General features: G+C 51.6%; 5 protein-coding genes and 5 pseudogenes across 6 annotated transcripts in view; 4 read left to right on the top strand and 6 right to left on the bottom strand.

The window, feature by feature from the left end:
* Nucleotides 1-2,606, top strand: part of LOC120666363 (peroxidase 24-like) — a 7,350-nt gene extending 4,744 nt beyond the window's left edge. Inside the window, exon 4 of the mRNA XM_039946190.1 lies at nucleotides 1,885-2,606. Coding sequence (XP_039802124.1) covers nucleotides 1,885-2,309 — 425 coding nt within the window. The 3' untranslated portion in view covers nucleotides 2,310-2,606. The remainder of the gene's footprint in view (nucleotides 1-1,884) is intronic.
* A 10,214-nt stretch (nucleotides 2,607-12,820) lies between these two features.
* Nucleotides 12,821-13,759, top strand: LOC120666362 (probable histone H2AXb). Of its 2 annotated transcripts, XM_039946188.1 has the most exons (3): nucleotides 12,823-13,113; nucleotides 13,221-13,454; nucleotides 13,487-13,759. In XM_039946188.1, exons 1-2 carry the CDS (start codon nucleotides 12,928-12,930, stop codon nucleotides 13,443-13,445), a joined length of 411 nt encoding a protein of 136 aa, XP_039802122.1. In that variant the 5' UTR covers nucleotides 12,823-12,927; the 3' UTR covers nucleotides 13,446-13,454; nucleotides 13,487-13,759. The 2 variants fall into 2 exon arrangements, with proteins under 2 accessions (XP_039802123.1, XP_039802122.1); XM_039946189.1 differs by having other exon boundaries at nucleotides 12,821-13,113; nucleotides 13,221-13,759.
* Nucleotides 13,760-16,899: 3,140 nt separating this feature from the next.
* LOC120667941 lies at nucleotides 16,900-18,470 on the bottom strand (annotated as a pseudogene).
* Nucleotides 18,471-32,837: 14,367 nt separating this feature from the next.
* LOC120666359 (myosin-2 heavy chain-like) lies at nucleotides 32,838-35,642 on the bottom strand. Its single transcript, XM_039946187.1, has 2 exons — nucleotides 35,347-35,642; nucleotides 32,838-34,811 (listed from the first exon to the last, which is right to left on the bottom strand). Exons 1-2 carry the CDS (start codon nucleotides 35,393-35,395, stop codon nucleotides 32,902-32,904), a joined length of 1,959 nt encoding a protein of 652 aa, XP_039802121.1. The 5' UTR covers nucleotides 35,396-35,642; the 3' UTR covers nucleotides 32,838-32,901.
* A 1,969-nt stretch (nucleotides 35,643-37,611) lies between these two features.
* LOC120667940 lies at nucleotides 37,612-39,739 on the top strand (annotated as a pseudogene).
* A 296-nt stretch (nucleotides 39,740-40,035) lies between these two features.
* LOC120666361 lies at nucleotides 40,036-41,112 on the top strand (annotated as a pseudogene).
* Nucleotides 41,113-43,452: 2,340 nt separating this feature from the next.
* On the bottom strand, nucleotides 43,453-45,797 carry LOC120666360 (annotated as a pseudogene).
* Nucleotides 45,798-47,954: 2,157 nt separating this feature from the next.
* LOC120667939 lies at nucleotides 47,955-62,400 on the bottom strand (annotated as a pseudogene).
* A 5,031-nt stretch (nucleotides 62,401-67,431) lies between these two features.
* On the bottom strand, nucleotides 67,432-69,339 carry LOC120666358 (rootletin-like). The gene is made up of 2 exons (XM_039946186.1): nucleotides 68,097-69,339; nucleotides 67,432-67,895 (listed from the first exon to the last, which is right to left on the bottom strand). The coding sequence occupies exons 1-2, from the start codon at nucleotides 69,318-69,320 to the stop codon at nucleotides 67,614-67,616; spliced, it is 1,506 nt and encodes a 501-aa protein (XP_039802120.1). The 5' UTR covers nucleotides 69,321-69,339; the 3' UTR covers nucleotides 67,432-67,613.
* Nucleotides 69,340-71,238: 1,899 nt separating this feature from the next.
* Nucleotides 71,239-74,042, bottom strand: LOC120666357 (auxin-binding protein 4-like). Its single transcript, XM_039946184.1, has 5 exons — nucleotides 73,833-74,042; nucleotides 73,463-73,569; nucleotides 72,968-73,168; nucleotides 72,735-72,802; nucleotides 71,239-71,584 (listed from the first exon to the last, which is right to left on the bottom strand). The coding sequence occupies exons 1-5, from the start codon at nucleotides 73,960-73,962 to the stop codon at nucleotides 71,482-71,484; spliced, it is 609 nt and encodes a 202-aa protein (XP_039802118.1). The 5' UTR covers nucleotides 73,963-74,042; the 3' UTR covers nucleotides 71,239-71,481.
* Nucleotides 74,043-127,056: the final 53,014 nt, after the last annotated feature.

Genomic DNA, 127,056 nt, shown 5'->3' with positions numbered 1-127,056 from the left:
GAAATAGCGCAGGAATTGTGGAGTTAGTTTTACAAACTGACTTTATTTAATACCTTTAATTCTTAGTCAAAATTTGTGTTACTCATGCAGCTGGAGTAACCAAACAAAGCCCTGGCATTGCCATAGTGCTGATGCTGGGCCGCGCCTGGAGATCATCGGTGGTTGGATTGCGCGAAACAGCGGCCGAACCACCGATTCCAGAGCTCAGTGTCTGCTTCAATCATCACACTTGCATTCCAGCGGTGGTTGCCTGGTTGGAGATCTCTCTCTCTAAATCGGCGGGTAACTGACTAACTGCCAACAAACGCGCCACTCCTAACTAACATCCATCCGTGCCGTGCCCGTTCTTGCCCAGGCATTATCCGACCAGCTGTCTGTACTAGCCGTGCTGTTCGTTCCCTGCTGAGGCCTGAGCTAGCTGTTCATGCCCATGACTACTCTGTCATACAGATGATTTGATCGAGGCTCCAATCAAAGGGCATGCATGCATGCACATCCACAATAGGAAGCACCGATTTTTTTAAATGAAAATTGTAGGCACCAATTGTTACTACCTCTCCTCTGCCACCTGGCATTGGCATTGTGCCGATGCTGGGCCGCGCCTGGAGATCATCGGTGGTTGGATTGCGCGAAACAGCGGCCGAACCACCGATTCCAGAGCTCAGTGTCTGCTTCAATCATCACACTTGCATTCTGTTTAACAGAGCTCTACCTAAAAAAAAAAGTATGCTCCACAAACTCCATTCCACCTTTGGGCTCCAGTCAACCTTTGGGTTTTACTACAGCAATTTCACTCCATCATGTTTGAAAAGAGCTCCACTCCACAAATCTCAGAAGCCTAGTTCCCTCTGCCCCATCGGCCCAATGTGCAAGCAGCGGCCTAACTCGGCCCATCTAAACTCCTCTCACTTTCACATGGGGCACGCTTTTAAGTTATCTTCTACCTCCCTCTCCACCCTTCCCGTTCTTCCTCCCTCCTTCCGTGTGCCACGAGGGCCCGTGCCTAGCCACCTTCCCGGCGTTAGCGTCCCGCAGCGGAGCTTGGATAGTGCCAGTGTGGCCTCCGCGTGGGTGGCGAAGCTGTCGCTGCCTGCCGTGGCGACGATGTGCGGCAGGAGCCCGGTGGACGCCATGTTGCGAAGGAGGCCGAGCACTCCCCCCTTCGAAGGAGGGCGAGCTTGGCGGCGGCAGCACCCGTGGGCTCGGTGGCTCGGTGCTTGGCCATCTGGCCGCCGGTGCCCTGCCAGATCTGAGCCGACGACAGCGTAGCTTCCAGATGTGACATCTCGATGGGGAAGGGCGGTGGCGGCAGCAAAAGAGCGTGGTGGCGGCGGGGAAGAGCGGCGGCGGGAGAGCGTGGCGCCGGCGGGGATGCCTACCACCCCGGCATTGCAAAAGGAACCGGTGCTGCAGGAGAGGAGGAGACCGTGGGGGTGCGGCATCGGAGGAGTTGCCTTTTCTATTTTTTTCATCGTGAACCGTAACCAGCGTAACCAGTGCTAGTGGGTAATTTTTTCCAACTCCATAAGTTCCAAGTTTTTGTGCTCCAGGTTTTTGGTAGAGTAGAGTGGAGCAGGTTAAGATGTTTGGACAAATTTTTGAGAAGTTGAGGTAAATTTGGTGTAACGGAGTGCTCCCAAACACCTCCAACACTTAGCTGTACTAAGCCATCTATCATAACGCAACATTTACCATCTTTTTTATGAAGAAAAATTACTGCACTTCCTTACTGTTAACGGAGGTGAAGAAAACATGTCTGGAAGGTCTGCAGGAATACAAAGTTTCAAGAGATGACTTTTTTTTTGTTAAATTTCTTCAATTCCTTTATCTGGTGATGACAAGAAAAAAAAAGATGGCTTTAACTTGGTAATGTGCCTGCTGCAGGAGCGCACACGATCGGCGTCGCCCACTGCAACACCTTCGCGGCGCGCCTCTCCGGCGGCTCCGGCCCCAACTCCGCCGCCAGCGCCGACCCGGCGCTGAACGCGGCGTACGCTGCGGAGCTCCGGGCGCGGTGCGGCCCGGCGGCGGCGTCCAACAACGCCACCGCGGTGCCCATGGACCCCGGGAGCCCCGCCCGGTTCGACGCGCACTACTTCGTCAACCTCAAGCTCGGGCGGGGCCTCTTCGCCTCCGACGCCGCGCTGCTCGCCGACCGCCGCGCGGCGGGGATGATCCACGGCCTCACCAGGCAGGAACACTTCCTCCGCGAGTTCGGGAACGCCGTCCGCAAGATGGGGCGCGTCGGCGTGCTCACCGGCGAGCACGGGGAGATCCGCCGGCACTGCAGGGCCGTCAACAGCCGCTGATGGGCATTGGTTGGACACGACCCGGCGGCCGCCGGCCGGCCGGGCTCTCGTTCGTTCTTGGAAGCTGCTGGATGTGTTACGTACTTCGCTTCGATTTTTGTTTGGTTGCAGGAGATTTTAAATATAATACGTGTAATTTATTTGGGGTGCGATTAAGTAGTTTTTTTTCTATCGAAGTCGTAATTTATTTGGAGTATATCATATATGTGGTGCCCATTGTGGAAGCACTTTTGGCGCCGTGGTGGAGTTGAGAAGGGCAATAAAAACTATATTAATTAACCCAATTCACTTGCATGATGAGCTAAAGTTGTACTGCAAAGTACTTGACTACTGCATTTCGTATATTTCATTCCACAAATGTTTTACAAATGCTCTTATTTACTTGCATTGATAATATTTTGAGGTACCATATTACAGCATTTCTGGACACTTCAGGAGCCAAACATATCTCTCTGGTGCCATATTATATTACAAACACTTTTAGCAAGAACATGAGCCTCACTAAAACTTCTACCTTAATGCTTGAAATTGAATTTCTTGAAACAAACCACTCCGGCCCGCAAAATCATCCAAGGGCGTCCTCGTCGGAGGGAGAGCCTGGGAGGAAGTCGTCGGTTTGGGACTCCGCACTGCGATCACTTCTCTCTCTCTCGACGCATGGTGATGCAGGCGCCACGCTGCACGCTGCTGAAGTGCTTATGGTGCTGCGTGCTTATAATGCTTTGTACCAAATTGTACGATGACCCCTCGCTTAAAGAGTAGTAGTAGTAGGCAAAAATTATTTTCTTGGTTTTGTTCCGATTAAATTTGTTTAGTTTTAATTAAAATCTATGGAAAAAAAATGCACATGCATCTACACCATCACTAACCCAACATCACTAGACCTAGAAGATACGTTGCCACCCTGCAGCAACACGGGCACATCTGCAAGCAATGGGGCGGGTGAAAGACCCTTGTTTGGTTTTGGTAATTGAATGACAACTTAGGTAGACTAATAAGTATTTATGTTGAGATACACATGAGATTAGTCCACACAAAGACACTAGTATGAGCAACATGTGCCATGGAGGAGAAATGGCTAAAGGTTGGTGCTATGCTCATATAGTGTGATCGAGAAGCTCATTGCATATGAGACATGACATGGAGTTATGTGACCAAAGTGGAGAAGATCAAGACAAGGCTTGGCTTGATGGACCAGTTGCAATGGAGAAGGGCAAGTCAAGGCTTTGAAGCAAGGGACTGCGAGGTGGTGAAATTTGGGCAAGATTTGGCGCCGATGGACCGAGACAACGGTGAAGAGCGAGCAAGGTCAAGATCGATGGACCAAAGAGGTCATGTGATGATATGGAGTGGATCATATCATTCAAGAAAGATCAAGCCAAGTGTTGACTCATGATGATGATCAAAAGGCTTGATGGAGTTTGGTGCTTGTGTGACATCAATATTTGGGAAGATGAAATGGAATGCGCAAGGCAAAGATATGACTTATAGGGTATTTCATTTCACCGGTCAAAGGTTGTGTAGAGAAGTGCATGGCCGGATTTAGGATAGATGGCCATACTATCAAGAGGGGCAAACTTGTTTGCATATCGGTCATCTAGTGCCACTTGAGCGATCTAACATTGCGATGTTGCTAGGATCGAGTGGCGTGGTGAGATCAAGTGAAAATCCTTTGAAAAATGATTGTGAAATGTTAACACACATGCACATGGTGTTGTTCACGTGGTTGTGTTGGCACATTTGCAAAGGAGAAAGAGTTGGAGTTGATGTTGATCAACTTTGGGAAGCAAGCAACGTTTTTCGGTTTCTCCGGAAATTAGGTGGTCTCTTGGAGTGGAATACTGCTTTGATCCATTATGTTTTGGATCAAGTATTCAGTTGGGTTGTGTAGCCCTCTAAATTAGCTTTCCATAGAGTCCAAGATCACCTAATTTGGACATCGGAGCTAAGAGTTATGACCGTTTTACCGAGATACATTTCTGCTGGAAATATACCTGCGGACGGTCCGCTCAAGGGGGGCGGACGGTCCACCGTTATCTCGGATGAGCTCGAACAGAACCATTTTTGGCTCTGTTGGTGGTCCAAAATGAACTGCGGACCGTCCGGTCCTTGGGGCGGACGGTCCGCCTCCTACTGAAAATTCTGGGACAGAAACACTGCGGTTTCTGTGTGTGCTCACGTTTTGAACTGCGGACAGTCCGCCCCTGGGGAGCGGACAGTCCGCCGGTCACTTCCAGATTTAGTCAGAGACGTTTACAAATCGGTTGGTTCGAAGTTTTGAACCGCGGACAGTCCGCTCTAGGGATGCGGACAGTCCGCCCGGGGCTCTAACGGTCGACTCTGACACATAATCATTGCAGATCTAGCCGTTGGTTTTGAATGGCGGACAGTCCGATTTTTGTGAGGCGGACAGTCCTCGAAAACTCTGTTTTCACGGGATTTGAGTGTAACGGCTAGTTTGGGGCCTCCCTCTATAAATAGAGGGTGTGGCCGGCCATTTGAGCGGGCTGAGCACCTTGGGGACTTGGTGTCCATGTGTGAGAGTGCTTGAGAGCCCTCTACTCACTCTAACTTGATAGTAATCATCCGATCGAGTGAGAGAGCGATTCTAGTGCGATTGCTTTAAGATATTGTATCGAGTGGCACTAGGTGATCGTGTTGTAAGCCGGTGTGCTTGTTACTCTTGGAGGTTGCCACCTCCTAGACGGCTTGGTGGCAAGAGGCTCCGTTGAAGCCCGCAAGAAGATTGTGCGGTGCTCTGGAGAAGATATTGTGAGGGGTATTGTGCTCACCCCGCGGGAGCCGCGAAGAGCAACTCTAGTTGAGCGAGACGTGAAGAGCAACAAGTGGTTCGGCCGGATCATGTGCTAGTGCTCGGTGTGAGCACTCCACGTGGAAGAGTGTGACTTGAGAGTCACCACTAGCAAGAGGATCGGCGGCAACCTTGGAGCTTGTCTCAATGGGGATTAGCTTGGTGGCAACCAAGTGAACCTCGGGATAAAAATCACCGTGTCAATTTTGTCTACTCTTCTCGGTGGTTTGCATTCTCCAAATCACAAGCCTTGTATTTATATTCATCTATATCTTGTGCTTGTGTAGCTAGAAGTAGAGATCCTAGTGTAACTAGTTAGCTTGTGTAGCTTAATTAGTTGCTCTTGCTTAGATTGTGTAGCTAAGCAAGTTGAGCTCTTGGATTTGGATTGTGTATCCTTGTCCTTGAGCATCTAGTGAGCTTAGGTTTGGCTTTGTGCTTTTGCTCATTAGAATTGTGTAGGAGCTCCCCCGGTTTGTGAAGTACTAGTGCTTAGGCTTGTATGACTTGGCATTAGAATTGTTAGGAGAGCTCTTACTAGCTTGGCACTCCATTTGCTTTGTGTAGGATCCTTTTGGAGGTGCCTTAGAGTCATAGTTAGAGGGGTGAAGTCTTGGCTAAGCGAATAGTTTCAATTCCGCATAAGTTTCGGTTAGCCGGCACAATTAGTTTTAGAAAGGACTATTCACCCCCCCTCTAGTCCGCCATCTCGACCCTACAGCGGGAGAGGCTTCCCCTACCGCCGTGATTCCCATGCTAGCTTCTGTTAGAAATGACCAACTCAATCTATTCAACAGCCCAAAAGGCAAGATGTACATATGTACAATATGCAGGGAACCCCTCCAACTAGAGGAAAAATATGAGAAAGGTATACACAACAACTATATATATCTAACACCCCCCCTCAAACTCATGGGGATCCACAACACTGAGTTTGGAGAGGAAATAGCTGTGTTCAGCCCTAGTCTGTGCCTTGGTGAAGAAGTCCGCCAACTGAAACTCGGAAGGCACATAATGAAAAGCCACAATCTGATCATGCACCTGCGATCTCATGTAAGAAGCATCAACACCGATGTGCTTGGTGAGCTCATCCTTCACAGGATCCTGAGCAACACTGAGCGCACCAGTACTATCAGAGGAAAGAGGAGTCGGTGCAGAAGACATCACACCAAAATCCTCAAGGAGCCACCGGAGCTAGGTGACCTCAGCTGTCACAGCTGCCATAGCCCGCAGCTCAGCCTCAGCACTTGAACGAGAAACTACAGTCTGCTTCTTGGTTTTCCAGGCAATCAAGGAGGACCCAAGGAAAAAACAATAAGCTGGAAGAGAACGATGATCAGAGTGATCACTAGCCCAGGTCGCATCAGAATATGCCTGAAGCTGAAGAGACTTGGAGCGAGGAAAGAACAAGCGGCGGGAGACAGTACCACGAAGGTAGCGGCGGACACGAAGAAGGTGAGCATAGTAGAGCCGTGTGGGAGCAGAAATGAACTGACTCAGAATATGAACAGCTTGGAAAATGTCAAGACGAGTAATCCCAAGGTAAACACGACTCCCAACAAGGTGATTGTCGGTACCCTGTAGCAGGGATACCCACTCCTACTGCAGCAAGGCAGGACTCGCGTAGTCATCCGTAACTACGCCATAAGGGGCGGAGCAGCCGGGCCCCACGGGTCAGGCTCTTACCTCACCGGGCCAACGGCCTTGGACCCGCTCCCCGCTCTAGGACGGGTCCGGTGACGCCACGTGTCCCTAAGGAGGGGAAGCTCCGCGCCAACAGCCAAGGGCTCAGACCCCCCCGTAGGGGTCCGGGACCTCCCCGCGTCCGTTCGGACCTCCCACGCGCGTAGAACCAACATACCGCCGGGGCGGGGTCCGGGGGCGCCACGTGTCCCGCAGGCGCAGGCGCGGGCGCGAGTCTTCCGCTGGAAGACTCGCCCACCCACCGCATTCAATGCGGGTGGTTGAGGCGTGCTCTGCCTCCGCGGCACGCGGGGCAGCCTTTGTCAAGCCTCACTGTAGACCGCATATTACCGAGGTACACAGTGCAGCCGAATGCGCCGCATCCGCACAGAGCCCGTCTGTCGCATTAAATGGATACGACGGCACGACACCTTTTCATCATACCGCCTACGCCGCAAGCTACATGGCCCATTCGGCTACGCTGCAGGCAACGCTGCAAGCTACACCCTGGCGCCGTTTCGACAAGACAGGGCATGGCTATGCCGAACGGAAGAGTCCCACGGGCAGAGCAAGGAAATCCAAGAATGAGATCTCCGCCGCATGCAATGGCATAATGTCTGAACATTATGTCATTTTATGCTACATCGTTGGGCCCACCTGTCGGGGACTCAACGGCCATATACGCGCCTCCCTTGAGATATAAAAGGGAGGTGCTCGCAGCTCACTACAGACTCTCTGGAGCTTTAGAACACCAAGCCGGACACAACACAAGCTCGGTTCCACTTCGAACTACCCGGCTCTTAACCTCTTGAGAGCGCAAGCAATACAACACACAGTGGACGTAGGGTATTACGCTCCGGCGGCCCGAACCACTCTAAACCTGCTGTGTTCATCGCGTTCTTCCACCGAGATTGGGCTAACCCTAGCTAACCCCCGAGTACTCACCCTCTGAGTTTAGACGAGTGCACTACGCCACCCGGCTGTGGGTTTGCACACCACGACAGTGATGATAGCGACTGGGATCATCAAGGGGAGCACCATTAGTAGGCCCCAGGTGAACACCAAGCTCCATAGGTGTATCAACAGTGCGCTAATCGATGAGAGCATCACGAGAGAGAAGATCCTGAATGTACTTCTCCTGGGAAAGATAGATGCCATCAGACGTAGAAGAGACCTCGAAACCAAGGAAGTAGAGAAGAGGACCTAGGTCAGACATCAAGAATTTGTCACTAAGACGTTGCTTCACAAAATCAATGAACTAAGAATCATCACCAGTAATGATCATATCATCAACATAGAGAAGAAGAAGCGTGCGACCACGAGGGGAAGAATGGACAAAGAGAGCGGAGTTGTGATCGCTGGGCTTAAAGCCAGCATCAGTGACAACAGAGGAGAAGCGCTCAAACCAGGTGCGAGGAGCCTGCTTGAGGCCGTAGAGAGAGCGACGCAGACGGCAAACCATGCCATCAGGAATAGAGTATCCTAGAGGTTGTTGCATGTAAACCTCCTCACGTAGCTCACCATTGAGAAATGCATTCTTGACATCAAGCTGGGAGATGGACCACTGTCGAACGGAAACAACAGCGAGAAGAGTCCGAATAGTGGTCATGTGAGCAACGGGAGCAAACGTCTCATCATAATCACGACCTTGCTCCTGCAAAAAAAACCACGGGCAACAAGACGAGCCTTATAGCGCTCAAGGGAGCCATCGGAGCGAGTCTTGATCTTGTAGACCCAGTTGCAAGTAATAGGAGTCACCTGAGGTGGCAAAGGGATAAGGTCCCATGTACCAGTGTGCTCCAAGGCAGCAATCTCCTCAGACATGGCACGCTGCCAGTCGGGGTGGACAACAGCCTCTCGTACATGGCTGGCTCAACAAGCGCAGCAGTAGTGAAGCCATAGCGATCCGAAGGATGGATAGTACTACGGTCACAAAGAGCAAATCGAGAGGACGACTCGGGAGGAGGTCCAAGAAGCGAGGGAGAGGAAGCTGGTGGAGAAGGAGGAGGAGGTTGTGGGCGACGACTATAAACATGAGTAAAGGCACGAGAAGGTACCTCGTGATGTGGCTCCTCCAATGCAGGTGGAGGAACAACAGGAGGAGCGGAAGGTGGACTAGAGGTAGGGGAGTAGAAGGTGGAGTGGAGGTAGGTGGAGGCGAGGAAGAACGTGAAGTGGAGATAGGTGAGGAAGATAGTGAGTGAGGCAGTGGAAGATGCATGTCAGGAAGAGTCAAGAAAGAGATAGACTCAACATCAGGAGAGGGAGAAACGGAGGGGGAGCGAGGGTAGTAAGGATGAGACTCATCAAAGGTGACATCTCGAGAGATCCTCATCCGACGAGCAACATGATTATAGTAGCGATAACCCTTATGCTCGGTACTATACCCAAGGAAAACACACTCAACTGACTGAGCAGTCAGCTTGGTGTGCTCGCGAGAAGGGAGAAGAACATAGCAGACACACCCAAAACAACGAAGGTGTCTGTATCGAGGAGGTTGACCAAGAAGGTGCTCGTAGGGTGTACACCCCTGAAGAATGGTGGATGGCTGCCTGTTGATAAGAAAAACGTCGCTGGAGACAGCCTCAGCCCAAAATTGAGGTGGAAGCTGCGAGGAGAGTAATAGTAATAGAGCACGAGAAGTCTCAAGAATGTGACGATGCTTACGCTCAGCCACACCATTTTGAGCATGAGCACCTGGACAAGAGAACTAAGCAAGGGTACCTTGATCTGCAAGAAAGCGACGATGCACATCAGATATGTACTCTCCAGGAGAATCAGCACAAATGGGTTAATCAAATTGAGTGAGAATCATAGTTGCAAACTGATGGTAGATAGACAGAAACTAACCACAAGAAGACATAAGATAGATCCAAGTAAACCTCGAATAATCATCAATAAATATGACATAATAGGAGTGACCTCCTTTTGAGACAAAGGGTGCACGCCCCCATAGATCAGAGTGAATGAGATCAAAAGGACGCTGCGACATAGAATCACTAGAGGGATAGGGGAGTTGCAGCTGTTTGCCAAGCTCGCAACCCGTACAATGAAGAGCAGTGTCACAAGGAACAGGACCTAAAGCACCACTACCAACAAGGGTGGAAAGTCGTGAGCCGGGAAGATGACCGAGATGATGATGCCACTGAGCAAAAGTAGGTGTAGTGGAAGCAGCTGAAGCGGAAGCAGGACTGGATGACTGACTGTCTAGAGTGGGCGAAGGAAGACGCAACCAGTCAAGCTCCCATAGGCGCTGAGAGTCATGACGCCTAGGCTCAGTCCCCACCAGAAGCCCCGTACGAAGATCCTGAACACAGCAAGAGTCAGACTCAAGAATGATACGACAACCATGATCAGTGATTTGACCAACAGACATTAATTGCATAGTGAGCTGAGGGACATGAGAAACAGTGGGAACATGAAAGGAAGATGTAGAGAGAACACAACGACCAACAAGAAGAGAGGTGCCATCAGCTGTCTGAACAATAGGAGGTGGATCAACAATAGATAGGGATAACAGCTGACGAGAATCTGGAGTCATATGGAAGGATACGCCAGAATCAAGGAACCACTTGGAGGATATACCTGAGGAAGGTGGTGGAGGTGGTGGAGTACCAGAAGCTTGAGTAGTAGTGCTAGAGGGTGAGGAAGCAACTGCATTGAGGCGGCGGAACAACGTGAGAACCTCCTGCTCCAAGGTAGCGACTGAGCGAGCAGCATTGGACTCCCCACGGCGAGACTTCTTGTCGCACTGCTTCTTCCGACAGACATCCTCGGTGTGGTGATACTTGCCACAGTAGCCACACTGAGGCTCGGTGGACGGTGGTGGTGGTGGTGGCTGTGGAGGAGCGGTGGACTGAAGGGGAGCTCGGACAGCCAAAACAAAGGGCTACTGAGTCCCACTCATGCCCCTCGCCCGAAGACGAGTCTCCTTAGCACGAAGCTCCGGCATCGCCTCATCGAGAGTCAGGCGAGGTCGACGGGTCAGGAGCTGGGACCTGACAACCTCGAACTCAGGACGGAGGCGGGAGAAGAACTCGTGAAGACATAGAGTGTCCCGCTAGCCCCGGTGACGATCACAACACCGACAAGTGCCACCAGGGTAGTACCCCGCACCCAAGATGTCCAGACGATGCCAGACGGCGGACATATGACGATGAAACTCCTTCACGGTAGATTCGTGTTGATGGGGCGACTGGGCTTCCTCCACCACCGCGAGATACAACGCCTCGTTACGAATCTCATAACTGCGGCGAAGGTGAGCCCACATCGACTGAGAGGTGGAGAGACCACAGAGGGACAAAGAGATGTCAACCTCCGTGCTCGCGAGCAGGATAGCCTTGGCACAGGTCTCCTCACGTAGTCAACTCGCCTGAAGATCAAGATCTGACTGGTAAGCCTCCATTTGAGACTCAAAGGCCTCAAGAAGAGGCTTCTTGACCTCTTCATCGGCATCAGGTGCATAGGTGGGTGGGGTGGGAAGAGTTGGGGTGCGCGGACAGGACCGCTCACCCTTAAGATAGCACCACAACTGCTGGCCGCCCATGTGTATCTCCATGTGAAAGGCGAACTCGCCCTAATTTGTGCCATTGAAAATGACAGGGCAGCGAGGAACAGGAATCGCGCCCAGCCTTCCGAGAGACGCCATGGAAGTAGCTGCTCTCTCATTCTTTTTTCTTTTCTTTTCTTTTCTTTTTTACAAATGCTGAGAGCCTCAACAACAGAGGATATAAGAAAACAGAGGAGGGCCGCACGGGAGCAGAGGAGGCGTCCCGCGTCCGGGCAGAGCAGGCGGAGCAGAGCAGCCCGCTGGGGCAAAGGCGGCGCGGACGGCGGTCGCGGGAGGCCACGCTGGCGGCGGTGGGTGGCCGTGAGGGCGCGGACGGCCGCGCTGAGCCGTGACGACGGCGGAGCGAGGGCGCAGGCGGCCGCGCGGGCTGCAACGCCGCTGAGGCGCTGGCCGGAGGGAGGGAGGGAATGGAGATGGCTTCGTCGGCCGGCGGTGGCGGCTCACTGGCGGCTCGCCGGTGACGGCGGGATGGTGAGGAACCATAAATCTAGGCTCTGTTACCATGTTAGAAATGACCAACTCAATCTATTCAACAGCCCAAAGGGCAAGATGTACATGTGTACAATATGCAGAGAACCCCTCCAACTAGAGGAAAAATATGAGAAAGGTATACACAACAGCTATATATATCTAACAGCTTTGTGTACAAATTTGAGGAGGAAGAAAAAGTAAAGGAGAGATGTGAGAAGGTAGAAGAGGAAGCAACCCAGACATGTTTTTCTGCCTCTACCACTGCCAAGACATGTTTTTCCATACAGTGCCCACCATTGAAAACTAGCCCAGCTCAGGAAACAATCACGGCTTAAAACCCAACAAGCTGAAGAAGAAGGAAAAAAAAATGAAGGCCGCCGAATACGCAGGACTCGGGTCGATCGATCAGACCCCACACCAATTTTTTTTTAACTCAAGATCACACACCACTTGTGCACGCGCGTCGCGGGCATATAGCAATTTCGCGTGCTGGCAGAAGCGAGGAAGAAATGGGCCACCGGACGGTCCAGCGGGCCTCGTAAGCCTCGGGGAAAAAAGGCCCAACCAGGGCCCTCGCGACGACAGCAGCCACTCACACCAGCCCAGCCCAGCCCGCGCGTGCACGCGCCCACACAATTCCCCAAACAATCAAAATTCCAAATCTTTCTCAAAAAAAAACAAAATTCCAAATCTAATCACGCGCGCTCTAATTGCCGCGCAAACCAAAACGCCCCCCCCGAATTCCGGCGGCCTCCCGCCTGCTCGCGCGAAACCGAAAGTCCAAAACCGAACCGCCCCCAAGCCCGTGCGCAAGGGAGAAATCCGGGCCGTCCGTTCCGTCCCCGCGCGCCCGCCCGCCGATCCGGCGTCGTCCACGTCAGCGATTCGCGCCCCCTCGCCCTGGCCAATCGCGCGCCTCCGCGGCCTCTACATAACCCGCCGTGCCCCCCCTCCGCCCTCGTCCATCCCCCCCCCCCTCCCCCCAATCTCCAGCCTCAAACCCCCCGGCAGCGCCACCGCCGCGCCTCACCGCTTCCGGCGATCTCGTGGGCCCCTCGGAAGGAAGGAAGGGACGAGAGAAGATGAGTTCCGGCGCCGGCAGGGGCAAGCCCAAGGGCACCAAGGCGGTGTCGCGGTCGTCCAAGGCCGGCCTGCAGTTCCCCGTCGGCCGCGTCGCGCGCTACCTCAAGACGGGCAAGTACGCCGAGCGCGTCGGCGGCGGCGCGCCCGTCTACCTCTCCGCCGTCCTCGAGTACCTCGCCGCGGAGGTACACCTTTCGCTTCCCTCCCCTATCGATTTCCTCCTTACTGTTCCCCCCAATCCGATGGCTCCCTTTCTGAACGAGCCCCCTCCCGTGCCGTTGGCACTCTGCAGGTGCTGGAGCTGGCCGGCAACGCGGCGCGCGACAACAAGAAGAACCGGATCGTGCCGCGCCACATCCAGCTCGCCGCGCGCAACGACGAGGAGCTCAGCAAGCTGCTCGGCGCCGTCACCATCGCCGCCGGAGGGGTGCTGCCCAACATCCACCAGACGCTGCTGCCCAAGAAGGCCGGCGGCAAGGGCAAGGCCGACATCGGCTCCGCCTCCCAGGAGTTCTAGCCGCCGCCGGCGCGGATGGCCTCCCTCCCTCCGCCTGGGCCCGGCTTTAGTCGGAGCCGCCGATGCGGCGGCTTCTTCTTGGTTCACTAGTAGTAGTTCTAGTGTCTCGCCTAGGCTAGGATAGGTTTTGCAATGGATGGCTTATCGTGGGAAGTTTGCTGTATCAATCAATCAATCAATCTTGCTGGAATGGATGAAATGGTCGGTCGCTGCTGCTTGCAATGGTTCTGTGATCTTTCTTTTGTGTAAATTTCACCTCTGAATCGCGGCAGACGAATTCACCTGCTTGCTTATGAGATGAATTTTCATCTGAATGTTTCCTTGTCTAGATGTCTGGATCGTTTGTGCTGAGTTGCTGGATGGAATTAAACCTCCTTTTCAAAATGTATTTGGACATTGGTAAGGAGAGACCTTGTGGTATTCCTGAATGTTCTGACAGTATGAATTCATTTCGATTTCCAGTGGAATTCACCTGCACTTGCTGTGCATCAGCACAGGTGGAGTTTGTGGTGGACCTGTGGGTGTTTTTTCCCATATGAATTATAGTTCCCATGTTCCAGGTATGTTTGGATCGTCTGTAAATTTAGCCCCTCTAGATAATTGGTACATTCCTCAGAATTTGTTTTGCTTGCTGCTACCCTGCATGTCAGATAATCAGTGCATTATTCTGAATGTTCTGCTCTGGTGGGCAAAATTGACCTGCTTAAATGCTTAATCGGTGCATTAAATCCGAATCTCTTGTACTAATCTGAATTTGGACTTGCTACCTGTTATCGGGCCGGGCTGTGCCGCCCGGCGGGCGGGAGTGGCGGCCCACGCCTGGCACGCCCCACCGGGCCGGGCCAGCATGGGCATGGTGGCTACCGGGCCGTGTCGGGTTTGGGCCGGGCCAAAAAAGTGGGCTTTCGGGCGGGTTTTCGTGTTCCGGGCTGCATAGACATCTATGCTTGCGCATCACTTATGCATAGATTGGCCATAATTACATATTCCCAGCATACGGTACAACGGTCAGATAACCATGTTAGGACTTAGGATACGCAGCAATTTCCTTTTACCATCTACTTTCTGATTCTGCATTTGGAATGGAGGCATAGCAATACTAACCACTAAATTCATTCTGCCACTAGAAAACCTGCCACCAACGCTGTCGCCAATTGAGATCATTCTGGAAGAAGTCCCAAGATGGTGGTTCCCCACCCACAAGAAATCCTCACATTCCTTAATAAGACTCGGTAACATGACGGCCATGCACAGGCCTTAGTTTCTGTTCGTTGTGTAGTGCCAACTGACATACCATTTGCCGATTTACCAGTTGAAGAGAGAAGTGACATTATCACTATCCGCTAGTGCTGTTTTTGCTCTGGATTCTAAATAAATAAAGTAGCTGAGATGTCAGTTGGTGGCACTCATTTACCATTGCAAGATCTCTTCAATTCTGATATCAGTTAAGGTTGTCTGCACTCGTCATACTCTAAATCCATTCTTTAAAAAGTATATTCTGTCTTGGTCATCAATATTCTCTTCTCTACATTTAGTTTCTCCGCACTCGTTCATACTCTATAGACATCCTCTATACTAACTACCCATGAATGGCCCCCGCGTCAGCCTCCTTTCTTTTTTTTATATTCCCAGCGCGCCCTCCCTCTCTCCCTTGTCTCTCTCTCTCTCCCTTCCCGACCTTGTCTGCTCCGCCCGCCTCCCTTCTCCTCCGCCTGCCTCCTACCTCGCCATTGGCCATGTCCCTCGGCGGCTTCTCCTCGAGTGCCGGCCGCCGAGTCGCGAGCGCGGAGGGATCCGGCCAGGCGGGCTTTGACCGGCGCGCGAGCTCCGCCTCTCCGCCTCTCTCTCCCTCGCCGGCCATCCGTGTGCCTCCTCCCTCGCCGGCCATCCGCGCGCCTCCTCCCTAGCCGTCGGGGGCTCCTGGTTCCCTCCCTCCTCCCTAGCCGTGCGGGGCCATCGCGCAGACGGATCCGGCCTCCCTCCCCCCTCCCTCGTCGGTGCTGGGTCCGCGCGGGTCCGGCGGCCTCGAGGGCGCCTGGACGCGGCCCCGGAGCTCCGTCCCGGCCGGACCCACGCGGGGCCAAGGCGGTGGCGGCCGGAGGCCCGCGCCGCACCGGAGCCCTGCGAGGTGGCCACCGGCGAGCACCCGCGAGCGCGCATGCGGTGGCGCCGGCCGAGCTCGTTCCTCCTCCCCATTCCGCGCCGCGCCCGTCCCTCTCCCTCGAGCTCCTCAGCCGCGTGTGGAGACCGTGCTGCCGGGCCCCATCGAGCTCCGCGCGCGGCCGAGCTCCGCCGTGGGGCCATGTCACGGCTCGAGCTCCTGTCGGCACTCCTCACTCTGGTCCATGGCGGCGGCGGCCATGGCGTATGCCTGCGCGGGTCCATGGCACGGCGGCAGCCTCCCCGTGCCGGTGCTCCCTCCAGATCCGGTTCTCTGGGTGCGACGGCGGGCCTACTCGCTCACCTCCTACCAACGTGGGCGGCGCGCGGCGGGATGGCTGCTCCAGCGAGTTCCGCGGGCCAGGGGCTACCCCGGCGGTGGAGGAGACGCGGAGCAGAGGCGCCCCCTCGCCGCGGAGCTCGCCGGCCGAGCGGAGCCGCCTTCCCTCCCTCGAGTGGAGGTGCCCTCTCGCCGCGGAGCTCGCCTGCCGAACGGGGCCACGGAGCTCGCCGGACGAGCGGAGCCGCGCGTGCGGCAGGGCCAGCGGAGGTGCCCCCTCGCCGCGCCTCCCTGCCGCGCCCCGGCCGCCCTCTGCTCCTCCGGCGGCTTGGGCAGGTGGGCGTCCCGGCGGCCTTTGATTCGATGGCAGTGGCTGAGCTCCGGCGGCGGCGTCCACCATGGTTGGTGCGGCTCCGTGTTGCCTCGGGCGCGGGTTGGAGGGCGGGGGATGGTTGGCCGGCGGGGGCCCCCACGCCACATTGCGCGATAGCGCTCGTCCGCTTTCTCCCCTGAATTCCCAGTATCTGGGCACGAACGCTACTATCAAGTAGCACTTACCGTCCCCCGCTGCGGGGAAAAAACGGTAAAGTCGTACTGGAGGACTGGGTACCGGGTGGCTCCCAGTACCCGGTGCGGATAGCCTAAGCTCCTTCCTGGCTTCCAGTGATTAACTGGACTTATGAACAGAATATAGAAATTTTTCCAGGCAGAAGTTTTTATTTTAAGAAAATGTACTAGCAGGAAAGTTGCCTGTTGTATTAGAAAGAGCTGAAGGTCAAATACTCTTGCATCCCGCTATTCCCAAAATTCCCAACAAGTGAGTTCATGATGAGGAATCTAAATCCTTGCCTCTAGGGTTTGTTTTTTTCCTTTTTCTTTTTTGGAGGTATTGGCTAGGTTCGTCAGTAACAGATGAATTGTCTCCGGTGTGTTATAATAATTAGCACTTTCAGGTTTAATCTAAGGCTTGTTTTTTTTTTGAAATAATTACAATATTAGGATTGCAAACATTGATCACTCGTGATTTTGCCACTCCCAGTAAATGACACCGTGGGACCATCTGTGCCTATGAAATGTGGGTCTAATGGCAAAAGTGCAAAGGCCAATGTTTGCGGTCCCATTTGACTGACGCTTATCGTTTTCACCCTTCATCTAATCCTTGCTGCTGGCTTGAATTTCCTCAGCCTTCATTTTAAGATCCCCCAAGTCCCAATTCCTTCATGATTTCTGTCTTCTCATCATCAAATGCCTTCGCAGCTGCTTCTCCCTTCATTTTAAGGTCTCCCAATTCCCTCACGATTTCTGTCTTCTCATCATCAAATGCCTTCGCAGCTGCCTCTCCCGCCTCCGCCAACGCGCACAATTCCATCACGAGCCTCTCGACCTCTGACCTCAGATCATCATTCTCAACCTTCACCTTATCACGATCGACCTCCAGTTCCTGATTCTTCATCACAGCTGCATCGAGCTCCGACTCCAAAGCTGCTGCCCTCGCATCGATCTCTGTCTTCTGAGCCCCTAGGATCTTGAGCTCCTCCACCTTCTCCTTGATCTGCTTCTTCGCCTCCTGCTGGTACGCATCCGCAGCGCTCATCAGCACCACCACCGCTTTCCTCGTGTCCTCAAGCTCCTCCTCCTTGGCCCTCGTCTGCTTCTTCGCCGCGTCTTGGTACGTGTGGGCGGTGTCCATGAGAAGCAGGCTCGCCTTCCTCGCGCCCTCTAGCTCCGCCGCTCGTGCCCTCACCTGCTTCCTCGCGACCTGCTCGTACCTGTCGGCAGGGTTTTAAAATCCGACCGGTGACCGGTAACCGCCGGCCTCCGGTTCCGGTATACTGGTCCGGTTTGGCCGGCGGTCGGAACCGGACAAATTCAAACTTCCCAGTTCAACCAGTTCGTACCGGTATACCGGCCGGTTTGACTGGTAACCGGTCAAATTCAATTTTTTTTCTTTTTTGGTTTAAATTCAAATGCCCGCAAAGTATACTAAATAAATGTTTGTATAACATATTTTTGTCTAAATGAACCCTCCAACCCTCTTTTGTACTACTTTTACATTGTATTTGTATACTTTTGTATGCACGTTTTTTTTGTTTAACTTCAAATCCCCGCAAACTATACTAAATGAACGAATTTTTGAGAAAAATTGGCACCATTAGATTAGTCGCATCTTGAAGTATTTTTAGGAATTTTTTGAGAATTTTTTATTTTTTTGAATTCAAATTTAAATTTTGAATTTGGACCGGTTTCATATCGGACAAAACCAGAACCGGACCGGTTACCGATTGATTTGGTGAACCCTGCCTGTCGGCGGCGTTCATGAACAGCTGACCAGCCTTCCTCGTCTCCTCCCTTTGCTTCGCCAGGTCGCTGGAGAGTCCGGTGTTCTGGCGCTCCAGCTCCCGCACCTTGTGGCCCAGCGTGGCGACCTGGGTTGAGGATGCCTGAGCGGCCCTCGTCGTCTCCGCCAGCCGCCTCTCCAGATCACGCTTCTCGTTGGACAGTCTGGTCTTCTCTTTCTCTAACCGCTGCGCCCTCCAGTACTGATCAACGTACTCTGCAGTGCATGTGTTAGATAGAAGAGTCATTAGTGGAGATTGGATTGGATTGATCTGAAAGCAAAAAAAAAAAAATAATCTTGGCGCACCTGACCAATATGTACGTCATGTTGTGGAGAATTGGAGGAGAGGCTGATGATGGATGACATGCGGCTTCTGTGTTCTTATGGACTGGTCGGAGGTGGAAGATGCCTCGCTGCTGTCTGAATGTGAATACATACGAGCACTACCGGAAAACGCAAAAATGCCAAGTGTCTTCGGCTTTGCCGAGTGCCAAAGGGCACTCGGCAAAGATGCGGCACACGACATGCCAAAACATTACCGAGTGCTGGCCGTCGGCAAAGAAAGGCATTCGGCATATCTCGCCTTTGCCGAGTGCCAGCGGGCGAGCACTCGGCAAAGACGGCTCACGTGCCCAGCACGCGCGCTCGCCGTGCGACGGCCGTTAGGGTGGCTGACAGCCGTTATCTTTTGCCGAGTGCTGCAAGGCCGGCACTCGGCAAATACGAAACTTTGCCAAGTGCCTGTAGGCGGCACTCGGCTAAGCCCGTTTCGCCGAGTGCCAGCCACCTGACACTCGGCAAATAATTTCTATTTTTACTTTTTTTTCCATTCAAACTTTTTTATTATCAACTCAAATTTGAAAAGTTAATCCCTGGTAGCATATGATACTATTATTAATTATTTTACTATATTCTGATATTTATTTCTATTTGTGGTAATATTCTTTGAAATTATGTATAAATTATAAGTGGATCGAAATTTCAAAATCTTTGAAAGGAAAAGTTATATTCATGTATCTGGATGAAAACTGATGCCATATCAACAAAAGAACTAAATAGTTGAAGCATGTTTATCACGAAACTTGACCGCAATACTGCGCACGGACGTTCGGGAAAAACTAAAGATAGCAAACAAAGTCTGAAAATCATGGGACTTGTTGAGAAATGTAGAATAGTGGGATAGATTTGTACTCAAAATGAAAGTCGCATATGAATTTAAATTTGAAATTTTTTGTTTAGGCAAATAATAAAAAAATTATGCATCCCATGAAATTTGGGTAATTTTTTTGAATTTTTTATATTCTTTTGCCACTCATTGGAAATAATTGTATTTAGTTTGAACTTTAACTTTAGAAGCATGAAATAATAGGTTTTTCTTCATGAAATTATGATCCATAAATTATTGACTTATATTGGCAAACTTTTTAATTGATATTCATTAAAATTTTGTAAAACACTTGATCAAAACAATCTTGTTGATATAAATTAAATTTAACTATGCAATACATGAAATAATAGTTTTTTTTGCATGAAATAATAAAAAAATGAAAAGTCAACTGTTCTAATCTAAAATACAAATAATAATGCATGAAATAATGGATTTTTGTTGAATGTGTACATTAATATCATTTTTTGAAGCGAGTTCTTTGAATTTGCAGGAAAATTTCTTTGCCGAGTGCTGTACGGGCAAGCACTCGGCAAACATTGTTTTTGGGTTTTTATAAGCTTTGCGAGTGGCGGATCGCAGGCACTCGGCAAAGGTTTTTTTTCCTTTTTTTTAATACCTTTGCCGAGTGCTGGATCTTAAGCACTCGGCAAAAGTTGTATTCATTTTTTTTAATTTCTTTGCCGAGTGCCGGATCGGGGCACTCGGCAAAGAAGGGGTCCTAGCACTCAAGCGCCCGTGCCCACCACTTTCTCTCTCACGTCTCACACTCCTCCACACCCGGCCGCGCCGCCGCATCGACACATGACCGCCGCCGACCGCGCCCGCCGCCGCCAGCGCCCGCCGCCTCCTGCCGTCCTCGCCTCCCGCCGCCGCCGCCCTACGCACCCGCGGCCACGCCTCCCGCCGCCGCCATCCCACGCGCCTGGGCCATCGCCGTGCCGCTCGCCGCCCCGTGCCCCACGCGCCCCATTACCGCCCCGCCCCCCACGCCCACGGTATGGTAATTAATTAGTGTATTTTATTAATTTATTTAGTTTAATTAGTGTATTTGTGTATTTAGTTTAATTAGTTTATTAGTTTAATTAGTTTATTTAGAATATTATTTATATGTTTAGTTAGTTTTTAATTCTGATTGAATTTATTTAAATTGTTATTTATATTATTAGTTAGATGTTATCTACAATTCAATTAAAAATTAGGTAGTTTATTTAGATATTCAGTTAGTTGAATTTACATATTTATAATTCTGATTTAAATATTTATTTAGTTTTAAAGTCTGATTTAGTATATTTTCACCATTTTTTAGTTTATTTAGTAAATCATGTTCGTAGATCGCGTAAACCAGTTAGGCGTCTCCCGTTCGGAAGAGATACGACTGGAGATATGCAGTTTTTTGCATATCTTTAATCGTATCTTTTTCGAATTGTCCACGCTTCTTTGGACAGCCCGAGGATGTGTAGATGGGGTCAGTTTCTATGGTCCACTCCGATCCGAGGCAGAGTTTCGGCATCACCTCCCTGTTGTTCTTGGGATACACAATCTCCCTTTCGGGACGTGTATATGGAGAACAGCGGGGAGGTGCTACCGAAATTTTGTCTCGGATAGGAGTGGATCAAGGAAGTAGACCGCATCTACGCATGGTCGGGTGGGATTAGGACCTATCTTTACCTACTAGACTCTAAGCCGAAATTTAATAGTAGTCGCTGATATCTTGGAAGATGGATGCCCGTGGGTGGATGTACACCGACCGGGTAACTCGAGCTAGCATGACCAATGAATGGATTGAGAAGACTAACGAGTTCTTGGAAGGGGCATGGGCGCAAGCTGAAGGGTCGAGTTTTATGTGGTGTCCTTGCAAGAGTTGTGAAAACCAAAAATGAAAGACAAAGAAGGTCATGGGCGAACATCTTGTCAATTATGGATTTACACCAGACTATACCCGGTGGATCTTTCACGGTGAAGCCCATCATATGAGGGACGAGGTCGTGAGGCATCGCATCGATGAATGTGATGCTGCTGGTGGGATTGGAGACATGTTAGACGACTATGAGTAGGCACATTTCGGTGAAGGACCGCAGGAGGAGGAGCCAGAGGCAAGCACTAAGGCGTTTTACGAGATGTTGGAGGTGGCACAGAAACTTCTTCATGGCCAAACAAAGGTTTCTTAGCTAGGACGGCATTGGACGCCTTATGGCCTTGAAGTCCTAGTTTGGCCTGAGTCGAGACGCCTTTGATAGTATGTTGACTATTTTTGGGAGCATGCTTCCGGAAGATCACATTCTGCCCAAGACAATGTATCAGGCGACGAAAATTCTTAGTGCACTGAAGATGCCATATGAGCAGATACACTCTTGTCCTAATGGGTGCATCTTATTTAGGAAAGAGCACGAGGCTGAAACTTACTGTCCAAAATGTAAAGCCTCAAGGTTCTTATAGGTGGATGCTGGTGACGGTCAGCCTAAGAGGCAGCTCACGATTCTTGTGAAAATCGTACGTTACCTTCCGTTCATTCAGAGGATCCAAAGACTCTATATGACCGAGGAAACTGCAAAACAGATGATATGGCACAAAAAAGGTGTTTGATACAACCCTGATAAGATGGTGCATCCCTCCGACGGTGAGTCATGGACTCATTTTGATGAGATTCATCGTGAGAAAGCTGAAGAAGCTCGTAATGTACGTGTTGCGCTGGCAACCGATGGGTTCAATCCTTATGGTATGATGGCCGCATCGTACTCATGTTGCCCATGTTCGTTATCCCATTGAATCTCCCCCCCGGTGTTCTCTTTCAACGACATACCATATTTGTGTCGTTAATTATTCCTGAGCACCCAGGGAATAAAATAAGTGTTTACATGGAGCCTCTATTCGATGAGTTGATCAAAGCATGGGAAGAGGGGGTGTGGATGTATGACCGAGCGACAAAGACAAACTTCAGAATGTATGTGTGGTACCACTACTCCCTGTATGACCTCCCGGCGTATGGCATTTTCTGCAGATGGTGTACTCATGGAAAGTTCCCATGGCCAACATGCAAGGCAACTCTGCAATTCATTTGGTTGAGAAAGGGGGGGCAAGTATTCGTCGTTTGACAAACATCAACAATTCCTTCCTGCTGACCATCCATTTAGAAGAGACATTAAGAACTTCACGAAAGGTGTCGTAGTTACAGAACCTGCACCGCAGATGCTGACGGGTGCCGTGCTTCATGGTCAGATAGATGCGCTCCAGGTCAGTGATGCCGGTGGTTTTGTGGGATATGGCGAGGAACATTCCTGGACTCTGATATCTGGCTTGTGGAGGCTTCCCTATATTAATGATCTTCTCCTTCCACACAACATTGATGTCATGCACACTGAAAAGAATTGAGGCGAGGCTCTTTTTGGAACTGTCATGGACATCCCTGATAAGACGAAGGACAATGTCAAGTCTCGAGTGGATCTGACAACATTGTGCGATAGACCAAGATACGAAATGAAGACTCCGAGACCAGGGAGACAATGGAGGAAGACTCCGACGGATTTCGTCCTTACGAGGCCACAAAAAAAAGAAGCATTAGAGTGGATTCAAAAGTTACAATTCCCAGATGGGTATGCAGCGAATCTGAGGAGGGGAGTCAATTTGACTACGATGCGAATCAATGGGCTGAAGAGCCATGACTACCACATATGGATTGAGCGGCTTCCTCCGGTGATGGTTTGAGGCTATCTCCCTGATAATGTATGGCGAGTGTTGGCAGAGTTGAGCAATTTCTTCCACCAGCTGTGTGCTAAGGAGTTGACTCGGGCCGTCATTTCGGACATGGAAAAAATGGCACTTGTGTTGCTATGTAAGTTGGAGAAGATCTTTCCACCCGCCTCTTCAATTCGATGCAACATTTGCTTCTACACCTTCCGTACGAGGCACGGATGGGGGGGGGGGCCTGTGCAGTACCGTTGGTGCTATCCAATTGAGAGATGTCAAAAGGTCATTCGAACGAAATGCAAAAATAAATGTAAAATTGAAGCTTCTATTGCCGAGTCATATATTCTAGAGGAGGTGCCAAACTTCACTACCAAATACTATCGTGACAATCTTCCCAGCGTGCATAATCCACCCCCTCGTTACAATGCTGGCGATAATAAATCGGGTCTCAACATCTTCCGAGGACAACTTAGAAGTGCAAGTGATGCGAGGTACAAGTCCTTGAACCATGGAGAGTGGCGCCGTATCATGCTATACGTGTTGACCAACCTTTCCGAGGTGGAGCCGTATATTGCGTAAGTTCTCAACATTGTGCCCACTTCACGAGTTTTCGTTTCACAAGTTTCCACTACTTAGCATCTAACCCCCTTTGTCATTTTTGATACAGGGAATTTCGACAGCTATTTTGGCGTCGCTCAAGGGCTCCAACCCTGACAGAAATGGAGTCTTCTTAAAAATGGCACGAGAAATTCACAACTTGATTTCATTTATTGGTTTCAACAGAAGGTAGTCTTCAATTCATAATTGTATTCCATTTCGTTATCCTCGAACTATATGACAAACTATCCTGTATACGCTTGTAGGGCCAAACTGATTCGTCTATGAGTGCTGAGTTGAGACAGGTTGCCGATGGTTTTAGCTACATGGTCAAGTCGTTTAATGTTTATGACGTGAACGGCTATCGCTTTCACATAATGAGATACGAGCAGAGTCGACCCAATCGAAGAACCACCAATACCGGCGTTTTTATGCCAGGTCAAGATGGAGTTGAGTATTACGAAAGAGTTGAAGAAATATACGAACTCAAGTTTCATGGTTCTGTACCGCTCACTCCAGTCATATTCAAATGCCATTGGTTCGATCCAACATTAACAAGGCAAACTCCTAGTGTTGGCCTAGTCGAAATTCGACAGGATTCAACATTACAAGGCGATGATGTGTACATTGTGGCTCAACAAGCCACACAAGTTTATTATCTCTCATACCCGTGCCAAACCGACCACCGTCTTCGGGGTTGGGATGTTGTGTATAAAGTATCGCCCCACGGCAAACTTCCTCTCCCAAACAACGAAGATTACAACAATGATAGAGAGTTTTTTCAAGAAGAGGGGCTACAAGGGAGTTTTGAGATAGACTTATCCGACGAGATCGGAATGGAAGTCGACAATGAAAGGGAAGCGGACGAGGAAGGTGGAGATGAGGTTCAAAATATTCAGGACTTACAATTACTAGAGCGACTATGTTTAGGCAGAGACAGTGAAGACGACATTCCTCATTCGGATTCTGCTGGTGATGTTGACATAGCTGATAGTGATGATGAGGATTACGACCCAGCTGATCTCGATTATGATGACTACTTTTAAAACATATATGACTCGCAATATTTAATGTATATTATGTTAATTTGTAGTTATATTTTCTTTATTTTCATTTATTTGCAAGTATTGTTTATCTTGACTAATTCGTTCGCTCCTTTTGATTTCAGGTAACCAAACAAAGATGCCAGGCGGTGGCAAGATGACTTGGCTGAGCTCCTTGTACATGGGCAGTGGTGGAGGAGGCGGTAGTGGGTCTGACGCGCCCGAGGAGTATGGGAGCCGTAGTGTTCGCAAGGGTGGTGGAGGAGGGGGAGGGAAAGGGAAAGGGAGAGGGAGGCGTGGAGGAGGAGGAGGTAGTGGGAGTGGTGGAGGAGGTAAGGTGAGGAGGAAGAGGGAGAGGACCCCTTCTCTTGTAGAGGAGGAGGAGGGGCAGAGGAGCGAGGAGGAGGAATCGAGGGTGGAGGAGGAGGAGGAGCAGAGGAGCGAGGAGGACGAGGAGGATGCCGAGGAGGGGGTGGCAGGAAGTGAGCGGGAGGTGTGGTTGCGTGGACCGTCGCAACTCCCGCGACGTCCGATCCCTCCAGCGAGAGGCCCGATGATTCGGCCACTAGAGTCTAAGTAAGTACTTCTTTATTATGCATTATATATATTTAAAATCTCAATACTAATCAAAATTTTACCTTAAACACTCTTGCAGGGGGTGGTTTTTTGTGCAGCCTGGTGAGCACAAAAGGAAGCCCAATGGTATCTTGGGTCTTCTGTGCAGGTAGCACTTCCCCGGGCTCGTGATGCATGCTGGGGTCCTGGAGCCGGCATACACGTGGGACCACTACATGGCCAGCCCGAACGCTACAGATCGTGAAGGAAGGAACTTCACCACCAAAGTGAGGCGGGTGGTCGGGGAGTTGTGGGTAAGTTATTCTCGAACTAAAATGGTCGAAATACCGCATTCTGTTTTAATTTTTGGAATGATGATTGCAATTATCTTGTGGGGTATATATGCAGGATTTCTACAGGTGCGAGGAAGTCTATGAGGCCCGGGCGAACGAGCTGACTCACCAGGCTTGCTACAAGCTGGTGAAGGACATGCACTACGTGTCGCGTGTCCAGGCCGTCGTTGTGTACTGCACTGAGTTCGAGAAGAGGAGTGTCAAGAAACCAGTCGCAAGGGACATCTTTCTCACGCGAGACCAGTACTTAAGGGTAAATAAATGTCATCTCCACTCATTTATCTTGTATTTGATATTACAATATGTCATGCAATTCATTACGTTTAGGTGCCTCCGAACTAGTGCGCAAACAAGGCCGAGTGCTGGTCCATGATGGTGGACAAGTGGATCAGCGAGGACTGGGCCCGCCAGCACGCCTTATGCCGGGAGCGCCGCTTGATGATGCCGGGTCCGGCACATCATCAGGGGAGCCGTAGCCTCGCCGAGTACAAGGAAACTTGGGTAAGTTCACTATTTTCTTTATTATTTCTAAAGCTATATTTTGAATTCGTACTAATGATCTTGTTGATTTCTTGGCAGTCAGAGTCTCACTCAGGCCAGTCTTGCAACGACTTCACGGCGTACGCCATGTCTCACATGGGCAGGGCGACGTCGGACGTGGCCTACAACCCGACGGCTCCACCAGAGGCATACACAAACCCTAGCATCCCGGCACGCCTCACTGCGTACACAGAGGTGGGAAGGGCGCTCCACGGGGAGACTTGGGATCCAGCGACCGTGCCACTCTCCGGAGAAGCCATCATGAGGGCGGGAGGCGGGAAAAAGCACGGGCGGTACTGGATCGCCAACAGCTTGGTCGACACGGCGAGTACGCCCAGCCTCACGCAGCTTAGGGCAAGTACCATCGACTCGACACCGCCCATACGCCCACGGCCTGAGACTTCTATGGCCAGCGTGCACCAGAGACAGGTTTGTTCAGATTTAGTTGTCTTTCTATGATTTTTACGCAACTTTGCTTCGTATTGTAACATGGATGTTAAAACCTTGTAGACCGAGATGGAGGAAAAGTGGGCTGAGGAGAGGAGGTGCCGATTGGAGATGGAGCGGAAGCTGGAGGAGGAGCGAAAGCTGAGGGAGGAGCAGTCGGCGATGATGCAGAGCATGGTCACCTGGATGCAAGGACTTGGCGCATCGTTGTACTATGCGACGCCGCCTCCTCCCTTCGCCCTTCCAGCTCAGCCTTACCTTCCTCAGGGACCTTCTAGCACTCCCGTGAGTATGCAGAATGTCACAGAACAGTCCAAATAATACCAATCAAGTGCACTAATTAACCTTTTAACTTAAACCTCCGCTACTGCACTTCACCAGTACACCCAGACTGCCTGCTATAACCAGGATCGATTACACGAGAACTCTCGCCAAAAGACGAGGACAGGTGATTACAAGCAACAACAGTTTTCAAATTTAACTTACAACCAGAGTTAAAAAAAGCCTCCAAATTAATTTACAATAAAGTTTTACAAGCCAGGGTTACATTTCGAATACAGAGTTCAAACACAGCGGAAAGTACAACTAGTTTGAAACAAGCTTCAAAAATACCATACGATAGATAACATCGATGACAAAAGACGAGCTTCACATCTTGCCCACTGATGTGAGGCTCACCTGCCTACACTTCACTGAGAAGACGGAACCCACTCAACCGTCCAACCTGGATGGAGAGGCTGACCAATTTGGGACACATAGATTTCCTCGAAGTCTTCCGGAAGATAGCCTGCTCAGAAGGGTTACAACCAAACCCTGAGTACTCTAATACTCAGCAAGGCTTACCCGACTATTGGTATATACTTAGCCGACTCCTAATTATGCAAGGCTTTTGGCTCTGGAGTTCTTTTGCTAAAAAGGTACTAATATTGGATCCTTACTTTCAATATTTTAGCTCCAATTGTGTTGATAGCTAGAAACTAGGTTTGCCTAGTTCTCTAGAGCATACATGGTTATGCATATTATCTTTTCAAGAACATCAACATAAAACCATCTTTTCTCTTTCTGTCCTTTCAATCCTTACTACGATGCGACGCATTGACCAAGGCTCTCATATCCGCGAGTCACGGCGAATCGATCCGATTTAACCTTGCAAGGTGGACCTAACTCACACGACACGTGAAAACCCCGTCGGGCCACACACGTCAACTGTTCCCATAATTACCCCGAAGTCTGAATCAAGCCCGCAAACACCTGGATGATGAGCCCCACACGTGCGAACACCCGGTGAACCCGTGGGCCACTTCACCATCCGTCAACCCTACCCAGCACCGCAGGTCGAGACTCAGATTCTGACGCAATTAAGGTAATTAGCTTACCGGTTTCGACTACCTCCTACTTCCGGCATGTGGTTAGTACTGTTCAATCCTCAGTCAAAGGGCCAACAACGGAACGGTCCTCAATCGACACAGGCGGAGACTCAACTTTCTTTTAATCAACAACCATGTCCAACTTTCCCTCCACCCGGTCTCCAATTTCCCTTATCATTGCATTATTTCTCACAACACTGCCTGAAGTAACAACCCTATATCTCGCGGGTGACAGGAAATCACCCGTCTTCTACCGAGTTTACTTAAGCATAGCGGTGCTATCGATAACTGCACTAGTAAAGACACTGGGTATTCAAGATTATGCATCTATGGTTCCAATCAATTCCTTGAACGTAAATGCACAATACTTAAATATAACATGAAATAATTAAAATAAGGGATATGCTCCGGGGCTTGCCTTGCAAGTCAGCAGGGTTAGTGGCTTCTTCGGGAGCTTGATCAATGATTTCTCCTGGCTGCGGTTCTCTTGCGGAAGGCTTCTTGACCTGCTCGGCAATCAGCTCATCTATACGATTAAAATATGCCATGCATGAGACTCATGAAAAGATGCAAGGCAATGCAGTAAACATACAATAATGCATGGATAAAACATATAACAACAGCCCAAACTATGGTTCAAAAGGGATGGTTCAGCGCTGAGACGGATTCCTGGTGCAAATGTCTTTTAGCCTGAAGTGTTTCCTATCAAGCAAAAGTTACTAAACTCGCTTCGAAGTATTAATTACAACCCTAGAACAACATGGATCAGATTATCTAGGGGCTTGTTTTGTTACAAGAACACATGCATAAAAGAATTAATTACAACACTTATAAAAGAAAAGAGCCTAGCTAGGAACAAATTAAAAGCAAGCACCTAACTTGCAGATATGATCAAGCCACAAGAATTTATCAGAAAACATGATTTGGATAAAGCATGCCACATAAATTCTCCAATATTTATTGATGACCGAAAATGTTTATTTAACTCTAGCAAGGTAAACTAAACATAAACAGATTTACACAAAAGTGAACAACACTAGCACATGAAATTTTTACAGTGGATTACACATGCAATGAGTAGGTTACCACAAAATTTTCAGGATTTTTAGACAAACAGAACAACCGATACAAAATGAATTAGCTTAAATGCAAACCATAAATTTAGCAGGGGCAAAATTGACATTTCACCTGCACAAGTATTTTTCTTCTAAAGATCTTGATTTAAGGAAACTAACAAAATTTAGTTTGCATTTTTAGGATTTTCCTGTGATTTCTTATGCAATTACAAAGTTTCAGCCGAAATCAACAAAAAGAAATAAAATCACCCTAATTCTCCTGACCTGTGGGCCCCATATGGCAGTGGAACAGAGAGAGCAAAGGGGGGGGGGGGGAAAGGGTGCTCCCCTGCTCTGCCTGCTCTACCCGGCCGCGAACGGTGACGCGCCTGCGCGAGCGCGGCGGCCAGGGAGGGGCGGGCTGGCCAGCCGGGCAGCGCGGGCGGGCGCGTGCTCAGGGGCCCAAGCACCCGCGGCTCGCGCAGGAACGGCACGGCAGAGCTAGGCAGTGGCGGCGGCAGCTCGCGGCGGCGCGCGGTGGCGGCGCCGTTCCGGCCGTGGCGGGGCAGGAGGACCGCAGGATGGGGCGGCGCGACGGCGAGGGAGGCTCGGCGGCCTCGGGGCGCGCGGCGGTGGCGAGCAGGCTCGCGCGGGGGCGGCGCGCGGCGTGCGTCGGCGGCGCAGGAAGGCGCACACGGCGGCGCGGCGGCGCTGCGGCGGCGATGTCGCCGGAATCGAAAGGGGAACGGCTCGGGGAGCATGAGTGGGTCGCAAAGAAGCTCACCGGGGGCTCGATTGGAGCGGAGGGAGGCCGGAAGGTGGAGCTCGACGGGAGGGGGCAAAGCTTGGGCGGCAACAATGGCGGCCGCGGTGGTGCAAGGCCGAATCGGCCGGGAAGGGAGTCGGTCGGGCTCGGGAAAGGGACGGCGTGGGTGCTGGGCAAGGCGAGGGAGGTCGAGGCGCAAGGAAATAGCGAGGAACGGCGAGGGGTGGCCGGAGCAGGGGCGCTCCGTAGCGGGGCTGCTCAGGCTCGGCTTCAACTCGTCGCGAGCTCGAGGAAGGAGAAGGAAATGGTTCGGATAGGGACGGGCACTGGGAGTGGATAAGATGGCTCACGGGGAACGAGGTTCGCCGACATCCGACGCGTGGCGTCGCCGGCTCGTCGCCGATCGCGGCGTGGCCGTGCACAGTGGTGAAACAGGGAAAGAACAGTGGAGTTTCAACGAATTTTTGACCCAACTTTGACCACTCAAAACTAAAATTTTCATATGGAAACTTGAAATTTGGCCGAAATAAAAGTTGTAGAGGGAGAGAAGATCTACAACTTTGCTTTTGGGCGAAAGTTGATTTGGAACCCGGATTAGAGAGAAAAACGCGATCGAACACTGCTAAATTGATGTTTACCGCGCGAACTGGATTAACGCTAACGATGAGCTTAAGTCCATAATTAACGGGTTAAGCACACGATTAGCATCGCAATTAACACTGGAGTGTTACACAGAATCAGTTTATGTGTTTCTATTTATATCTTTGTTATTCTTACTCAATTTATGTGTTTCTATTTGCAGAATCAGTCGTGGAATGCATCGAACGACCCTTATCCGGACCAGAACTCGCCGGCGGCCCCGTGGCAAACTTGGCCGCCCCCCTCCCCCACCTGATTGTGAGTGATTTGTAGTACTAGTGGACTTGTGACATTAATCGTGGACATATTTTATGTATTGGACTCATTCTGTGTATCGGACTCGTTCTATGTGATGGATCGGACTTTGCGATATATGTGATCACTTGCGTTATTTGTATCGGTATTATTCTTGTAATTATCAATTATATATTTGTTATATTAACTGCCTGTAATGACCCTGCATGCAAATATAATTTTGTTGTATTTGTATCGAAAAACAGAGAAAAGGAACAAAAAAAAATTTGGCCACTTTGCCGAGTGCATAAGCCAAAACACTCGGCAAAGTGGCCTTCACAGGGTTAGTAGAAAGCCGTTTTGCCGAGTGCTAAAGGCTGGCACTCGGCAAAGGCTTGACAGCTTGCCGAGTGCTAACCATCGGCACTCGGCAAACAGACAAGGCTTTGCCGAGTGCCAGCCTTTAGCACTCGGCAAAACGGCCACGTGGGGCGACTTTTGCCGAGGGCTTTGCCGAGTGCCAAGGCGCGACACTCGGCACAGTTTTGAATTTTGCCGAGTGTCCGCCGTTAGGCACTCGGCAAAGCCCTCGGCAACAGTCGCCCCACGTGGCAGCTTTGCCGAGTGCCGGGGCTCTCGGCAAAGAGTTTGCCGAGTGCCCAAAATTAGACACTCGGCAAAGCCCCTTTTGCCGTCAGAGGCTTTGCCGAGTGCTCTTTGCCGAGTGTTACACTCGGCAAAGTCTTTGCCGAGTGTTACACTCAATTGGCACTCGGCAAAGAATGGCTGTCCGGTAGTGAAGGGAAGAAGTAAAGGAGAGAATCCTTTCAAAAAAAAAAAAGAAAAGAAGGAAAGGAGAGAAGGGAAGGATTGAGTGCCGGTGAGGAGAGGCATGGAGTGCAGGCAAAGAAAGAGGGAATGGGGTGCTTTGTTGATTGTCACTAAGGGTGTTGTGTGTTGTAGCAATGTGAGACTAGCATACTCCTTGGTGGATGCTCTCTGAACTGCTAGTTTCAGAACTGGCAAACTAAGATGAGTTAGTATCTATTCTCTGAGTAATTTCAGTCGGTTGCTTTTGTTTACTAGCTGCTGCAGTCCGTGTTTATTCGTTCTAATCAGATGCTATGAGCGGGCCACTTAGTACACGAGGGAGTGCGAGACGACAAAGATGAGGGAGTGAGAAGAAACCGAGGTCATGCAATGGTGCTGTCAGGCAGACTGCAAAAACTATAGGTGAATGCTGTGGTTAGCAGCACTAAAGGTGAATCACTGAAGAGCGACCCGGTCAAGAGAGCAAGGGGTTAAAAAAGCTAAAACATATATAACAGGGGCAAATGGACCCTGGCTACAATTCATGAGAGAGCAATGTAGAGGCCTAACTATTTCTTTGTAGTCTGATTAGGAATGAGCACTTATAAAGGAGCATTCCTTTGTTGAGTGATAATACCTGTGGTGGCACTTTCAGCCAAAGTGTTAAAAGTGCGAACCGTCATGAAATCCATCTGAATGAATAAAAATATGATCATCACATATAAAGTTTTATTTCATTGCATATTACCAACCGCGCACCATCTATTATCTTATTATTTGGCCAACAAACGGAGACTCCACATTCGCTCTCAAGGCCTAGAAATTCCCACATTAATCGAAGAAAAATAGAAAAATAAAAATTACCCACCACTGCCATTATGATAAAAATTAGCCTAAAATACCCCTGTGCCTAATTAAATATTACCCACCAATGCCATTATGAAAAATTAAATATAAAATATCATTTAACTATGTATCAGTTACAAACATATACTATTAATAAAAACTAAAGCTAACAACAATCAATTAAAATAAAATAAAAATAAAAATAATTATATGCATAATATTATTAAAGCTCAACAAATCAAATTGTTATTATAGGTAGATCAAATTTGAATTTTTTAACCAACAATAAGACAATTTACGATAATGAACAGGGTGATATATGGTAAAAAATAGTATAATCTTTAAGTAATGATACAACGACATGCAAATTTTTAAACTTTCAATACTAGCCGCAGGGGTCAGCAGCGAGTCCAGAGAGATCAGGAGCATTCCTTTGTTGAGTGATAATACCTATGGTGGCACTTTCAACCAAAGTGTTAAGAATGTGAACCGTCATGAAATGCATCTGAATGAATAGTGATCATCATATATAAAGTTTTATTTCATTGCATAATGCCAACTGAGCACCATTACATTAGTAGCACGATGATAAGCATGATAAAATGCTACCCTTATTCTTCTCCTGCGCCTCAACAACCGCGAGATGCAGCTGCTCAATGTCCTTGCTCATGGCATTGATCTCACTCTTCTTTTCCTCCAGTGCTGCCTTCAGTTTCTCAGTCTCACCATCCCTTTCAGCATTGCGATTCTCAAGTTCCTGAATTTTTGACTTCAGCTTGCATGCTTCAACCTTCTCAACTTCTAATGCTTTTTGGACTGAACTCTTCTCATCATTTAGGTGTGAATGCTTGGCATCAAGTCCGTCATAGGATGCTTGCAGCTGTGACATAGAAACATGGATATTAACCAACTCATCCCTCAGCCTATTGACCTCAGCATCCTTGTCGCGCCATGCTTCCTCAGCCGCTTCTTTGATGACTTGGATTCCTTCTATCCTCCTCTTGAGGTGCTCTGATTCTTTCATGAATTTTGCCTTCTCAGCATCAAATGACCTCACAACTGTCTCCTTCTCCTCTGCTAATGCAACCAATTCCATCTTGAGCCTTTTAACCTCTAATTGGGACATGCTATGTTTCTGTTCTGCTATTAAAATCTCCAGCCGAAGCTTATCCTTTTCGCCCTCAACCAAATCCTTCTTGATCTGGATTTCCTCCACCTTCTTCTTAAGACCCTCCAATTCTTTCATGAGTTTTGCTTTCTCGGCATTAGATGCCTTTGCAGCTGCCTCCTTCGCCTCCACTAATGCACCCAATTCCACCTTGAGGTTGTTAGCTTCTGCTTCAGACATGCTTTGTTTCTGCACTACAGTCAAAATCTCCAACCCAAGCTTATCATTTTCACCCTCCACCAAATCCTTGCTGGTCTGAACTTCCTCCACCTTCCTCTTAAGATCATCCAATTCCTTTAGGATTTCTGCCTTCTCAATATCAAATGCCTTCGCAGCAGCATCCTTTGCTACCTCTAGCGCATCCAATTCTATCTTAAGGCTCTTAACTTCTGCTTCAAACAGACTATGTTTATGCTTCGCCGCCAAAATCTCTGACTGAAGCTCGTCATTTTCACTTTCCATCACATCCTTCATAGCTTGGATTTCCTCTATTTTTCTCTTAAGATTGTCTAATTCCTTCATGATTTCTACCTTCTCAGCATCAAATGCCTTTGCAGCGGCCTCCTTTGTCTCCACCAATGCAGCCAATATATGCTTGAGGCACTTAACCTCTGCTTCAGATTGGCTATATTTCTCCTCTACCATTAATATCTCCTTTTGAAGCTTATCATTTATACCCTCAACTAAATCCTTATTTGTTTGGATTTCGTCCAACTTCCTTTTAAGATCCTCCAATTCCTTCATGCTTTCTGCATTGTGAGCATCGAATGCCTTTACATCTGCCTCCTTCACCTCCATCAATGCACTCAATTCCATATTGAGCCTCTCAACCTCGGCTTCAGATAGGCTATGTTTTTTATTTGCAGTCATAACCTCTGACTGAAGCTTTTCAATTTCACCCTCCATCAAATCCTTATTATATTGGAGATCCTCCACCCTCCTCCTAAGCTCCTCGGCTTCAAGCATCATCTCTGCCTTATTAGCATCAAATGCCTTTATAGCTGCCTCATTTGCCTCCACCAATGCACATAATTCCATCTTAAGCTTCTCGACCTCCACTTCAGACTGGCTATACTTTTCCTTTGCGGTCAAAATCTCCGACCGAAGCTTGTCATTTTCACACTTCAAGCTTTTCTCCACCTCCTCCTTGTGGCTTGTTATGGTCTGAGCCGCTGCCTTTGTCTCCTCCAATTGCTTCTCCAGTTTACCCTTGTCACCAAGCAGCTGGGTGTTCTTGCGCTCCAACTCCCACACCCTATCCTGAAGTGAGGAGACCTGCTGCGACAGGATCCTCACTCTGTCATCTGCAAAGAGATCTGCAACACAAGTTTTGAAGGGGAGTTTTAGAGGAGAGAAACGGAACACACTGCACACGAAAAAAAGAGAGACAATTCCTTCTATGCCATTGGATTTATACCAATCACATATGTGCCATAAAAATTCCCACTTCCCTATCTGCCATCTATTAAAATTTGCAGACCCTTCTATGCCACTTCCATCACTCTACTATGAAGTTGCTTTTAAATGGCTGCCACTGTAACCTGGTCTCTCGTTGCCAAACTTTGGACAACATATATGCAACAGTATGGACCAACTTGTACCTATATGATTCAAAATAATCATATTCAAATTTAAATAACCGGTGCACATACAAATACAACACGAACTACCATGAACCAACCTAATGGTGATAGTTTTAAATGTAACTAATGGCAGTGCACATAAGGTAAATGTAACTAATGGCAGTTCACATAAGGGATCACAAATTTCAGTGGCGCGTAAGGGAACGCTATAATTTCTAAGGGCATCTAGGAAATTCGCTAAGAAACAAAAGATGATGTCTTTGCTAACCTTGAAACCACGACCTATTCTGGAAACTTGCAGAAGTTGACGACGACATGTCGGTCGCTGTTGCCACGCACTTGACGGAGGTGGAAGATGCCTCTGGCTATTTCTACAATGTCCCACAGCCGAAGAATGTGCCTTGCGCTCCTGCCCCTGCAGCAGCCACCCCGGGCTGAATATATACAAGGTGGAAGAAGGAAATTAAAGGGCGGAGAGGGTGCAAGTATCGATGAGGAGGGATGAAGAAAGGGACGGAGTGTTGGTGCAGAAGAGGAATGGATCACAGGGGAGTCAGAGGATGGAGTGTCGGTGAGGAAGAGGAATGGAGGAGCAGCTCCTTTGTAATAACGTATGCAGGGACACTGGGGCCTGATCAGGGTCTAAAAGAAATCCAAAGACTGAATCCCCACATGGGCCTACCGTCATAACATCCTGTTCTGCCTGTGATCTATGAACTCTTTGCTTGTCAAAATAACGCTTATCTAAGCAGTTTGAAACTGTTCTGCCGGTCAGGGTCGATCTTCATACCAAGTGTTCCTTGAATTTCGGTACCACCGATCCAAATTGTTGGCAAATATGATGATTGCAGTCCCCTGGTTTAATGTTTGGATCGAATTTGTTGCACTCGCCGTCAGCTAACACGGCCAATGAACCTCTCGTGGCATTCTGAATCTATTGGATTGCTGGGTCTGAATCGCATTTTAAATCTGGTCTCATCATTTTTAAGTTTGGGTCTGAACGTTTGGATTCGACGCATGCGTGTTTGCGCTTCTGAGGACCGAGGCTCTCTTAGTCTGTGCTCATGTTCAGAAAGGAAATCCACTGTTTCAGAAAACTGCAGCTGCTATGAGACAGCAGCAAGATAAATGTAGTGCAAGGCATCAATTGCTAATCCTCGAAAGGCGAAGGCGACCATTAGAATTTTTTTCATCTCACAATGCAGTGTTCAACTCCATGTACGATATTGATCGTCCTTACATCATGCATGTCTCTGTTTCTGCATTTCAAATGGAGAGACACCAATACAAAGCATGGCCAAATTTCAAAACCGAGAAAAACCCATGCTGTCAGATCTTGGCGTTCATTCTGGAACCCCTAAAAACGGTGCCTAATCAATCGGCAAGAAATCCTCAGCGATTCCCCGGAAAAAAACAGCCTGATGACTAATTGCAACAGCATAGCAAATCCAAGTGCTCGAGGCAGAGTTCCATTTCACTGTCTAGTGCCTGCTGATAGATTAGTGAACAATCACGCAGCAAGATTCACCAATTCTCGTTTGATCCTAGAAGCAGTTAAATGTATGGACCGCACTTGTTTAGCCACTACAACATCCTTTGTGTTGCTGCTGCTGCTGCTGCTGCAACTCTGACATCAGGTAAGCTCTTCCAGGGGGTTCAGATCTAAACAAACTCGTGGCTTACATACATTGCATGATTGCAGAGGTGCGAGGAGCACACACGGCTTATATAAGATGATGAATGTAGCTCCATTGCCGAATTTTCAGACCCACCATTACTTTCGGCTCTGTTCTCACGCACACCGTTGTGTCCCCTTCCGGTCCCACTTGTCAGCCATATGCTACTAAAACGGTGAACGTTTGGACTTGCTAACTCAGCTTGGCCCTTGCCACGTATGCACCGCTGACGTGGCTGGCTCAACCGAGCACGTTTAATATTCGAAACTGGTCTTATGCACACCCTCGTTTCCAAAACGAAAGAGCTCTCTTGTTTATCAGGTGACGAGAAAAATCACCATCACTGGCTTCATGCGCGAGTTTCTAAAAGGAGCTCTTGCTGTAGGCTAAATCGAGGAACATCATTTTTTCCCGATTTTCTGAATATCTATAGCTGCAGGCCGCACACACGTTTATTAGCATTAAACCAATAAAGTCTGCACACGTTTAGCATTAAACAAAGAAACTAATCCGAATAAACAAAGCAGGCTCGAGATCAGGATACCATCATATATGCCATCGAGCAAATAGCTGGGTGATAAAGGAAGAGAAGCAAATCATGCTGGCAGCTGCTATCCGCATGAAAAAAAATGGTTATGCTACAAATAATTTTGCTACAACGGAAAATTGGTTCCACAGACAGCACTGAAAGAACATCGTTTCCGTAAAATACCATTGAGAGACGTCCGTTTCATAAGATAGCACCGAAAGAATCAACGTTACCCTAAACTGGCATTCCGTCACGTTTTCCGCTAACTCAGAGGTCCTTCCTCCTCTGTCACGCCCAACCTCTTCCTTCGACGGCCGCACCAGCTACGATGGCAGCGGCGCGCCGCAGAGGCCGCCGCGCGCGCTGGGGCAGTTGCTGGAGGTGCCGTCGCGGCGGCCCGTCCCGGCCGGCACGGCTGTTCTAGAAGCTGCGGCATGCGATCCCCGTCCTGATGCTGATGCTGCAGTGCGGGCGGCTGCAGGTCGGGACGCCGGCCGAGGCCGCGGCGGCCAGCGCCGCGCCCTCGTCGTCAGCCTCATCATCGTCCTCCGCCTCCAGCGCGGTGTCCCGCCCGGGCGCGTCCGTCTCGGGCGCCACGCAGCCGTGCCGGCGCGTCACGCGGACGCTCTTGTTTTGAGGCCCAGATTATCTCCATATACTGCCATTTTCTTTCTCTTTCTTTTTCCTTCCCCTTTTTTTTCTGAAGAAGAAATTACTCTAGCAAAGCTGAGAACCCAACAAATATACAGGTGTTTACATGAATCCTTGAACTTTTTTTAGATCCACGTGAATGGCAGAAATCACCTGCAGAGCAGAGGATGCTTTTGAAAGAGGAATCGCAAGAATTCTGTCAAGGGAGTTAACTGTCCAATGAATGCACATGTGTTTGGAATTTAAGAGAGAAGTTATCAGACGGACATGTCCCAAGCAAATCAACAACCACTTCAAATTTGGGAAGTACGATTTTGAACAGCTCAAGAACCTATGGAGTTCCCAATCCAAAACAACATGGAGAGAGCATATGAAAAAGGAAAATCAGGGAACGAAGCAAGAACTGTTCGCATGGAGAATTGAAATTGCAATAGATCAACTTGATGGAGGCATACCCGGTGCAATCACCGAACTGGTGAAAGCACCGTGAAAGCAAACTAAAAAGGTCTTTAAAAAATTCTGAAAAAAATCATGAATGTACATCTCGGTCTACCCCATCTACATATAAATTTCCACGATCAAATTCATCTTACACTTGCAGTTGCAAAAAAGACAAATTTTCTGACAATCATTAACGTTCAAATGCAGCCCAAATTTGTCTTTTTTGTAACTGTTAGAGTAAGATGAATTTGATCATGAAATTTTATATGTAGATGGGGTAGACCGAGATGTACATTCATGATTTTTTTCAGAATTTTTTGAAGACCTTTTTAGTTTGCTTTCACGATGCTTTCACCAGTTCGGTGATTGCACCGGATATGCCTCCCAACTTGATGGCCGTGCCGGCGCGTCACTAGGACGCTCAACTGCCACCGCCAGGGCCGCGTCGTGATGGCGCTGCAGGAGACGCCACAGTGCCTGCCCAGTATAGATGAGCAGAAAGCCTGAGGCCCGGTAGCCCGGCCCAAGCATGGGCGACCCGGCACGGGCCCGAAGACACTAGGCCCGGGCTAGGCACGGCTCGGGTCTTGGCCCGGGCTTGGGCCGCTAGGCAGGCCTATCGGGCGGCACGGCACGGCCCGCAATTAGTGGAAGGCACGGTAGAGGACTGTTAGCTTATATATAACTATAATTATATACTTATATATGAACTTATAACTTGTCATTTGTCAATAAATTAACTTATAGAGATAACTTATGTGTTTTTTAATATTTATGAACTTAATGATATTTGAGAAATGATATTTATTAGCTTATACGATTCTTTAAACGTTTGTGAAATTGATATCCTCATATGTTTATGGGCCATTTGGGCCAGCCCGGCACGTCATTTTGTTCGGGCCATTTGGGCCGGCCCGGCATGAAAATAGGCCCATGGGCCAGGCCTGGGCCGTCGGCCAAGCACGGAGCCGGGCAGCCCGGCACGGTGGCACAACGGGCCAAACTTGGCCCGGCACGATCTATACTGCCCAGCCTCGTCGTCGACCTCGCGCTCCAAACGCACGCTGCTCCGCAAGCTGGGGAACCCGGCCGGCGCGCGCATCATCCTGGAGACCGAGCGCTGCCTGGCAGCTGCGGACGCCCACGGCGGCGCGCGCCGGAAGCCGGGGGGGGGGGGGGGGGGAGCCCACGCGCCGCCGCTTGAGGAGCCGGCGTGGACCATGTTCTGCAACGGCAAGAAGACCGGGTACACGGTGCGGCGCGAGGCCACGGACGATGACCTAACAGCGATGGAGACGCAATGCTCGAGCTCGGGTCCACGACCATCAACACCAAGGGGGTACAGGCGCTGTTCACGGTATTAGCAGCTAAGGTAACTGTTCATTCTTTCGGTGCTATTTTACCGGACGGAGATCTTTCAATGGTATTTTACGAAACAATGTTCTTTCGATGCCGTGGAACCAATTTCCCTACAGTGCATAACAATAACAACACCAGAAATGACAAGTGTTACCGGTGCACGCTCGGCTGTTGCAGAGTATGATCCAAAACTGATACTGAAAGAATAGCCAAGTCTAACAATTTTGAGTCTGAAATATGGCTTCTGGACTGAACTGAGCTTGGCAACAACATTTTGTGGCACTAGAGCTAGAGTATATGCAGGAATCAAGAGATTTAACATGTCTTCCTAGTGCTAACATATTTTGGGCTTTTTAAAAGTTTACATCCATTCTCCAAACCAAGATGCCAGCACAATACCACTTCCCAATTAAAACAAGTATTTGGATTCACCCCTCACCTGTGCACAACCAACAATCAAGAGGTCACGCAACACAACTGGATTCTAAAAGCAAAACCAGAAACGCATTCCAAGGTTTTAACTTCATTAAGCAGCTGATTCATCAAGTAGCAATACAGCAGGATTGCTACCTCAAGACGGGCAAGTACGCCGAGCGCGTCGGTGGGGGCGCGCCGTCTACCTCTCCGCCGTCCTCGAGTACCTCGCCGCTGAGGTACCTCTCCCGCCGGACCTCCTTTCTTTCCCTCTCTTTTCCTCCCCAATCCATTCCCTTTCCTCGTTACTATTCCCCCAATTCATGGACGCCCCTCGCAGCAACGTTCTGACTGAATCCTCACACCCCCCCCCCACCCCCACCCCGGGCGATTGATTGATTGTCCACCGTAGGTGCTGGAGCTGGCCGGCAACGCTGCGCGCGACAACAAGAAGAACCGGATCGTGCCGCGCCACATCCAGCTTGCCGTGCACAACGACGAGGAGCTCAGCAAGCTGCTGGGGGCCGTCACCATCGCCGCAGGAGGGGTGCTGCTCCACATCGACCGGATGCTGCTGCCCAAGAAGGCCAGCGGCAAGGGCAAGGCCGACATCGGCTCCGCCTCCCAGGAGTTCTAGCCGCCGCGGATGGCCTCCCTCCCTCCGTCCGGACCCGCCTTTGATCGGAGCCGCCGCCGCCGCCGCGGCTTCTTCTTGGTTCACCAGTAGTGGTAGTAGTTCTAGGTATCTTGCGTATAGGCTAGGTTAGGTTTTGCAGGGGATTGCTCATCATGGGAAGTTTGCTGTATCTTTCAATCAATCTTGCTTGAATGGATGAAATGGTCGGTTGCTGTTGCTTGCTGTGGTTCTGTTGTCTTCTTTTGTGTATATTTTACTTCTGAATCTGATCAGACGAATTCGCCTGCTTGCTTATGAGATGAATTTCCATCTGAATGTTTCCTTGTATAGCATGCTAATGTTTGGATCGTTTGCACTGCATTGGTGGTGGAATTAAACCTCCTTTTCGGGTGAACGTGAATTGAGTGCCAATTCTTGGTTTAGCAAAGTGAATTTTGACCAAATCCGTGCTCACATTGGTAAGCAAAGACCTTATGATATTCCTGAATGTTCTGACAGTATGAATTCATTGCAATTTCCAGGGGAATTCACCTGCACTCTCCGTGCCATGCCGATGCTGGTTTCAAATTTCAGGCCTGGGCATTCGGTTCTAACCGAACCAATCAGTTCGATTCCTCGGTTCCTATACAAGTTCGGTTCTCAAGAATCAGGAACGGATCGGTTCTTTTTAAGAATGGGAACCGAGGAAATTCTGTTTTGGTTATTTCGGTTCGGTTCCAATTATAACCGAACTAACCGAGTTTGCCACATGCATCCGCCGGTGGAGAGGGGGGCCTCCGCTCCTCGCTTCACCCCCCGTGCTACTGGGCCGCGTGCCGTCGATGCACCGCCGCCGCGCCGTCCGCTGCCGCTACGCCCTCCCGCGGACCTCATCCCTCGGGCTGCCGCTGTCGATCTGCCGCTGCTGCGCCCTCCCGCGGCCCCACACTATTGCCGTCGCCTCGTCCCGTGGGCTACCGCCGTCGATCCGCCACTGCTGCACCCTCCCGTGGGCACACGCTGCTGCCGTCGCCTCGTCCCGCAGGCCGCCGCACCCTCCTACAGCCGCACGCTGCTGCTGTCACCTCATCCCGCCGAGAGGGAGGGAGGGAGACGGCGGCCGAGCGTGGCGAGGCCGTGCCGGGAGGGAGGGAGGGAGACGCGGGCCGAGCGTGGCGCCGCTGCGCCGGGAGGGAGGGAGATGGCCGGGACGGGGCAGGGGCTGGGGGACGAGGGCCGTGGGGCGCTAGCGCGGCTGCGTGGGGCGGGAGCCGGACGCGGGTGGCGGCGGGGGAATGCGGACAGAGGCAGAGTGGCTGAAGTGGGAGCTGCAGGTGCAGGTCTGCGGGATGCGAGACTAGGGCAGGGGTCGGTCAGGGGCGGCTGGGAGTGGGAGGTGGCCCAGTGTGGGTGTTAATGGGCTTAGTAAGTTAATGGGCTTGGGCTGATCGTTTATTAGCTCGGTTCCCTCGGTTAACCGAGAACCAAACCGAATTAACTGAGTAATTTCGATTCCTGAGAAACAGGAACCGAACAGGAACCGAATTTTTCGGTTTCAATTCTTTCGATTTCGGTTCTCGGTTCTTTCGGTTCGGTTCTCCGTTAAATTTGCCCAGCCCGAGTTTCAATGCAGCTCAGGTGGAATTTGTGGTGGACCTGTGGATTCTAAATAATGTAGCTGAGCTGTCAGTTGGTGACACTCATTTACCATTACAAGATCTCTTCAATTCTGACATCAGGTAAGCGCCTTCCAGTGATTAACTGGACTTATAAACAGAATGTACAAAATTGCCCTAAAAAAATGTACAAATTTCTGCAGGCAGAACTTGCTTTTTTTTAAAAAAAAGAAAAGAAAATGGACCAGCAGGAAAGTTGCCCATTGTATTAGACAGAGCTAAAGGTCAAATACTCTTGCATTCCGTTATTCACTAACTAGCCTATCAACTCGTGCTCCCGCACGGACTAATTAAAATTAATATAAGAATGAGATCAATAATTATAATTATGTATCTCACACTCTTTTTCATCAATTAAATATTGTAACACATACTCTAAAATATATATTTATCATTATTTAGTTACAATAGATTTCATTTTGCATCCCACCTCCACATGTATTTGATATATATATTTAGTTGAGCTATTTGTTTGTGAATTGGTAGTCTTATCTCTTCCATCATACATAAGATGGTGATACATCGTGGGTAGTATTTTTATATAAATAATAATATTAGTAATGATAGAAATTGTAATTTAGATTTTTATTTTGATACTTTAATATTTTATTATAATTATATAATTTAAATTCAGATTTAGGAGTAATTTAACTTCTAATAATGGTATAATTGAATAATTTATATGCAAATTTAGGGGCTATTTGTATTATAATGGCATAGTTGGGTAATTTACACAAAGATTAGGGGGTTACTTTAGATTTTTTTTATAATGGCATAGGTGGGTAATTTAGATACATGTTTAAAGGGTTACTTTAGTCTATTTTCATAATGGCAGAGGTGGGTAATTTATAAGGAAAAATAACAGATCCGATGGCTATTATAATTAGAGTTGTTAGATTGATGGCTAGATGTTTCTGATTTTTATAAAAATTTATATGATTTCTCTATTTTTTTAGAGTGCCCACCTAGAATCCTATGTGGCTTCATGTGGAGACTTCAAAGGAGCATACAATTAGTAATAGTAAGATTTCCCAGCAGGTGAGTTTATGATGAGGAATCTCAATCCTTGCCTCCAGATTTTTTTTATTTTTTTTATTTTGGTATTGGCTAGGTTTTGTCAGTAACGGATGAACTGTCTCCGATGTGTTGGAATAATTAGCACTTTCAGGTTTAATCTAAGGCTTGTTTGTTTTAACTTCTGACTGAAGTTTATCGTTTACACCCTTCATCGGATCCTTGCTGGCTTGAATTTCCTCAACCTTCATTTTAAGGTCTTCCATAATCCTTTTATGATTTCTGTCTTCTCATCATCAATTGCCTTTGCAGCTGCCTCTCCCGCCTCCGCCAACGTGCACAATTCCATCATGAGCCTCTCGACTCTGACCGCAGATTACAATTCTCAACCTTCACCTTGTCACGATCGACATCCAATTCCTGATTCTTAGACAGAGCTGCATCGAGCTCCGACTCCAAAGCTGCTGCCCTCGCATCCACCTCCGCCTTCTGGGCCCCTAGGATCTTCAGTTCCTCCACCTTCTCCTTGATCTGCTTCTTTGCCTCTTGCTGGTACGCATCCGCAGCGCTCATCAACACCACAACCGCCTTCCTCGTGTCCTCAAGCTCCTCCTCCTTCGCCCTAGTCTGCTTCTTCGCCGCATCTTGGTACGCGTCGGCGGCGTCCATGAGAAGCAGGCTCGCCTTCTTCGCGTCCTCCAGTTCCGCCGCCTTTGCCCTTATCTGCTTCTTCGCGACTTGTTCGTACCTGTCGGCGGCCTCCATGAACAGAAGACCAGCCTTCTTCGTGCCCTCCCTTTGCTTCACCAGGTCACCAGACAGCCCGGCGTTCTGGTGCTCCAGCTCCCGCACCTTGTGCCCCAGCGTGGAGACCTGGCTTGAGGACGCCTGAGCGGCCCTCCTCGTTTCCGCCAGCCTCCTCTCCAGCTCCTGCACCTTGTGCCCCAGCGTGGAGACCTGGCTTGAGGACGCCTGAGCGGCCCTCCTCGTCTCCGCCAGCCGCCTCTCCAGCTCACGCTTCTCGTTGGATAGTCTGGTCTTCTCATTCTCTAACCGTTGCGCCCTCCAGTACTGATCAACGTACTCTGTAGTGCATGTGTTAGAAGAGTCGTTAGTGGAGATTGGATTGATCTGAAAGCAAAAAAAAAAAAAGGTCTTGGCGCACCTGACCAATATGAAGAATAATACGGCATGTTGTAGAGAATTAATTGGAGGAGAGGCTGATGATGACTTGCGGCTGATGTTCTCATGCACTTATTGGAGGTGGAAGATGCCTCGCCGCTGCCCCAGCTAGAGGATGTGGTTCATCGTCCTGCCCCCTATGGATGGAAACTGCCTCGGGTGAATGTGAATATATACAAGGGGAAGAAGGAAAGGATGGAGTGTCGGTGAGGAAGGGGAAAGCTGGAAAGGAGACAAGGCATGGAGTGCTTCGTTTCTTTCAGAGGATGGAGTGCTGGTGAGGGAAGAGGTAGACGATGGAGTGCTGGCAAAGAAAGAGGGAGTGGAGTGCTTTGTTGATTGTCACCGACGACTAAGCGTGTTGTGTTGTAGCAACGTGAGACTGGAAGTCTGGACTTTATCCTTTCATTTTGATCCACTACCGCAGCTCCGATTTACAGAGTGTACTAGTGGTGAATAATCTGTCCTACTCCTTGGTGGATGCTCTCTCACATGCAAACTAAGATGAGTTTGTATTTGTTCTCTGAATAATTTCAGTCGGTTGCTTCTGTTTACTAGCTGCTGCAGTCTGTGTTTATTTGTTCTAATCAGCTGCTCTGAGCGGACCACTTGGTACACGAGGGAGTGCGAGACGACAAAGATGAGGAAATGAGAAGAAACCCAGGTAATGCAATGGTGCCGTCAGGCAGACTGCAAAAACTATCTAAACCTGAGCCCACGTAACTGAAGGTTATGGTTAGCAGCACTAAAGGTGAATCACTGAATTGTGACCCGGCCAAGAGAGCAAGGGGTTAAAAAAACTAAAACATATATAACAGGGGCAAATGGACCCTAGTGCCCTCCAGTACTGATCAACGTAGTCGGCAGTACATGTGTTAGTGGGAGCATTAGTGGTCTAGTGGAGATTGGAATGATCTGAAAGCAAAAACAAAAAAACAAAAAAAAAACAAAATGATGTCTCGGCGCACCATACCAATATGAAGAATGATAATACGGCATGTTGTAGAGAATTGGAGAAGAGGCTAATGACAACTTTCGGCTGCTGTTCTCACGCACTAGTCGGAGGTGGAAGATGCCTCACTGCTGTCTGAATGTGAATACGTACAAGGGAAGAAGGAAAGGATGGAGTGTCGGTGAGGAAGGGGGAAGGAGAGAAAGCATGGAGTGGTTGTGAAGAAGAGGGAGGATGAGTGTTCTTTCTTTTTTTGATGGAGTGCTAGTGAGGGAAGAATTAGTAGAGAGGCATGGAGTGCAGGCAAAGAAAGTGGTATTGGAGTGCTTTGTTGATTGTCACTGACGACTAAGTGTGTTGTGTGTTGTAGCAATGTGAGACTGGCCTACTCCTTGGTGGATGCTATCTGACCTGCTAGTTTCAGAACTTGCATGAGTTAGTACATGTTCTCTGAATAATTTCAGTCGGTTGCTTTTGTTTATTAGCTGCTGCAGTCCGTGTTTATTTGTTCTAATCAGCTGCTCTGAGTGGACCAATTGGTACACGAGGGAGAGCGAGACGACAAAGATGAGGAAATGAGAAGAAACAACCGAGGTCATGCAAAGGTTCCGTCAGGCAGCCTGCAAAAACCATCTAAACTTGGGTCCACGTAAGTGAAGACTACAATTAGCAACAAAAGGTGAATCACTGAATTGTGACCCTGTCTAAGAGGGCAAGGGGTTAAACAAAACCAAACATATATAACAGGGGCAAATGGACCCTGGCTACAATTCACTAAAGTAAAACAGACTTTTTACTAAACGTTAAACCTTACCAGCAATATAAAGTACTAGCTATTTCTTTGTAGCATCACTACTCTGTTTAGGACTGAGCACTAATAAAGGAGCATTCCTTTGTTGAGTGAGGAGCATTCCTTTGTTTTTTTTTGAAATAAAAGGCAAAAGCTCTGCCGCTCAATTAAGACGATAGAAAAAAAATATTTACAAGAAAAGTTAGCACAACGGGGAGCCAAAGGACTTCTCAAGGCTAATCAACCCACGCGACGCGGTTGAGCACAACACGACGCATTACCATAGGTCATCGTTGCTGAGCATGGAAGCAACGCCGCCAGCAGCTCCGACTTCCCGTGGCAGACCACCCACGAACCACACACCGATCCGAAGCAAGCGGCCACAACCGGTTATCGTTGCCAAGCTGAATTGTGAGAGCAGCTCCGACTTCCGGCCGAAACCCACGCCTCACCCCAGCGGATGAAGACCCCAGCAGAGACCCAGACTACGGCGGAGGGGGGAGGTTGCCGTGCGTCATCGTTGGCGAGCTGCGTCCCCTACGCAGCAGCTCCGACTTCATGTTGCAAAACCCACCTCCACGCGTCGACCAGACGCCGAGAAACGAGAGCATCCGCCCAGGAGACTTCAAGGCCACGATGAAGTCCAAATGCGACGCCTTCAACAAGGGAGCGACAACAACGCCGCCGCCATCGCACGTCCACAATGGATCGGGTTTCACCCAAGGACGTCGACACTAGGGGGATACATGATGCCCCCAGCAGGGAAAGCGGCGCCCAATGGCGTCGCCGTCGCCAAGACTTTCGCCCAAGACCCCACTAGCGCCAATGCCGAGCCAAGAAGCCGGACCCCTCGCCATCCAACACCTTCAAACGCCGCTGTCCTGCAGTCCCATGAAGGCCTCATCAGAGGGCAACAACGCGCCGGCTGCACGCGGCAGCCGCACCGCCACCCCATCCGACCAGGCCGCACAAGGGGCCAGACCTGCCTCCACCGCTCGCGTGACACCGCCGCACGTTGAGGCCGTCGCCAACCGCAGCCGCCGGTACAACCACCAGCAGCAGCCGTCGCCGACGACCGTGACCACAGCCACGGGTGCCGCCACACCATCATGGGCGCCGCCCCCCTCCTTGAGGGCACCAGCCCCGGCCGCCAGGGCACCCCGTCCCCTGTTCCCAGCGTCTGGCCGCCGCCGTCGCTACCATCGGACGGATCCCGACAAGATCCGCCAGGGCAGCAGCACCGGCCCCGTCCGGCGGCGAGCCCCCTCCAGCATCTCCTGCGGCCGCGCCCGCGAGGTGAAGGGGAGGAGAAGGGCTGCCCCGCCACCGCCCTCTTCGCAGGACGCGCGGACTTCCGAGGCCGGTTCCGGCGGCGGCGCGGCAAGGGAGGGGTGGTGAAGGGGCCGGCGGCGGCAAGTGCTTGGGCGTCCGCCCGAGTCGCCCTACGCGGGGGCGACGCAGGGGTCAGCGGTGAGTCCAGAGAGATCAGGAGCATTCCTTTGTTGAGTGATAATACCTGTGGTGGCACTTTCAACCAAAGTGTTAAGAATGTGAACCGTCATGAAATGCATCTGAATGAATAGTGATCATCATATATAAAGTTTTATTTCATTGCATAATGCCAACTGAGCACCATTACATTAGTAACGCGAGACATGGCAACCTAATTATTTCGAGCGGCACGATGATAAGCATGATAAAATGTGTCGGTGCCCTGACCCGGCGGTCCGGACCCAACCAGTGATAATGCTGTGTGTTCCTCGTCCCAGATGTTGATGCAAGAGGCAATACAGTAACGCACGGGTTTATCCTGGTTCCGGCCGTGGGGCCGTACGTCCAGCAAAGGGGTGTGCGAGAGCACTGTAATATCTTGCACCGGGGGTGCTTGTAGTAGGGGGTACAAGCAAGGCGAGAGAGGGAGGGAAGCTCCCAAGTCTCTGCTAGAGAAGGAGTTGATTGAGGCGAGTGCCAATATTGGGGTTCAGAGGAGCGTGTGTGCTTTGCTAGTAGTGCGAAGCGTTGTGTCCTACCGAATGGGCCGACCCCCCCTAAGGGAACGCCCGCCTCCTCCTTTTATAAACACAAGGAGGGACAGTGTACATGCACAGGGGGTCATGAAAGTCGTCGTCTTTTCCCCAAATCGCGGGGGTGCAGTGGTCGAGCACTGTGGGAAGTACACTGTGGGGTATGGCGCCGGGCGTGGCTGTCATCCTGGGCATCGTCCTTGGTCTTACAGAGATCACGCCGGCGTCCTGGCAGCTCCAGCGGGCGACATGGCGGCGTTCTGAGGGTCTTGCAGGCCAGGGTCTTGTCCTGGTCAAGGCCGGAGTCGCTTCCGAGAGTTGTGCCCATGCCGTTCGGGGGTTTCGCGGAAGGGAAAGCACGAAGGAGGCATGGGGAGTTGGCAGCATAGTGGTTGGAGCAGTGCCGAGCACGTCTTGCACTGCGTCGCAGGTTCCCACAGTGTCGTCACAGTGCCGGGGAGCAGTGACAGGAGTTGGTGGATGGGACTCCGGTCACAGCCACTGTGGGGAATGGCGGCCTGACGTCGTCTGTCCCGGGCGCTGTGGAGGAGTGGTTGGCATTTAATGCCTTCGTAAGGCGGGCGGGTGAGCGGAAGGGCCGTTTGTCCTTTCTGCCGAGGGGTGGCCTTGCCCTGTGGCAGAAGAGCACGCCTCAACCACTCGCACTTCATACGGGTGGGTGAGGGAGCTTCTAGCAGAAGGCTTGTGCCCGCGCCCGCGACCGCATGACACATGGCGGCTCCAGACCCCTCCCGAGCAGCTAGCTAAGCCAAGAGCTCACGGGGGTCCGGATAGGTACGTGGGGGTCCCGGACCCATCTGCGGGAGTTCGGGTCCTCGGCCACAGGTGCTGGGCATTTCCATCTCTGGGACACGTGGTGACACCAGACCCGTCCCCGAGCGGGAAGCGTGTCCGGGACCGTTGGTCCGGTGAGATGGAATCGGACCCCAGGGGTCCGGCTGCTCAGCTCCTTAGGGCGTAAGCGATCCGGTTTCTCGAGAGCAGGCTCGCGACCCTCGAGCGAGGTGGAGGCGCGGGGCACGGTCGAGGGCTTCGGCGGGGAGCCCTCGAGCGAGGCGGAGATCACCCCGCTGGTCCGGGGGGGGGGGGGGGGTGCGGACGGGCCGTACTGCGTACGTGGGCCGCGTGCTGGGCTTCTTTGAGTCCTTTCCTTTCTTCTAGCTTGGAAGGAGACTGTGGGCCTTCGTGGGCCCGGCTGCCCAGTATACATTCGTTTTAAGGCGGTCTTAGTCCCCTGATTAGGGTGCCCCTTATCATGGTACCCGACAGTAGCCCCCGAGCCTTTGGTCGAGTCAAAGGATTCGGCCAAGGGGTATTTCAGCGATTTTACCTCATGATGTGATCGATCGGTGCTGCACTTTCGCCAGATGCATCCGGATGCTGGCCTGGTGGATGCGACAACTCGTCGATCGGGGTAGTGCGCCTGGAAGAAGCGCTCCGAGGCGCGCGCGCCTTCTTGTCTTGTTTCGGTGACGAGATGCGTCAGCACGCTGAGCGGGCCAGGGCCATGATGGCGCCTGCTGCTCTGCAGCTGGTGTTATTGCTGCGCTGTCCCACGTTCAGGGCCTTATCCCTGCTTTCCCTGATCGCCTTACGACGCGCCGTTCGAGGGCAGTCGGCCAGCATCGATGCTGGGCTGCTCAGCGTCCAGGGGCTCGGCTTTGTGTTGTTTGGTCACGTCTCGGTACGGTAACCGAGGGTATCTTTTGCTTGTGGGGTTTCGCACCGTCACGGGCGGTCCAAGCCTTCCCCTTGCGATAGGTTTAAAGCTTGGCGCCCGATGCGGCTATAAATAGGGATCGTGGGACTACCTTTCCTCTCCAACTTCCCTGCTCTTACTTCTAGCATCGCCTAAGTCTAGTAATGTTTCCCTTTGCCTTTCGCGGTCATCCCCCGGACGGGGTGACCTGGCTTCTTTAGGCTTTGGTACTAGAAGAATGCTTGCGAGCGGCGGGGAAAAGCTAGAGAGGGTGTGCTCACCATCCCTCGGCTTCAGTGGGATCAGCAGAAGAACACTGGGCCCGAGGGGTCCAACCTCTACGATGTCCCTCAGCCTGAAGGGGCGTTGAGATGCCTATCCATAGCGTCGGTGCCAGGTTTGGTGGCCGTTCTTCGCATCGTCCCTCTTGGCGACATCGTCGCTACCGGGGAGATGGTGCAGAGGGTACTGTCCGCTAGCTTGACCCCCGCAAGGTCTTCGGTGGAGGAGACGCTAGAAGAAAGCTTGTGAGGAGGGCATCCCACCGGACCTGTTCGGTCTGGGAGCTGCTCCTCGCAAGCCCGAGCAGCCTGGTCGTGATGTCGGCCAAGGACTTGGTGCTCTTCATCGGCGCTCGCTCCTCCCCAAAACAGGGAAAATTGCCATGTAAGTGGCAGTGTGTTTGTACTTTTCGACGGCTTCGAGCCAGTAACCCTTTGTAATCTTTGTTTGCAAAGAGCAATGAAGTCTCCTTCTCCTTTGCGGAGAGGATGACTGAAAGTGTATGGGTGGGCACCACCCCTGCAGTGGATTTTGGTCCTCGAATGTATCAAGTTTCCTCCGCGGGGGCGCATCAGCGCACACACGGGTGTTGCCCCCGAGGCCTTGGAGGAGTGTTTGCACTCGTCCAAGGGCTATAAACATCGCCCTGCTTGGTTGCTTCACTGAGGTGGCCGTCTAGCATCTTTTTCAGCCAGCATCGACACTCCTTTCAGCCGGCCTCGGCGTTTTTCGTACTGGCACAGCGACCCAGTGTCTAGCTGAACCATCTGGCAGGCGCGTGTCAAGAGTGGGAGTTTTGGTTCAACACATGGAACTTCATAATTGACGGTCGTCGATCCATTTGAGGGTGCGGCCTGAGCCGCGGTGTGCGAGGAGCCCCCGAGCCCCGGCCTGCATAAAGGTGTTCGGGGAACCCTCGACTTTTATTACGACCCTCGTCGCCCTTCCGCAGGGAGGAGGGGTGAAGCACACCATGCTACCCATGCCCGGGCCGCGAGTTATGGCTGCTTCAGTGAGCTATTATCGAGTAGTTCAAGTGGACGTCCGTGCCCCATTCGATAAGGGTCGGCTCGTGGACCGTGGACACGTCACATAAAGCGCTCGCAAATGTTCGCTAGACGGGGCTCGGATCCGTTCGATAGGGTCCGAGGGGTCGATGCTCTCCCTCGATGGGATCCCCCTGCTAGGCACCCTTGACTAGCCTTGAACACTACGTAGGATGTCTCGAACTCTGTGTTCGAGGGTAGCTTGTACGGCACATCCATGCAGTCCCTGACTCTGGTGATCTAGGGCGCCTGTCGAACCCTCGATGGGCTAGGCTTCGAACCCCAGATCAATAAGGCCTCGGAATGAGGTTCCTTCGAGGGTGAAGAGCCCCCTAAAGGAACATTCCGTCACGGTTCGAAAACGGCGCGGAGTCGCAGGTCGTGCGCACAGGTCTTTCGCTGACCGTGGGCGACGTGGCCCAGTACATGCGGTGCAGTGCGGGTGCGCCTTTTCAGGCGACTGCCTTAGGTAGGCGAAGAGGCGTGGGCGGCGGCTGACGGATAGCACGGTGCTACAGTTGCGCCGCGCCTGTCGGTTACCGCACCGTAATTATTGCCGAGTGCGCGCGTGGGAGACTCCGCGGTCGTGGGGCCCAGCCGTCAGCGACGGCAAAATCTACCGCATTGAATGCGGCGGATTCGGGCCACGGCAGCGTATCCGCCCGTTTTGATGAATAAAACCGGGGAAGGGGGATTGTTTGGGCTCACCTGGCCATTTTGCCTTCGTCTCCCCTGCCTTTTCTGCCTCCCCTGCATCCTGAGCCCAGAGCCGAGAGCGAGAGGAGGAGGAAGGAGAGAGCGAAAGCGCACCTTATCCACCGTAAAGCTTGCCTTCCCGCACCCCCCAGCGGTTCGAAGCGATGTCGGATGTCCTGGAGCCGTTGTCATGGGGGAAGTCCACCGCCACCGAGGCAGTTTTAGAGTAGCTAGTCGACGACAGGCTGCTGCAGGTGAACGTCAACTCAGAGCGGCCGGTGTGGATCCCCCCCGCGGCCAGAGGAGACCGAACCGAATCCCCCCGAGGGCTACGTCGTGAGTCTCGTGCGACTCCACGAGCAGGGGTTCAGCGTCCCCGTCGGCAGATTCATGCGGGCGCAGTGCGAGTACTACGGGGTGGAGCTGCACTACTTTGGTCCCAACTCCATCCCGCAGGCGGCGGTCTTCGTCGCTGTCTGCGAGGGGTATCTGGGGATCGAGGCGCACTGGGATCTATGGATCCATTTGTTCCGTGGAGAGCTCTTCATCAAGAACGTGCGGGGCCAGCCGAAGAGGTTCGCCCGCGCCGGCGGTCTGATGCTCTACTTGCGCACAACCCGGAGGAGTCTGTACATCCCCAACAGGATGATGACGAACAACGCCGGGTGGACTCGAGGGTGGTTCTACCTGCGCAACTTCGGCAACCGGCTCCCGGCGTTCACCAATAAGGTGCTCCGGGAGAGGCCGGAGAAGTGGGACTGGGGGGTATCGCCCCCAGCGCATCAAGCCAGGCTCGAAGTGCTCACCGAGGCGTTGCGGCACCTGGCGAGGAAGGGGTTGACGGTGGCAGCCATCATCATGAACTTTCATCGGCAGAGGGTAATTCCTCTCACGGAGAGGAGCTTGCCGATTTTCGATCTCACCCCTGAGGCCTGTGCCTCGGGCTCGATGACGTCGCTCGTGCTGCTCCCCCGTGACGTCGCTGCCCGGAGGGCGAGGAACGCGGTGGCGGAGTTTCCCGACAACCCCGAGGATCTTTGGAAGATCAAGACGCGCCCCGAGGTGGGGTACCTTTCTGTGGTGAGTTCCAGTTTCAATTCGTTGCCGATTCGTGCTCCTCCTCTCCCCACTCCCTGATTCTGACTTGGTTGCGTCTCGCAGGGGTTGAGCCACAGGGGCTACACCTCGAGGCCTCCGGTCCCGGAGGAATGCGAAATCAACCGCTTGCACGCAGAGGCGGTGAAAAAGCAGAAGGACGCGGCAGAGGCGGCCGCCGCCAGGAAGAGGAAGAGGAAGGAAAATCACGACAAGGCGTGCAAAATCGCGCACGCGGAGGGGAAGCCACGGCCCACTACGCCCGAGTCCACCGAGGAGGAGAAGGGCTCCTCGGATGCCGATATCAACTTCTCGGACGACGACGAAGTGGCGACAGGCGTGGGTTCCCCGCCGGTCTATCGAGGGGCTGGCGACAAGGATGTGCCCGTGATGCTGGGTCAGGCGAGGCTCACACCAGGGTCATTGGTGAATCTGCCCCTCGTAGGGGCGGAGCGGAGATCGCCCACGCCAGCGGTTGGACGAAGGTCACCCATGCCGGCAGCGGGCGGGAAGTCGTCTGCGCCCGCGACAGGACAGAGGTCGTCTCTACCGGCAATGGGTAGGGGGACTCCCATGCTCGCGGTGTCGACGGGTGGAGGCGGGTCCGTAACGAGTGCGGAGACGCCCGCGCAGATGGCTTCGGTGCTCCAGGACGATCCGAGGACGACGCCCTCGGGTCAGTCGTCGAGAGGTGTCAGTGTGCTACGGGCCCGATGGAGCGGCTCGGGCAAGCGCAGCATGAGCGCCCGATCAGGGTGAGTGATTTTGATTTTATCCTTCGCATTTGTTTAATGGGCCCCTCAATCCTGCTGATTCAGCCCTTCTTCCCCGATTACCAGCCCCGGGGCCATCGCCAGGGATGCAGCCCCGCTTGCGCCGACCAAGGCTCTTAAGACCGGGGTGCGTGCCACACCGCACACAGCACCGCAGCCCCTGTTCGTCGTGGACATTGTGGTCGAGGCCGCGAAGCTCCAGGAGGTGATGGCTCAAGGGGCCCAGAAGGCCCAGTAGGCTCGATCGTCGGAGAGCAGGGGCGACGCTGGCCAAGGCGGTTGTCGAACAGCCGCTCAGGCTGACGCTGAGGGGGAGGTTGACCGGGGCGGCACAAATGATGCCACCCGGCCGGACGTCGAAGTCGGGGCCGGTCGGGACGATGCGGATAGCGCCGTCCGGCCTGTCGCAGGAGAAGGGGAAACTGGTGGGGGCGCGCAGAAACGCCCCGCTAGCCAGATAGGGGTGGAGACCCTCGTCCTCGAGCCCCCGAGGGCTGGGGTCAAGGGTATCGCGAAGGAGGAGTCGGCGCCAGGGGCGCCGGCAAAGGGGAAAACCCGCGTCCCGGAGCCTGCAGGGCCCCGGGACGACGGGGTTGTTATGGCGGTGATGGCACAAGCGGCGCCGGAGAACGTGGCACCGGTGGTGCAACTGCCGGAGAGCTGCGAGGAGTACGGGGACTCGAGGGACATCGACCCTGCTGCAACTGCCAGCGCCACCGACCGGGTTGCCGAGTTCACGTCGACCTCCGAGTAGGTACTCAATGCGGGGACGTCCGAGGGGCCCCGTCCCGGGGCGATCGTCCAGTCCGGGGTACCTCTGGAGTTTCTCCGCAGCGAGCAAGAGGAGGAAGCCGTCTGGAAGGCGCAGATTGAGGCCGACTCCCAGATTCTGGGCCACCTCGACCGCGCCTTGGAGCTCCATAGAACGACGGATTTCTAGATCAGCCAGGTAGGTGGCTCTCTCTCCGGAATCATTAGTATTTGGCCTTGATTTTGTTCGTTTCATTCACGCTCTTCCACTTGCAGCGGCTGAGGGACATCTCGCGCAAAAAGTGCGACGAGCTGAACCGGCTGTACTCCCAAATGCGCTGGCTTGGGCAGCACAATGCCGACTTGGTGCTGAAGAACATCGACGCCAACACCAAGATGACAGATCTGGGGGCGCGTCAGCAGGCGCTAGAGGAAGAATTGGTGCGAACCGCCGGCGAGCGCGACGTCTAGAGGGCCGCGGCGGAGCAGAAGGCTCAAGAGGCCGAGGCACGAACTGCCGAGTTGCAACGTGTGAGGACGGTGCTCGAGCGGAAGGAGGCCGAGCTCCAGCACAAGGAGGCCGAACTCCAAGGCAAAGAGGCCGAGCTCCAACGTGAGCAGGCGACCATCACCACGCTCTTCGGGACCCTCGAGGAAAAGGAGGTGGCCATCCGGAACACGGAGGCCGCCCTCAAGGAGAAGGAGGACTTCTTGTCCTCGCTCGAAGAGGTCGCCCGAGTCCAGCAGGAGGAAGCACAAAAGAATATCACGGGTGAGTGCTCGAGATTTCGCAGTTGTTGGATCCTAATTCATCGCAGCTTATCTTGGTTCTTTTGACCAGAACTGAGGCAGAGAGTGGCAGACGAGACTGTGGTGATGGAGGCAGTCAACACTGCACTCATGGCGGCGTAGGCTGAATATACGGACCTGGAGCGGACCGCTGTGAGCGTGTGCCAGGAGCTCGAGGGGGAGGGTGTAACACCCGGTTTACAAAAGGACATAAACCGAGCAATCATATACGTGCCAGGATCAAGTCACACGTATATACAACAGAATGAACAGTATATCATAGCACATATCATGTAAAAAGATATAATAAAGCGAGTACGAATGTTATTTATTACATAAATGACAAAATGTCTAATACAAAGTATGCGGAAGCGTAAAACAGGTACGGAACTCTCAGAAGCTGGGCGCCACAGGGACGTCGACTGGGAGACGACCGCCTAGAAGTACTCGTACTCCTGGTAGCTCTGGGTGAACTCCTCCGCGTCGCCGGGAACTGAGCAGCAGTAGGGTATCCCCAAGGAGAACAAGAGGAAAAGAGTAGAGTAGGCAAGAGTGAGTACACAACTTGTACTTAACAAGTTTAGCACAAACTATGAGACTCTAAGGTTGGCTGACTTAACTGCATTAGATTTTAATCTTGGCAAAATTTTATTAAAGCTATTTACTACAAGTTGATGAATTACCATAAACCTAGTTACATAGAAATTAATCAAAATTAATTATGAACTACTGAGAACCAAACCAAACCAAACCACCCGGGGAACCCCCCTAATCAAAGGAGAATAACCCCACTAATCAAAAGGAGGATCTGGGCCGCTCATGACTGTGAGTACGGCTAGTATACCAGTTTTACACTCTGCAGAGGTTGCACATCTTTACCCACAAGTCGTGAGCTACGCTAGTTGTTCATCACACTTCCTTAGGTGAGATGACTAGCAAACTCACTACGAGGCCGTTACAAAGGACACGTTGGTAAGGTGTAACCGCTAAGGAATCAGGCTCCGCAACGATGGTAACCACCTCGAGGGGTACGCAAACCAAGCCTCGTAGCCTGGCCACCATTGAAGCTCACCACCCCCCATGCCCCGTCGGTAAGTTACTTCCAAACCAAAATGACCTAATTAGTAAGCCAAGACCGTCCCATTCCAGTCTTGTGGTAGCGCTGTTGTCCCAGGTTGTCGCTCTATGAACCGGTCCTTATGGAGAGTGGCCAACCAGGCAGTAAGCACCGTGCTGGCCCCCTAAACCATGTTTCTAACAAAAACCAATTTTAATGAGAAGTGAGCCACTCAAGCCACACAGAGGGCCACTCTCAGAATTAAGTTGCATATACCATTCATCAAATTAATTAAAAAGGACCAAGTGTGTTATAGCGCGGCACCTAGCACAACTAACCAAAATGCAACCCAAAGCATATATATGTAGAGGATATAAAGTGGCTAGGAAAGTCCTTATAGGCATACAGTATTAAAATGCAGTATGAAAATGTATTTAAAGTGATAGGTGTTGTTCATGTTATACTTGCCTTCCTCGTACTGCTCCTGCTGCTGCTCAAACTGGTCGGAAGACTGCTGCTCCGGGTAATGGTACTGGGGCTCCTCAGATGGATCAATGTCTACTCACGAACACATGGCCAAAACAAGGCACAACAATAAGCATACAAGCAAACACTAACAAAAGCTAAGAAACAGTACATCAATACATAAAAACAGCACACTAAACTAGTCTAAAGCTATTCTACGCATTACAACGATCGCGTGGACATAAAGAATGCCTAAAACGGAGCTAAAACGCAAAAACTAGAGCTAAAACAAGTTCCAGGGACCTATTTGTAAGAAAACTGAAGTTCCAGGGGGGGTTCTGGGCAAAAACCGGGGACCTAAACATAATTAAACCCTAGATCCAGGGGCTAACAAGCAAAACTGACGGCTCAGGACTGCGGGTACTATTTCTGGATAGCTCAGGGGGGTCTGTGCAAGATTTTGGGCCCATCTGTAATTAGTTTTGAACAAAGTTGGACCGCGGGTTGATTTCAAAGAAGTCCAGGGACTCTTTAGCAAAAGTGCCAGGGCGAAGGGGTACGCGCGGATCTGATCCGTTGGCCGTTGCGCGGCCGGGAGAGGCTGGGAAGACGGGCCTGACCAGGCGGGCCCGGGCGGTCAGCGAAAGCGGGGGTCGAGCGAGCGTGGGCGTGCGCTCTGTGGGCGCGAGGCGCCGGGCTGGCTGACGGGTGGGCCCGGCTGGAGCGGTGCGTCGCGCGGAGTGGGGCGGACCACGCGTTTGGGAGTGGGCCGCTGCGCGCTAAGCGGCCAAGCGCGAGCCGGGGGGGAGGGCGAGCTGGGCTGCGGTGCGCTGGGCTGCTGGCTGCCTCTCGCTGGGCCACGGCGGCGTTCTGGGCCGAACCAGGGAAGGAGAGAACGGGCCGCGAATGGAAAAAAGAAGCAGGCCGGGCTGGGTTGTTTTTGGGATTGGGTTGGGTTGCCATTTGGGTTTTGGGCTGGCTGGGTTGGGTTTGGTTTTTTTCTAGTTTCTTTTCCTTTTCTAATTCTAACTCTATTTCCTATTTCTATTTCTAACTCAAACTCAAGCCAAATGAATTCAAATTTGAATTTGAATTCACTCTAGCACTCAAACAAATAAAGAAATGCTCCGGCATGATGTAACAACAAAATTAAACCTAAGATAAAATTTTAATTACTTAAGGAACAAAATTTAGATTAAATGCAAGACTAACACAATAATCCTTAGAAATTTAAATAAAGCCAATTAAATTTATTATTAAATAAGAAAATTAAATTAGGGTGTTACACGGAGGGAAGGGGCGATGTCGCGGTCTCGCCCTCCTCGGGATGCACCGTCGCTGCAGTCGGTGGCGGTGAAGCGGTGGCGTCCTCCACCACGGCGCCGGGCTGCGACCCGCCAGCCTCGACCCTTGTGGGGGAGGCAGGGCGAGCCGTTCCCACAGTCGGTGATGGTTAGGTGACGACATCCTCCGTCGCGGCACCGGACTGCGACCCGCTTGCCTCGACCCATGTGGGGGTGGCAAGGCGAGCCGCTCCGCGCCGCGCCATGCGCACACGCTGCGTGTGTCGGCGCGGGCGCCTCCCGCGCCGGGACAGTGGTGTCGGCGTGTCGGGGTTGGCTCCGGACGGGAGGATGTCCGTGCCGTGGCCGTCGCCGGTCGCGACGAAGTCCAGACTCCCGAACCAAATCACGTATCCCGCTGGGAGCGGATCCGAGGCGCCCATGGGGAATGGGTTGGGTCTGCTCGCCATCCCTGAAGATCAAATGGGAACAAAAAGAGAAATGTCATGCAGAGGCCCCTACCTGGCGCACCAACTGTCGGTGCCCTGACCCGGCGGTCCGGACCCAACCAGTGATAATGCTGCGTTTTCCTCGTCCCAGATGTTGATGCAAGAGGCAATACAGTAACGCACGGGTTTATCCTGGTTCCAGCCGTGGGGCCGTACGTCCAGCAAAGGGGTGTGCGAGAGCACTGTACTATCTTGCATCGGGGGTGCTTGTAGAAGGGGGTACAGGCGAGGCGAGAGAGGTAGGGAAGCTCCGAAGTCTCTGCTAGAGAAGGAGTTGATTGAGGCAAGTGCTAATATCGGAGTTCAGAGGAGCGTGTGTGCTCTGCTTGTAGTGCGAAGCATTGTGTCCTACTGAATGGGCCGACCCCCCTAAGGGAACGCCCGCCGCCTCCTTTTATAAACACAAGGAGGGACGGTGTACATGCACAGGGGGTCATGAAAGTCATCGTCTTTTCCCCGAATCACGGGGGTGCAGTGGTCGAGCACTGTGGGAAGTACACTATGGGTTATGGCGCCGGGCGTGGCTGTCATCCTGGGCATCATCCTTGGTCTTGCGGAGATCACGCCGGCATCCTGGCGGCTCCAGCGGGCGACGTGGCGGCGTTCCGAGGGTCCTGCAGGCCAGGGTCTTGTCCTGGCCAAGGCCAGAGTCGCTTCCGAGAGTCGTGCCCATGCCGTTCGGGGGTTCCGCGGAAGGGAAAGCACGAAGGAGGCATGGGGAGTTGGCAGCATAGTGGCTGGAGCAGTGACGAGCACGTCTTGCATTGCATCGCAGGTTCCCACAGTGTTGTCACAGCGCCGGGGAGCAGTGACAGGAGTTGGCAGATGGGACTTCGGTCACAACCACTGTGGGGAATGGCGGCCTGACGTCGTCTGACCCGGGCACTATGAAGGAGTGGTTGGCATTTAATGCCTTTGTACAGCGTGCGGGTAAGCGGAAGGGCCGTTTGTCCTTTCTGCCAAGGGGTGGCCTTGCCCAGCGGCAGAAGAGCACGCCTCAACCACTCGCACTTAATATGGGTGGGTGAGGGATCTTCCAGCGGAAGGCTTGTGCCCGCGCCCGCGTCCGCGTGACACGTGGCGGCTCCGGACCCCTCCCGAGCAGCTAGCTGAGCCGAGAACTCACGGGGGTCCGGATAGGTACGTGGGGGTCCTGGACCCATCTGCGGGGGTCCGGGTCCTCGGCCACAGTTGCTGGACATTTCCATCTCTGGGACACGTGGCGACACCGGACCCATCCCCGAGCGGGAAGCGGGTCCGGGACCGTTGGTCCGGTGAGATGGAGTCGGACCCCAGGGGTCCGGCTGCTCGGCTCCTTAGGGCGTAAGCGATCCGCTTTCTCGAGGGCAGACTCGCTACCCTTGAGCGAGGCGGAGGCGCGGGGCGCGGTCGAGGGCTTCCGCGGGGAGCCCTTGAGCGAGGCGGAGATCACCCCGCTGGTCCGAGGGGGGTGCGGACGGGCCGTACTGCGTACGTGGGCCACGTGCTGGGCTTCTTTGAGTCCTTTCCTTTCTTCCAGCTTGGAAGGAGGCTGTGGGCCTTCGTGGGCCCGGTTGCCCAGTATGTGTTCGTTTTAAGGCGGTCTTAGTCCCCTGATTAGGGTGCCCCTAATCATGGTACCCGACAAAATGCTACCCTTATTCTTCTCCTGCACCTCAACAACCGCGAGATGCAGCTGCTCAATGTCCTTGCTCATGGCATCGATCTCACTCTTCTTTTCCTTCAATGCCGCCTTCAGTTTCTCAGTCTCACCATCCTTTCCAACATTGTAATTCTCAAGTTCTAGAATTTTTTACTTCAGCTCGCATGCTTCAACCTTCTCAGCTTCTAATGCTTTATAGACTGAATTCCTCTCATCATTTAGGCGTGAATGCTTGGCATCAAGTCTATCATAGGAAGCTTGCAGATGTGACATAGAAACACGGATATTCACCAACTCATCCCTCAGCCTATTGACCTCAGCATCCTTATCGTGCCATGCTTCCTCAGCCACTTTCTTGATGACTTGGATTCCTTCTATCCTCCTCTTGAGGTTCTCTGATTCTTTCTTGAATTTTGCCTTCTCAGCATCAAATGAGTTCACAACTGTCTCCTTCTCCTCTGCTAATGCAATCAATTCCATCTTGTGCCTTTTAACCTCTAATTGGGACATGCTATGTTTTTGTTTTGCTTTTAAAATCTCCGGCTGAAGCTTATCCTTTTCGCCCTCAACCAAATCCTTCTTGGTCTGGATTTCCTCCACCTTCTTAAGACCCTCCAATTCTTTCATGACTTTTGCTTTCGCAGCATCAAATGCCTTTGCAGCCGCCTCCTTCGCCTCCATTAATGCACCCAATTCCACCTTGAGATTATTAGCTTCTACTTCAGACATGCTTTGTTTCTGCATTGCAATTGAAATCTCCAACCGATGCTTATCATTTTCACCCTCCACCAAATCCTTGTTGGTCTAGATTTCCTCCACCTTTCTCTTGAGATCATTGAATTCCGTTAGGGTTTCTGCCTTCTCAGCATCAAATGCCTTCACAACAACATCCTTTGCCAGCTCTAGTTCATTCAATTCCATCTTGAGGCTCTTAACTTCTGCTTCAAACAGACTATGTTTATGCTTCGTAGCCAAAATCTCTGATCGAAGCTCATCATTTTCACTTTCCGTCAAATCCTTGATAGCTTGTATATCCTCTATTTTCCTCTTAAGATTGTCTAATTCCTTCATGATTTCTACCTTCTCAGCATCAAATGCCTTTGCAGTGACCTCCTTTGTCTCCACGAATGCAGCCAATATATGCTTAAGGCACTTAACCTCTGCTTCAGATTGGCTATATTTCGCCTCTATCGTTAAAATATCCGCTTGAAGCTTATCATTTATACCGTCTAGCAAATCCTTATTTCTTTGGATTTCATCTAGCTTCCTTTTAATATCCTCCAATTCCTTCATGTTTCCCGCATTTTGAGCATCAAATGCCTTCACATCTGCCTCCTTTGCCTCTATCAATGCACGCAATTCCATATTGAGCCTCTCAATCTCTGCTTCAGATAGGCTATGTTTTTATTTGCAGTCATAAGCTCTGACCGAAGTTTTTCAATTTCACCCTGCATTAAATCCTTATTGGATTGGAGATCCTCCACCCTCCTTCTAAGCTCCTTGGCTTCGAGCATCATCTCTGCCTTCTCAGCATCAAATGCCTTCATAGCTGCCTCATTTGTCTCCACCAATGCACATAATTCCTTCTTGAGCTTCTCAACCTCCACTTTAGATTGGCTATAATTTTCCTCTGCAGTCAAAACCTCCGACCGAAGCTTGTCATTTTCACCCTTCAAGCTCCTCTCCACATCTTCCTTCTGGCTTGTGATGGCCCAAGCCACTGCCTTCGTCTCATCCAATTGCTTCTCCAGTTTACGCTTGTTCTGTTGGAGTGTTCTGTTGGAGTGTTCTGTTGGAGTTGATCTCCAGGGCCCGATCCAAAGATCGGGCCGTGCCTCTTGAACGTGCCCTGATCGGGGGTGTCCAGCCCATATGGCTGGTGGGCCCCCATCGCCCGTGCTATAAAGAATAGGAGAGGGGCAGGGGCACAGACGCCCAAGTTGACCGCCGCTACTTCGCTCTCCCACATCTTGATCCGATCTCGGGAAGCACGAGGCCGACGGGAAGCTCCACCAGTGACGCGACGTCCACCACGACGACCGGATCCGGTACTCCCGTCCCCGGCCAATCCCACAGGAAGCCCGAAGGCGACCGCTACCTGCGTCGCCCATCGCCGCCGACGGTCTGCGCCTCCTACTCACCCCTCTCTCCCTCTGCCTCTCTCTCTCTCTTGTAGTAGATCAGGGATGAACTACTTGTACATTCTACTCAGAATGTAAAGTCGATACTCGATTTGTATGGCTAGAAGAGATCTTGTGCAGAAACTCAGAAACTTTGAATCTAACAATGGTATCACGCCGATCTAGTGCATAGATCGGGTTCAGTTTTGTGGAAGAATCCTAGAATCGATCACGAATCGACGAACCAGAAGAGAAATTGATCTCGAATCGAAAAGAAAAATCAAGAAGCACCCTAATCCGAGACCCGCGAAACCCTAACCCTACGAACTCCCGAATTGAATCAAGAAGAGAACACCGGGGGGGCTACCTCTCTCGGCCGCCGCCGCTCGCCGTCACGCAAACCCGTGCGCGGGACCCGGCCCGGACCAGAACAGGGGCGCCGCCCACGGCCACCTCGACGGCTGCACGCTCACCCTTGGGCGAGCGCGCGCGCCGGCGAGGGAGCCGCGGCAGCGCCGCCTTCTTCCCCGGCGTCGGCCGCCGCAAGCGCCGTCGCCGCCAGCTGCTCGAGCGAGAGAGCAGGGAAGGGGGAAGAAAAGAAAAGACCTAGGGTTTCCAAGGGGCGTCGGTCGGGCGCCGGTTTTGTTCCGGCGAGAAGACCGGACAACCGTCGGATCAGATCCGACGGCCATCGGCGTCCGACTGGCTGTTGGGTCGAAATCAGCCCAAGAGGGCGAAACGCGAGTGCCGCACCGGGCCGATTCGGCGGCCCGGCCGTTGGCTGCTGGGCCACGAGCCCAGGTGCAGATAAGCGCGCGCTGCGCGCGAGCAAGCCATGGGCCGCATTGAGAAACCGGCCCACGTGCATAGTTCGATTTTTCCAATTTCAGAAGCATTCTTGAATATGTTTTGATGAATTTGAATAGAATTTGAATACCTCTTTGAATTTACACCAACGTGTATAATTTAAAGAGAAAAAAATCACAGAAATATGCTTCTGAATATTTAGAATTTTTATATGTTTCCGCTGCGAAGAAGTATTTTTTTGTTTCTCTATGTTAATTTAAACCAACGAGATAATTGATATAGAGAAATATAGAATCTGTTCTTGAATTCAGATTTTTTTTTTGTAAATTATGATATTGTAATTTTTTTTACCAAAGTTGATATTACAATATTATAATCTTGTCCAGAAATTTTTATGCATTTTTCTCTATCTCTGCCCAAATGTGATTTAGATTTAATGCACAGAATATTGTATGTTTGAATTTTGACCAAAGTTAAATTTAAACATGCCATTATTGTTATCATGAATTTGTACTCAAATTTCTGAATTTTGGGATCCAATGATATGTCATATGTGAATGACATTCCAGAATTAAATGGCCAGAACTATGAGAAATGATTTTCAGAAGTTACAAATTGCTCTGGCGATGGCTAATATAGATTTGACCATCATAATGCCAGCACCAGAAGAACCAGAAAATCCAATGAGGGCTCAGAACGAAGCAGATGATGCATGGGCTATTTGAGAGAAAGCCCATGACATTGCTTGGACTAAATGGGACATTCAGCAGGCACGTTGGAATATTTCAAACCGCAAGTGCCTGATGATTATCGGAGGTTCCATTTCAGATGGTATAAGAATGGCAATTCCAGAATGTGCCACCACTACCGAGTATCTAGTAGTGGTGAAGAGTCAGTGAATGACTCTTCCAAGGCTTATGCTGCCACTTTGGCTGAGCAGCTTATGACCAAGAAATATACTGGCGGTGGAATAAGAGAATACATTATAGAAATGAGCCACATGGCAACTGGTCTCTCGTTGCCAAACTTTGGACAACATATATGAAACAATATGGACCAACTTGTACCAATATGATTCAAAATAATCATATTCAAATTTAAATAACCGGTGCACATACAAATACAACACGAACAACCATCCTAATGGTGATAGTTTAAAACGTAACTGTAGGAGAGAATAGTGTAGTGTAACTAAAGGCAGTGCACATAAGGGATCACAAATTTCATCTAGTGGCATATAAGGGAAGACGTGTTTTTCGATGGCGCGTAAGTGAACGCTATAATTTCTAGGGGCATATAGGAAATTCGTTAAGAAACAAAAGATGATGTCTTTGCTCACCTTCAAACCATGACCTATTCACCCTGTTCGGCTGGTCCACGACTGGCTGGTTTTTTACTGTAGCTACAGTGAAACGTGAGTGCCAACTGTCACCGCAACAGTCTCCAGCCCAGTCTCTTCCGACCAGCCGAACACAGGCATTCTGGAAACTTGCAGAGGTTGACGATGACTTGTCGGTCGCTGTCACCATGCACTCGTCCGAGGTGGAAGACGTATGCCTCTCTGTCTTCGCCGTGCCTCAGCCCAAGGATGCACTCCGTCTCCCTGCCCGTGCCGCAGCTGCCTTGGGGTGAATATGTACAAGTTGGCAAGTTGCCAAGTTGGAATAAGGAAATTGAAGGACAGAGGAGAAGAAGTGTGGATGAGGAAGATGGAAGAAAGGGATGGAGTGTCAGTGCGGAAGAGGCATGGGGCAGAGGTAGGGATGTAAATGGTACGGATATTTTCCGATCGTATTCAAATTCGATCCGGTCTGAAAGGGTTTTATCCGTCCGTATCCGATTCCGAGTATCCAATATCCGTAACCAATCCGTATCTGAATGCTCAAAAATTATATTTTTATGATGTCGATATCTATTACAATCTTATCCGGCAAAAACTAACACTATCCGTATCCGACTCCGTATTCGAATACAAATATGAAAACAAATACGATATCAATAATATCCGTCCGTATCCGATCCGTTTACATCCCTAGGCAGAGGGGAGACACAGGATGAAGTGTCGGTGAGGAAGAGTGATGGAGGAGCAGCTCGTTTGTAGTAACATATGCAGTGAGACTGTGGCCTTGTCAGGGTCCTTAATCTCTTAAAAAAACTTCAAAGACTGAATTCCCAAATGGGCCTACCGTGGTAACATCCTGTCTGTTCATTCTGAGATGCTCACCACTCCAGAAACCTGCAGGTCAGAAACGTATAGCCCTAGTCAGTTCTGAGATGTTCACTGTAGAGTGCACGCCGTGAATCATCACAAGACAATTCAGAGAAATTCCAGAAGAAGTTATGATCTCAACACAAAGTGCATCGTTTTATATTTTGCTTGAATCATCTTCTTAAATGCTGTGCATCCGTTACGTCCATGCTCATCGTTTTATATGTCTTGGTCGATCAGCGCAGTGGCAAGAAAGACATGTAGAAGATTTTTTTTTGAAGGTAAACATGTAGAAGATTGCAAGCACAAGTTCGACGGCATCATTTCATAGTACAGCTGATCGGTAATTCAGCGATAAAATATGGTGAGCGAGAAAAACCATCTCAAAACAACTCAGAAATAAAGAGTTACACCCTTCTAATTCTGTCACCGCCTACTAGGTTTGGCCTTTTGCTCAATTGATCTTCTGCAGTTACTTTGTAAATATTACTGCGTCTGCATTGCATTGATGGCCAATAGGCAATAGCAAACATGGAAGTAACTCAGTCAGATGCAGAGATAAACAAAAACAGAAAAGATATACACGGCCTGTACAACTTTTAAGATATTGACAGTTCCAAGCCTTTTTAAGGCCTGCAATGCTGCAATTTCCAACCTTGAAATTTTGAGTAGAGACAAAGGTACAAACTACAAACCATGAAAAAAATTAAAAAAAGCAGGAAAAAGCATTCTGGAAGCTGGGAAATGGTGGTTCAACAACAAAAGGCAATCCTCAGATATTCACGAATGAAAATACCACATGACTGCACATCTCAGCCCCACAGCATGGATGCATAGTGTACAATCTTTACCGACAAAACGGCACCAGATAGGCAGCAACAATAGCACAGCAAATAGAAGCACGCAAAGCGAAAGTTTCATTTGGTTGTGCAATGGTAGCAACTAACCTTATAACTTCGTGGCGATGCAGTTTCCCATCTGGATTTTAAAAGTAGTTCAATTGTCAAGTTGGTCACAATTATTTACCAATACAACATCCTTTGTGTTATTTCTGCCATTCTAACATCAGGTAAGCTCTTCTAGAGTTTCAGAACTCATAAACACAATATGCAGATTTCTGCAGGCAGAAGTTAGCTAAATCTAGCATTAAAACAATCACAAATTAATTCCCAGAACAAAGAATTCTTAGGTTTACACTACTTTATGCCATACTTTGTCTATCATCAGTTATTCACCTTTTTGCCTTTGTTTATCATCAGTTATTCACCTTTTTGCCTTTGCTTGACCAATGAAACACCCAAATCTTATTTCAGTGATAACAAGCCTTTTTTTCAACTTTACCTGGAAGAATCAATCTATCTCTGGATGCTGCGCACTGTAAAACTATGCTAAGTAATTGTTTTAATGGGAAATCTCGCTATCAATATCATCACTACTGGGATATGTTCTTGTGGGAGATAATCCTCGTGCTAGTACTGTGACTGTGATACTGTCAGAAAGAATCATCCAACCTAATTGCCTGGGAATCAGCTCATCAAATTTTTTTGATGATGTAATCTTTGCTCACAATGCAACCAGACAAATACAGTAGCAAGTTGGAAAAGAAATGACATCCTTTGTTTGATGGGGTCCCGTTTAATATATCACAATCACAGTAGGCATACCAGGTCTATAAGACAAAAGTGCCATTGCATTCTTGACACGCCTGAAAGGTTCTCCAGAAGTCTAGATCCATTCTGAAATTCAAAATGCCAGTCATAGTTCCAACAATTCACACACCAAAGAATGGCCAAACACGTCACAAAGGACAGCAAACATAACCATGTAATTAAAGGATCCATTCAATTTAATAACCAGCTGACACATAACATAGCAATACAGCAGGATTGCAACATGACCATTTCGAGTTGCACATTGATAAGAGTGTGAAACGAACATGGAACATGGTCAAAGGAAAAAGGCAGCCCTTCAGTGGGACCTGGTGGCATAGATGAAGGAGATAGCAGCCACCATGGTTGTGGTGGCAGCATACAGCCATGTCCAGATGCCACCCTTCTTCCTCTTCTGAGCCTCAGCCACTGCGAGTTGTAGCAGCTCGACATCCTTGCTCAGGGTATTAATCTTCCCCTTCTTCTCCTCCAATGCTACCTTCAGCTTCCCAATGTCACCATCCTTCTTCCCATTGCACTTCTCGAGCTCCTCAATTTTCAACCTCAGCTTTACTGCTTCAGCCTTCTCAGCATCCAAAGCAGTGTTCTAAAAAACGTTTTTAAACGTCGTTTAATCCTGATTAAACGCTGAATGGTGGCCAAGCGTTGCGTTTAATCACAGTGTCGTTTAATCACAACACACGTTTAATCATGTTCAATCTACGTTTAATCACAAAAAACTCTAAACCATAGGCAAGCGTTCGCCTAGCGTCTAGCGTTTTTTAGAACCTTGATCCAAAGCCTTCAGAACTGAATTCTTCTCATTGTGCAGGCGTGAACGCTTTATGTCAAGATCATCGCAGGAAGCTTGGAGCTTGGACATGGAGATGTGGAGCTCCTCCAATTCGGCCCTCAGCTTACAAGCCTGAGCATCCTTCTCGCGATTTGCTCCCTCGGCTGCTTCCATGTGAGCCTGGATTTCCTCCAACTTCCTCTTCAGGCCCTCCAATTCCCCCACAAGTCTAGCCTTCTCAGCATCAAATGCCTTAGCAGCAGCCTCTTTCGCTGCCACCAATGTGCCCAATTCCATCCTGAGACTTTCAACCTCTGCAACAGCAACATTGTGCCTCTTCTCGGCAACCACAACCTCGGACTGAAGCTTGTCATTTTCTCCCTTCACCAAATCAGCCTCCCTCTTCTTGGCCGCCACCTCAGCTTCCAATTCCCCTTTCTTAGCCACTACACCCGCCAGCTCCGCCTCCAACGACTCCACTCTCGCCTCGATCTCAGCCTTTTTGGCACCCAGCACCTTCAGTTCCTCCACCTTCGCCTTCACCTTGCCCTCCATTTCCACCCGATAAGCTTCAGCCGCCTTCCTGAACTCCTGCAAGCTCCTCTCCACCTCCGCCTTCTCACTCGACACCATCCAAAAAGCCTCCTTGGCCTCCTCCAATTTCTCCGCCAGCTCACCCTTCTCTCCGAACAGCACGGAGTTCTTGCCCTCCAGCTCCGCCACCACGGCCTCCAATCTCGCGACCTTGTTGGACACCGCCGCCACCTCCGCCTCCTTCTCCAGGAGCAGCGTCAGGGACCGCGCCCTCTCATCGGCGGCCTCCTCGAGCCGCGCGTCGGCCTCGCCCCTGGCGCCCGCCTCCCGCGCCTCCGCGTCCCGGAGCGACCCCTGGACGGCGGCTAGGCGGGCCCGGAGCGCGGCGACCTCGTCGGCGGCGGCGCGGAGCGGCGCGGCGAGCGCGGCCTGCGCCACGGCGCGCTCGGACGCGGCCAGCGCGGCGTCGTCGGCGGAGAGCTCGTCGAGCCGCGCCGTGAGCGCCGCCACCTGCCCCCGCCGCTCCGTCGCCTCCTTGAGCAGCATGGTGTTGAGCGCCTTCAGCTGCTCCGCCCTCCGGTCCCGCGCGTCCGGCGCCGGCGCGCCCTCCGCGGCCTTCGCCACCGGCACCTCCTCCGCGGCGGCGTGGTTGCCGTTGCCATTGGCGGCGGCGGCGGCGGCGGATTTCTTCTTGGCCATGGCGGCGGCGGGCTTAGGGTTTGTCTGTGGCTGCGAATGGATTGGAAATGATACGGTTTTCTGCGCGGATTTATGCGGCGGGAGTGGCTCGCTGACTGGTGGGGCCGACTTACACAGGGCCCACATGGAAGTGAGACGTTTATGGTGGGTGCGGGGGCCTGGGAGGCGACCGTTGGTGCGTAGGGGGGAGAGTTTGAAATGGGGAGGGGGCACGGACGGCCGGGATGCGTTAATCGGAGACCGCAAATTTTTGTGAATATTTTTTAAAGAACTCGGGATTAAAGAGTTCTTCATCTGGTGGATATGATGAATTTGAAAGAAATTTTACGTACTATCGAAATTGTAGGGATTCCTTACATAAATCTCTTTGTCAGCCAGCTAGACAGTAGTGTTTTTCTCTCACACTAAATTAGCATTAACCACCAGACAACCAGCAGTATTTTTATCTTACAATAAATCAGCACCAGCTATTAGCCACAGCTAGCCGAATAGAGCGAATGTCTCCTTGCGTGCAAATCTTTGGACAAATGTGCTTTTAATATTTTCTTAAACCACTTTTCAGTAAACACAAAAAATGAAATTTTACTTGAATCACGGGTCAACTTATAGAGGGGATATTCGGATTTTCTATTAAATTATATTGTTACCGAATGATTGGGGAACAACTTGTACATACGATATTTGTAAACAATGCACATACATCCGTATTAGATATCATAACTGTAAAATTTCTTGTGATGCCCCTCTGTGTTGCTGAGATAGTGTCAAAATGTGCTATGGGAAACTTTCTGTCCTCCACTGCTGGGTGATTTCTAACTTGAGCTCAAACACATTTCAAAATTGAAATATTCAATCCTCTGGTTCTCTCTCAACTCCTACCATATTTCCTTAAATCTTATGGTTATGGAGCATACAAACATTGCGAGTAGTATGCTCTAAATGCATGTGGGATGGCAATAAACATGATTCATGTTTACGTTTCCCCCCTTTTTGTGTGTTTCTCGTCTGCCATGTCCTGACTTCTCAAAAGAATGCCACCATGAGTTTTCACTTTTCCGGTCATAATGTTTGAAATCTGCCAAAAAGTGGTGAAGTAAATAGTTCCCAATAGAGTACCTTTGGCGTCAACCTAAAAGTCCAGCATGAACCGTGTGAAAGTTGCAATAACATTTTTATTCAGGGTCTATTTAGATCACTTTGTATTTTTGGAAGAAAATCTTCAACATTTGAAGTATTAAATGTAGACTAATTATAAAACTAATTATAGATCTCGTATGTAAACTACGAGACGAATCTAATGGGCCTAATTAATCCATCATTAGCACATGTTTACTGTAGCTTTAATATAGCAATTTAGTATCTAATTACGACCTAATTAGGCTCATTAGATTCGTCTCGCGATTTACAATCTATTTGTGTAATGCGATTTATTTTTCGTCTACATTTAGTACACCATGCAAGCGATTTACAAAAATTTTGGATTTTGCGTTTTTGGATCTAAACAGGGCCTTAATTCTCAATCCTTTGTTCCTAATATGCCCTAATCTGTGAATACTTCCTTAAAAAGCAGTAGATAACAATGTATTGGCCACTAATCACATTCCAAGCATTTCACACAATGTGGCCTCTCAGCAGAATATCGATGTTTCCATTACCTATTGCAATAAAATGAATAAGAACCCCAACGAATCAACAAGTAAACTGGTTTTGCTTTATATACTTGAAAAGAAGTCCTACAACACCTGTACTGCTTATAATGCATGGTTATACAAACATAACATGAGTTAGCAGTTTACTTCTTAACTTCTGTAGACAAACTCTAGAACATCAAAGTTACCTCTATTAACCATGCATCTGGGAATTTACAAATAAAGAGATGAAATTCTGAAGAAAATGCGTAAATTGGTTATGCGAAGAATTATGAAAAGAACAGTACTGCTTGCATTCTGGAATATAGGGGAATGTAAAACCTGGAAACAATATACATTAGCTTTCCTCCAGAAGCGCTTAAGTTCATAAACCATGGCCACATGCATATATTCCTGAGTCACAACACAGAACTATACATGACAGCACACTAACGTTTTACAACTAGTAGATGTCAATCATAATCCAGCAGGGTCGTGGACACAGCTGATATACTGTAGCAAAAACACTTAAACTAGAGTTCATCTTTAGGTGCCGGTAAGCAGTCTTCATCCCAGTAGTAGGGGAACTTCAGCTTCGCGGCTGTGTGAGGCACGCTCCAATCATCATAGATGAATCTGCAACAAGTAATGTCGAGCTTAGAAACATTACTCACTACTCATATGTGAATTATACTCAATTGCAAACAGAGGAAGCAAAGAAAGGTATGTGCATCACTCTCAAGCTGTATTATCAAAAACTACCAGGGACACCATTAAACAACATGTGGTACTGATACAGACAATGACAGTGACATCGATAGCAAAGCAAAATGGACTATGACATACATGTGGATAACGGTATCATGTTGATGGAGAATCTTAAGGCTAAATCACATAAATGGTGATATATCAAGGTGATAGGTTAAGATGCAAATGACCAAATACGGCATCAGGTACATAACATATCTAGCAAACTTGTGAAAACATCCAATATTCATTTAAGAATTAAGAAGATCAGTGAAGGAAGATATGGCTGGGAAATTAGTATATTGATTATGGAGGTGCAAAGCACTCATACATAAATAGGCAAGGGTCTCCTAGGGTTTGGTTTATAGAAGCACCAATCAAGGAGAGACTTGCCTAGCCCTAAACTACCAAGGCCATGGGTGCTGCACAAAGGCAACGGGCCTGTGCGGCATGCCTCTGGGCCAGCCGGGCACATAGCCCACTACAATAGTCTAACAGTCATCATTTTAGATTTGCAAGCATTTTTTTTTGAAGTTTTTGAGAAAGAAGTTGTCAATGGGGGGTTTTCTGCTGCCCAAAACAGGCCTTGGTTCTAGATCTTTTGTCCACATTGTGCCCCTACAAATTTAGCATCTACCATAACAACTATGACATGCAGTTTAAATGAAACAAAGTTCTACTGCAGCTTGATAGATGTTTTTTTACCAGGGCAGAGCTGTGGGAACAGCTATTCTCATAAACAAGGATAAAAATGTATTTGTAACCTTCCCTTCACTCAAGTTTTGTCACAACTGTGCTGTTAGGAATGTCCAAAAAGGTTCAGGCAAGAACTCATAAATGTATACTATATATGGTATATGCTTGAACAAAATGGGAACATCAAGAACACTTTGTACAAGGTTCAGAGCAAAAATGTGTATCTAACTAGAGTACTAGACTCAAGTTACTCTGAACTCTGAAGTAATCAGTACGAATGAATTAGTTCAGACTATGTTATTGAATGAATAAGTGATACAACGTTCAAGTAAGATAGCCTCACATCTTAATAGGAGGGCGTGATATGATCACAAGAACTTGCAAATCTTCATGCTCATCAGAATTCCAAATCTGCAATAAAAAGAAATAACGCAAACACTAAAGTTCCAATATGATCTTGAAATATAGCTAAGGTACACAAATAATCACAGGGGGTTCTGAAAATCAGGACAGGGGCATCAAAGTATCAGACAAAATAAAAAGAAAAACACAACCATGACAACCCTTCTATTTTACCTGGTGAGGATCATTTACAGGGATTGAAAATGTGCTATTCTGGAAGACAGGAATCTCCTTTGGTTCCCCTGGGTGCTTCAGCGAGCTTGACCCCAGCAAGAGCGTGCCTTTCCCTTTAAGGACGACGAAAACCTCCTCACAGGAGTGCCTGTGGATAGGTGTCCTTTTGCCCGGACCAAAAGTCTGAAGCCACACTTCCACCTGAAAGAAAGCAATATAGAACTAAGAATGAATCCAAACAGTATCTACACTCTGAATCGACTTAAATATGACTTATCAAGGAAAGCATGTGTACACATCTGCACAGCTAATTAAGACTTTTGAACTTACAGCAAGCAGTGTTCTTGCGTTCACATAGAAGCAAGAAACTATCATTAATCAAGGTGGCAGTACTTTTCTACAAACAGAGTCGACTAAAACCAGTTCAGCACAAAGAAAGGGAAGAAAAATAAATTTGCCACTGAGCTCCCAAGGGTTCATTCAATCGTTCCTCACCTCCTTCATCCCGTGAGCCAGCGCGCCGGCAACCGTTATATGCGAGAATCCTTCCCTCCCATAGTTGCTTTGGTGCATCCGGCTTATGTCCCTCACCAGCGAGTTGTCTGAAGCATCAAGAATATCACACACACTCATCAGATTTGCTAGTGCAACCGTAGCAAAATAAAGATGATACCTTCAATCGCGGATCCGCTTGCACATACTGCCTCAAATCCAATAGAAATATTCCAAAACTACAGCTGGTTGACACCGTGAGGTGCTATCTTGGGAGGTAAGGTCAAGCCAAGAGGCAAGTTTGGAAGTTTCAAGAAACTGGAGAAGTAAATGAAGGGGGAGCCGGGGAGGGGAGGGGAGGGGGAAGGTGCACCTCGCGGGCAGTATGACTCAGCTGCTGGGAGGAAGGTTGCAGTGGCCGCGAGGAGGAGGAGTGCGCGGCCGACGCCGGCTAGGCGGGGCCCATGGGCTGCCGCGGCGGCGGCGGGCGGTCCGCGCGCCATGTCTGATGTCTGTCCTCTCCGGCGCTGTCGATTTTCTGATTTGGTCCCTGCTGTTTCTGGATATTTACGCCTCGTTTTGCATCTCTGGGTTCGTCTTGCTTCTGGAAAGTACTAATAGGCTTGCTTTATCGAAAGCACACGATACTCCGCATTCACTGTTGCTCACTCCGTGTAAATGGAATGCAATTTTATCTTTCTATCAAATCAATCTGTCTTAAATTTGACCAAATAGATGTAAATTTAATATTATTTATAATATCAAATAATTATATTTAAGTTACCATAAATGTATTTAGCCGTGATTAAAAAAAACGATATTTTAATGTGAATATTGCAGAAAAAGATTTAGCCGATTTGGCTTTTAATGCCTTGCGCTCTCACATCAAATAAATATTAGAAGGCTATGATTTCTTTACTGTTATTCAGATGCATCAGAGAGCTTTGGCTATAGAAAACCGAAGCAAAGAGTCTCAAGAGTTTTATAGACATCATCGTTCTAGTGTGCATGCTTTAGATTGCAATTCTGATTGTTCGAACAATGAGTGCAATGATGTATATGCTGCTGAGTTTGTTTGGCCATCCCAAACCAAACCGTTTACTTGTTCTGCTCTTAAGCCGATTCACAAAAATCGGCATGAAGAAAAATTTACTTTTGATGTATCCAAGTGCGAAAGGATATTTGATGAGTTATATAGGATTGGATATATCAAGATGTCACATACTATACCGCCGCTTAAAGAGTTGAAGCAGCGAGCATATTGTAAATTTCATAATACATTTTCACATGCTACCAATGATTGCAATGTATTGCGTAGGCAGATTCAATCTGACATTAATGAAGGACGATTGGTTATTCTTACTATGCAGATTGATCAGAATCCTTTCCCGATGCATATGTTGGAATTGCGAATCCTAAAGTGCTAATTCGGCCGAGTCAAGCCGAATCGACGAAGGGAAAAAAATGTAATCATTGGTGATAAATGGCTTGAAAAGAAGCTGACACAGAAGACCCCTTGTCGGTGTCCTGACCCGGCAGTCCGGCACCAACTTGTAAAAAACTGCGTAATCTCTCACCCTGGATGGTTGATGCAAGAGGTAACATAGGAACGCACGGGTTTATCCTGATTCCGGCCACGAGGCCGTATGTCTAGCAAAAGGGTGTGCGAGTGCACTGTACTATCTTGCACCGGGGGTGCCTGTAGTAGGGGGTACAAGCGAGGCGAGAGAGGGAGGGAAGCTCCCAAGTCTCTGCTAGAGGAAAGGTTGATTGAGGCAAGTTCCAATATCGGAGTTCAGGAGAGCGTGCGTGCTCTGCGAGTTGCGCTGAGTGTGTTGAGGAGATCAGATGAGTTGGAGAAGACAGAGCCCGCCTCCCACTTTTATAGACACAAGGAGGGGCGGTGTACATGTACGGGAAGGGAGGAGAAGTCATTGTTCTTCCCCGAATCGGGGGCGTGCAGTGGTCGATTACTGTAGAAAGTACACGGGGGAGCACTGGAGATCATGGCACCAGGCGTGCAGTCATCCTGGGTGTCGTCCTTGGCCTTGCGGAGATCGCGTCGGCGTCCTTGTAGCTCCAGCGGACGGCGTGGTGGTTGCTGTAGAGGTTACCGTCCTCTGCGTTCGACGTGGAGGCGTTCGGAGGGTCCTGCAGGTCAGGGTTTTGCCCTGGTCAAGGTCCGAGACGCGTTCGAGGGTCGTGCCCATGCCGTTCGAGGGGCCTGCAGCGAGGAAAGTACGAGATAAGTACAAGGAGTTGGCAGCACAGTGGCTGGTGCTGCGCCGAGCACGTCCCGCACAGTGTCCCAGGTTCCTACAATGCCGCCACAGCACCGGGGATGGCCGAGCAGTGACTGGAGCTGGTGGATAGGACCCTGGTCACAGCCACTGTGCGGAGTGGTGGCCAGATGCCGTCTGACCCGGGCGCTGCGGTGAAGTGGTTAGCATTTAATGCTCTCGTACGGCGAGCGGGTGAACGGATGGCCATTTGTCCTTTCCGTCGAGGGGTGGCCTCGAGCGAGGCGGAGACACGGGGCAGTCGAGGGTCTCCGCGGGGAGCCCTCGAGCGAGGCGGAGATTGCCCCGCGGGTTCGAGGGGGTTTGGATGGGCCGAACTGTATACTTGGGTCGTGGATTAGGCCTCTTTGAGTCCCTTCCTTTCCTTTGGATCGGAGGGAGGCTGTAAACCTTCGTGGGCCCGATTGCCTAACATATGTTTTGCGTTTTAAGGGTGATTTGGTCCCATGGTTAGGGTGCCCCTAATCATGGTACCCGACAGTAGCCCCCGAGAATTTGTAGGGATGAGCATCGGCCCTGCAGAGGCTTGATCCCTTGAAGGCATGACTCGGGTGCTAACCGCGGGGAGGTTGGTTTGCTCGGTGGGTTTCGACGCTCGAGTGTGTGAAGTTCCCTCCGTGGGGGCGCGTCAGCGCACCCGCGGGTGTAGCCCCCGAGGCCTTGGAGGAGTGCTTGCACTTGTCCAAGGGCTGTAAACGTCGCCCTGCACGGTTGATTGACTGGGGTGACTGCCCAGGTTCCTTTCAGCCGGCCTCGGTGCTTTTCGTGCTGGTACAGCAGCCCGTAACTCTTGTTGAGCAATCCGGCAAGCGCGTGTAAGCGCATGCGGGGGGGGGGGGGGGGGGGGGGGTGGGGGGGGGGGTTCATCAAACACGTGGGATTTCACAATCGACGGTAGCCGATTCATTCGAGGGTGCGGTCTGAGCCACGGTGCGCGAGAAGCCCCCGAGCCCCGGTCTGAGTGAAGGCGTTCAGGGGACCCTCGACTTTTCGTTACGACCCTCGTCGCCCTTCCGCAGTGAGGAGGGGTGAAGCGCTCCATGCTACCCATGCCCGGGCCGCGAGCCACGGCTGCTTCGGTGAGCTGTTATCGGGTGGTTCAAGTGGACGTCCGTGCCCCGTTCGATAAGGGTCGGCTTGCGGTCCGTGGACACGTCGCATAAAGCACTCGCAAAGGTTCGCTAGGCGGGGCTCGGACATGTTCGGTGGGGTCCGAGGGCTCGATGCTCTCCCTCGACGGGATCCCCCTGCTAGGCACCTTCGACCGGCCTTGAACACTACGTGGGACGTCTCGAACTCCGTGTTTGAGGGTAGCTTGTATGGCACACCTGTGCAGTCCCTGACTCTGGCGATCTGAGGCGCCTGTCGAACACTCGACGGGCCAGGCTTCGAACCCTTGATCAGTAAGGCCTTGGAATCAAATTCCTTCGACGGTAAGGAATCCCCAGAGGGAACATTCCGTAATGGTTCTAGTGCGTGCGTGTGGGCGCGCCTTTTCAGGCGACTGCCTTGGGTAGGCGGAGAGGCGGGGGCAGCGGCTGGCGGATGGGACAACGCTACTGTCCCACCGTGCCCCGTCGGTTACCGCACCGTAATTATTGCCGAGTGCGCAGGTGGGAGCCTCCGCAGTCGTGGGGCCTGGCTGTCAATGGCAGCAAAATCTACCGAATTCAATGCGGTTGATTTGGGGCTGCAACAGTGAATCCGCCCGTCTTGATGGATAAAAGCGGGGAAGGGGGAAACGATTGTGCTCACCTGGCCATTTGCTCTCGCCTCCCCTGCATTCTCCGCCTCCCCTGCATCCAGAGCCCAGAGCCAAGAGCGAGAGGAGGAAGGAGAAGAGGAGGGAGCACACCTTAGCCGTCATTGGAGCTTGTTTCCCATGCTCTCCGGCTGACTCGAAGCGATGGCATGGATCGAGGAGCCGTTGCCATGGGGGAAGTCCACCGCCACCGCGGCGGTCTTGGAGCAGTTGATCGCCGAGAGGTTCCTGCCGATGAACTCCAACCCGTCGAGTCCGGTGTGGATCCCTCCGCGGCCAGAGGAGGTCGATCCAAATCCCCCGAGCGGCTACATCGTGAGCCTCGTGCGGCTCCACGAGCGGGGATTCGGTGTCCCCATCAGCAGGTTCATGCGCGCGCTGTGCGACTACTACGGGGTGGAGCTGCACAACTTCGGCCCCAACTCCATCTCGCAGGCGGCGGTCTTCGTCGCCCTATGCGAGGGTTACCTCGGGATAGAGGCGCACTGGGATCTGTGGATCCACCTGTTCCGCGGCGAGCTCTACATCGAGAACATCCAAGGCCAGCCGAAGAGGTACGCTCGCGCCGTCGGCCTCATGCTTCATGTGCGCGGGAATAGGTCGCACCTATACAGCCCCAGCAGGATGACCACGAACAATGCCGGGTGGACCCAAGTGTGGTTTTACCTACGCAACGACGGCGGACGGCTCCCGGCGTTCACCAACAAGGTGCTTCGGGAGAGGCCGAAAAAGTGGAACTGGGGGGTGTCGCCCCCAACACATCAGGCATGGCTCGAGCCGCTCACTAACGCGCTGCAGCACCTGGCGAAGAAGGAGCTGACGGCGGCTGCCGTCATCGCAAATTTTCATAGGCAGAGAGGGATTCCTCTCATGGAGAGGAGTCGGCCGATCTTCGAGCTTACCCCCGAGGTCCTGGCCGCAGGCTCGAGGACGTCGAACGAGCTGCTCTCCTACAGTGCCGCTGCTCGGAGGGCGAAGAGTGCGGTGGCGCAATTCCCCTCCAAATCCGAGGATCTTTGGAAAATCAAGATGCGCCTCGAAAAGGGGTACCTTTCTCTGGTGAGTTTGGTTTTCGACGTTGTCGATTTTGTGCTATTTCTTTCCCTATTTCTTGCTTCTGATCTAGTCGTGTTTCACAGGGAGTAAGCCACAAGGGCTACGTCTCAAAGCCCCTGGTCCCGGAGGACCTCCAAGCCAACCACCTGCGTGATGAGGCGGTGAAGAAGAAGAAGGATGCGGCGAGGGAGGTCGCCACTAAGAAGAGGGAGAGGGAGGAAAAGCACAAGGAGTGCAAAATTGCACGGAACGAGGGGCGCCCACCACCACCCACGCCTGAGTCCACTGCGGAGGAAGGCTCCTCGAGCAGTGAGCTCAACTTCTCAGAGTTTGAGGACTACGAGGTGGTGGCGGGCGCGAGTCCTCGGCCGGCAACTCAAGGGGCTGGCGGCGAGGGTTCGCCGATGGCACTGGGCGAGGCGAGGCTTGCTCCAGGGTCACTGGTGGAGGCGTCCGCCGCGAGGGCGGAGCGGAGGTTGCCCTCGCCGGCGGTGGGGCAAAGGTCGCCCGTGCCGGCGGCGAGTAGGGATCCTCCCTCACCGGCGGCATCGGGGCAGAGGCCCCCTGCGCCCGCGACGGGGCAGAGGTCACCCACGCCAACGACAGGCATGCAGACACCCGCGCCTGCGGCGTCGACAGGCGGCGGCGGGGGGGGAGGGGGGGTCAGCGGCAAGCGCGGGAATGCCCGCGCGGATAGACCTGAGGCCTCAGGACGATTCGAGGGCGCCGCCCTCGGGTCAGTCGTCAGGAGGTGTTATCGTGCCGTGGGCTTAGAGGAGCGGCACGGGCAAACGCAGCCTGAGCGCCCGATCAGAGTAAGTGATCTTGAATTTGTCCTTCACATTTGTTTACTCGTCCCTCCAATCCTGCTGACTTCAGCATCTTCTTCCTCGTCTGCCCGGTTACAGGGCCCCCACCAAGGTTGCGGCCCGCCACCAAGGTTGCGGCCCACCTCGCGCCGACCAAGGCCCTCAAGACCGGGGCGCACGCGATGCCGCATTCGACGCCGCAGCACCCGATCGGAGTGGACCCGGTCTTAGAGGCGGGGGCCGCAAAGCTCCGAGAGGCAGTGGCTCGGGGGGGCCTAGAGTCCCAACTGGCCCGAGCAAAGTAGGGCGGAGGCGACGCCGGTTATGGCGGCGCTGTGGCGGCTGCCCGGGCCAACGCCGACGAGGAAGCCGGTCGGGGCGGCGCAGAGATCGCCGCCCGACCGGACGTCGAAGCTAGCGAGGGTGGAGCAGGCACCGCCGCCCAGCCGGACATCGAGGCCGGCGGGGGCGGAGCGGGCAGCGCCGCCCAGCCGGAGGTAGGAGATGGAGCTAGTGGGGGGGCACAAGAGTGCCCCACCGGCCAGAGAGAAGGGGAGACCCCCGCTGGGGTCGAGGGTGCCACGGGAGTGGAGTCGGCACCAAGGGCGCCGGCAGTGGAAGAGACCAACGTCTCGGAGCCCGCGAGGGTCGGGGACGAGGGTGCTGCTGTGGCGGTGACGGCGCAATCGGCGCCGATGATCACAGCGCCGGTGGTGGAGCTATCGCAGAGCAGTGAAGAATATGGGGACTCGAGGGACATCGACCCAGCCGCTACGACCAGTGCCGCCAACTGGGTCGTCGAGTTTATTTCGGCCTCCGAGGAGGTCCTCGGCACGCAGATGTACGAGGAGCTCGGTGATGACGACAACTGGGCGATCATTCAGTCCGGAGTCCCCACAGACATTACCCACACCGAGTGGGAGGAAGGCGGCGACTGGCGGGCCTACATTATCCCCTTGGACTTCGCCGACGCTGAGCGGGAGGAGGGCGATGCCTGGCGCAATCATATGGCCGTCGCGGGCCAGGTCGAGGAGGACCTTTCCCGAGTCGTGGATATTTTCTCGAAGGCGTACCACGACGCCAGCAACGTGAGTGTTCTATTTGTCTGCTCCTGGTATTACAAGCATGTTTTCCTCACATGTTTCCTTCCCCCGTTTCCTCGTTTGCAGCAGCTGCTGTCCATGTCGAGGGACAAGAATGACAGGATGGCGCGGCTGCACTCTAGGGTGCACTGGCTTGACTCATACAATGGCACCCTGGTTACGCTGCTGGAGGAGGCTAACGCACGAGCTGACCAGGTGACACCCCTAGAGGCGCGCATCCGCGAGCTGTAGCAAGATCTGGCCCGAGCTACCGGTGAGCGCGATGCTCAGCGAGCCGAGGCTGACCAGAAGGCCCAGGAGGCCAAGGCACGCGAGGCCGAGCTACGGCAAGCTAGAGCGGCGCTCGAGGAGAAGGAGGCCGAGCTCCAACATAAGGAGACAGAGCTTCAGGGCAAGGAGGCCGAGCTCCAGCATGAGAAGAAGGACGCGACCCTCGTGGAGAAGGACACGGCCCTCGGGGAGAAGGACGTGGCGGTCTGGAACGCAGAGGCTGCCCTTAAGGAGAAGGAAGACTCCTTGTCCATGCTCCAGGAAGCTGCACGGGCCCAGCAGGAAGAGGCACAAGGGTATATCATGGGTAAGTATCTGAGATTTCATTTTTTTTTGCTTGATTCTAGTCTACCGCAACTTATCTTTGTTCCCTTGTTCAGAGCTGAAGAAGGCGGTGGCGGACGAGACCGCACAGAAGGAGGCTGCTGTTATCGCCATAAATTAACAGGATTAATTTATGGGCCGAAAGCAAGATGGGCTTAAAATAGAAGATTAAGAAGACTTGTAAATCGGCTCCTGCGTGAGCATTTGGGCCACATGGTCCATGTATCCTTAGATTTAGTTTAAGATTAGAGATAGAGTTCAATCGGGACAAGATTAGCTTAGATTGTTTCCCAAGTCTCCGGACTATAAATATGTACCTTATGTTATTCATGAAAGAGAGAGTGTCATCACGTCTCGCAAACAACAACTCTCGGTGCATCGCCACCCCCTAATCCTAGGGTTTCATCCAAGTAAGTGCCATGCTGCCCTGATCGCTTCTCGCGATCAGGGCAGCGTTGTTCTTGCTTTTACCTTGGTATTACTCGTACTGAAGCGTTTTTGATGGCGAGTAATGCTAGTTATCCTGATGTTCGTAGCATGGCTTTTAGTAGATCCGTTGTGCTTCATTGCTTATCATCTACGAATATCATGTTGTCTCTGTGCAGTCACATTTCAATCTTATGCTAGTTCTTGTCGCATAGAATTAGTCGCACAGAGACAACACCCTGCTTCTTTTATATCTAGTAGATCTAATCTGTTATGGTTTGCTCTTATCTCTAAGAGTTGGCGTAATATCTGCTAGGTTAGGCCTTGCAAACGGGTTGGATGATCCGGTGGTGTAGTAGATGCTTTATCTTAGCCTTGATAGGGATTGTTCCGGGAATCGGCTCTTGCTAGTTCTTAGGCCTCTGTTTTGGGTTTTGGTTTAGTTATCTATTACGTTCATTAGGCCCAGTCACGTGTAGGATGTTCCAATCTAGCAGTGAGGCTTTTACCTTCGTGGATTAGATTAATTAGATTCAATTGAAGCAGCTTTACGGTTATTTGCTTATTTTATCATATCCGGATACAATCAGATCCAATCTGACATCGGGACTCGATCGGCTCTTTAAAGCCGATGCAAGAGTCGTCCCGGGGAGCCGACCACGGCTCGGACTTATGTTTACACGTGTCTTTGTACGCAGGAAACTGTTCGGAGCACGTTTGCACCCTCCTGATCGGGTATAGGTCAGGTGGCACGCCCGGTTTTCCACGGAACCTCCGGGCGCGTTACAGAATTGCGGGCCGTCGACGAGGGAGCAGTGCCTGCTAGCGCCCCGGTGACCTCCCGGCTCTTCGTGTTGCCTGTCGCTGCTCGCCGGTGGGTTTCGACCGACAACACATTCTGGTACGCAGGAAACCCATCGGCGAGCAGCGACAGGCAACACGAAGAGCCGGGAGGTCGCCGGGGCGCTGGCAGGCACTGCTCCCTCGTCGACAACCCGCAATTCCGTCACGCGCCCGGAGGTTCCGTGGAAAACCGGGCGTGCCACCTGACCTATACCCGATCAGGAGGGTGCGAACGTGCTCCGAACAGTTTCCTGCGTACAAAGACACGTGTAAACATAAGTCCGAGCCATGGTCGGCTCCCCGGGACGACTCTTGCATCGGCTTTAAAGAGCCGATCGAGTCCCGGTGTCAGATTGGATCTGATTGTATCTGGATATGATAAAATAAGCAAATAACCGTAAAGCTGCTTCAATTGAATCTAATTAATCTAATCCACGAAGGTAAAAGCTTCACTGCGAGATCGGAACATCCTACACGTGACTGGGCCTAATGAACGTAATAGATAACTAAACCAAAACCCAAAACAGAGGCCTAAGAACTAGCAAGAGCCGATTCCCGGAACAATCCCTATCAAGGCTAAGATAAAGCATCTACTACACCACCGAATCATCCAACCCGTTTGCAAGGCCTAACCTAGAAGATATTACGCCAACTCTTAGAGATAAGAGCAAACCATAATAGATTAGATCTACTAGATATAAAAGAAGCAGGGTGTTGTCTCTGTGCGACTAATTCTATGCGACAAGAACTAGCATAAGATTGAAACGTGACTACACAGAGACAATATGATATTCGTAGATGATAAGCAACGAAGCACAACGGATCTACTAAAAGCCATGCTACGAACATCAGGATAACTAGCATTACTCGCCATAAAAAACACTTCAGTACGAGTAATACCAAGGTAAAAGCAAGAACAACGCTGCCCTGATTGCGAGAAGCGATCAGGGCAGAATGGCACTTACTTGGATGAAACCCTAGGATTAGGGGTGGCGATGTGTCGAGAGTTGTTGTTTGCGAGACGTGATGACGCTCTCTCTTTCATGAATAACATAGGGTACATATTTATAGTCCGGAGACTTGGGAAACAATCTAAGCTAATCTTATCCCGATTGAACTCTATCTCTAATCTTATACTAAATCTAAGGATACATGGCCCATGTGGCCCAAATGCTCACGCAGGAGCCGATTTACAAGCTTCTTAATCTTCTGCTTTAAGCCCATCTTGCTTTCGGCCCATAAATTAATCCTGTTAATTTATGGCGATAACACATGCCCCCCTGGTTTTGGCAATGATAGTTCCAAAACCAATCCATCGCTTCATCTTCCCGTTAATGCTCATTAAACACACTGTAACCACCAAGGAAGACGCAACGTCTGTGCAACTGGCTCCTCGTAGAATGTGAAACTGCCGATCCATCTTCCATCTTTTCACTATTTAATCTCACCCCGAATCGGCTCTTCTTCACGGCAAAACTCCTTCTTCCTCCCAAAGCCAGTAGCGCAGAAAACCCCAATCCTTCACCAACAATGGCCATCTCTTCTTCCTCTAACTCCAACTCCTTTGGAGTCTCTTCCTCCTCCTCTTCTCCTTCTTCTTCCCCTCTCCCTACTTCCATCGACTCCATTCCAGAGAGTCGGGAGCCGACGCCGGAGTAGGACCCAACTGCAGCGTATGAAGCGCTGGCTCCTCTGCACTGGGATGCAGAGGAGTTCGACTTCGGGGTCGTCTCCGAGGAGGACGAGCCCATGACTAAAGGAGAAGACCTCCGACTCCTGTTCTAGGAGGAGTCGGAGAGCAGCGAGGAAGAAGACCCCTCTTCGGACGGAGTCGACTCCTCATCGGAAGAGGAGATCGACTCCCCCTCCGATGACGACGAGCCGATGGGCGGCAAGCCCTTTCGGTTCCTCGGGTCCTCCGAGGAGGACAGTGAGGAAGAGAAGAGTGGCGGCGATGACGGCTGGAGCGACTTTGGGTCTGAAGGCGGCAACAGCGCCTTCAGCAGCGATGATGACGAAGACGACGGCAGCGACGACGACGATGATGACGACGGCGGAGACACACCATCGTGAAGCCCGAAGCACCGTAGGCATTCAGATACCTATGACTGGTAGATGTAGGTAGCATCGTAGGGGTAGGATCACAAAGCCGAAGGATCGATTCCTTTGTAAAATCGGCTTTCCTTGTAATGAACTTTCCTTTAATGAAATCGAATTTCCCTTTAAATTTGTGTGTCCGATTACCTTCCAAAAAGCCGATGGCAATGCATCAGGCTTCTATAAATATCCAAGAGCCGACGAAATTCAAACTAAAAGCAACCCGCATAAGAGTAGAGTAACACTTCCAACTTGAACCGAACTCTCGAATCCGAGCATAATTCGAAAACCAAGCTCTACAAATCCGAGCAAGAACTCTCCAAGCAGCCGAAATTCGAATCAGAACCCTCAGCAATCAAACCCTAAGTCAACGGATCTGAACCATGGCAGATTCTGCAGCTCAGACGACAAGCTCTGCAATCGATGATGCAGCAATCGGCGGCCTGAAGGTAATATTCGGCCTAATCCTTTAGTTTTCTTCAGCTTACTAAGCTTCTGAAACTAAAACTCTGAAACATGACACCATACGCATACTTCTGAATTTCTGAACTTCAGGTGTCAGACATCCTTCTGCCGCATCCCTCCAATCCAAAATCTTTCTGTCTTGGCCCACAAACCCATGAAAACCCCATAGATTGGATCTCTTGTGAAGCAAATAGGATCCCTTTTGTGAGCCAAAACATCGATCTGAACCTCTGGGCCGACTGCTTAAGAGCCTAGCCTAACCCTCCTGAGAGCTGGATTACATGGTACAGAAGAGTAGCAAAAGCTCATATGCCCTTATGGCAGGATTTGAACATATCCGATGCACTTAGTCTATCATTGTCTCCTCTTGACAAAGATAAAAATCTTCTGAAAACCATCGGCTACTTCTGGTCTGATGCTCTGAATTGTTTCCTCTTTGGTCATGGACCCATGACCCCTACTTTGCTGGATGTCACCATGATCACTGGCCTAGACATTAGCTCTCCTAATCCTGCTGCTTACAAAATGGCAGAAGTCTCCTTCAAACTTTCTTCCAAGGCTAACTGCACAAACTGGGGCACTTACATGAGTCAGCACATGAAAACAAAAGGTCCAGTGACTGAGAAGGAACACACAGTCTTATTAAATCTTTGGCTAGAACACTTCATCTTCTGTGGCCCTTCTTTAGCTCCAACTAAGAACTATCTCCCCTTGGCCTATCACCTGGCCCATGGTAATCACACCGGCCTAGGCAAACTCTTCCTTGGAGAAACCTATAGATATCTCCATTTGATGACATCTAACATGCTTAACCAAAAGAAACTGAGAACTGGAGGCCCTTGGTGGTTTATTCAGTTATGGGCACAACTGTACTTTCAGCACCATATTCCCAACTTCCAAGGCCTGACCAAGAACTCCTTCCCTGATGAGAGTGGCAAACCAATTAGATGTACTAGTTATGGCCAAGCTTTATTCAGTCTCCCTGGCAGTAAACTGAATTCAGCAGATGCAGCAAACTGGTTCAGAGTCTTCTACAAAGGACTAGACAATCCCCTTTATTTCCCATTTACTGAATCTGAATCCTTCGAAAACCCAACTGCCTTCAGATTAGATAACTTTGCCGATGACGACAGCACTCGGCATCTGTATTCTTTGATGATTCGACCTGGCTTCCTCCCTGTTGGCATTAGTACCTCTAATAGAATTATCAAGCCAGGTTATGAATCTTACCAGCCAGTCATAGCTGCTCGGCAATTTGGCCTAGGACAGGTCCCTCCCCACTTCCATATTCACCACTTGGTGGAGAGCAGAGCCGATCTGCCTGATGGTCTCACCAGCTCGAGATGCTACAGCATGTTTGATAATCTCCACATTCCAATACCAGCCGATTTGTCCTTCACCTCTTCATCAATCGGCTTTGATACTTGGTGGAACATGTGGAAAACTCATGTCTTTAGAAAAGCTCTAGGTCCTCGGCTGCAACAAATTGATCCTGAATATGTAATCCCTGAGGAAGAGGTATTGAATTTATACATTCATCCTTCTAAGTCCTCCTTCCTTTACATGACTAATCCTGCTCATCCTGTTAGCAGCAACAGGATGGTCAAGAACCTATGACCAGCAACGGGGAGCCATTCCACTTTCTTCCAACTGCTCCTGATGTACTCTTCTGCAAAGGATCACCACCAATGAAGAAAGTGATAATGACTGTTCAGCCAGACTTACTTCAGTCGGCTTCCAAGCGAAGACAAACTTCTGCAAGCGTTGCCCCCCGAGTCTTGACCAAGAAAAGGAAGATGACCACGAGGCGAGTGATCTAGAAATCAGCACCAGCTCCCCCAAGTCCATCAGAGTCCAACACCAACCAGGTAACTCATCATTCAAAAACTCCTTCTTTATTGCATACACATGTACTCTGGTTGACTGTAATTCTATTTTCAGGATGCAGCTGAAGACATCTCCAATGCAGAAAGCCCAGTACAACATGAGATGACTGCAACTCTGACAGAGGCAAACGAGGAACAAGCCGATATAGTTGATGTTCTTGACGTCAACACCAGCTCTAACAGGACAGTTGCTCTTGAACCGTCCAACGCTTCTTCTTTAGAACAGGTGACATTACAAAACCAATTCTGAACCAGCCGATAGCTCCATAAATGCATCTTGCTCTAACTCCAGATATGTCCATAGGGCTTTGACATTTTAGGTTTGCTTTCCTTTGACCCAGCATCAATGGGTCTGACTGTCCCTGGAGCAAAAGCACCATCTTCGCAGCAATCGGCTAATTTGCCACATCAGCTTCAACTCATCAAGGAACTTCTATCTGCTCCGATTACTGCTCTGGTTGATGATTCCAGCAATATAAAGGACATCTTCGAGCAAATAGAATGCCAACTCCCGGAACCAATGCAAATCAAGCTTTGGCCAGCCAGCAATTTTTTGATTCTTCCGGGTAGAAGTGAATAAAGCACGACAAAGAATAGAAGCACGTCGTTCTCAAGCTTCTCTGAAAGCTGACATTGCTCAAAAGTGCAAGGCCCTCAACCAGAAGAAGGCAACTCTAGATATCAAAGCTGACGTGTCTGCCAACATGAACCGACTCGACCTCCTGAAGAAAGAACTGGCAGAACTCGAAGAGAAGGTTCATACCACCAAGAAACTCATCCAGGCCGAGGAAGCTTCCATCGCAAACTCCGAACAAGAAACCCAGGAAATAACCGAGCAGATACAAGCAGAGTTTGCAGAGATCAGCACCTTGAGTCGGCAGATAGTTACAGGCGATGACAAGGATGACGAAGCGATAATTGCAAGAGCTGACGCCGTATGTGCAGAATCCATCCATGCCATAGACGAATTCCTGAACTAGTAGAACTATTCAGAACATTTGACGTTGCCTGTAAAACCTGAAACTGTACTTATTTAAAAACATCTTAAGTCGATGGTTATACATCGGCTATCTTACTTCTCATATGCATTTTTTTTCTTTTTTCCCCTTTTTTTTTTACCGGCCAACTCAACGTGTTGGCCTGTCATAATTTTTTCTCTGACCAACTCAACGTGTTGGCCTGTCATGATTTTTTTTACTGGCCAACTCAACGTGTTGGCCTTTCTCAGTATAGCCAGATGGATTACATTGGCTCTTGTTACTCACTCTCCCACATGCTCGGGAAGTACTTCTTGAGGTGCTGACCATTCACAGCAACAGGAAACTTGACACCGTCCAATTCCTCGAGCATGTACGCATTCCCAGGCAAAACCTGATCAACCTTGTACGGCCCATGCCAAGTTGGAGACCATTTACCAAACTTTTTATCTTTAGTTCCCAATGGCAATACTGCCTCCCAAACCAAGTCTCCAACCTGGAAATCCTTAGGCTTGACCCTCTTGTTGTACGCACGAGCAACTTTAGCCTTATTTTCTTTGATCTTCTCCAGCGACCAAAGCCTTAGCTCTGTCAGGTCCTCCACATTATCGTTCATCAAGGCTGCATACTGTTCAGCAGATAGGTCATTCTGAAACTCAACACGCCTTGATCCGGCCGTGATCTCCCATGGTAGCACAGCATCCTGGCCGTAGACTAGATGGTACGGCGATGTCTTGGTGGACCCGTGACATGAAATACGATATGCCCACAAAGCTTCTGACAACACCTCATGCCAGCGCCTAGGATATTCATCGATCTTTCTCTTTATGAGCTTGATGAGGCTCTGGTTGGATGCTTCAGCCTGTCCATTAGCTTGGGCATAATATGGAGATGATCTGATCAGCTTAATCCCCATGTCATCGGCAAACTTTCTGAACTCCTCCGATATAAAGACCGATCCTCCATCGGTCGTAATGGTCTGAGGGATCCCAAATCTGTGAATGATGTGCTCTTTGACAAAGCTGATCACATCTTTTGATGCTACTGACCTCATGGGCACTGGCTCTACCCATTTTGTGAAATAATCCGTAGCGGCTAAAGCCCATTGGTGACCTTTGCTAGATGACGGGTTGATCTGACCAATCATGTCCATGGCCCAACCTCTGAATGGCCACGGTTTGATGATAGGATTCATTACTGATCCTGGCACTATCTGAATCTTGCCGAATCTCTGACATGCTTGACATCCCTTGTAATATTTGAAACAATATTCAAGCATAGTGGGCCAGTAATAACCCGATCGCCTAATCAGCCACTTCATCTTATGAGCCGATTGGTGAGTACCGCAGGCTCCTTCATGAACCTCATGCAAAAGCCGATTTGACTCTGAAGGTCCCAGACATTTAAGCAGTAGTCCTTCTAAGGTCCTGTAGAACATGTCATCCCCTATCAGAACATACTTCATGGCCTTGAGTCTTATCCTTCTGGGTGCCCCCCGAGCCGAATCCTTCAAGTAATTGAAGATATCGGCTCTCCAGTCTCCGGGTTCTAGAAACTGAACCTCCACATCGACTCCATCGGCTGTCTCCTTGTAGCCAGAAGCCATCTGTGTCAAATCATTGGCTTCATTGTTCAGAGTCCTGCGTATCCAGTGGAAATTGATGTATCTAAATCGTGACATCAACTCACGGCACTGCACCCAAATCGGGAAAAGAGCCTCGCTCTCACATCTATATTCCTCCGTGAGCTGAGAAATCACCAACTTCGAATCTCTTAAAATTTCCACCGCTTCTGCTCCAGCTTCGAGGAGTAGTTCCATCCCTTTGCGAACGGCTTCATATTCCACCAGATTATTGGTGCATGGGGCAGTCATTCTGATGGAAAAGGAGTAAGTCGCCCCACGAGGCGAGACCAACAGAATTCCCACACCGCACCCATCATCACAAGCCAATCCGTCAAAGAACATAGCCCAAGCACGAATAAATAACGCAGCAATATCAGTGCTGATCCTGTCTGCAACAAGATCCGCCAGTGCTTGTCCTTTGACTGCTTTTGCAGGCTGATACCGAATATCAAACTCTGACAATGCAAACATCCATTTTCCAAGCCGGCCTTTCAGGACAGGAGCCGACAGCATATGCTTTATGACATCCGATTTGCATATGACAATTGTTTCCGCCGAGAGCAAAATATGACGAAGCTTTGTACATGTAAAGTATAAGCAAAGGCAAAGCTTCTCGATTTCAGGATACCTGGTCTTGGCGTCTAACATGTGCCTGCTGAGGTAGAAAACGACCCTCTCCCGGCCGTCGTACTTCTGGATTAACACCGAAGCAATGGAAGTGTCACCCATGGATAGGTACACGTAAAACGGCCTATCATGCTGAGGAGGAACCAACACTGGAGGCTTTGACAAATATTCTTTGATTTCATTGAAAGCTTGCTGCTGTTCTGCCCCCCAGCAAAACTCATCATCGGATTTGATCTTCACCAAACCCATGAATGACTCAATGCGTCCAGACAGATTAGAAATAAATCGTCTGACAATGTTAATTTTACCGATGAGCTTCTGCAACTCTTTCTTTGTAGTAGGTGGCTTCATCATCTTCACAACTTCTTGACTCTTTAGGCCAATCTCGATTCCCCGTTCATGCACCAGGAATCCCAGAAATTGACCGGCCGATACGCCGAAAGCGCACTTCTTTGGGTTCATTTTGAGCCCAAACTTTCGAGTCCGCTCCAAAACTTGACGCAGATCTTCTAGGTGCCCCCAGCTGATTTGGACTTGACCACAACATCATCAATATAAATCTCTACCAGTTTGCCGATGAGATCATGAAAAATGTAATTCATGGCACGTTGGTACGTTGCACCGGCATTTTTCAGTCCAAAGGTCATAACCAAATATTCGAACAAACCGACTGCGCCTGGTACTCTGAACGCGGTCTTGTTCACGTCTTCCGGGGCCATGAAGATCTGGTTGTAGCCGGCATTGACGTCCATAAAACTCATCATTTTGTGGCCAGCAGCTGCGTTGATCAATGTCTCCGCAACAGGCATCGGGTATTCGTCCTTTGGCGTCGCTCTGTTGAGATCTCTAAAATCGACGCAGACACGCCATCGGCCATCCTTCTTTTGCACCGGTACCACACTAGAGATCCATTATGCATACCGGCACGGCCTGATGAACCCAGCATCCAACATCTTTTCCACTACTTTCTTGACTTCTTCTAGGACTTCGGCTTTCATCTGACGTGCTCGTTGCTGAAACGGCCGAAACCCTTTCTTGAGCGGGAGCCGATGCTCGACGATGCTTCTATCCAGACCGGGCATCTCAGTGTAGTCCCATGCGAAACAATCCCGGTACTCTTTCAGCAGTGCAATCATCTCCTCTCGCAAGATCGGATCCAACTTTTTGCTGATAAATGTCGGCCGTGACTTATCCCCAGGACCGATGTCAACCTCTTCCAAATCGTCAGCTGACATGAACCCGTATCCTAGCTTGCCGTCGTCTGATAAACCAGCTGCGAATGCAGGCGAGTCTTCGTTATCCACAAGGTCAGCGGCAAACATAGGGAGATGACAAGAAAAATTATTTGGCCAACCGCATGGGCTGGCCGCTTCTATACTTCTATCATCATTCGACACCAAATAGTCGATGAGTGGCGAACTACCAGAGCAGGCCATCGTGTGTACATAATGTAACAATTCCAACCCCGAACATGATTTTTCTATTTTTTGGGGCCGGTCGCTGGGACCGGCCTCTCTATCTCTATTACATCCCATGACATGCCAGGATGCGTCTACTCTGTGAGGCCAGTGGATAAGACCAGCCTCAGTCCATTTTTTGTCGCTTCGATCCGATCACAATCTTCCAGGGCGATCCCTGAGATCGGCTCTTGCCCTTCCGCACCCCAGGCATTCATGTTTGCGAGTGAGACCTCTCTAGAGTCATCTGCATGGACTACCTCCACTTCATCGCCATCCCATTGGACGATATACTGATGCATTGTGGAAGGGATACAACAGTTGGCGTGAATCCAGTCCCTCCCTAGCAATACCGTGTATGTACTCTTGCTGTTGACGATGAAGAACGAAGTCGGGATCGTCTTGCGGCCCACTGTCAGCTCCACATTAAGAACCCCCATTGCCTCTGATGGTTGTCCGTTGAAGTCATTGAGCATTACATTGGTCTTGATCAGGTCAGCAGAAGAACGACCCAATCGGCGCAGCACAGAGTATGGCATCAGGTTGACTGTGGCGCCAGTGTCGACCAACATCCTGTTTACAGGCTTGCCATCAATGAAGCCCTTGAGATACAATCCCTTCAAGTGCTTGTAGCTTTTCTCCTTGGGCTTCTCAAAGATGATTGGCTGTGGGCCGAGATCCAGCTGTGCGATGGCCAATTCTTCCGGTTGGGGTGCCCGAAACTCCGATGGGAGCACGAACACCATGTTCACGTCAGCCGATGGCTTCTCATCGGCTTTTGTCTGCTTGGGGCGCCACTCTTTTCTTGGGGGGCGCCTTTCCTCCCTTCGCGGTCGCCTGACTTGCTCCGCGAGATCCGGACGTGCCTTCCTCAGCACGTCGAGGTACTTTGCTTCCACCTCTTCCAGATTGCGCAAGCGCTGCACTCTGCGCTTCTGCGAGCGATTAAGCCCGTCAGGACACCACCGTGGGCGATGGTACCTGTCTTCTTCTTCTGCCTCAGAATCACCCCTGGACGGCCACCTCACATGGTCATCATGACGTGTTCTGGGCCCTAAGCGCCGGAACACCGATGTCTCGTCCTGCTGGCGTCCTCGAGGCCTGCACTCCAAGCAGTCATCTATAGTAGGCAATCGGCTCATGCCAGAATTCTAGCAATACTTGAAGAACGGACAATGCCAGTGGTTGCGTATAGCCTGGCGTCTCCCCAGTGTCCTTCCTGTGCGGTGCTCATACTCATCATCTTCCGATTCGTATCGGCGGCGCAACTTGTACTGGTACTGGTACTTTTCCAGAAGCCGATTAGAAGCTGGAAGCTGGTTGTGGATGTGACGCACTTGCTCTTCAGTCACATGTTGCTGTTCCAGCTTGTGTTCATCCTACGGCCGTTTGCTAGAAGCGGCCTCTCTCCTCTGCTTGTCATGGCGGCGCATGGGTCCCACCATGTTGATCTGGAATGCCAAATCCTGGCCCTCGGACCCGAAGTCTGACAGCTCCACAACATTAGCTTGCGAGAAGGGCTTTGTGTCAACCTTCATTGTGTGTTGAGCCAGGATTAATCGGCCTTGCTCGATAGCCGATTGGATCTGACGACGCAGCTCTTTGCATTCACCCGTGGCATGAGTGAACGAGTGGTGCCATTTGCAGTATAGCCTCCCCTGCAGCTCTTGTGCCGTCGGTAGCTTGTGATTCTCTGGGAGCTTCAGTTGTTTTTCCTTGAGGAGCAGATCAAATATCTGCTCCGCTTTGGTCACGTCGAAGTCGTAGCCCTTCACAAGCCCCTGCTGTTTGACCCACTTGCACGGGACATGGTTTGCCCCCCCGAGTCCACTCTGCTACGGCCACTTCTTGCCCCTCGCCATAGTCGTCAGATTCATCCGCCTGGGCCATGTTTACATGGCGCTTGAACTTGTCCTGGTACAGCTCAGGATGGTAGTGTTCATATGCTGTAAGCTTCTGCACCAGGTGCGCCAGAGACATGAACTCCAACTGAAAAGCCAGATCCTTGATCAGCTTAGCGAGTCCCAGAACAACCAAATCGACTGCTTCCTTCTCTGTGATACGCGATGAGTAGCATCGGTTCTTGACTTCTCTGAAGCGCTGTATGTACTCCGACACAGTCTCTCCCCGCTTTTGCCTGACCTGGGCGAGGTCGGCAATTCCAGCTTCAGCAGCCTCTGAGTGGTACTGGGTATGGAATTGATCTTCGAGCTGCCTCCAAGTTCGAATCGAATCCGGAGCCAATGATGCGTACCATCCAAAAGCTGGGCCTGTAAGGGACTGGCCGAAGAACCGGACCCTCAGATGATCCAATACTGAGATCATACCAAGCTGCGTTAAGTATCGGCTCACATGCTCTATGGAGCTGGCTCCTTCTGACCCGTTGAATTTGGTGAACTCAGGGAGCCGATACTTGGGTGGCAATGGGATCAAGTTGTAATCACTTGGATATGGCTTGGAATAGCCGATCGCTTTCCTCTTGGGCAGGATGCCGAACTGGTCTCTCAGTATTGCACTAACCTGCTCCACACTAAGAACTCCTGGGGCCGATGGCTCAGCACTCGGCCCAGTAGCGTACTTTGCCAGCCACGCTTGCTTCTCCGCGTCTGCTCTAGAAGCTCCTGGGTTTACCATATGCACCGAGCGTGTTGAATTAACGTTGTCAGGGATGTATGCGCACGTGTAGCCTTGCGGGATCTCCTTGGGTGGCTCGATGAGGAATTGGCTTTCTCCAGGATCACCGCCGATCTTGTGGACGACGTAGATCGGCGGTTTCACATTCTACGAGGAGCCAGTTGCACAGACATTGAGTCTTCCTTGGTGGTTACAGTGTGTTTAATGAGCATTAACGGGAAGATGAAGCGACAGATTGGTTTTGCAACTATCATTGCCAAAACCAGGGGGGCATATGTTATCGCCATAAATTAACAGGATTAATTTATGGGCCGAAAGCAAGATGGGCTTAAAGCAGAAGATTAAGAAGACTTGTAAATCGGCTCCTGCGTGAGCATTTGGGCCACATGGGCCATGTATCCTTAGATTTAGTTTAAGATTAGAGATAGAGTTCAATCGGGACAAGATTAGCTTAGATTGTTTCCCAAGTCTCAGGACTATAAATATGTACCCTATGTTATTCATGAAAGAGAGAGCATCATCACGTCTCGCAAACAACAACTCCCGGCGCATCGCCACCCCTAATCCTAGGGTTTCATCCAAGTAAGTGCCATGCTGCCCTGATCGCTTCTCGCGATCAGGGCAGCGTTGTTCTTGCTTTTACCTTGGTATTACTCGTACTGAAACATTTTTGATGGCGAGTAATGCTAGTTATCCTGATGTTCATAGCATGGCTTTTAGTAGATCCGTTGTGCTTCATTGCTTATCATCTACGAATATCATGTTGTCTCTGTGCAGTCACGTTTCAATCTTATGCTAGTTCTTGTCGCATAGAATTAGTCGCACAGAGACAACACCCTACTTCTTTTATATCTAGTAGATCTAATCTGTTATGGTTTGCTCTTATCTCTAAGAGTTGGCGTAATATCTGCTAGGTTAGGCCTTGCAAACGGGTTGGATGATCCGGTGGTGTAGTAGATGCTTTATCTTAGCCTTGATAGGGATTGTTCCGGGAATCGGCTCTTGCTAGTTCTTAGGCCTCTGTTTTGGGTTTTGGTTTAGTTATCTATTACGTTCATTAGGCCCAGTCACGTGTAGGATGTTCCGATCTAGTAGTGAAGCTTTTACCTTCGTGGATTAGATTAATTAGATTCAATTGAAGCAGCTTTACGGTTATTTGCTTATTTTATCATATCCGGATACAATCAGATCCAATCTGACACCGGGACTCGATCGGCTCTTTAAAGCCGATGCAAGAGTCGTCTCGGGGAGCTGATCACGGCTCGGACTTATGTTTACACGTGTCTTTGTACGCAGGAAACTGTTTGGAGCACGTTCGAACCCTCCTGATCGGGTATAGGTCAGGTGGCACGCCCGGTTTTCCACGGAAGCTCCGGGCGCGTGACGGAATTGCGGGCCGTCGACGAGGGAGTAGTGCCTGCCAATGCCCCGGTGACCTCCCGGCTCTTCGTGTTGCCTGTCGCTGCTCGCCGGTGGGTTTTGACCGACAACAGCTGCCAACACTGCGCTTATGGTGGCGCAGGATGAATACGCGAAGCTGGAGCAGACTGCCGTGAGCATGTGCCAGGAGCTCGAGGGGGACGGTGCCTTGTCTGGTAGCTTGGTGGCCAGCCGCCTGTGAGCTCTAGGTGGTCGGATCGCCGAGCACGCCAAGAGCACTTTCCGCCTCGGTGTCCATTGATCCCTCGCCGCCTGGACCTCGTGAGGGTGTCGTCGGGGTACGTCATCGCGTCCGGTCTCGATGCGGACGCCACGTCGGCTGCCATGAATGACGCCGACACCGCTGTCGAGGAGTTCACCACCGCTTTGACCAAGAAACTCGAGGATGACATCCCCCCGATAGCCGAGTTCGACGCTGTTGAAGATCCTCAGAGGGGGGACGGTAACCTGTAGGGAGTCTGGGCCTCGAAGCCCATGTAAATAAGTTAGTACTTTATCGTAATTTCATCTCTGGATGAAGAAACTTGCTATTGTATATCGACAGTGTGGCCCATTGAGGCCTTGTGCGTTCGAGCCCTCGTTTTTTCTACTTTACTTCTGTGTTTTCGTATGCGTCTTAGATAGGTTTCGACAAGGAAGTTTGCTCTCACAAACGTCTTAGGCGTAGGGAGGTGAGTGGGGATGCCGTGTCCCGGAGGCGTAGGCAGTCCCTCGGCTCAGCCGATCCCATTCCTTAGTCGTTTATGCTTTGCGTCTACCTTTCTAAGCATACGAGAAACTTAGATATGGAAATTTTTCGAAAAAACATTGGTGATTTCGGGGACGTTCGGGGGTTCCCCCCGTAGTAGCCCCCGAGGGAGGCTCGGCTTTGCCGAGGGTAAAGCTGAGCCTTTCTCAGTGTTCGTGCGCATTCGAGCCCCCGAGGGTTCGGAAAGTTCCCCAAATAATAAATAAGTAAAGCATACTCTTTATTGCCTCGGGAAATATTAAATACGCGTACAAGCGATGTACAAATAGCTTGGAATTCTAAGGATAGAAGCGACGTAGCTGCTGTATGTTCCAAGCATTGGTGAAGACTTTGCCGTCCTCGTTCGCCAGCTTGTATGTGCCGGGCTTGAGCACTTCAGCGATGATGTATGGGCCTTCCCATGGCGGTCAGAGTTTGTGGCGTCCTCTATTGTTTTGTCGAAGCCTTAGCACCAAGTCCCCTTTGTTGAGGTCCCGGCGTCGAACTCTCTGCGCTTGATACCTTCGCAGGGATTGCTGATAACGTGCAGAGTGTAGGAGCGCCACGTCTCGAGCCTCGTCCACTTGGTCCAGCGAGTCCTCGCGGGCTTGCTGGTTCTGCTGTTCCTGATAAGCCCTGAGCCTCGGCATCCATATTCCAAGTCAGTGGGGAGGATGGCCTCGGCACCGTAGACGAGGAAGAACGGGGTAAAGCCTGTGGCTCTGCTTGGGGTCGTCCTCAGGCTCCAGATAACCGAGGGTAGCCCTGCAAGCCACCTTCGGCCAAACTTGTTCAGCTTGTTGAAAATCCTCGGCTTGAGGCCTTGCAGGATCATGCCGTTGGCACGCTCCACTTGGCCATTCGTCTGTGGGTGCGCCACAGCCGACCAATCCATGCGTATATGGTAGTTATCGCAGAACGCCAAGAATTTCTTGCCCGTGAACTAGGTGCCATTATTGGTGATTGTCAAATTCGGGACCCTGAACCTGAAGACAATGTCAGTGAAAAACAGAACGTGCTCAGACTTGATCTTGCAGATGGGTCGAGCCTCGATCCACTTGGAGAACTTGTCGATTGCTACCAACAAGTGGGTGAAGCTCCCGAGCTCCTTCTGTAGTGGACCGACGAGGTCCAGTCCCCACACGGCAAACGACCATGTGATGGGGATGGTCTGCAGAGCATGAGCTGGGAGGTGCGTCTTTCGAGCATAGAACTGGCAGCCCTCGCAGGTCCGCACGACGTCAGTGGCGTTGGCGACCACGGTGGGCCAGTAAAAGCCTTGTCAGAATGCGTTGCCTACGAGGGTACGCGGTGCGGCGTGGTGACCGCAGATGCCAGCGTGAATGTCTCGGATCAGCTCCTTGCCCTCGGGATTGGGGATGCATCGCTGCAGAACGCCCGAGGGACTACGGTTGTACAGTTCATCGTCGATCAGGACGAAAGACTTGGCCCGCCTGGCAATGCGCCACGCCTGAGCGCGGTCCGAGGGTTGGACCCCTCGAATCATCCAGTCAAGGTACTAGGTGCGCCAATCTCGTGGAGGTGGGGCCTCGTCGATCTCCATTGCTTCAGCCTCGTCCACCGAGGAGGTCTCGATGTCAGTGTCCATGGCCTCTGGCTCCTCTATCGAGGGGTCCTTGGCTGATGGCTTGACGACCGCAGCCCCTGAGGGTTCGGGTGCCACTTCGATGGCTTCCGCAGGGTTCCCAAAGTTGACGGATGGCTTGGTGAGGTCACGGGCGATGACATTCGGGGGAACAGCGGTCCACCCGGACGCGATCTTGGCTACCTCATCCGCTTCCTCGTTGTACTTGTGCGTGACGTGCTTCAGCTCGAGCCCATCAAACTTGTCCTCAAGGCGACGCACTGCGTTGCAGTACGCCTCCATCTTCTCGTTGTGGCAGCTTGGCTCCTTCATCACTTGGTCGATGACGAGCTGGGAGTCTCCCCGGATGTCGAGGCGCTTGATGCCGAGCTGAATGGCGATGCGGAGGCTGCTGAGGAGGGCCTCGTACTCCACCATGTTGTACGATGCCGGGAAGTACAATCGCACCACATAGCGCATGTGCTCTCCGAGGGGCGAGACAATGAGCAGGCCCGCACCCACGCCGGTCTTCATTACTGACCCATCGAAGTACATGAGCCAGCATTCCGCTTGAATCTGGGGTGGGGGCAGCTGAGTGTCGGTCCACTCGGCTATGAAATCCGCCAAGATCTGGGATTTAACTGCCTTGCGAGGTGCATAGGTGAGAGTCTCTCCCATTAGCTCCACTGACCATTTGGCTATCCTACCTGTGACCTCCTAGTTGTGGACTATCACCCCAAGAGGGAAGGACGAGACCACGGTGACGGGATGGGCCTCGAAGTAGTGGCGCAGCTTGCGCCGAGCCAAAATCACTACGTAGAGCAGCTTCTGGATCTGTGGATACCGTGTCTTGGTTTCGGACAACACTTCGCTGATGAAGTAAACCGGCCTCTGGACGGGCAGAGCATGTCCCTCCTCTTGTCATTCCACAATGATGGCGGCGCTGACGACCTGAGTCGTAGCTGCCATGTATAGATAGAGGGGCTCGCCGTCCATCGGCGGTGTCAGGATTGGAGCGCTCTTGAGCGACGCCTTAAGTTTGTCGAGGGCCTCCTGGGCCTCGGGGGTCCACGAAAAGTGTTCGGATTTCCTTAAGAGCCGATACAGAGGCAAGCCTTTCTCACCGAGGCATGAGATGAATCGGCTGAGCGCCGCCAGGCAGCCCATGACCTTCTGTACCCCCTTTAGGTCCCGGATCGGTCCCATCCGAGTGATGGCCGAGACTTTCTCAGGGTTGGGTTCAATGCCCCGTTGGGAGACGATGAATCCCAAGAGCCCTCGAGAAACTCCGAACACGCACTTCTCGGGATTAAGTTTCACCCCCTTAGCCCTAAGGCAATCAAACGCGATCCTGAGATCAGCTACTAGGTCGTCTGCCTTCCTTGATTTCACAACGATATCGTCGACATATGCCTCTACGGTGCGCCCTATATGGTCTCTAAACACGTGGATCATACATCGCTGGTACGTAGCTCCAGCATTTCTAAGGCCAAAGGGCATCGTGACGTAGCAGTACATGCCGAAGGGGGTAATAAAAGAAGTCGCAAGCTAGTCGGACTCTTTCATCTTGATTTGGTGGTAACCGGAGTACGCATCAAGAAAGGATAAAAGTTCACATCTCGCAGTTGAATCAACAATTTGAACAATTCGAGGCAAAGGAAAGGGAACCTTAGGGCATGCTTTATTTAAACTAGTATAGTCTACACACATCCTCCATTTTCTAGTCTTTTTCTTAACTAGTACAGGATTAGCTATCCAGTCGGGATGGAATACCTCCTTGATGAATCCGGCCTCCAAAAGTTTGTGCACCTCCTTGCCGATCGCGTGCCGCTTGAGCTCGTCGAAGCGCCACAGGTGTTGCTTGACCGGCTTGGAGTTCGGCAGGATATCAAGGGAGTGCTCGACGACCTCCCTCGGGATGCCAGGCATGTCTGAGGGGCTCCACGCGAAGATGTCGGCATTGGCGCGGAGAAAGTCGACGAGAACCACTTCCTATTTGCTGTCGAGAGTGTCGGATACCGTGATTAGGGGCACCCTAACCAGGGGACTAAATCACCCTTAAAACGCAGAACACATGTCAGGCGAATGGGCCCACAAAGGCCTGCAGCCTCCCTCCGATCCAAAGGAAAGGAAAGGACTCAAAGAAACCCAATCCACGGCCCAAGTACACAATGCAGCCCATCCGAACCCCCTCGAACCCGCAGGGCAACCTCCGCCTCGCTCGAGGGCTCCCCGCCGAGACCCTCGGTAGCGCCCCGCGTCTCCGCCTCGCTCGAGGCCACCCCTCGACGGAAAGGACAAACGGCCATCCGTTCACCCACCCGCCGTACGGAGGCATTAAATGCTCACGACTCCGCCGAGGCACCCGGGTCAGACGGCGTTAGGCTACCACTCCCAACAGTAGCTGCGACCAGGGTCTTATCCACCAACTCTGGTCACTGCACAGCCATCCCCGGCGCTGTGGCACCATTGTGGGAACCTGCGATGCACTGTGCGAACGTGCACGGCGCTGCTCCTTCCACTGTGCTACTGTAACACCCTAATTTAAATTTCAGCATTTTATTAATAAATTTAAATGGCTTTATTTAATTTTCTAAGGTTTATTGTGTTAGACTTGCATTTAATCTAAAATTTTGTTCCTTAAGTGATTAAAATTTTGTCTAAGGTTAAAACTTTGTTGTTGCATTCATGCTGGTGCATATTTTGTTTATTTTTGTTGAGTGCTAGGGAGTTTTGAATTCAAATTTGTTTGAATTCAAACTAGTTTGTGTGAGTTTGCAAAAGAAAAAGAAATAGAAATGGAAAGAGGACCCAAACCCAAAACAACCCAGCCCATCCTTTCCCAATGGCCCATTTCCTTTCCCGCGGCCCAGTCCGGCCCGGCCCCCTCTCCCCTCTCCCTTTCCCTGTACCGGCCCAGCTCGCCAGCCCGTCCCTCGTCCAGCCCCAGCCGGCCCAGCCAGCAGTGCCACTTCCCCGCGGCCCGACCCACAACTCCGCGCGCGGCCCAGCACGCGCTCGCGCAGCGGCCCGCTCCCCGCACCGCGTCGCGCTCTCGCTGACCGCCTGGGCCCACACATCAGCGCACCGGCGCGTCGCCCGCTCAGCCCGCTCGCAGTGCGCCCCGCCGCTGACCCGTGGGCCCCACCTGCCAGCTTCTTCTCCCTCCTCCCGCACCTTCCGCGCGCGCGTAACGCCCTGCCGCAATCTCTGGCCGAGATACACGGCGAGCCCCCGCGCCAGACCCGCACGCCAAGGCAGCCCGCCGCCCTACAAAAAGGAGCCCGAGCCTCTCTTCCTCCTCCCATCCACAGCCGCCTCCCCACAAACCCTAGTGCCGCCGCCTCCGCGCTGCTCTGTCTCGCCGTGCCTCTGCTCCGCCGTGAGCACACCGCTCCGCTGCACCGCAAGCTCCCACAAGCCCCGCAGTAGATTCGCCGTAGTCCCAGGGAGCCTCCCAAGCCCCTTGTACCCGCGCACGACCCTTACCTCGCCGGGAATTTCAACCGGACCCGCCTCAGGTGAGCACCGCCGCCTCCGTGATTTCCACGCCGCCGGTGGTCTCCAGACCTCCCTAACCCCCGGTCCTCTTTCACAGCTGGCCCGCGGACCGAACCGTGGAGATCCGGAGCCCGGAGGCGTACTCCTGCAACCCCGTCCACGAGCACCGCCACGACCCGCGGATCGACCTCGCCGCCGGCTCGTCCTGCATCGCGCCCTCGCCCGTCTCAAACCTCGGTGAGCACTAGCCCGGCCCTATCTTGCTTTTGCGCTAGCTAGTTTATCCCGTAGTTCACATCTGGCCCCTGGCCGCCGTTGCGGTCCGCGCCGGCGAGTCTCGCCATGGCGCAGAGCCGCCACAACCCTTGCCCTCCACGCTCCGGCCTTCCCCGAACCCCGTTAACCCCTCAGGTGGCTTGCACATGACGTATAGATGCCCCTAGACCCCAGCCCCGCTCAAATCCACCCCCGGAGGGCCGGAAATGGCGAACTCCGGTGAGCCGCTGCCGCGGGAGCTTGTTTCCGGCGACCCGCGCCGCCGCCGTCGCCCCCTTTCAACCTGGGCCGTCAGATCTGAAATAGAGGCGCGCGATTAGATCGTGACCCTATTTGTTCTGAGCCGCCGGATCTCGATCCAACGGATCAGATCCGCGCGTACCCCTTCGCCTGGCCATCTTGCTAAAGAGCCCCCCGGGTTCTGAGTATTCAACCCGCAGTCCACCGCCTTTGAAAAATAATTGCAGTTAGGCTCTGGTTTTTACCAAAACCCCCCTGACCTTTCTAGATTTAGCGGCCGCAGTCCAAACCTTGAGTTTTTGCACGCTAGCCCTTAGATTTAACCGTTAATTATGTTTAGGCCCTCAGTTTTTGCAGAAAACCCCCTGGAACCTTAGTTTTCTTGCAGTTTAGTCCCTGAACCTTGTTTTTAGCCTAGAAAATGCGTTTTAGCTCCGTTTTAGGCGTTCTTTATGTCCACGCGATCGTTGTAATGCGTAGAATAGTTTTAGACTAGTTTAGTGTGCTGTTTTTATGTATTGATGTACTGTTTCTTAGTTTTTGTTAGTATTTGCTTGTATGCTTATTGTTGTGCATTGTTTTGGCCATGTGTTCGTGAGTAGACGTTGAGTTACCGGAGGAGCCCCAGTACCAGTACCCGGAGCAGCCGTCTTCCGAGCACTTTGAGCAGCAGCAGGAGCAGTACGAGGAAGGCAAGTATTACATGAACACCACCTATCATCTTTAATTACAATTTCATGCTGCATTTTAATACTGTATGCCTATAAGGAGTTTCCTAGCCACTTTATATCCTTTATATATACCTTTGGGTTGTATTTTGGTTAGTTGTGCTAGGTGCTATGCTATAACACACTCTAGTCCTTTTTAATTAATTCGATTAATGGTTTACTTGAACTTAATTCTGAGAGTAGCCCTCTGTGTGGATGAGTGGCTCACGTCTCGTTAAAAGATGGTTTTTGTAGAAACATGGTTTAGGGGGCTAGCACGGTGCTTAGTGCTTGGTTGGCCACTCTCCATAAGGACCGGTTCATAGAGCGAGAACCTGGGACAACAGCGCTACCACAAGGCTAGAATGGGATAGACTTGGCTTACTAATTAGGTCTTTTTGGTTTGGGGTAACTTACCTGCGGGGCAAGAGTAGTAAGCTTCAATGGTCCCTGCTCCTCCGGCTGGTCTGTGCTTGGTTTGCGCACCTGTGCTTGTACCCCCGTGAGGTGGGCCCCATCGTCGCTGACCTAACTCTCGCGGTTACGGCTTACCAACGAGATTCTTTGTAACGGCCTCGTAGTGAGTCGCTAGCCATCTCACCTAAGGAAGTGTGATGAACCTCTAGCGTAGCTCACGACTTGTGGGTAAAGATGTGCAACCTCTGCAGAGTGTAAAACTGGTATACTAGCCGTGCTCACGGTTATGAGCGGCCCAGATCCTCCTTTTGATTAGTGGAGTTATCTCCTTCCGACGAGGGAGGTGCCTCTTGGGGTTACCTTGGTGGCTTGGTTTTGGTTTGGTTCTCAGTAGTAACATGATTAATTCTAATTAATTACTATGTAACTGGGTTAATAGTAATTCATCAACTCGTAGTAAATAGCTTTAATAAAATTTTGCCAACACTTAAAAGCTAATGCAGTTGAGTCAGCCAACCTTAGAGCCTCATAGTTTGTGTTATACTTGTTGAGTACAAGTTGTGTACTCACTCTTGCCTCTTCTCTACTTTTTCCTCTTGGCTACGCTACTGCTGCTCAGTTCCTGCCGACACGAGGGAGTTCGTCCAGCGCTACCAGGACTACGAGGACTTTTAGGTGTTCGTCTTCCAGTCGACGTCCCTGTGGCGCCCTGCTCAGCTTCGGAGAGTTTTTACCGTATTTGTACTTCGCTTCCGCTGAATCAGACATTTTTGTCATTAATGTAATAAATACATTCGTATTCGCTTTATTATGTCTTTTTACGTGATATGTGCTATGATATACTGTTCATTCTATTGTATATACGTGTGACTTGATCCTGGCACGTATATGATTGCTCGGTTTATGTTCTTTTATAAACCGGGTGTTACAGAGTGGTATCAGAGCCGTATCGACTGTAGGACGAAGCCTAGATAGAACTGGTCGAGTTTTAAGTCTTCTTCTCTCAGCCTTGTCTGCTGAAACTATTTTACTATTATACCCCTTGAATTCTATGACTTTTACCCGTTTTGCCTTGATTTCTCTCTCTGAAGAATAGTTTTCGAAGATTTTGGCCTGAATCAGTCATCTGACCACCATGAGTATTAGCTAGTGACCCTTTTATAATAATACGATAGCACGTTTTGCGACGCATTGTGTTAGTCGAGTCGTATGTTAAACTCGGCTAAGTTGTGAAAATTGTCTGCTTGTTATTATGCTATATGTTTGATTTGGATTTTTGAATGATTGCATAGCTTAGTAGTTTAAATTTGTTTAAAGAAAATCACTCTTATGCTAAAGTTAATTAATTAATAAAATGAGTTAGATCGTTGGGGGTAAAACAGTCCACTCTATCCTGTCTACTTTATCATGGCTGAGTCTTTTTCCGCAAAGAGTTATCATATCCATCTGAATTTATTCCTGCAATATCCTTACTCGTGAAATCTTTTGTCCAAAATTAGATGGTGAACACCAGGCGTGGTTCTAACCAGCAGGGGAAGAACAACCAGGATCAGAACACCCAGGGGACCGGGATCCAGATGCCGCCGCCTTTGACTCCGGAGCAGTACTTCCAGCTCCAGATGCAGATGATGGCTACCCTGAATAACACTGTTCAGGCTCTTCAGCAGGCTCACACTCAGTCTCCGCCTCCTCCACCGCCGCAGCCTCGCGACAGGCGTGCTAAGTTCCTGAGGGGTCACCCGCCGACGTTCTCTCACAAGTCCGACCCTCTTCAGGCTGACGACTGGCTCCGTGCAGTGGAGCGCCAGTTGGACATCGCCCAGTGCGATGATCATGAACGCGTCTTGTACGCAGCAGGACAGCTGCGAGGGGCAGCTTTGGACTGGTGGGAGTCCCACCCCGTTCAAGACCGCGAGGCTCTCACTTGGCTCCAGTTCCGGGAGCGGTTCCGCAGCCACAACGTCCCCGCGGGCATTATGAAGATGAAGCAGAAGGAGTTCCTTGCACTGAAGCAGGTAATCTTAGATATAATCATTCAGCGGTTTCTTTTGAGCTAATGCCCCTTGTTCTATCCTTATGAATCTTGAGTTAATCTTTCGATATCTATCTGTCTTTGTCACTTCAGGGGACTATGTCGGTCACGGAGTATCGTGATCGCTTTCTGCAGCTTGCTCGCTACGCCCCTGCCGATGCTGCGGATGACCGCAAGAAGCAGGAGCACTTCATGGAGGGCCTTGAGGACTACCTCCAGTACGCGCTGCTCAACCTCTGCTTCGACGACTTCAACCATCTGGTTGACAGCGCACTCAACACAGAGCGCAAGCACTTGGAGATGGAGGACAAGAAGAGGAAGATTGTCCCCGTTGCTTCCGGCAGCAACACTCGTCCTCGCCTCCAGCAGCCTCAGCAGTACCAGCAGCCTCAGTACCGGCCTCCTCAGCAGTACCAGCAGAGGCCACCACAGCAGTACCCGCCTCGACAGCAGCAGCAGGCGGGGCAGGGCCAGAGGTTACCGGCACCTCTGGCTCGTGCTGCTCCACCGGCACCGCAGGCTCCACGTCCGGCAGCTCCTACCGAACAGCAGGCTCAGGGACCCCCTCGCACCTGCTTTCACTGCGGCCAGCCGGGGCACTACGCCAACGCTTGCCCCCGGAAGGCGCAGGCGGGACAACAGGGGCGCCCAGCTGAGCCCAGGGCGCCACTTCAGGGCAGAGTGAACCATGTGACGGCCGAGTCAGCGGCCGAGGCTCCCAATATGGTTATTGCTACGTTCATGGTTAATTCATATCCAGCTACAGTGCTTTTCGATACTGGTGCTACGCATTCCTTCATTAATCAGTCTTTTGTCGAGCATCATGGTATTCATACTAGCACATTAAAGAGGTGCCTGTTAGTATCTTCACCGGGAGGACAGTTGAGGTCTCACACTTACTGCCCGAGAGTCAGTGTTTCCTTGAGGGGAGTAGAGTTCTGTACTGATCTGATGGTGCTAGACACCAAGGGCATTGATGTCATTCTGGGAATGGAGACTCTGGCCAAGTGGGGAGTCCGGATAGATTGTGCTCAGAGGACAGTCTTGCTATCAGCTTCCAGTGGCCAAGAGGTTGTTATCAGTGCAGTAGAGCCTTCTAGATTTCTTCATCAGATGAAGGCTAGACCCACGGACGGTATTCGCGTGGTGTCTGAATTCCCGGATGTCTTTCCGGATGATCTGCCAGGTATGCCGCCTGAACGCGCCATTGAGTTTTGTATTGATCTCTTTCCTGGCACAGCTCCTATTGCAAAGCGGCCCTACCGTATGGCACCTATAGAGAATGAAGAAGTCAAGAAAACTATTGATGAGTTGCTAGCCAAGGGCTATATCCGTCGCAGCTTCTTTCCTTGGGCTTTTCCATTATTGCTGGTAGATAAGAAGGATGGCTCGAAGAGGATGTGTGTGGATTATCGGGAGCTGAATGCAGTCACTATCAAGAACAAGCATCCACTGCCCCGTATTGAGGATCTCTTTGATTTGCTTCGAGGTGCTCGTATATTCTCGAAGATTGATCTTCGTTCGGGTTATTTTCAGTTGAGGATCCGTCCTGGGGATATTCCGAAGACGGCATTCACCTGCAAGTACGGGCTATATGAGTATACGGTCATGTCCTTCGGCTTGACTAATGCCTCGGCTTTCTTCATGCATCTGATGAACATGGTCTTCATGGATTATCTGGATGTCTTTGTGGTGATTTTTATTGATGATATTCTGATCTTCTCCAAGACAGAAGAAGAGCATGAGGAGCATCTGAGACTCGTGTTGCAGAGATTGAGAGAGCATCAGTTGTATGCTAAGTTCAGCAAGTGCGAGTTCTGGATTGACGAGGTTCCATTCCTCGGTCATGTTATCTCTCAGGGAGGCATTGCTGTTGATCCGAGCAAGGTAAAGGATGTGCTAGAGTGGGAGACACCGCAGACAGTAAAGGAAGTCAGGTCATTCTTGGGCTTAGCTGGATATTATCGGAGGTTCATTGAGAATTTCTCCAAGATTGCGAAGCCTTTGACTTCCGTGCTAGAGAAGAATGTGGCATTCATATGGACTGATGAGCGTCAGAGGGCCTTTGATGAGCTGAAGAAAAGGTTGACTACGGCGCCAGTCCTGACTCTACCAGACCAGACGAAGAGGTTCACGGTATATTGTGATGCTTCGAAGGATGGTCTAGGGTGTGTTCTGATGCAGGAGGGCAGAGTGATTGCTTATGCTTCACGGCAGTTGCGTCGGCATGAGCTGAACTATCCTACTCATGATCTTGAGTCAGCCGCAGTTGTGCATGCTCTGAAGATTTGGAGGCATTACTTGTATGGGCAGCGGTGTGATATCTACACTGATCACAAGAGCCTCAAGTACATTTTCACGCAGAATGAGCTGAACATGCGGCAGAGAAGATGGCTAGAGTTAGTCAAGGACTATGACCTGGAGATTCACTATCATCCTGGTAAGGCCAATGTTGTAGCAGATGCTTTGAGCAGAAGAAGTTATGCCAACATGGCCGTGGCTTTCCAGATGCCTCCAGAGTTATGCGAGGAGTTTGAGCAGTTGAGTCTGGGTTTCTTGCATCATACTTCGAGTGCAGCATTCGAGGCAGTACCCACTCTAGAGGCAGAGATCGGGCAGCATCAGAAAGAAGATGAGAAGCTGCAGGAGATTCGTGAGCTGCTCAAGAAGGGCAAGGCTCCACATTTCAGAGAGGATGAACAGGGTACCTTGTGGTACAAGAACCGGATCTGTGTGCCAGATGTGAAGGATCTCCGGAAGTTGATTCTGAGTGAGGCCCATGATACAGCATACTCTATTCATCCGGGCAGCACGAAGATGTATTATGATCTGAAGGAACACTTCTGGTGGTATGGGATGAAGCGTTCAGTGGCAGAGTACGTGGCTATTTGTGACACCTGTCAGCGTGTCAAGGCTGAGCATCAGAGGCCAGCAGGTCTGTTACAGCCTTTGAAGATTCCAGAGTGGAAATGGGAGGAAATCACTATGGACTGCATTGTTGGATTGCCTCGTACTCAGAAGGGGTACAACTCCATATGGGTAGTAGTGGATCGATTGACGAAGGTTGCTCACTTCATTCCAGTGAACACTACTTACTCCGGTGCTAGACTGGCAAAGTTGTACATCTCTCGGATTGTCTGCTTACATGGTGTGCCCAAGAAGATCATATCTGACAGAGGGTCTCAGTTCACTTCTCGATTCTGGGAGCAGCTCCATGATTCGTTGGATACGAAGCTGCGCTTCAGTACGGCTTATCACCCTCAGACAAATGGGCAGACAGATAGAACCAACCAAGTGTTGGAGGATATGCTGAGAGCTTGTGCCATTCAGTATGGTACTAGTTGGGATAAGTGCCTGTCATATGCTGAGTTCTCATATAACAACAGCTATCAGGCCAGTCTGAAGAAGTCCCCCTTCGAGGCATTGTATGGCAGGAAGTGCAGGACTCCTCTCTATTGGGATCAGATTGGTGAGAAGCAGCTCTTTGGCCCTGAGATCATAGATGATGCAGAGCAAATGGTTCAGGCTGTGCGAGAAAATCTGAGGATTGCACAGAGCAGACAAAAGAACTATGCAGATGGTGTACTTGAAGGTGTCTCCGATGAGAGGAATCCGCAGATTCAATGTCAAGGGGAAGTTAGCACCTTGGTATGTGGGGCCATTCAAGGTGCTAGAGCGGAAAGGCGAAGTTGCTTATCGCCTGGAGTTACCTCTCAGCCTCTCAGGAGTTCACGATGTCTTCCATATATCTCAGCTGAAGAGGTGTCTGCGAGTACCCGAGGAGCAGGCACCACTGGATGGAGTAGATGTCCAGGAAGACCTGACTTATACTGAGCATCCGGTGAAGATTCTGGAGACATCAGAGAGGGTTACTCGGAACAAGCGCATCAAGATGTGCAGAGTTCAGTGGAGTCATCACAGTGAAGCTGAGGCTACTTGGGAGCGAGAAGATGAGTTGAGGAAGACCTATCCAGATCTCTTTGCTAGCCAGCCCAGCTAAATCTCGGGGACGAGATTTCTTTAAGGGGTAGGGTCTGTAACACCCTAATTTAAATTTCAGCATTTTATTAATAAATTTAAATGGCTTTATTTAATTTTCTAAGGTTTATTGTGTTAGACTTGCATTTAATCTAAAATTTTGTTCCTTAAGTGATTAAAATTTTGTCTAAGGTTAAAACTTTGTTGTTGCATTCATGCTAGTGCATATTTTGTTTATTTTGGTTGAGTGCTAGGGAGTTTTGAATTCAAATTTGTTTGAATTCAAACTAGTTTGTGTGAGTTTGCAAAAGAAAAAGAAATAGAAATGGAAAGAGGACCCAAACCCAAAACAACCCAGCCCATCCTTTCCCCACGGCCCATTTCCTTTCCCGCGGCCCAGTCCGGCCCGCCCCCTCTCCCCTCTCCCTTTCCCTGTACCGGCCCAGCTCGCCAGCCCGTCCCTCGTCCAGCCCCAGCCGGCCCAGCCAGCAGTGCCACTTCCCCGCGGCCCGACCCACACCTCCGCGCGCGGCCCAGCACGCGCTCGCGCAGCGGCCCGCTCCCCGCACCGCGTCGCGCTCTCGCTGCCCGCCTGGGCCCGCACATCAGCGCACCGGCGCGTCGCCCGCGTCGCCCGCTCAGCCCGCTCGCAGTGCGCTCCGCCGCTGACCCGTGGGCCCCGCCTGCCAGCTTCTTCAACCTCCTCCCGCAGCTTCCGCGCGCGCGTAACGCCCCGCCGCGATCTCCGGCCGAGATCCACGGCGAGCCCCCGCGCCAAACCCGCACGCCAAGGCAGCCCGCCGCCCTACAAAAAGGAGCCCGAGCCTCTCTTCCTCCTCCCATCCGCAGCCGCCTCCCCACAAACCCTAGCGCCGCCGCCTCCGCGCTGCTCTGTCTCGCCGTGCCTATGCTCCGCCATGAGCACACCGCTCCGCTGCACCGCAAGCTCCCACAAGCCCCGCAGTAGATTCGCCGTAGTCCCAGGGAGCCTCCCAAGCCCCTTGTACCCGCGCACGACCCTTACCTCGTCGGGAATTTCACCCGGACCCGCCTCAGGTGAGCACCGCCGCCTCCATGATTTCCACGCCGCCGGTGGTCTCCAGACCTCCCTAACCCCCGGTCCTCTTTCACAGTTGGCCCGCGGACCGACCCGTGGAGATCCGGAGCCCGGAGGCGTACTCCTGCAACCCCGTCCACGAGCCCCGCCGCGACCCGCGGATCGACCTCGCCGCCGGCTCGTCCTGCGTCGCGCCCTCGCCCGTCTCAAATCTCGGTGAGCACTAGCCCGGCCCTATCTTGCTTTTGCGCTAGCTAGTTTAGCCCGTAGTTCACATCTGGCCCCAGGCCGCCGTTGCGGTCCGCGCCGGCGAGTCTCGCCATGGCGTAGAGCCGCCACAACCCTTGCCCTCCACGCTCCGGCCTTCCCCGAACCCCGTTAACCCCTCAGGTGGCTTGCGCATGACGCATAGATGCCCCTAGATCCCAGCCCCGCTCAAATCCACCACCGGAGGGCCGGAAACGGCGAACTCCGGTGAGCCGCCGCCGCGGGAGCTTGTTTCCGGCGACCCGCGCCGCCGCCGTCGCCCCCTTTCAACCTGGGCCGTCAGATCTGAAATAGAGGCGCGCGATTAGATCGCGACCCTATCTGTTCTGAGCCGCCGGATCTCGATCCAACGGATCAGATCTGCGCGTACCCCTTCGCCTGGCCATCTTGCTAAAGAGCCCCACGGGTTCTGAGTATTCAACCCGCAGTCCACCGCCTTTGAAAAATAATTGCAGTTAGGCCCTGGTTTTTACCAAAACCCCCCTGACCTTTCTAGATTTAGCGGCCGCAGTCCAAACCTTGAGTTTTTGCACGCTAGCCCTTAGATTTAACCGTTAATTATGTTTAGGCCCTCAGTTTTTGCAGAAAACCCCCTGGAACCTTAGTTTTCTTGCAGTTTAGTCCCTGAACCTTGTTTTTAGCCTAGAAAACGCGTTTTAGCTCCGTTTTAGGTGTTCTTTATGTCCACGCGATCATTGTAATGCGTAGAATAGTTTTAGACTAGTTTAGTGTGCTATTTTTATGTATTGCTGTACTGTTTCTTAGTTTTTGTTAGTATTTGCTTGTATGCTTATTGTTGTGCATTGTTTTGGCCATGTGTTCGTGAGTAGACGTTGAGTTACCGGAGGAGCCCCAGTACCAGTACCCGGAGCAGCCGTCTTCCAAGCACTTTGAACAGCAGCAGGAGCAATACGAGGAAGGCAAGTATAACATGAACACCACCTATCATCTTTAATTACAATTTCATACTGCATTTTAATACTGTATGCCCATAAGGAGTTTCCTAGCCACTTTATATCCTTTATATATACGTTTGGGTTGCATTTTGGTTAGTTGTTCTAGGTGCCGCGCTATAACACACTCTGGTCCTTTTTAACTAATTTGATTAATGGTTTACTTGAACTTAATTCTGAGAGTGGCCCTCTGTGTGGATGAGTGGCTCACGTCTCGTTAAAAGATGGTTTTTGTAGAAACATGGTTTAGGGGGCCAGCACGGTGCTTAGTGCTTGATTGGCCACTCTCCATAAGGACCGGTTCATAGAGCGACAACCTGGGACAACAGCGCTACCACAAGGCTAGAATGGGATAGACTTGGCTTACTAATTAAGTCTTTTTGGTTTGGGGTAACTTACCTGCGGGGCAAGAGTAGTAAGCTTCAATGGTCCCTGCTCCTCCGGCTGGTCTGTGCTTGGTTTGCGCACCTGTGCTTGTACCCCCGTGAGGTGGGCCCCATCGTCGCTAACCTAACTCTCGCGGTTTCGCCTTACCAACGAGATTCTTTGTAACGGCCTCGTAGTGAGTCGCTAGCCATCTCACCTAAGGAAGTGTGATGAACCTCTAGCGTAGCTCACGACTTGTGGGTAAAGATGTGCAACCTCTGCAGAGTTTAAAATTGGTATACTAGCCGTGCTCACGGTTATGAGCGGCCCAGATCCTCCTTTTGATTAGTGGAGTTATCTCCTTCCGACGAGGGAGGTGCCTCTTGGGGTTACCTTGGTGGCTTGGTTTTGGTTTGGTTCTCAGTAGTAACATGATTAATTATGATTAATTACTATGTAACTGGGTTAATAGTAATTCATCAACTCATAGTAAATAGCTTAAATAAAATTTTGCCAACACTTAAAAGCTAATGCAGTTGAGTCAGCCAACCTTAGAGCCTCATAGTTTGTGTTATACTTGTTGAGTACAAGTTGTGTACTCACTCTTGCCTCTTCTCTACTTTTTCCTCTTGGCTACGCTACTGCTGCTCAGTTCCTGCCGACACGAGGGAGTTCGTCCAGCACTACCAGGACTACGAGGACTTCTAGGTGTTCGTCTCCCAGTTGACGTCCCTGTGGCGCCCTGCTCAGCTTCGGAGAGTTTTTACCGTATTTGTACTTCGCTTCCGCTGAATCAGACATTTTTGTCATTAATGTAATAAACACATTCGTATTCGCTTTATTATGTCTTTTTACGTGATATGTGCTATGATATACTATTCATTCTGTTGTATATATGTGTGACTTGATCCTGGCACGTATATGATTGCTCGGTTTGTGTTCTTTTATAAACCGGGTGTTACAGCTACCAACTCCTTGTACTTCTCTCGTACTTTCCTCGCTGCAGGCCCCTCGAACGGCATGGGCACGACCCTCGGGCGCGGCCCGAGCCTTGACCAGATCAAGACCCTGACCTGCAGGACCCTCGAAATGCTGCCACGCCATGCCTGGAGGACGTACCCTCCACAGGAGCCACCATGCCGCCCGCTGGAGCTGCCAGGATGCCAGCGCGATCTCCGCAAGGCCAAGGACGATACCCAGGATGACCGCCACGCCCTGCGCCATGATCTCCAGTGCTCATCGTGTACTTTCTACAGTAGTTAGTCACTGCACGCCCTCGATTCGGGGAAGACGACGACTTCTAACCCACTCCGTACATGTACCTCACCCCTCCTTGTGTCTATAAAATAAGGAGGTGAATGCCTTCGTTCTCACCCCGCTAAGACCAACCCCGCATGACTCGCAGAACACACTTGCTCTCTTGAGCCCCGATATTGGCACTTGCCTCAATCAACCTCTCCTCTAACAGAGACTTGGGAGCTTCCCTCCCTCTCTCTCCTCGCTTGTACCCCTACTACAGACACCCCCAGTGCAAGATAGTACAGTGCACTTGCACACCCTTTGCTGGGCGTACGGCTCCGCGGTCGGAACTAGGATAAACCCGTGCGTTCCTATGTTACCTCTTGCATCAATCATTCAGGAAGAGAGATCACGCAGCACTTTACTAGTTGGTGCCGGACCGCCGGGTTAGGACGCCGACAGTTGGCGCGCCAGGTAGGGGGTTGCGCTGCGTGACTTTTGTCTTCGTTCTCTCTTGTTTCTTGGATGGCAGACGAGCCATGCCCACTTCCGTCGGGCACGGTGCTTTGGTTTGGGAGCCTCGACTTCGTCGCAACTGGCAACGGTTATGACATGGAGCTGCTCCCGACCAGGGCCAACACCGACACTTCGGCTCCACCGCCCCAGCACAGGAGGCGCTTGGGCCTGTTCACACGACTAGCGCGCATGGAGCGGCGTAGGGCGGTACGCCTCAGCTCCCCCACGTGGGTCAAGGCTAGTGTATCGCAGCCCGACGTCGCGGCAAACGGTGCCGCCGCTTCGTCATCACGTCTCCCGGCACCATCTGCGCCGGCACCACCACCAAGCGCAGCCCTGGAACTTCCCAAGGAGGGTGCGACTGCGCCATCGCCCTTTCCTTTCGGGATGCGCTCCACTGCTATGATCTACGCTTCGTCAGTCAGCACCAACATGAGCGTGTATGAGGAGCTGCCGAGTCACCACCTCTTCGCGATCCGCAACCTCATCGCATCATCTCCTGATGACTCCTACCCCGACACGGTGGGCTCGATCACCGACGACATCAACTTCTTCATGGACAACTTCATGACCTCGGATTGGGACTACTCCGGGGTCCGTGATCCCGATGCTTTCTGCTTGTTCCAGCTTGCGATGGCTTACTGTCTCACCTGCTCCGAAGACTCTAGCGAGGGAGATTACGATCCCACTTGGGAGTGCTTCATGGTCGAGCTGGCGGAGGGTGTGGTCGACGAAGTGCCGAGCGACGATGGGAACAACGAGGAGCCTCCACCAGTGAACCAGGTGGTGGCACCACCTCCGAACCCCGCCGCTTCATCGAGTTCGGCGTCACGGCGGGTGCAGCTGGCGCAACTCACCGAGCTTGAGAAAAGGCTCGAGGAGGAGCGCCGGCAGACACAACGGCTGCATTCTACGCTTGAGCAGGAGCGTGCCATGCGCGGTGCGCGTGCTCAGGCAGCAGGGCGCGTCGCTCGGGAGCAGATCCTGGCCGACAACAATGTCGACAGACCGCTGGAACTGCAAAGGGCCAGCCATAAGCTTGTCACTGCGGCTTACCTACTCCAAGCCATGCCGGAGCCCTCTACGACCGAGGGACGTAACCTGCGCAACGAGGCGAAGGTGCTCATCGAGCAGGCTGTAGTGCAGTAGGTTGAAAGCTCTACGTCTCGCATGCGCTCGGCAGCTTTCAAGCCCGGAGGAGCGGCGCACCAGGGCCACGATGCCTCGGTGCACACTCCGCCGGGAGGAAGAGGCAAGGCGGCCACCGCCAACGATATGAAAAGACCCTCGGTGCACGACCGCATCAAGAGGACTCCTGTGAAGGAGCGCCTCCGTGACACGCACGGACACACCGACGACGACGATGCCCGCTACATTGTCAATGGGAAGAAGTACACCCCTCTATGGGGTGGCCGCTTCGACCCCGAGCACGACAAGGGAGTGACACCGGAGCCTCCGGGCACCCGTGTGTTCAGCCGGGAGATTCGCACCGCTCCCTTCCCCCCATGCTTTCGACAACCCACCACCCTCGTCAAGTACTCAGGTGAGACGGACCCTGCAGTCTGGCTCAATGACTACCGCCTGGCATGCCAGCTAGGCGGTGCGATGGATGACGCCGTGATCATCCGTAACCTTCCTCTGCACCTTGCCAATGCCACTCGAACGTGGCTCGAGCACTTGCCCGTGGATCAGATCTTCGTGGGCAATTTCCAGGGCACCGATGTGCACCCCGGAAACTCCTGGGATCTCAAGGGGTGTCGGCAAAAGCCCAACGAATCCCTGCGCGACTACGTGCGGCGCTTCTCCAAGCAATGCACCGAGCTCCCCAGCGTCACCCACGTCGAGGTCATCAATGCCTTCCTCGAAGGCATGACGTGCAGGAACCTGGTGCACGAGCTTGCACGAAGCCGTCCCGCCAGCACCAACGAGTTGTTTGATGCCGCCACCAACTACGCCGCCGGCGAGGAGGCAGTTGGTGCCATCTTTGACAACAAGGCAAGCAAGTGTAAGGATGATGCGCCTGTAGAGGGCAGCAGCAGCAGGACCAAGGCCCCCGCCAAGAAACAAAAGCGGGGGAAGAAAGGGAAGAAGCCGGCCCACCGAACCAGTGCAGACAGGGGTAGGCAGAGGACTTCGGCGAGGCCTTCGTCGCCGCCCCGGACCGCAAAGTTCCTCGAGGCCCCCTCGAGGCGGTGGCGGCCTGTTCGACGATATGCTCAAGAAACCGTGCCCTTATCATAAGGGCTCGATGAACCACAGCCTCGAGCAGTGTGAGATGCTCCACAAGTACTACAACCGCGTCGCGAATTGCGACGAGGACAAGTGTAACACCCTAATTTAAATTCCAGCATTTATTAATAAATTTAATTGATTTATTTAATTTTCTAAGGATTTATTTTTGCTTAGCTTGCATTTAATCTAGAATTTTGTTCCTTAAGTAATTAAAATTTTGTCTAAGGCTAAAACTTTGTTGTTGCATTCATGCTGGTGCACTTTTTGTTTAATTTGTTTTAGTGCTTGAGTGAATTCAAATTCAAATTTGGATTCATTTGGGTCCTCTCCCACGCGCAAGGCCCGCTGCACCCATGTCGCCCGCATCCCTCCCTGTCTCTTTGTCCAGCCGGGCCCGCTGGCAGGACTTTCCCCTTCCTCCGCCCAAAATCGTCGCCGGACTCCCTGCTCCGCCCGTGCCGCGCCCCGCTGAACCGTGGGTCATCCCGGACCACGCAGGGCCACTCGCCAGCCACCCCTGCCCCTTTTCCTTCTAGAAGCGCCGCCACCCAAGTTCGGGATCACGCCGAGCTGTTGCGCGATCCCGTTTCCTCGCGCCGGTCACGCCCGAGCCCGCCGCCAAATTCTCCGGGGCATCCTTCCTTATCGCACCACCAAGATCTCGGCACGGCCTCCTTAAACACAGCCCGGCCTTCCCCTGTGCTGCACACACCACCCCTGTACTCCAGCGCCACCAGAACCCGAATTCCACCGCCCCTGCCTAGCTCCGCCGTAGCAGAACTTCCACGCCGCCGCGGCTACACCGCTCCGCCGCACCGGAGCCCCATTGGAGCTGAGCAGGAGCCTCGCCTAGACTCCAGGAGCATCACAGAGGCCTCATTCCTCGACCTAGGGCCCTGCACGCGCTGAATTTCACCCACGACCTCGCCGCCGGTAAGAGGCTCCGCCGCCCCGTTTTCTCGCCGCCGTGGCACGCCGGATTCCGCTGACCCCTCTACCTGCTTCACAGTGACACCCCGCATCGGCCCGTGCCACCCAGAAGCCCAGATCTCCCCTCTGCAGCGACTTCCCCTGAGCGCCGCCGCGACCCGCCGCCGGTCCGCGACGCCAAGCACCCTGCTCTCCGTCTCAGGCCAATCCAAACCCTCGGTAAGACGCTACCCAACCATCCTGAGCTTTTGCGCTAGTGCCCGTAGGCCAGGGCCTGTCCTGGACGCCGGTACGCCGCGCGCCGACGAGGTCTGCCCCTCAGAGTCTCCGCCGCCATCGCATCCTCGCCCCTAAGCCGCCCCGAGCCCAGTAAAGGCCACGGGTGGATCACGCATGACGCGTAGATCCTCCCCGACCCAAGCCCGCTCAGTTTTGAGCCCTGGAACACAGGAAACGACCAACGCCGGCAAGCCCCGCGCGGCGCCGCCGCGGGAGCTCTGTCTCCGGCGAGTCCCGCCGCCGCCCCCGCGTTCCCTCTGCCTGAGCCGCACGATCCATCACGGACGGACGCGATTAGATCGCGTACCGGTTCGATCTAATCCGCCGGATCTCGATCCAACGGATCAGATCCGAAGATACCGCTTCGCCTTGGCCGTCTTGCTAAAGAGCCCTCGGGCTTTAGCCAAATCAACCCGCAGTCCTGTGCCATTCGAAAGTATTTACAGTTAGGCCTATATTTTAACGTTTTAGCCCCTGAGTTTTACCGGAATAGAACCCGCAGTCCACACTTGATGTTTTTGCGGGTTAGACCCTGAAGCTTTAGTTTAATTATGCTTAGACCCTCGGTTTTTGCAGAAAACCCCCTGGAACCCTAGTTTTCTCGCAGATAAGCCCCTAGAACTTGTTTTTGGCCTAGATTATGCGTTTTAGCTCCGTTTTAGGCGTTCTTTATGTCCACGCGATCGTTGTAACGCGTAGAATAGCTTTAGACTAGTTTAGTGTGCTGTTTTTATGTATTGATGTACTGTTTCTTAGTTTCTATTAGTGTTTGCTTGTATGCTTATTATTGTGCATTGTTTTGGCCATGTGTTCGTAAGTAGACGTTGATTCATCTGAGGAGCCCCAGTACCAGTACCCGGAGCAGCCATCTTCCGAGCACTTTGAGCAGCAGCCAGAGTAGTACGAGGAAAGCAAGTATAACATGAACAACCTATCACTTTTAATTACATTTTCATACTGCATTTAATACTGTATGCCTATAAGGACTGTCCTAGCCACTTTATATCCTTTATATGTCCTTTGGGTTGCATTTTGGTTAGTTGTGCTAGGTTGCTGCGCTACAACATTTTCTGGTCCTTTTTAATTAAATTGATTAATGGTTTACTTGAATTTAGTTCTGAGAGTGGCACTCTGTGTGGCTTGAGTGGCTCACTTCTCGTTAAAATTGGTTTTATTGGAAACATGGTTTAGGGGGCCAGCACGGTGCTTAGTGCTTGGTTGGCCACTCTCCATAAGGACCGGTTCATAGAGCGACAACCTGGGACAACAGCGCTACCACAAGACTGGAATGGGACGGTCTTGGCTTACTAATTAGGCCATTTTGGTTCGAGAGTAACTTACCGACGGGGCATGGGGGTGGTGAGCTTCAATGGTGGCCAGGCTACGAGGCTGGTCTGTGTGTCTTGTACCCCCTCGAGGTGGTTACCATCATTGCGGATCCTGATTCCTTAGCGGTTACACCTTACCAACGTGTCCTTTGTAACGGCCTCGTAGTGAGTCGCTAGTCATCTCACCTAAGGAAGTGTGATGAACCTCTAGCGTAGCTCACGACTTGTGGGTAAAGATGTGCAACCTCTGCAGAGTGTAAAACTGGTATACTAGCCGTGCTCACGGTTATGAGCGGCCCAGATCCTCCTTTTGATTATTGGGGTTGTCTCCTTCCGACGAGGGAGATGCCTCTCGGGGTTACCTTGGTGGTTTGGTTTGGTTTGGTACTCAGTGGTTTTCTAAATTAATTCTGATTAATTACTATGTAACTGGGTTAATGGTAATTCATTAACTCATAGTAAATAGCTTAAATAAAATTTTGCCTACACTTAAAAGCTAATGCAGTCAGTCAGCCAACCTTAGAGCCTCATAGTTTGTGTTATACTTGTTGAGTACAAGTTGTGTACTCACTCTTGCCTCTTCTCTACTTTTTCCTCTTGGTTACGCTACTGTTGCTCAGTTCCTGCCGACGCGAGGGAGTTCGCTCAGCGCTTCCAGGACTACGAGGACTTCTAGGTGTTCGTCTCCCAGTCGACGTCCCTGTGGCGCCCTGCTCAGCTTCGGAGAGCTTTTACCGTATTTGTACTTCGCTTCCGTTGTACCAGACATTTTTGTCATTATTGTAATAAATAACATTCGTATTCGCTTTATTATATCTTTTTACGTGATATGTGCTATGATATACTGTTCATTCTGTTGTATATACGTGTGACTTGATCCTGGCACGTATATGATTGCTCGGTTTATGTTCTTTTATAAACCGGGTGTTACAACAAGAAGAAGGATGCTGGCGACAAGGACGGAGATGGTGAGTTCCCCTCGGTGGAGAACGCCTTCTTCATCTTTGGAGGGCCGATGGCGAACATGAGCTCCCGACAGCGCAAGCGCGAGCGCCGGGAAGTTTTCTCCGTCACCAAGGCCGCACCATCCTACCTCGACTGGTCGGAGGACACCATCTCCTTCGGCCGTGAGGACCACCCCGACTACGTTCCGAACCCAGGACATTACCCACTCATTGTGGATCCCATCATCGGTAACACCCGCTTCTCCAAGGTGCTCATGGACGGAGGCAGCAGCCTCAACATCATGTATGCCCACACCTTGGAGCTCATGGGGATCAGCTTGGACAAGCTCCGCCCCATCAAGTCGCCGTTCCACGGCGTTGCGCCGGGGAAGCGAGTCCAACCCCTCGGCCAGATCGACCTGCCCGTCTGCTTCAGCACGGCGGCCAACTTCCGCAAGGAGGTGCTCACCTTCGACGTGGTGGGGTTCTGGGGAGCCTACCATGCCATCCTCGGGCATCCCTGCTACGCCAAGTTCATGGCGATCCCCAACTACACCTACCTCAAGATGAAGATGCCAGGCCCGAAGGATATCATCACCATCGGCTCCTCGTTCAAGCACGCCTACGAGTGCGACGTCGAGTGCATCGAGCACACTGAGGCTCTGGCGGTCGATGAAGCCCTCGCCGCGCAGCTGCAAGGAATGGCCGAGGAGGACATGGGCTCCCAGCAGCGGCACACGGGCAACTTCGAGCCTACCGAGGGCATCAAGGACGTTACCCTCGACCCAAAGACCCCCGACGGCAAGACGCTGAAGATCAGCGCCACCCTCGACAGCGAATAGGAAGTGGTGCTCGTCGACTTCCTCCGCGCCAACGCCAACATCTTCGCGTGGAGCCCGTCGGACATGCCTGGCATCCCGAGGGAGGTCACCGAGCACTCCCTTGATATCCTGCCAAACTCCAAGCCGGTCAAGCAACGCCTGCGGCACTTCGACGAGCTCAAGCGGCGCGCGATCGGCGAGGAGGTGCACAAGCTTTTGGAGGCCGGATTCATCAAGGAGGTATTCCATCCCGAGTGGCTTGCTAATCCTGTACTAGTTAAGAAAAAGTGTGGGAAATGGAGGATGTGTGTAGACTATACTAGTTTAAATAAAGCATGTCCTAAAGTTCCCTTTCCTTTGCCACGAATTGATCAAATTGTTAACTACGGGATGCGAACTTTGTCTTTTCTTGATGCGTACTCTGGTTACCACCAAATCAAAATGAAAGAGTCCGACCAGCTCGCGACTTCTTTTATTACCCCTTTCGGCATGTACTGCTACGTCACGATGCCCTTTGGCCTTAGAAACGCTGGAGCCACATACCAGCGATGTATGCTTCATGTGTTTAGAGATCATATACGGCGCACCGTAGAGGCATATGTCGACGACATCGTGGTGAAATCCAGGAAGGCGGATGACCTGGTAGCCGATCTCCGGATCGCATTTGATTGCCTTAGGGCTAAGGGGGTGAAGCTCAACCCCGAGAAGTGCGTGTTCGGAGTACCTCGAGGCATGCTCTTGGGTTTCATCGTCTCCCAGTAGGGCATCGAACCCAACCCTAAGAAAGTCTCGGCCATCACTCGGATGGGACCAATTCGAGACCTAAAGGGGTTGCAGAAGGTTATGGGCTGCCTAGCAGCCCTCAGCCAGTTCATCTCACGCCTCGGTGAGAAAGGCTTGCCTCTGTATCGGCTCTTGAGGAAATCTGAATGCTTTTCATGGACCCCCGAAGCCCAGGAGGCCCTCGACATACTGAAGGCGTTGCTCACTAGTGCTCCAATCCTAACGCCACCAATGGACGGCGAGCCCCTCTACCTATATGTGCCAACCATAACTCAGGTCGTCAGCGCCGCCATCGGTGTGGAACGACAAGAGGAGGGGCATGCTCTGCTGGTACAGAGGCCGGTGTACTTCATCAGTGAAGTGCTGTCCGAAACCAAGACACGGTATCCACAGATCCAGAGCTGCTCTATGCAGTGATCCTGGCTCGGCGCAAGCTGCGCCACTACTTCGAGGCCCACCCCATCACTGTGGTCTTGTCTTCCCCCCTCGGGCAGATAGTCCACAACCGGGAGGTCACGGGTAGGATAGCCAAGTGGTCTGTGGAGCTGATGGGAGAAGCTCTCACTTATGCCCCTCGCAAGGTGGTCAAATCCCAGATCTTGGCAGATTTCATTGCTGAGTGGACCGACACTCAGCTGCCCCCACCGCAGATTCAAGCGGAATGCTGGCTCATGTACTTCGACGGGTCGGTGATGAAGACCGGCACGGGCGCGGGCCTGCTTTTTGTCTCACCCCTCAGAGAGCACATGCGATATGTGGTACGCTTGCACTTCCCAGCGTCGAACAATGTGGCGGAGTACGAGGCCCTCCTCAGCGGCCTCCGCATTGCCATCAAGCTCGGCATTAAGCGCCTCGACGTCCGGGGAGACTCCCAGCTCATCATCGACCAGGTGATGATGGAGGCAAGTTGCCACAATGAGAAGATGGAGGCATACTGCAACGCAGTGCATCGTTTCGAGGACAAGTTCGATGGGCTTGAACTTAACCACATCGCGCGCAAGTACGACGAGGAAGCAGACGAACTGGCCAAGATTGCATCGGGGCGGACCCCTGTTCCCCCGAACGTCTTCGCCCGCGACCTCGCCAAGCCATCTGTCGACTTCAGAAATCTTGCAGAAGCCACTAGAGCAGCGCCCAAACCCTCGGGGGCTGCGGCCGTCGAGCCACCGGCCAAGGACCCCTCGGCGGAGCAGCCCGAGGCCATGGATACGGACGTCAAGACCTCTTCGACAGACGAGACTGAAGCAATGGAGATCGACGAGGCCTTGTCTCCGCGAGATTAGCGCACCCCGTACCTAGACTGGATGATTCGAGGGGTCCTACCCTCGGACCGTGCTCAGGCGCGGCACATTGCCAGGAGGGCCAAGTCCTTCGACCTGATCGACGACGAATTGTACAAGCATAGTCCCTCTGGCATTCTGCAATGATGCATCCCCATTCCCAAGGGCAAGGATCTGATCCGTGACATCCACGCCGGCATCTGCGGTCACCACGCCGCGCCATGTACCCTCGTGGGCAACGCATTTCGACAGGGCTTCTACTGGCCCACTGTGGTCGCTGACACCACTGACGTCGTGCGGACCTGCGAAGGTTGCCTGTTCTACGCCTGAAAGACGCACCTCCCGTCTTACACTCTATAGACCATCCCCATCACATGACCGTTCACCATGTGGGGACTGGACCTCGTTGGCCCACTGCAGAAGGCGCCCGGGGGGCTTCACCCAGTTGTTGGTAGCAATCGACAAGTTCTCCATGTGGATCGAGGCTCGACCCCTTGGCAAGATCAAGTCTGAGCAAGCCGTTCTGTTTTTCACTGCCATTGTCTTCAAGTTCGGGGTCTGGAATTTGATCATCACCGATAATGGCACCCAGTTCACGGGCAAGAAATTCTTGGCGTTCTGCGACAACTACCACATACGCGTGGATTGGTCGGCTGTGGCGCACCCACAGATGAATGGCCAAGTGGAGCATGCTAATGGCATGATCTTGCAAGGCCTAAAGCCAAGGATCTTCAGCAAGCTGAACAAGTTTGGCCGAAGGTGGCTCACAGAGCTACCCTCGGTTATCTGGAGCCTGAGGACGACCCCAAGCAAAGCTACGGGCTTCACCCCATTCTTCCTCATCTACGGTGCCGAGGCCATCCTCCCCACGGACTTGGAATACGGATCGCCAAGGCTCAAGGCTTATCAGGAGCAGCAGAACCAGCAAGCCTGCGAGGATTCGCTGGATCAAGTGGACGTGGCTCGAGATGTGGCGCTCCTACACTCCGCGCGTTATCAGCAATCTTTGTGAAGATACCAAGCGCAGAGGGTTCGACGCCAAGACCTCAACAAAGGGGACTTGGTGTTAAGGCTTCGATAGGACAACAGAGGATGCCACAAGCTTTCACCGCCATGGGAAGGCCCGTACATGATCGCTGAGGTGCTCAAGCCCGGCACGTACAAGCTGGCGAACGAAAACGGCGAAGTCTTCACCAATGCTTGGAACATACAGCAGCTACGTCGCTTCTATCCTTAGAATTCCAAGCTATTTGCACATCGCTTGTACTCGTATTTGAATTTTCCCGAAGCAATAAAGAGTATGCTTTACTTATTTATTTTCGGTTACTTTCCGAACCCTCGGGGGCTCGGACGCGCACGAACACTGAGGTACACTCGGCTTTACCCTCGGCAAAGCCAAGCCTCCCTCGGGGGCTACTACGGGGGGAACCCCCGAACGTCCCCAAAATCGCCAATGTTTTTTCGAAAAATTTCCGTATCTAAGTTTCTCGTATACTTAGAAAGGTAGACGCAAGGCATAAACGACTAAGGAACGGGATCGGCCGAGCCGCGGGACCGCCTACGCCTCCGGGATACGGCATCCCCACTCACCACCCTACGCCTAAGCCGTTTGTGAATGCAAACTTCCTCGCTGAAACTTATCTAAGACGTATACGAGAACACGGAAGTAAAGTAAAGGAAATGAAGGCGCGAATGCACAAGGCCTCGATTGGCCACACTGTCGATTTACAATAACAAGTTTTCTTCATCCAGAAATGCAAATTATGATAAAGTGCTAACTTATTTACATGGGCTCCGAGGCCCCGATTCTCTACAGGTTGTCTTCCCCTATCTACGAATCTTCAATGACGTCGAACTCAGTTATCGGGGGGATGTCAGCTTCAAGCTTCTTGGCCAAGGTGGCGGCGAACTCCTCGACGGCGGCATCGGCGTCGTTCTTGATGGCCGACGCAGCATCCGCATCGATGCCGGATGGGACGATGTACCCCGACGACACCAGCGGGAGGTCCATGTCGTAGTGTGTCGAGGCCACGGCGAGGGCCCGTTGAACACTGAGGCGGAAAGTGCTCTTGGCGTGCTCGGCGATCCGACCACCTAGCGCTTGCAGGCGGCTGGCCACCGAGCTACCAGACAAGGCACCGTCCCCCCTCGAGCTCCTGGCACACGCTCACGGCGGTCTGCTCCAGCTCCGCGTGTTCATCCTGCGCGGCCATGAGCGCGGTGTTGACAGCCTCCTTCTGCGCGGTCTCATCCGCCACCGCCTTCTTCAGCTCTAAACAAGGGAACAAAGATAAGTTGCACTAAACTAGAATTAAACAATAGCGAGATTTCGGATACTTACCCACGATATACCCTTGCGCCTCTTCGACTGGACCCGTGCGGCCTCCTGTAGGGCAGACAAGGAGTCTTCCTTCTCCTTGAGGGTGGCCTCGGCGTTACGCACTGCTGTTTCCTTCTCTCTGAGGGCCACGTCCCTCTCCGCGAGGGTCGCATTGAGCGTGGCGATGGTCGCCTTCTCGCGCTGGAGCTCGGCCTCCTTACCACGGAGCTCGGCCTCCTTGTGCAGGAGCTCGGCCTCCTTCTGCTCGAGTGCTGTCCTAGCTCGCTGTAGCTCAGTAGTTTGCGCCTCAGCCTCCTGGGTTTTCTGCTCCGCCGTGGCCCTCTGGGCATCGTGTTTGCCGGTGGTCTGTGTCAGCTCCTCCTCTAGCGCACGTTGGCGCACCCCCAGGTCAATCACCAGGGTGTTGGCATCGATCATCCCGAGCACCAAATTGGCGTTGTACTGCCCAAGCCAGCGCACCTAGGAGTACAACCGGGTCAGGTCGGCACTCTTATTGCGCGAGATTTCCCTCAGCCGCTGCAAGTGGAAGAGCATGAGTGAAGTACACAAAAACAAGACCGAACACAAGCAATTCCCAGGGGAAAGGTACCTACATTGCTGATCTAGAAGTCTGTCATCCTATGAAGCTGCAAGGCACGGTCGAGGGTGCCCTAAATCTGAGAACTGACCTCGTATTGCGCTTTCTAGGCTGCTTCCTCCTCCTGCTCATTGCTGAGTAATTCCAAGGGGACCCCGGACTGGACGATCGCCCCATGACTGGGCCCCTCGGACGTCCCCATGCCAAGTACCTCCTCAGAGGCCGACATGAACTCGACGACCCGGTCGGCAGCACTGGTCGTCGTGGCGGGGTTGAGATCCCTCGAGTCCCCGTACTCGTCGCTGCTCAACAGCAGCTCCACCACCGGCGTCGTGCTCGGTGGCGCCGTGTGCGCCGTCGCCGCTACAGTGGCACCCTCATCCCCGGCCCTCGCGGGCTTCGGGGCACGGGTCTCCCCCACTGCTGGCGCCCTTGGCGCCGACTCCTCTTCCATGGCACCCTCGACCCCAGACCTCGGGTGCTCGGGGGCAGGGGTCTCCCCCTCTCTCTGGTCAGTGGGGCGCTCCTGTGCACCCCCACCAGTTCCTCCTTCTCCCTCCTCCGGCTGGGCAGCATTCCCCGCTTCGCCCCGACCAACTCCGACGTCCGGCTGGCGGCGTTGCCCGTGCCGCCCTCGCCGGCTTCGACCTTCGGCCGGGTGGCTCTCTCCGCGCCACCCCGGCCGGTTTCCTCCTCGGCGTTGGCCTGAGCGGCCGCCGAAGCACCGCCTTGACCGGCGTCCCCTCTGCCCCCCTGAGCTCGGGCCAGTTGGGCCTCTAGGATCGGGTCCACTCCGATCGAGGGCTGTGGCACTGTGTGCGGCGTCGCGTGCACCCCAGTCTTGAGGGCCTTGGTCGGTGCAAGTAGAGGCGCGTTCTTAGCGGTGGCCCTGCAGCCGGGCAATCGGGGAAGAAACGTTGAAGTTAGCAGGATTGGAGGGTCGAGTAAGCAAATGTAAAGGATAAAGTCAAGATCACTTACTCCGACCGGGCGCTCATGCTGCGCTTGCCTGTGCCGCTCCTCCGGGCCCGTGGCACACTGACGCCTCCCGATGACTGGCCCGAGGACGCCACCCTCGGGTCGGCCTGGCGCCTCGAGGCCATCTGCGCGGGCGTCCCCGCGCTCGTTGCGGACCCTCCGCCGCCCGTCAACGCCGTAGGCGAGGGTGTCCTCCTACCCATCGCCGGCAGGGGCGACCTCTGCCCCGTCACGGGCGTGGACGATCTCCTGCCCGCTGCCGATGTAGGCGACCTCTGCCCTGCCGTCGGCGTGGGCGACCTTTGCTCCGTCCTTGCGGGGGGCGGCTCCACCAGTGATCCCGGCGCGAGCGTCGCCTCGCCCAGTGTCACCGTCGAGCCCTCACCGCCAGACCCTCGATAGCCTAGTGGGGAAGTTGAGCTCACCGCCCGAGGAATCCTCCTCCTCGGTAGACTCGGGCGTGGCGGGCCGTAGGGCACCCTCTGCTTGTGCAATCTTTCACTCTCTGGCATGCCTCTCCTTCCTCTCCCTCTTCCTGGCGGCGGCGTCCATCGCCACATCCTTCTTCCTCTTGGCCGCCTCATCTCGTAGGCGGTTGGCTTGACGTTCCTCCGGGACTGGGGGCTTTGAGACATAGCCCTTGTGGCTCACTCCCTGCAAACGCGACCAAGTCAGGAGCAAGGAGTGGGGAAGAAACAGCACAAAATCGACAATGAATTAAAAACTAAACTCACCAAAGAAAGATACCCCTTCTCGGGGCGCATCTTGATCTTCCAGAGATCATCAGGGTTGTCGGGGAACTCCACCACCGCACTATTCGCCCTCCGGGCAGCAATGTTGTTGGGGAGCAGCACGTTCGACATCCTCGAGCCCTCGTACGAGGCCTCGAGGGTGAGCTCGAATATTGGCAGCTTCCTCTCCATGAGAGGAATCACCCTCTGCCGATGGAAGTTCGCGATGACGGCCGCCGCTGTCAGCTCTTTCTTTGCCAGGTACCGAAGCGCGTTGGTTAGCACTTCGAGCTTGGCCTGCTGCTTCTGGGGCGACACCCCCCAGTTCCACTTCTTTGGCCTCTCCTGGAGCACCTTGTTGGTGAACGCCGAGAGCAGATCACCATCGTTGCGTAGGTAGAACCACCCTCGG

The sequence above is a fragment of the Panicum virgatum genome, chromosome 3N, assembly GCF_016808335.1.
Source record: "Panicum virgatum strain AP13 chromosome 3N, P.virgatum_v5, whole genome shotgun sequence".
Classification (NCBI taxonomy): Eukaryota; Viridiplantae; Streptophyta; class Magnoliopsida; order Poales; family Poaceae; genus Panicum; species Panicum virgatum.
The sequence above is the reverse complement of the archived record's forward strand: the minus strand, read 5'-3'. Positions and strand labels throughout refer to the sequence as shown.

Bases quoted from the DNA above. Each gene is read 5' to 3' on its own strand.
- LOC120666357 (XM_039946184.1), bottom strand. From the start codon at position 73,962: ATGGCGCGCGGACCGCCCGCCGCCGCCGCGGCAGCCCATGGGCCCCGC. The intron at 73,570-73,832 runs GTGCACCTTCCC...TTGATGCTTCAG, and splicing joins TGAGTCATACTGCCCGCGAG to ACAACTCGCTGGTGAGGGAC. The intron at 71,585-72,734 runs GTGAGGCTATCT...TACTTGTTGCAG, and splicing joins TCACGCCCTCCTATTAAGAT to ATTCATCTATGATGATTGGA.
- LOC120666362 (XM_039946189.1), top strand. From the start codon at position 12,928: ATGAGTTCCGGCGCCGGCAGGGGCAAGCCCAAGGGCACCAAGGCGGTG. The intron at 13,114-13,220 runs GTACACCTTTCG...GGCACTCTGCAG, and splicing joins TCGAGTACCTCGCCGCGGAG to GTGCTGGAGCTGGCCGGCAA.
- LOC120666358 (XM_039946186.1), bottom strand. From the start codon at position 69,320: ATGGCCAAGAAGAAATCCGCCGCCGCCGCCGCCGCCAATGGCAACGGC. The intron at 67,896-68,096 runs GCTTTGGATCAA...TTTTAGAACACT, and splicing joins AGAAGAATTCAGTTCTGAAG to GCTTTGGATGCTGAGAAGGC.
- LOC120666359 (XM_039946187.1), bottom strand. From the start codon at position 35,395: ATGTCGTCGTCAACTTCTGCAAGTTTCCAGAATAGGTCGTGGTTTCAA. The intron at 34,812-35,346 runs GTTAGCAAAGAC...CTTGTGTTGCAG, and splicing joins GAATAGGTCGTGGTTTCAAG to ATCTCTTTGCAGATGACAGA.